The following is a 144,179-nucleotide window of genomic DNA, read 5'->3' as shown; positions in this document are numbered from 1 at the left end:
AGCCAGATGGCCACGCCTAACTGCGAAAGATACTGGGATGCAAAAGATGTAGTCTTTGTTGCAGACACCATAAGCTCGGCTAAAAATTAGGGGTTCTGTCTGGTACCAAGAAAGAAAGGAGAGTATGGGTGTTGGGTGTCGCTATTAGCAGTCTCTGCCACAGACACTGAACCCAGCCATGAACATCAGAAAGGGCCTCCTGAAGGAAGTGATGTCTGAGCTAAGAATGAAATATTAGGGACCTGTTCAGATGAAAGAGATGTAGGAGAGGGCAGCACACGTGATGCCATGAGGAAGAGGAAGCAAGACATGTTGGAGGAACTGACAGGTGCTCGTTCTGGCTGAATTATGGAGTGGGAGCAAGAGGAGTCCCTCCCTAGACAGGGCTCAGGCCAGTTCTCAATGTCCAGTGATGTTCTCAGGGGTCTGGCGCTCTTTCTCCCTTGTCTCTTGTTTTATCTGGGTCTCCAAGTTTAGAGTGAGTGGCCATTCCTCCAGGAATGGGAAGAACAGTTAGAACACCCATATTCTTGTTTTTTTCTCAGAATAGGAGAATGGAGTTGTTTTTCGTTTGGTTGGTTGGTTTGTTGGCTTTTTATTTGTTTGTTTGTTTATTTTTTCAACCAGAAGGAAAAACACAAGCACCTACAGTGGACTTTTCGGAGAGGCACCAGGGTGGGTGGGGGAAGGGGAGGGAGAACATCACCAAGAGGTACCCTCTGTCCATTACTATGGCGAACTTTATAGGTGGGAATCTGTGAACTGGGAGACCGGGGGTCACCTGGAAATGCAAAGGCACCTCTCAATCAACTTGGCCAAGACTGACTAATGCTCTTACCCACAATGCATTCCTCTTCCAGTGTCCCCTATCTCCTGAATGCACCTCCACCCACCCCAACGTTCAAATGAGAAGGCCAGGGGCTAGCTGAGCATCTCCCTCTCCCTCACCTCTCATTCTACCCCTCATACCTCTAGTGACTGTGCTTCTTCAATAGCTCTCATGTCTGCCTCCTCCTCACCATCTCCATGGCCCCTAAGCTATTACTCTCTTGTCTTAAGGCAGTGGTTAAGTTTGGCTGCCTTGTGCCCACTCAGACCCCCTCCACTGTCTGATCATGCCACAGCCAGCATCCTCATTTCCCAGCATCAGATGACTGTGATCCCCCTCCCTGAGCACTTACAACCCCATAGGAGCTTTCTCTGTGCCAGTACAGTGCTGAGTTGTTAGGTCTACACTTCTGTTTCATCAGGTGTCATTGTGCCTCCAATCCAGGCCTCCTGGTCAACTTTCACCTCTGCCAGCACTCTGCACTCCCTTGACTCGGGGCTCTCCTGTATGCTGCAATGCTCCTTCCTTCCCCTGGTGACTGCTGGTCATCTTTCCACTCGGCTCCCACCACTGGCCTGGGGAGATTGTTCTGAGACTCTCAGCCAGCTAGGAATCCTCCCCGCACACATTTCCTATGGTCCTTTCCTTTAATGCACATGCTGACTTGCAAATTCATGGTTGCTGATTAACGTCTCCCTGGCTGGATCACCCATGGGGTCCACACGTTCCCTGTGCTCTGTAGAGAACCAGAAGCACAAGCAAACGCTTAGGACAAGGAGAGCAGGACTCATTACTGCGCTCTGTACTAACGGTCAAATATAATGTGATAAAGTGTCTGGTTCCTTTTCTTATGAAACCCTAAAATCAGGGACTATTTCCCCTCATATCCTTTTTCCCTAAGTTTCCTATGTCGTGATTTGTACCCAGAATAAAAAATAGAAATACTTGGGAGGCAGTAAAGTGCTCGCTTTGACAGCACATATACTTGGGAGGCACTAGTGGGGATTGACTATTTGAAAGACAGAGATGGACCTCAAAAGCCTAAAGAGGTCTGCTTCTTTTAAGAAAGACACATCTCCACCCCTAACCTTAGCCAGATGATGAAGGCTTCTACACTGGGTCTCATGGGCCAGTCAAGCACTGTTCTCAGGGTGGGTCCAGGTATCAGGGCCCTTGATCCTCTGGCAGATCTCTGGCCTCCAGTTTTGTCTTTAAGGTCTGTGATGTCAAATGTAACGAAGGAATTTTAGTCAGTGCTCCAACTATACTGGTTTCTTTCTGCTCCTTAAACATACAGATTTCACGTGTAGCACAGGGCCTTTGCACACTCTCTTCCCTCTGCCAGGAATACCCTCTTCTAGACCTTTGCTTCTTTTGATCCCTCAAGACTTTGCTAAATTGTCGCTTGCTTGGAGAGGTCTTCCCTGACCACCCGATCTAAACCAGCTGCCCTAGCCTCCTGCATACCCTACCCTCATTAGCATTTAGAGATAGAGTCATTCCCTTCCTTGCTCATTGTCTGTGTCTCCCACTAGGATATCAAGAGAGAACAGCCCTGGCAAATAGCAGAAGCTCCATAGATGTATGTTGGATGAATGAATGAGTAGGTCAGTCCATCAAGGACAGGGTGGAAATGGAGTTTGTGAGGGCGTTAAGTATGTAATGGTATGCCTCTTTCCTACCAGGATGACTACTACTTCATTCTGTCCTTCCCTGGTTTCTAAAAACTTCACAATGAAGTGTCTTTCAGACACAAGGAGAGAATAAGCCCTCTCAAGGGGTCTTGGGACCAGCCCCTCCTCCCACTTGATCTCTTTCCAGAGGAAATTCCAGTTATCCCACTCTGCTCCCATGGTCAGACCTGACTTTTCCGGGCTCATCTGGACATCTCTCAGTAGACAGGAACCCATGTGCACGTCTAGTTGCCCAGATCATACCTACCTTAGATCATCTCCTACGAGACCCAGCCTGGGATAGTAACCAAGGGACCTGGAGCACCTGCAGCCGCCTGCCCTTTTCATGTGATTGATAACAAATTGCACTCCTTGTATTCTCACAAACTTGACCCATGGGGAGGTGAAAGTCAATGTCCAGAGACTCCTGGAAAGGGAAGGTAGAACTGTGGAACCATTGGACACAGGGACATTGGTGAGCCTGAGAGGTGGGAAACAATACTATAGCATGTTCGTCTTCACTGAAAAATCCAGAATGAACTTTCCCCCACAAGTCAAGAATGATCAACACTCACTCTCCCTGTAGGGTATCCCCACATTCCTCCCTCAAGGATGAAGTACAGCACCTAAAGAAGGGTGGCTTTGTACTAGTTATCTCACTGAACTGGCATTCAGCTTTAGAGATAATGCGTTATCATCTCCAACTTGATAAAGGGAGCGATTGGGGGTGAGGAATGCAAAGTGAATTTCTCCGATTCACATGGTTTACAAGTGCTCCGGGCTATAATTGCAGGTACTAACCACCATACTGTTTGGCACACCAGTGTAAACCGATCACCTACACTACCTGTGTTGGTCAAATCCAGCCTCATTGAGGCATAATTTATATACCATAAAATTCACCCACTCTAAACTGGTCATGCAGTGATTTTAGTACACTTGTAGAGTTGTGTAGCTATCACCACAATCCAGTTTTAGAACCTTTCCACTACCCCAAAATGTTTCCTCAAGCCCATTTGCAATTAATCCCCACTCCTACCTTCAGTCCTAGGCAACCGCTGATCTATTTTCTGCCTGTATAAATGAAATCATCCTGCATTATCTTTTATCTCATGAAAAGTTGCATTTGTTTTGTGAAGACGGTTTAGCTCAGTCCTCAACCCTCGGTTCCCAGGTGTGGTGTTAGACCTCCACTTCTGCAAGAGGCCTGGAGGGAAAGTAGTTTGTGAATTCACATTCCTGGCTTCTGAGGACACAGACAGGCACTGCCCGTCTGAAGGTGAAGAACCAAGGTTGGGGAATCCTACATGTTGATTTTTCTGTTCTTTTGCTTCTTAAAGCATGTGAAATAGTTCATCTTAATTCATGGGCGTCCAGTCCAAATAGTTGCGAAAGGGCTCCTTTTTTTTAGATTTATTTATTTGAGAGCAAGGGAGCTTGAGAACAAGCAGGTGTGGGGGCAGAGGGAGAGAGAGAATCCTCATGAAGACCCCGGCTGAGCACAGAGCCTGATACAGGGCTCTGTCCCAAGACCCTGAGGTCATGACCTGAGCCCGAATCAAGAGTCAGCTGCTTAATCAACTGAGCCAGTCAGCCTCCCTGGAAGGACTTTAATTAATTAGTTTAATTAAATAATGTAATTTATTGGAATGGTTCCATTTTAAATAAAATACAGAGAACAAAATAGTCCAAATTGAAAAAACGTAATCCAAAGGGCCAACCTAAAGCCCCATCAGCCTCCTCCTATCCAGTGCGGAAGCTCCTCCCTGAAACAGGAAGTGAGGAAGACAATAGCGAAAGGGTGAACTCCTCTTCATACCTGCCCTCAAACACCACCCATCATGGCCATGCAAGGCTAGAAATTCTTCTTTGCCCCATACCTGGGAACAGTGCAGTTGACGCCCCTGCCTCTGGCCTCTCCTTGACCACTGAGACACCTTTCTCTGTGACAAAGTCTAAAGTTATCTCCCTGAAGTAAAGAGGCAAAGGAGGGAGCTCAATCCCTTCCTTCCTCCTGACCATCCCTCTTGTTACTCAAGTGAAATTCCCATTCCACCCAGAGAGATAATAAAACCCGTACTTCCTGACCATGCGGTCCATTCTCTTCTTACCAGGAATACATTATGTACACAGGTGGACAGGTAGCAGTAGGCCAAGGAAGAGGCCCCAGGACAGGGCAAGGCTCTCCCATAGGTCAGATCACCCTTGGAGGCTGTCTTTACCACGGGAAATCTGAAAACGAGCCAGTTTTGAGGTACCTGGCTGGCTCCGTTCCTAATGCTTACCACTCTTGATCTTTGGATTGTGAGTTCGAGCCCCATGCTGGGGGGTAAGAGTTTAATTTAAAAAATAAATAAATAATTAATGTAAAAAAAGAAAGAAAGGGGCGCTTGGGTGGCTCAGTGGGTTAAGCCACTGCCTTCGGCTCCTGTCATGATCTCAGGGTCCTGGGATCGAGCCCCGCATCGGGCTCTCTGCTCGGCGGGGAGCCTGCTTCCTCCTCTCTCTGCCTGCCTCTCTGCCTGCTTGTGATCTCTGTCTGTCAAATAAATAAATAAAATCTAAAAAAAAAAAAAAAAGTTTAAAAAAAAGAAAGAAAGAAAGAAAGGGGGCGCCTAGGTGGCTCAGTGGGTTAAAGCCTCTGCCTTCGGATCAGGTCATGATCTCAGGGTCCTGGAATCGAGCCCTGCATCGGGCTCTCTGCTCAGCGGGGAGCCTGCTTCCTGCTCTCTCTTCTGCCTGCCTCTCTGCCTACTTGTTACCTCTGTCTGTCAAATAAATAAATAAAATCTTTAAAAAAAAAAAAAAAGAAAGAACGAACGAGTCAGTTTTAAGTTTTATTTACAAATTCCTCTGGTTCAAGGGCTGGGATGAGGGGGAGAGACTGACTAGGAGCCTAACAACAGCAGCAGCAGCAGCAATAACAATAATTATAACTTACTTTTTTTTTTTAAAGATTTTATTTATTTATTTGACAGAGATCACAAGTAGGCAGAGAGGCAGGCAGAGAGAGAGGAGGAAGCAGGCTCCCCGCGGAGCAGAGAGCCCAATGCGGGGCTCGATCCCAGGACCCTGGGATCATGACCTGAGCTGAAGGCAGAGGCTTTAACCCACTGAGCTACCCAGGCACCCCACAACTTACATTTATTGAGCATGAGTTAATGCCACACTTATGTATGCTTTATCTGTTTTTTTCTCATATAGTGCTCAAAATAACTCTATAGATTAACAGTATTATTAGCTTCATTTTGCAGAAAACTATTTTACTAGCTTATTTATTAGTTTATTATTAGTACACATATTATTAGCATAGAAATTATATAGAATTATTTTCATTATTAAATTATTAGTAGCGGAGACTTTTTATTGTAACTGTATTTATTAGCACAGATATTATCCATGTGTAGAAATTATTAGTAAAGGAAATGATATCGATACCACTATTATGTGCAGAAATTATTTCTGTAGTACAGAAATTTGTACAAAAGTGGTATCATACTATTATGGTATAGAAATTATTAGTACAGAAATTAGTATCAGGACAATTACTGTAGTATGGAAATTAATTATTATTATGGTTCAGAAATTATGAGTACAAACACAATAGCCATACTGTCATTACACTATAGAGATTATTAGTATGGAAAATAGCATCGGTACTATTACGTTGGTCCCTTGTTCAGAAATGAGGTCAGGCAGAGAGGGGGTAGGTAAACTTCTCTAAGTGGACAGAGTTAGCTTTGGGGCTAGTTGAATGCACCCAGCTCTTAATCTTGAAGCAATCCTCACACCCAGCTTCCCCCCAGGGCAGGGAGGAGGGTGAGGAGGGAGAAACAATCAAACTGAATTGGGAAGAAAGAGCTCCAGGCACATTCTTGTGCCTGGAACCTGCCGGAAAATGGGTAACTAATTCACCAGGAAAATGTTTTGGAAGAAAGAAATCATTTTAAAAGATAGGAGTGAGGGGCCCCTGGTTGGCTTAGTTGGTAGAGCAGAAAACTCTTGATCTCAGGGTTGGGAGTTCAAGCCCCACCTTGGGTACAGGAGCTTGCTTGGGGGGAAAAAAGTGAAAGAAAGAAAGTTAGAAATGAGTTGAAACAATATTGCATTTAAGTTCAAGCAGCAGGTATTTCTTGAGTGTGGATTTTACACTTCATTCATATTTTACATTTATAGTTTACAGTACATTCATACAAATAATCATATTCAATTCATACATATTCATTTTGCTTTTGACAGTTATGTGAATGATATTAGCTTTACAGTTACTTTATTCGTGGGTTTTGCTCAATGAATGAGCTCAGACCTCAGTCCCACAGGTCAGGGAGGAGCGTGGACAGAGCACGGGCTGAGATTTGCTTTGGCTATAGTCGCTGGGACTGCAGACATACTGGGGTGGGGGGGGTGGTTCTTAACACATGAGGCTGTGGCGAGCCCAGAGCTGGACTCCGAGAACTGGAAGGAGAAACAGGATGGACCTCGACCCGCAGCAGAAACAAAGTGGCACGTGTGGCTCTTCCAGCAGAGACCAGTGGGCTTCCTGAAAGGGTCCGTGGACAAAAGGATGAGACCGATACAAAGCGAAGGTCAAGCAAAGCTTTATTGCGCGCCAAGCATCGAGAATCAAACTGACCGGCCAGGGCCGTCTCTTGCAAAGAGGCGACCCCTCCCAGCCTCACAGACTAACTTTGATAGAGTAAAGGCCATGTGGTTGAGCCTGGCCACACACAGGTGGCCAACTGAATTACAATTCACCCTATAGTAGTTATTTGAACTAGCCTATCACTCTGATCAGAATTGGCGCCCAAGAGGCAGGGCCCCCATTTTTGGGTGGTTAGGGAGGTGCTTCCCTGATTGGACGTTTCCACCTGGCCGGACACGTCCTTGTATCTGGACTCCATTATCGGGGGCTATTTGGCCATATTTCACCAGTTCTGTTTCTAAGCGCTTTCCTCTTGGGGGGAAGGGGCAGGTTCAATCTACGTTTACTGCATAAACAACAAAATGGCTCGCTCTGGCTAAGTAGGCCCTTACACTTCCCACTAAGAAAGGTGTGCAAACGAGTCAGCTGGGGAGCACAGCTGGAGGAGGAGAGCGCTCCGAGTATTAATGAGAGTCTCTCCAGCAGTCCTCAAACTCGACAGACTCAATGCAACTGCGCCAGTTTGGAAGAGGACTTCAACTATGCCATTTTGACCTCAGTCGGTGCTTTCTAATAGAGTTCTTCTTTCCCGCTTATCTTTTTATATTTATTTATTTTTCTTTTTTTATAAACATATAATGTATTTTTATACCCAGGGGTACAAGTCTGTGAATTGCCAGGGTTACACACTTCACAGCACTCACCATAGCCCATACCCTCCCCAATGTCCATAATAACCCCACCACCCTCTCCCGACCCCTCAACCCCCCACAACCCTCAGTTTGTTTTGTGAGATTAAGAGTCTCTTATGGTTTGTCTCCCTCCCAATCCCATCTTATTTCATTTATTCTTTTCCTACCCCCCAAGCCCCCCATGTTGCATCTCCACTTCCTCATATCAGGGAGATCATATGATAGTTGTCTTTCTCCGATTGACTTATTTCGCTAAGCATAACACCCTCTAGTTCCATCCACATTGTCACAAATGGCAAGATTTCATTTCTTTTGATGGCTGCATAGTATTCCATTGTATATATATAGCACATCTTTATCTTTTTATTTTTTAAAAGTAAGCTCTAGGCCCAACATGGGGCTTGAACTCACGATCCCAAGATCAAGGGGCTCATGCTCTATGACTCAGCCATCCAGGTGGTGCCCTTGCCAGCTCATTTCTGAACTCAGGCAAAAGACCCCGCAGGCAAAGCATCCCCTGAGGGGAACCGAAACTACCCCCTCAAGCAATAACTACTGTCCTGAGCCAGCAAGACCCCACAAAACTGTCGCCAAGACGGGGATCTACCTGACCTGTACTGCCCATCTGCATGTACCCACCAGCCTCTGTCCCACATACTTCTTACATAAGCCTCGAAGTTTTCAGAACTTTGGAGATGGTCTTCGAGACCCACACCACTGTCTTCCTGGTGCCAGCCTTGGTGAAACAGATTACTTTCTGGTTTCACAATCGCTCATTGCTCTGCTTCTGGATTTTGTCTGGTCTGGTTGGGACGCCCGGAGCCAGGAGCTCTTGGGCCCCTGTGTCCCAGCTACAATTTCTCCTTCAGTGCAGGTGATAGACCCGGGTGGAGCTCAAGTTGCTCCCCTCTATCCCTCACAGAGGGGGATCACCTCCCCCCACCAGAGGAATACAGTGGTTTGTCTGTATTTTTCATGCCCTGGGTAGAATCTGCTGCAGCCCTCAGGGGAGTGAATAGGAAGCAAATGGAGGAAGAGGGACCATCCTCAGGATAGGAAAGGGGGAGATGGGGAAGAGTGAAATAGGAGAGGAAGGAGGGAATCGAGAGGGAGAGGACTTCCAAACCATGCGCTGGTTGTCTGAAAGTACACTTGGGTCCAGCTTCTCTGGTCCTCCCTGAGAGTGCAGACCAGGTGGGAGAGAGTCAGGGCTCGTGAGTGGAAAGGGGACTGCAGTTTGGAAGATGAAGCGGTGAGGCTGGAGGTTCAGAGCAGATGAGGTGGCGTTTATGATGGTGAAGGAGATTCAGAAGTTTCGTTGGAAACAAAAAGACAGGCGGCAGCGTCACGGACCTGAGAAGCAGGTTAGCGGTATTTGTGAAAGGGAAGCTGTTTCTTCCGGTCTGAATTCAGGTTCCCATCCCTGAGGCTGGTTTCCAGACCAAACAAGAGACAGTTCTAAAGACAGTGTCTCTTTGTTACGGTTACCCTTCCTCAAACTTTCTCTGCTGCCACCCCTCCCACAATGGCCCTGCAAGGAGGGGGGTCTCTGGGCATCCTAGGGGTGCCCTCAGCAGAATCACCTGGGGCCTTTCTGGACCTTCCTCTGTTGTCATTAAAATTAGCCTTGAACTTGTTGAGAAGATCCTTCCCTGAGCCCTTTGCAGAGAGAAAAATCAATCAAAAATTCAAAAGTAAGAAAAACCAACTAAACACGCTTACCCTGTGTTTGAACCATATTACCCTGGGTGAGTTGAGGTCAGACTCAGACCAAGAGAGAGCAACCAGAAAGAGTGTTACACCCACAGCTCCCGAGGGAGAAACAGCTCTCGTCCCAGGGCCACTCAGGGGAAGCACCAGGGTCAGTCACGAGGGAGAAGGGGGAACTGTAGGCAGTCACCTTGTCGTGGTTTCCACAGGAAGGGGCAGGTGATGTAGGGTAAGAAAGTTAGGATTGGTTAATTTGGATAATTTCAGGCAGCTGTGGGGCATAGGGGCTGTCCCTCCTTGTCTGGTAGTTGGAGTCGGGGCAACGAGGGAGATTAGACAGCGATCTGGAGTGTGAGAATGCAATAAGGGAGGTGCTTCGAGGGTGGACGTAATTGTCTGCTCAAGAAGGGGAACGTACTGGCCTCTAGCCAGGTGCTCAGAACGTAGTCGAGATGGTATTTTTAAAGACCTGTATTATATCTTGTGAACCTGGGAATGAATATGTCATTTCCTTATTTTAGGGGACATAAATGTGGGAACAGAGAAAAGTCTTGCCACTAAAGCCTAAATTGACAGAGTTCTAAGCCATTGCTAGCTGTCCTTTATCTGCATGCAAGAGTTCCTATTTAAGGGGTGCCTGGGTGGCTCAGTTGGTTAACCATCTGCCTTCAGCTCAGGTCATGATCTCAGGATCCTGGGATGGAGTCCCACATCAGGGCTCCCTGCTCAGTGGGGAGTCTGCTTCTCCCTCTCCCTCTGCTGTCCCCCTGCTTGTGCACTTGCTCCCTCTCTGTGTCAAATCAATAAATAAAATCTTTAAAAAAAAAAAGTTCTGTTCAAGTCATTGGTAGACGGTTATCTCCACTCATCAGGAAGTAGCCTGCAAACACCTTCTTTCCAGGTGTTTCTATTACGGAGAGAAGGGAGAGATGGGGGTCAGTCCTTGTAAGGCTCTGACAGGTAGAATAATGGCTTTCCCGAAGATGTCCTTATCCTGACCTGGACCTTGTGACCGTGTTACCTCACATGGCAAACGGGGGTTACAGGTGCAGATGCAATTAAGTTTTCCAAACAGGTGATCGTGAGAGGGGTCCTGTCTAATCATAGGAGTCCTTAGAGGTGGCAGAAGAAGGCAGAGAGGATCATAGAGATGCTTCTGAATGGGACCTGACCCGTGATTGCTGGCTTTGCGGATGGAGGAAGGGGCCACATGCCCCAGACTGCAGGCAGCCTCTCAAAGCTGGAGAAGAAAAGGAAAAGGAGACTTTTCTGGAGCCTCCAAAGAGAAACACAGACCTGCCAACACCTTCTTTTTAGCCCCGTGAGACCAATATTGGACTTTTGAACAACAGAACTTTAAGATAATACATTTGTGCCATTATAAGCCACCTAATTCATGGTAATTGTTTTATGGCAGCAATAATAGTAATAGTAGAGAGACTGAGAAGCCTCTAATAGTAATAGTAGAGAGACTATAATAGTAGTAGTATAATAATAGTAATAGTAATAGTAGACTGAGAAGTCTTCTTGAGTGGCACCTTGTCCCCATCAGAACCTCTCTCTTGTATCTCTTGTACTAAACACATTCAATACCAAAGATCTGGGTTTTTTTTTTTTTAATTACTTTATTTGAGAGAAAGAGAGAGAGGGAGTGTATAAGCATAAGTGGGGAGAGGAGCAGAGGGAGAGGGAGAGATCATCTCAAGCAGACTTCCCATTGAGCACAGAGCCCAACACGAGGCTCGATCCCACGACTCTAAGATATGACTGAGCTGAAATCAGAATCTGATGCTTAACCAACTGAGCCCTCCAGGCACCCTCCACAAAGATTTGTTTTTAAGCAGGATTGGATTTATTAAGTAAGGGACATTCAGTAGCTTATAGATCTGGGAGGATCATAGACCAGGCTCTGGAGCACACGGCCAGGAACAACGCCCAGCCATACCATGGGGCTACTTTTCTGAGACATTAAAAAAAAAAAATCTATTTATTTACTTTGAAAAGGAGAGGAAAAACAGCAATAATGTGTGCTTTAATAAGCAGGCCACAAGCACTCAGTTATACTGGGGATGGTCTGGGAAATAGTACAAGCTCCCCAGTTGTCTGACCAGAGAATGGGGGCCTGGGGCTCTTTTTCCTACTGCTTCCTGTCCCCTCAGGTTGAAGGTTATCCCTGAGGGACTCAATTGCCTCAGTTGCAGGTTGTGCCCTAAGCGACAAGGTCTAACAAATTCCTTTGTGCGGGAGAAAACCCCCAGGCTGGGAAGCAGAGAGACATATCATTTGAGGTGTAAAGTCTTCAGCTTGGCAGAGTCGGTGACCCAGAGCTGTGAGCAGACTCAAACCCAAGCCAAGGCGGTGTGGTGTGGGACATCTGTGTCATCTGCCACAATCCCTTCTAGGATTTACAGCCAGCATCTCACCACCCCTGGGCATCTCTCTCTCTCCACACACCCATATACACAACAAATACATAGTCCGTATCATCTATCTGGTACACTACAGCATCTATCTGGTAAATCCCTGGGTCTTCATGATGACCCTCCTGGGTACATTTCAAATAGCTGCAGTGCTTCAAAGATACTAGAATCATTCCAAAGTGTGTTGGATTTTCCAAGTTCAATTTCCCAATATTATTGTGCCAGAAATCATATCTTTTGCAACTATTCGCACATCTGGTGAAAAATTTTAGATAACAACTCTAAGATGTACCTGGGGGTATATAGTTTTCCAAATTTTTTTTTTTTTTTTTTTTTTTGCAGGTAAGCAGCTAAAGAGTCCGGAAACCACTGTTTTAGACTTCTGCAGATGTGTCTCCCCAAGGTGATGTGCTCAGAATCACTCAAGAGTTGGATGGAGGGTGGGCAAGTGTGTGACGAAGCTGGGAGCTTCCATCGTTACCCAGAAAGAATCCTGGGAAATAACTTAAAGGAAAATCAAAACGAGAGACTCTATAGATAGAAAATGAGTTCAGCTCGCTGAAGGTCCAGATGGAGGAGTGCTGAATAACCAGGCTGTGCTCTCCAGCATCCCAATTTGCTCCTTCCCAGAGTCTGGAGATGCTGAGTCAGTGGCTTGAAAACCATCCCAACCTGTCATTTCCCCTTTTATATTAACTTGATTTTCTTCATGTTGCCTTCTCAAGCTCTAAGTGTTAAACTTACTCTATGATTAATATAGCAATGTTTAAAAAAAAAAAAAAGACAAAATGCTCATTCTGTTTTACGGAATGCATCAAGCGAGGGGACACTTTTTTTCTCTTCTACAGAACCAAATGTCCTAGCCAACAGACTACCTGCAGAGGTGAGGCAATGAATAGTGGCAGCAGGAAATCTATCTAAGTAGAAAAGAGATGCCTTGGATGTAATTTATCTGAACCGAATTTTACAACCTATCAAATTCATTAGCTGTGACCCTACCTTTCCCCTTTCAGAAAACAATACTGTCAGACTTTCAGCGGTAAGCAGGTTGGTTTTATGGTCTTTCTTGAATCTCTTCTCTCTAATGGTGAGTTAAGAAAGCTTGGAAGGGTTTAGGGGATGTTGGAATTATTTCAACCGAACTTGCAAAAGAGCTTGTCAAGGCTGGTACAATGTTCACTTCTGTTCACCTACTCAGCTATTTCTTTTTTTTTTTTTAAGATTTTATTTATTTGACAGAGAGAGAGATCACAAGTAGAGAAAGAGAGAGAGAGAGAGAGGAGGAGGCAGGCTCCCTGCCTAGCAGAGAGCCCGATGTAGGACCTGATCCCAGAACCCTGAGATCAGGAACCGAGCTGAAGGCAGAGGTTTAACCCACTGAGCCACCCAGGCAGCCCCTCAGCTATTTCTTGTTCGTGTGTTGTTCATGTGAACACTAGGCATGTAGGAACACCCTCATTGGACATGTTTTCTTGCTCTGATGTCTTTTTCAAATCTGGTAACAAAGGAGTAGTAGGTTGGTCTTTGAAACCAGTCAGACATGAGTTTATTTTTATTTATTTTTAAAAAGATTTATTTATTTATTTGACGAGAGAGAGAGATACAGCGAGAGAGAGACCACAAGCAGGGGAAGCAGGGAGAGGGAGAAGCAGACTCCCCGCTGAGCAGGGAGCCCGATGTGGGACTCGATCCCAGAACCCTGGGATCATGACCTGAGCCAAAGGCAGTCACTTAACAATTAAGCCACCCAGGTGCTCAGGCATGAGTTTAAACACAGAGTCTCAGTCTGTCTTCAGCTCAGGTCATGATCCCAGGGTTCTGGGATCAAGTCCCGCCCTGGGCTCCCTGCTCCGCTTCTCCTTCTTCCACTCCCCCTGCTTGTGTTCTCTCTCACTGTCTCTCTCTCTCTCTCTGTCAAATAAATAAATAAAATCTTTAAAAAAAATAAACACAGGCTCCATCACTTATTAGCTGTGAAGCCGGGCTTGAGCATGGTGGGGGTGATGATTCCTTCTCACAGGATTGCTGGAGGAACCAACAAGGTCACGTGTGCAAAGAACAGACAAGGTCATGTGTACCCGAATAGGGCCATACAATGGACGGTGGCCAGTATTACTAGGATCATCATTATCCTTTTGATCTGAAATTTGGTTTTGGAATAGATTGCAGGGGAAAATCTTAGGCAAAAGACTGATACGAATCTTTTGGCTGTTGTTTTTTTTTTTTTTTAAGATTTATTTATTTGACAGAGAGAGTGTTTGTGAGTGGGGGGAGGGATAGAGTGAGAGAGAGAATCTCAAGCAGACTCCCAGCTGAGGTGCAGCCCAACGCAGGGCTCGATCCCAGGACCCTGAGCAGAAACCAGGAGCTGGCCACCCATGGTTTTACCTTCACTCCTAAAATCGGAAGCTGATACTCTGATTTAATTCAGTGCTGGTAGGTTTCATTCCTGAAACCCTTTCATCAATTTGATTAACTCTTCAGACAATCTGACATTTACAAACACCATCTTATTTCATTCTCTTAAAAACCTAACAGTCAACCAGAGCAAATACTATCATTTCCTCTTCCCTCTTAGGGAAGTAGACAGTAAGATTAAGAGATACTAAGTAACTCTCACCTTTGTGCCTTTGCTCTCACTTTTATCTTTCCAGGAATGGCCCCTAAATCCTTTTCCCTGTGTTGAAACACCACACATTTGCCAGGGCCCATTTTAAGCTTTCCTCTCCTTTTTTTCAGAGGCAAAGAACTCACTCTTTCCTGACCTTCTAGAGCGCTCAACGTTTCAACCATAGAATTTGCCGGTTTAGTACTACGTCTTTCATTTTTTCCCAATGAGTTCCTGTTTGTTTGTTTATTTGTTTGTTTTAAAGATTTATTTATTTATTTATTTGACAGACAGAGATCACAAGTAGGCAGAGAGGCAGGCAGAGAGAGAGGGGGAAGCAGGCTCCCCGCCAAGCAGAGAGCCCGATGCGGGGCTCGATCCCAGGACCCTGGGACCACGACTCGAGCCAAAGGCAGAGGGCTTAACCCACTGAGCCACCCAGGCGCCCCTGTTTGTTTGTTTTTTAAACTCTGCCCAGTAAGACAAGAAACCTCTCAAAGCCAGGGAGCATGCAACTTCAATATATTTTGGCTCCCAGTACCCAGACCCCTTTTCTCTTCATACTCCCCAGGGCAGAGCTGGACTTGGAGCAAGTGCCTGGTGTATGCTTGATTGACTCACAGAGAGTTTTCCTAAAATCATGGCCTAGAAAATGCACTGCAGGATAAAATTGGAGACTCACTCCTTAGAGACTGCCATCTAAGAAGCAGGACAGAATGTTCTTGCTGAGAAACTGAAATGCAAAAAGCAAATATAAGCCCGTTGCTTCTCTGTCGCTTCTACTGCTGATTGTGGCAATCCCCATCAGAGCCCTGTAAGTTTATAGGACCAGGACAGGCCTTTCGTCACAGAGGCACAGTATCTGCCTGTCATACCACTATGACCTTGTGTAGGTGGGGACATCCTTCTGTGGCTTTGTGGCACTCAGCTTTCCTTCCTGCAGTGATGAGAATTAACTTCATATTGTCTAAAAAAAATTAAACAACTCTTAACTGAAGGAAGCTAAATAGCAACTGATATTTTTGGAGGCTCTCTTGAATTAGGACAGCTGAGTTTAATGGAAAAATAAACATGTTTCGTACTGAATATCTGTTGCATATGTTGCTAACCAAGTACTAGCTTAGAGAGAGTTTTCCCTGTCGTTTCTTCCTTTGAATCGCATTTCTTCCTGGTTGTTTATGTAATTTATTATAAAGCCAAATAGATATTCCTTATAAATTCCAAATGGCAAGGCATTCCTGGGATTCTTTTAGAACATAAAATTCCAGAGTTTTCCCAATAATTCCAATAATGAGGGTTTCTATCTCCTGAGCCACTCTCTCTTAACCAGTGAAGAACACCAGGAAGGCTCTTTGCCAAGTTCCGGTGCACTCATGTTCTCCAGGAGAATGCTGCTTTTTCTTTAATATGCACACACATCAACTAAGATCTTGTTAAAATGCAGATTCTGTTTCATAGATCTTCTGCAGGACTTGTGAATCTGCGTTTTAACACAGAAGTGGCGCCGGGGTCCTGGTCCACAGACCACGCTTTGGGCAGCAATGTTCTAGGGAGAACTGGGGATTAGTGTATGGCAGGTCCCTGAGAGCCTGGCCAAAGATTCTGGTGTGGGAGCAGATGTGGTCCCCATCACTGGAGGTTGGAGAGATCCTCAAGTCCTGGACAGCCCACGCTTTAAAACAAGGGATACCTGGATTTCTGAAGGAAAACAGGCAATTGCTTCTTAGGCGCGTAGAAGGAAACCGCTCCTGGCTGGGAGCTCTACCTGGTGCTGCCTCCAACTTTTCCCGTTTGCTTGCCTCACGGAATCCTCTCCTGAATTGTTGCTCTTTTATCTAAAACATCCATCTAAAAATCCTTGCTTGGAAATGTGCCCTCCTTGGTCTTTGGCGCTTGGCTGTATCTTATACTGATTGTTGACCTATACCTGGAGCTTTTGGTCCTGCCCGGGAAAAAGGATGGACGTCTTTAAGCTCTTTCTCTGGGGAAAGATTGTCTGAACCAACAAGCCCTGTGTGTCTGTCTGTCCATCTATCTACCTACCTATCTCAGCTTTAACTTCGTGTTTGGGCCAGGAAAGGAAAAGAAGGTTATTGTGGCCATATCTTCCTAAACGAATTAAGGTAGAGGCACATAGTATGTGTTCAATGTATACTTTCTTTTTTAAAAGGTAAAATAAAAAAAAAAATTAGCCATTAGAAAGTGCACAACGTACTGGCATTTAGGATATTCACACTGTTGTGAAACACCACTTCTGTCTAGTTTCATAAAATATTTAACACATACCTTTTTTTATTAACATATGATGTATTATTTGTTGTGTAAGTCATACCTTTTGAAAGCCGTATGAAAGCAAAGATTATGTGGCTAATTCAAGACATTTCTGTCACTTCTTGAATTCAGTAAAGGCAATTTATTGACTCTTACAATTGGAAGTGTTTCAACTATATGAATATCTTTTCACTTAGTTTTTTGATTTGCCATTATTCAGTATTGATGATATCAGCTATTATTTATGGAATGCCTCCTATGTCTCAGATCCTTCACATATATTTTCTTCTTTAAGACTCACAGCCTAATGAAAAAGGTATTATTAGCTTTTAATAGAAAAGAATCACTAAGCTCAGAGACTTTAATTCACTTGCCCACGGCCACACAGGTATCATGTGGGAGAGCTGAGGCTTAATCCAAGCCAGCCTGACTCTAGGACTTGATCTTTTAGTCACTACAAAATAATAATTCCCTATGTGGACACAGACTTATTATTTGTGACAAGTGTGAATTATGGAGTAAGTTAAACTCTCAGCAAGCATGAAATTGGGTACATGCAGACTGAAGATTAAATACTTTGAAACAAGTGTTGAGAAGAAGCTAACCAAAGAGCAGAAATCTTCACGAAACTGTTCAAAATTAAAGAGGTTTTTTTTTTTAAGGTTTTATTTATTCATTAAGAGAGGAGAAAAAAGAGACAGAGCACAAGCAGGAGAGGCAGTGGGGAGGGAGAAGCAGGCTCACCGCTGAGCAGGGAGCCCAATACAGGACTTGATCCCAGGACCCTGGGACCAGAACCTGAGCTTAAAGCAGGCACTTAAATGACTGAGCCACCCAGGTGACCCCAAATTAGGTTTTTGCTGGAAATTATTTCATGTAATTTCAGGAACTTGTATTTATTCACCTATTAAGTTTTTAAAATCATGATTTATAACTATTACCTCATTTCTCTTGCATCACTGGTTGCCCTCCCTTTGCTGAATCACTACCATCATAAAGGAAACCTGCTTCAGTGTCTTGTTTAAAAAAGACCCAAAAAACTAAAAACCAAAAACCTTTGCTGACCCCATCTCATGACTTCTGGCTATTTTTTTTTTTTTTTTTGCTACCATTTTTCTGCTCCCTGTTGCTGCACAACTCCCAGAAAGCACTGTCTACTGTCACTTCTTGTATTCATATTCTGTCTTTTCCTCAGCCTGCTCCGATAGAGTCTGTCCCCACCACTCCTCCCAAACAGCCCTCATGAAGCCCTCACCTTTTGCGCCCTAATTCTGAAGCTTTTCGGCAGCCTTTAACCCAACTGTCCCGTGGGTCAACACCCTCTTTGAAACGCTTCTTTTGCCTTTGGTGTCACCAGACTTTCTTGGTCCTCTGCCAACTACACGGGCTCCTTCTTCTCAATCTTCTTTCCTGGTTCTTGGTTCTTGAGTCTGGGCATCTGGTTCCTCCTGCTCTGCTCCAAGGCTTGGTTCCAGGACCCACACAATTCCCCATCTGTATGTCTTCCCTAGATGATCTCATCCATTCCTGTGGCTTTATGTACCTTCTATATACTAGCGCTAATCCAGTGATATCAAACTCTCCCCCAAACTTAACAGACTCATACTTACAGCTACCACCTTGATATGTCTTCTTGGAAATTTAATAGGCACCCCATACTTAATATGTGTGAAACTGAGCTCCTGATTTCTGCCCCTAAACCTGCTCCTTCCACAGCGTTCTTCATTTCGTAAATGGCATCATAATTTACCCAGCGGCTTTGATTAAAAACTACAATGTCAACAACCTTGATCCCTCTTTCCTCCATGTCTAATTCATGACAGGTTGGCTGAACTCTGCCTTTACATCATATCCAACGTCAGTCCACTGCTGTTGGTCTCCATCTCCCCTACAACCATTGTAATCCGGGCCATCATCATACCTCACTGCTACAAAGGCCTTGAAACCAGTTTCTCTGCTTTCTCTTATGCCCTCGTAGAATTCATTCTCAAAATAACCAACAGGACAAATTAGATCAGGTTACTCCTCTGCTTACCACTGCCCTTTGGTTCTCATCTCAAATAAAACCAAAGCTCCTTACAGTGGCTTTCAAGTTCCTACACACACTGCCTTCTGAATTCATCTACTACTCTGCACCCTTCCTCTCTAAGCTCTGACCATGCCAGCCGTCTTCCAACTCCCCTTATATGTCAAGACCCTTCTTTAGTGGGTTTTCCTTCTGCCTGCAGTTCTTTCCCCCTGAATCTTCACATAACTGCCTTTCGATCATCTGGGTGTCAAATACCAACTTCTTAGAGCAGTCCATGCTAACCATTCTTTCGGCACTAGCCATGCTCCATGCTGCTCACTATCCTATGGCCTTTTTTCATTTCTCCATGATCCTCAACTCTATCTAAAATTGCTTTGCTCGAGGTGCGCCTGGGTGGCTCAGTCTGTTAAGTGACTGACTCTTGAATTTGTCTCAGGTCACGATCCAGCGGTGTGAGTTCAGCTCCTCATTGGGTTCTGTGCTCAGTGGAGAATCTGCTGGAGTTCTCTCCTTTTGCCCCTCCCCATGCTTAATTCCATTTGCCCTCTCTCTCTCAAATAATCTTTAAAAAAAATAAATAGGGCACCTGGGTGACTCAATGGGTTAAGCCTCTCCCTTTGGCTCAGGTCATGATCTTAGGGTCCTGGGATCGAGTTCCGCATCAGGGTCTCTGCTCAGCGGGGAGCCTGTTTTCCCCTCTCTGCCTACTTGTGATCTCTCTGTCAAATAAACAAATATAATCTTTAAAAAATAATAAATTAAATAATAAATAAAATTGCTTTGCTCGTGTGTTTATTATCTTCCCCCATTCAAAATATAAGCTCCACGAAGGCATAGACTAATGTAGTCACATAGACAGTGACTAATGTATCCCCTTGTCCTAAAATACTGCCTAACGCAGTTCAACAGATGAGGAAATTGAAGCTCAAAAATAAATGGATTTCCCCAAATCATTCAGTTAGTAAGAGAAGAGAAGAAGCCAAAATATAAACCCAAATCTTTTTATTCTGAATCCTAGAGTCTTTCTGTTACATGATAATTCATGTAATTTATGTTCAGCAGACAAATTATTTCTATTATCCGAGTTATGAAAAAAAAAAAAAAGATCCCCTGGCTTTTTGTTGTTTGTAATGTTTATAAAAAGCTAACTAAAATGAATTTTTTCTTTTCTTTTCCCTTGCTCTCAAACAGTATTGTCATTCACACTTGCACACACACACACACACACACACACACACACCATCACACCTTAAATGAGTATTCTATGTATCTGGAAAATATTTTTGTATTAATAAAATAGGCCTCTCCTTAACTATTTTATTTTATTTTAAGATTTTATTCACTTATTTGACAAAGAGTGAGAGAGAGAATGAATCCAGGGGAGAGGCAGAGGGAGAGGGAGAGGGAGAAGCAGACTTGCTGAGCAGGGAGCCTGATGCGGGGCTTGATTCAGGAACCCTGCAGTTATGACCTGAGCAGCAGGCAGACGCCCAACCAACTGAGCCACTCAAGCGACCCTTGACTATTTTATTTTTAATGAGTTAAGGCTGACAGGAAAACCCATATACTGATTTTTTTTGATCAGAGAGTTATTAAAATACATTTGGAACATTTTACTATGCAGTCAATGGGTTTATGTGGGTTTTTTTGAATAAAATTTCTTTTTAAATTAGTATCTTAAGTCCCCTTAAAAAGGTTTTTATAATACCTTCTCAAATGGAAGAATTATGGTTTGCTAACCACACATTTTGAATGTGCCCGAAATAGAAATACAGAAATTATGTCCTAGGAAGAAAGGCAGTAATAAGACTCCAAGTAAATAACCTGAGAACTTTTAAAATAAAAGGTACATGTATTTTTAAAATATTCTCCAGCTTTTTTCTCATAAATCTGGATTTTCTTTTATTTCTTATTTGATCAAATGAATACATGTACTTATTTTATTTCTTTAAAAGATTTTTTTTATTTATTTGACGCAGAGAGTACACAAGCAGGGTGAGCTGCAGGCTGAAGAAGAGGGAGAAGCAGGCTCCCCGCTGAGCAAGGAGCCCACATCAGGGCTCTATCCCAGGCCCCTGGGATCATGACCTGAGCTAAAGACAGGCTTTAACCCACTGAGCCACCCAGGCACCCCTATTTAATTTTTTTTAAATTTTATTTATTTATTTGAGAGAGAGAGAGAGAGCATAAGCAGGGGGAACAGTGGAGGGAGAACCAGGCTCTCTGCTAAGCAGGGAATCCCATGGGGGACTCGATCCCAGGACCCTGGGATCATGACCTGAGCCGAAGGCAGAGGGTTAATCAACTGAGCCACCTAGGCATCTGGGGATTTAGTTTTCCTAAATGCCTCAAACTATCATATACACTTCTTCTCCCCCAAACTTCTCAATATAGTGACACAACAATTTTGGATTAAACTAACAATCAAAGTTTACATTATATCTAGTGTTCACAGCTGAGCCAGGTATAATCATACAACGTTTTGGCTTTGGCCCTGGCATTAATAATTGCCTTTTTGGCCACTGGTTTCATCTTTTTGTACCACCTACTAGTTCATCTACAAACGTTCTGACAGAACTAGAATTCTTCTCACTGTGGTCAAACATATTAAGTAATCTGTTTCTCTCTTTCTCTCATTTTCTTGGCTATATCCTCCCTGTGGGCTCTGCTTTTTGCTTCAGTCCACACTGCTTACTCTTTATAAGAACTGCTGGACATGCGTTCTGTGATTTCTTTTGTCGTATTCCCAAGAATTCTTTTTGCTATTATTTTGAGGTGAATGTTTCTTTCCTTTTGGTTTACTTTCTAAAACAGTTAACATTTCTCAGTAGAGTCCCGAGAAAGGGTGTATATGGGAATTAGCATGTATGAAAATGTCTTTATTTTGCCCTCAGATATGATGGATAATTTAGCTGAGGGTAGAATTCTACAATGGAAATAATTTTCTCTCAGAATTTTAAAGGTACTGATGCTTATTTCACTGCTTCTGTTGAGAAGTGTGATGTCATTCTGACTCCTGATTCTTTGTAGGTGATATTCTTAGAGTCTTGAAGATTTTAGGATCCTCTCTTTATCTTTAGTGTTATGATTTTTTTTTTTTTTTGAGAGGAAGAGAAAGAGAGAGAGAAGGGGCAGCAGGAGAGGGAGAGAATCTTAAGTAGGCTGAATGCCCATCATGGAGCCCAATGCGGGGTTTGATCTCACAACCCTGAGATCATGACCTGAGCCAAAACCAAGAGTTGGGCACTTAACAGACTGAGCTAGCCAGATACCCCAGGTGTTACAAAATTTCAAAGTGAGTTGCTTTGGTATGGTCTTTTATTATTCACTCAGTCAGATAATTGGTAGTTCTAGTCAATCTAGATAATCATGTTTTTCAGTTATAAGAATTTTTTTTTTGTATAATTTTCTACAACTTTAGGGGGCTTGCTATGGCAGTTTTACTGGTTGTCCCATCCTTCAATATTGCTCATAAAAAATTTCTGTGTTGAGGTTTTTTTTTTTTTTTAAATTTTACATATTTATTTGCCAGAGAGAGATCACAAGTAGGCAGAGAGACAGGCAGAGAGAGGGGGGAAGCAGGCTCCCTACAGAGCAGAGAGCCTGATGCGGGACTCCATCCCAGGACCCTGAGAACATGACCTGAGCCAAAGGCAGAGGCTTAACCCACTGAGCCACTCAGGCACCCTGTGTTGAGGATTTTTGAAGACTTGATAATTTTCTCTTTTTAAACTGGATAAAAGAAAAGCTGATTATCTCTGGTGGAGGTTTTCCTGCAGATATTATTAATTTCTTCCACAGGAAAAAGGTAGATTCTTCCTTGGAAAAAGCAAGGTCAAACTGATTATGGTAAGGTCAGATACTGGGTATTCTTAGGTTTCAAACTCACTGAATTAGCAATAATTGTGTTTTTGTCATTGAAACCTTTCCAAAAAGATCTGCTGACTGAGAAGTAGTGGAATTACTAAATTCTGTCTCCATGTGTAACATAAAATAATTGAACCAATAATAATTAGTTATTCTAGTGACTGGATTTGGCAGAAAATAAGGCTGGAAAAGCTAAGGTCTAAATTCTGATGTAAGAGATATGGGCAAAGATACTGGTCAGGAACAGGACTGCATCTACTCCTGATGCCAAGAACAGGGTAGCAGGTGGAGGAGGAGAATCGTAGAAGGCAAAACCCAGGTCAGATGGTGGGACTAGGGAGGTGAAAGTCTTTCTTGCTCTGACGATGCTTCTTGAAATCTTACTTTATATAGTTCATAGGAATAAATGGAACAACTGAAGGGAGGGACCAGATAATTGTGTGGTGTTGGTGGCAGTGGTGATAGCCATTGATTCCACAGTCATTGCTAGGTGGGTTCATCCTCAGAGATGTCCATTGTGAGGATGACTTCAACTGGCAGGTGAAGGAAGGAGGATGGAGCAGTGATGCCATTTTCACTTTTCCCATGGCACCAAATACATAGGGCTCTTTCCCTTTTTAAGGCCCTGGGTGGATACTTAATTTGGTTGAATAATTTAGGTAGGGCAGTAAAAAGTCAGATAAATAAGGCAGAAGACATACTGTGACAATCTCGCTCATTGTTCTTAGAGAAGAGAGACTTTGGAATTCACGTTAGGCGCAGCCAAAAATGACCTAGGATATTAGGACCAATACATACACTTGACTAGGACCTTGATAACTACATGCAAAGGAAAGGGATGGTTTTGGGGAGTGGCTGACACCAGAGGGATAATTAGAATTGTTGCAAGACAAGCAACATGAGTAACGGTGTGAAGAACGAGTCAACCAAATTAATTACCAAATTCGATAAAATAGTTGAGCCAATATTAGACCACCACTATTCCAATTGGGTCGTAGGAGAAAATACTAAGAATAAAATTTAAATGACATTAGATATAACAAATAATATTAAAATAGTAACTAAAATATTATTTGAAGTTTTTTACATGAATTGATCTCCATTAGAACCCAGTTAGGTAGGCACTACATTACCCCCATTTTACAGATGATGAAACTTGTATCAAGGAGAGGTTAAGTAACTTGCTTAAGCACATACTAATAGTTTCTGGCAACCTCACAGCATGGAGCCTTCTAAGGAAAGAAAATAAGAATGTGTCAGATTTATGATTTATGATTCTAAGGGGGAAGAGAAGGCTATGTCTTCAGTCCATAGTGATGATAGCTTAATTTCATGACTCTGTGGTCCTCCAGCTCCTGATGGAAAATCCTACAACCCACTTATTCTTGCCTTGGGAAATCTGTTATATGTGCATGAAAATAATTGAAGTGTATCCAAATATTGAAGGGGAAACAAGGAGGATTATACTTGATATTTCTCTTTTAAGAGCAATTGCAAAGAAAAAAAAAGAGCTGCTGCATAAAAAAATTAATTTTATTTTAAGTAAAGAATATGTATTTCTACTAATTAAGACTTTTGGAACGTATATAGTTCTGTATACCTTTTGCTGACAAGCATGCGCTCATAAAGAAATTGCTTCAGTTTCATTATTTAAGAAGATGTTCAAATCCCAACTCATCTCTGGCTCTGTATGTTTTAAACTAAAGATTCTTTTATCAGATTCATTCGGAAAATTACACTCAGTCTTGACTCTTTGGCTAGTACAGTCCTGGGATGAAGCTGTAAGAAATCAGACAGAATATTAAAATTAATTTACTCTTTCAAAAGAGTTTTTTATTATGTTACTATTCATATTCTTTGATATGTTTTCTCCTTGGGGGAAGATAAAGGGAGAAGGAAAAATTCTTATTTAGGTCCCACTGTGCCACACATATTACATACTAAAGTTTGTGTTGCATTTTTCCTCTCTAGTCTCATGTCATCATGGAGAGGCCATCTAGCACCTGGTTAAGGCACAGGGTGGCATATAAGGGACCCATATTCAGATTACCATTTCAGTACCTAATAGCTCTGAAATCTTGGATAAGCCATATAATACCTCGAAGCCTCAGTTTTACTCATGAGCTATTGCAAGGAAGACATGAAATTCTATAGGTAAAGCATTTAGCATGGGGTCTGACATAGAAACACTGGCTTTTTGTACCACCAGCCCAGGGCTAGTAAGGACAGGATTCTGTAAGGACAGGATTGATAATCTTAATTTTTCCTTCGATTAGCTTCACTGTGGTTTGGTGTGATAGTGCCTACCATAACATGTATGCTGTGCGTATTTTCATGTAGTGGGTATTGTTTCTTTCTTGTCGTTGAATGGAAGTGAAGGTTATCTTTTAATTCTGCCTGTGAGGATCACTGTCCCCCACATAATGTACTACTGAGCAGGGAAGCTGAAGCAAGAGTGTCAGCTTATGTGGGGCTTCATTGTTTGAGCTGTGGTACCATGACTAGCTACTACAAGGTAGATAAACATGTTTGTTGAACTATACTGAGCCGTTGTGGCATGAAACTTCGGGGGCACCTGGGTGGCTCAGTCGGTTAAGCGTCTGCCTTTGGTTCAGGTCATGATCCCCGGGGTGCTGGGATGGAGCCCTATGTTGCGCTCCCTGCTCTGTGGAGAGTCTGCTTCTCCCTCATCCTCTGCCCTCCCCCCCACCACTCTGCTTGCTAGCTCTCTCTCTCACTCTCTGTGTGTTTCAAATAAATACAATCTTAGAAAAAAAAGATAACACTTTTAAGTTAACACTTCTCTAAGAAGAATCTTTCAAAATTTTATGCCTTCTCTCCTGGTTGTACCTTAATTAGAGTTACTTTTAAAAATCCTGTGAGACTGATTCACCAATAAATTCATAAGCAAAACATCATTTCTGCGAGAATTAGCCAACACTTGAAGGGAAACTATTAGCAAAAACATGTCAATTACAGTTTACTTAAAACATATGAAAAAATCTGTTATTTTTACATATGAAAGAGTAAAAATGGGATTTCCTTAATCCTAAGATGTTACTATTATCAAAAAAGAAAAGCCATAAAGAATTATATGTATCCTTTTAACTGGTTATTAACCTAAATTTTTAGTTGGTAATTAAGAAAATAGTGTCCCAAGGTCTGAACCCCACCTCTGCTCTATGTAAGATTCCTCTTATTTGATGAAATAGTTTAAAAAAAAGCCAGGGGCACCTGGCTGGCTCAGTCGGTAGAGTGTGTGGCTCTCAATCTCGGGGTTATGAGTTTGAGCTCCACATTGAGTGTAGAGATTACTTAAAAATAAAATCTTAGGGGCGACTGGGTGGCTCAGTGGGTTGAGCCTCTGCCTTCAGCTCAGGTCATGATCCCAGGGTCCTGGGATCGAGCCCCGTGTCGGGCTCTCTGCTTGGCGGGGAGCCTGCTTCCTCCTCTCTCTTTCTGCCTGCCTCTCTGCCTACTTGTGATCTCTGTCAAATAAATAAATAAAATCTTAAAAAAATTAATAAATAAAAAATAAAATCTTATATCAAAATGATATATTGTGTTCTTCATTGCTTCATGACTGCAACAATGTATATAAAAGCAGAGACTTTTTTCTCCTATCCTGAAAATGTTCACTTGGCACTAGAAACCTATTGATCATATTTCTCATCTTCCCTGTACCGCCAACTCCTCTAAAAAGTGACCCATGCCTGCTTTTGCATTTGTCCAGCAGTCTGTCTTTTCTTAACCCGCAGCAATCTCATAATGAAAAATAATTATGGAGATCACCAGTGACCTTCTGTTCACTAAATTTCCTTGGCTTTCTATAGGACTTGTTGCCTTAAACTTTTCTCTGACATTGTCCCCATCCTTCCTCTGGTTTTTCCTCATTGTTTGCTTTGTAGGAACCATCTCCCTCTTCCTGGTCCCTATATGGGACTATTCCTTGCAGGTCAATCCTTGGACACATTTTTCTTAGTGAAGAACTGTGTGACACCATGTGACATACCTCACAATGGATCTTGACTCCTCACTGAATTTCAAGCCTCGGTTGAAAATTGCTGATTCTGAGATAAATATTAATTCTTTATCCTGCGGGGCTCACTACATTATTGGCCTAACTGTATTCTAGCCTTTTCAAATACCACTTTTGACCCATACAAGCCTTTGGCCTTTACCTAGATGTACATGTCTGCTGGCCTCAGTGATGCCCTGTACATCATATCTTCATGATTTTTGGTGGTGTTGAGACACAGGTAGGACCAGAATTCGGCTGTGCAATAAATCACTTAAAAAAAAAATCTTCATAGTGTATCACTATGTACATCATACTATGTATTGTGATATACTTCACAAGATTTTTCTATTTAATGACTGGTTGGTGAATAGTAGAACAGTCATCAAATTTATAAAATTGTTCTCTGTGATGAAACTATTATTGATAATCTTTGCCAGTATAAAGTGATTTGTGATAAATCATAGTCTTAAGTTTTTAAAATTTTTTATTTTTTAAAGATTTTATCTATTTGCCAGAGAGTGAGAAAGAGCACAAGCAGGCAGAGGGAGAAGCAGGCTCCCTGCTGAGCAAGAAGCCCAATGTGGGGCTCAATCCCAGGACACTGGGATCATGACCCAAGCCCAAGGCAGACGCTTAACGACTGAACAATCCGGGCATCCCAAATCATAGTTTTTTTTTTAATTAAAGTAAAGCAAAAAAATCCATTTCCTGTAATGAGCTGTGATCAATGATTCTGGATAGATAGTTTTTTGAAATGTAGCCTACTCAGGCACCTGGGTGGCTCAGTCAGTTAAGTGTCTGCCTTCTGGTCAGGTCACCATCCCAGAGTCCTGGTATCGAGCCCCACATTAAACCCCACATCGGGCTCCTTGCTCAGTGGGAAGCCTGCTTCTCCCTCTCCGTCTCCTTCTGCCCCTTCCCTATGGCTCGTGTGTTCTTTCTCTCTGTTCTAAAAAAGAAAAACAAGGCGGACACCTAACCAACTGCACTACCTAGGTGCCCCTGGTATGATTTTTAAGAAGGAAATTAAAGTCAGGCTAAATAGAAGGGTTTATATATGTTACCAGAGCTCTTCCCCTTCCAGCCCTCCCTTTCTTTGCCCTTGAGAGTGAGGGAGTCTTGCAGCAAAAGAGCATCAAAATTATGCTTTGTAGGCTAGCAGAAGCAGCTGCAGGGAGTTTTTCCTGGTTTATAGGTGCTGTACTCTGAGCAATACAAGGGTCCACTGTCCACCTCCTAGGAAGCCAGGGGTGGGTGTCCTGAGGCTCTGATTCAAGGAGTGGCAGGATGGAGCTGGAACCAAGGAAGAGAGTGGAAAAGTAAGCTGAGAGGGGAAGTAAGACAGGGAGAACTTTCATATGTCCATTTGAGATGCGTGCCTTACACTCTGGAAGGCAACCCAATAGGACAGGCAAGAAACATTTTGAACCTTCCTCAGGACTCTTGATGGTGGGTCTTGGGTTTGAATGGGCACTCTCCAGTAATACCTGTGACAAGTTATGTATGAAAGTCAATGGGAAACTAAGTGATACCGTTATCACTGTGACATAGGATTCAATTCAATATATATTTACTGAATGTACACCGTGTGCCAGGCAGTGGGAACCTAAGGAAGGAAAAGAAACAATAATCATGAGCCTTTGCAGACATAAAGGGATGCTGTTAGTCAGATCTTCTTATCATAGATTTCAAAGCTTTATACTCTTCTTATCATGATGGCAGTTTCACATATGTCTGTGATTTTTTTTTCTTACTGCGTCTCAGGCTGTAAGCTCTATGAGAGCAGAGAGCTGTGTCTTTTTCTTCTTCACCATTGTGTCTTAAAGCTAAGCATAGATGCTAGTATTGGAAAGGCATCCAATATTGTTGATTGAATGAGTGTTACTATGTATTACCCCTTTGTGTGTGTGTGTGTGTGTGTGTGTGTGTGTGTGTGTGTGTGTGTTGGGGGGGGAGTATTATCTCATTTTACAAGTGTGGAAACAGCCACAAAATACCCAAGTCCACACCGAAGGCAGGATTCCAAAATGACGAAGGGAGGATTCCAAAACAGCTCAGGCTGACTCCACAACCCAAGGTCTTAGTATCACGTCATGTACCCTTCCCGGGGTTGGAGGGGCCCAGACTGGTGGGAGAGACGGACAAGAATGCATGTACTGGGTAAATACTAGCGACATGAAAGAGACGCGAACCGGAGGCGGTGAGGCGGGGAAAGGTGGGGGTCCCCAACTCTGTTTAAATCCCGCGCACCCAGAGGAAGCAAAATTGAGTGGATCGGCTTGTGCATCCTGCTCAGAATCCAAATTGAGAGGAAGGTGGAAAGAGTTAGGACGCCCTGGGAAAGGAATGAGGGAGAAGGGAGGAGGAAGGGAAGTCAAGAAGAGGGGTGGCAGTCCCTTCTTGCGTCGTGTCTGTTGCGGCGCAACACAATCCTTGGACCCGGGGGCGGGGGGGGGGGGCTGTCAAGGTGATTCATTAAATGGCACTTGGCAGCCGCGAGGCTAAGTTCACCTGCCCAGGTGGGGCGTCAGCGCGCGAGCAGCTTACCAGACGGTGGCCTCATAAAATAGCTTCTCCCCGATCTGGAAGGGAGTGGAGGGGAGATAAATAACGCTTTCTTGTGGGAAAGAGGTTTAGTAAATAAGGAATGTGAGGGCTCTGAAGAGAATTACAGTGCAAGCACCATGGCTATTATCCTAATCAGACACCATTTCAACACCTCTCCCTTCAAGTCATCCAGCCCTACAACAGGATTTATTTTCCAATAAGCGAAATCCCCGCCCGCCAACTCCGAGCCGCTTGGATAAGAGCTCTGTGGGAAACAGCAGCGACGAGGAGAGGCTATTTTGGGTGTGGGAACGCGGAGGGAGGAGGGGCGGCGCCGCCAGGCTGGGCGCGGGTGCGCGGGGAAAGCCTCCAGCTCGGGCTGCCACGGCAACCGCGTCCAGGCAACGCGCCCGGAAGCGGCTCGGGCTGCGCGCGGCGGCTCGCGCCCCCCGGGAGCCGCGAACCCGGCCGGGCCGCGCGCCGGGCCAGGCGGCAGGCGCGCGCTGATTGGACGGCGCTCCCCGCGGCGCGGGCCCGCAGCCGGGCGCCCCGCACAGCCCGCGCCAGCGGCCGCCGCACCCAGCCGCGCCGGCGAGGACATGGGCAGCCGCGGCGCGCCCGCCCCCCGCGCCGGTGAGTGCCGCGCCCCGGGCCCCCGGTCGGACGTGCTCCGCTCCCCGGCGGCGGGAGCTCCCCGGGACGGCCGGTGACCTTGGGGCAGCCGCCGGGGAGATAGGCTTGGGGGGCAGAGAGAGAGCTGCGCGTGGCCCATGTGACGTGCTGCCGGCGAGAGGGTTAACTGCATGCTGACGCGAGGGGATGAAGTTGGGCACGGCACGCAACTGGCATTGCATTTTTGCGGGGGCCGGGGGGAGTTGCGTGCTAGCAAACCGACAGAAGCCGGCAGGGACTGTCTGGGGGAGCTGGGGTGCTGCACATATTGCCAGGGGGTGGTGGTAAGTCAGCCGTCCCACTACTCAGAGCTGAGTGACCTTGGACAGGTTAACCTCTCTGCCTCCCCCTCCCCTTTCTCATTGAAGGGAGAGGCTTGGGCTCTTTGCGGTTCCACAGTGCTGTTGTTTCCTTGCGCTGTAAACTGAGAAAGGGCCCCAAAGTAGGGTTCTGAAGGAACAGGATATACAGGACTCAATCATGTTTGTTAGACAAGGGGTTTCCATTAATTGGCTCTCAAAGTGGCAAGAAATGTTACCATTTTGTGGAAGATAATGGACAGAAAACCGTGGGTGGCCCAGAGCGTGCCTTCTCAAGATGCCCAGGCTGAAACCTCTTGGGTGCTGTAAAAGTCAGGAACAAAATCAGGGTTAATCCTCCCGAGTTGTTCTTTCCTGTAGTTAATCTCATAGGAAACTTTGTATTTGAATAGGTAAAATCAAAACCCAACAGTGGCAGGCAGCAGCAAATTAAGTGAGTCATTTCTTCAGTATGCACGAGGTTGTGTGTGTGTGTGTGTGTGTGTGTGTGTGCGCGCGCGTGCGCACGTGTGCGCGTGCCCGGCTGCGCTCACGCTCTCATCTTAAAGTCTGTGTATGTCAGTGATGGGAATTATTTCATAGGAGTAACCAGAAATAATGCTAGAATGATTTGAGTCCACAGGAGTGCAGCTCTCTGGGAAGCAGGGGCAAACATTTGCAGCTTGCTCTTTAAATAGTTGGGTTTGTGAAAGTAAATAGATTCTTTACTGAGAACCATCCCTAGGGTTTGCCCACTGTGTTCCAGTGGGGGCCTTGTCATAGAGTGTGTGTATTGTGAGGAAGGTAACTCTGAGATCCAGTAGGCTGTGACACCTTTTCTATTTTTAGCACTGGCTGGTGCTAAAAAGACACTCAGGCCCCTTTGTATATTCTTAGTACATAAACTTGCCTCTTCCAAGAAAGAAGAGGGGAGGGAGAAAGTGCCCTGTCCCTCTCATAGGTCCTTGGGGTTGCCTCTTCTGGCTTTCTGCTCTAAATCCTTAATGTTCATTCCAATCTGATTTCATCTGTATAAAAATGTGGGCTGGGAAGACATTTTCAGTGTTAATGAATAAGCTTCTGTAAGCTTGTTTACCTGATGGTTTAATAATCTCTAATGGTTTACGTGTTAAAAATCTGATAGCATTCAGACAGAAAAATCCTTACTGCAGGAATTCAGCCACTAAGCCCTACAAATCTTTAGTGAATCATACTTCATTACACTTGGAAACCTCGTGGACAAACTCGTCCACTTTCTCTCTCTGGAGGCCACTGGCCTTTGTGTCTCCAAACCTGCCTTTCAGTCTCTTGTTTCTCACATCCTACAGCGATACTCCTGAATTTTCATTTTTCTGCAGCTGAGCCTATCTTCCGTCCCTCCCCAGCACCAGAGCCTGAGTGAACAATTTCTCTCAGAATAGCCCTCTCCCGTCTCGGTCTCACCGGAGCAGGGATTGGATTTCCTGCTTCTCAGTGCTACCTCCAAACCATTAACCCGTTCACTAACAAAGTCTTCCATTCACAAGGTCATGCTGTCTGCTCGTGCCCTATACCCTCCTTCTTATGTTCTGGATCAGTGCTTGCCAAACCTGGTGGTTCCTTAGAATGACCCAGAGTATTATGAAAAAAATGTGGCACTTTAGACTCTCTCAAACACACCAAATGAGAATCATCAAGATGGGCAAGACCTACAAATCCTTATTTTAAAAACAAACCCAAAAGGAAGAAGGAGGAGGAAGGAAGATGGGGAGAGAAAACCGAGTTCTGTGGGTGATTCTGATGTATACCCCGGTTTGGCAAGAACTTCCCTTGATGCTACAAAAAAGTAACAGACAGATAAAACACGAGCAACTAGCTTGGTTCTCTTCTCTACCTTGTCTCTTGCCCATGACATTGGGGTTTATGTTGAAGCTCTATTAACTCATTGACCTTGAAGTTCCTCAGGGTCTTCAACTCCTATGGCCTTAATGTCCACTTTACTTCAACCACTCACATTTTGGATTTGTTTAGTTTGGGGAATTTTTTCTACCTTCAAGATCTGGACTTTAGTCTGCTCGGCTGATTCTTTCTACTTACGACACAGGATTTTAACCATTATTGAGGACTCTAGTCCCTTAATTGCTTGCTGTTCCAAACCCCTTATGGCTCCATTTCTCTGCTTGGAGTCTAGATGTTGCCAGCCATTTCTGTTCTGTCTGGAATCCTGGAATCTTTATTCTTAACATATTGAGCTTCTCATATTCCAGTCCTCAATCCAAAATCACCCTCATTATCTACTTTTTCTTCTCCCAGCCCGCCAAGTTATCCAGGAGAAAGTCACAAAGACCTGTGGACTGGTTCCACTGCAAATTTATGCTGGCTCTAATTTCACCTAGGTCTTGCTTTTCTATGAAAAAAAAAAAAAAATCCATCTTTTATTAACTCACGACTGCATTCCTTTAGAGGTTGTGCCAGATTTTCCCATTCCTTACACTTCCAGTCAGTTTCCTTTCAGCAGACAGCCTTTTTTCACTGAAGAGAGGAAGGATGTCCACATCCTGGTTTACTGCCCTCTGCCTCAGTATAAGCTGTCATTGTACCTACCTTACCACCCCATACATTTTTCTTTCTTTCTTTCTTTTTTTTTTAAAGATTTTATTTATTTATTGGAGAGAGAGCACGAGCAAGGTGGGGGACAGGGAGAAGCAGACTCCCTGCTGAGCAGGGAGCCCACTGAGGGGCTCCATCCCAGGACTCCAGGATCATGACCTGAGTCTAAGGCAGACATCTAACTGACTGAGCCACCCAGGCTCCCCCCAAACATTTTTCTTTACCTATCTTTGTCCTTCTTTATTTCCTCTTCCTGTGAGGGAAAAAAATGTCCACAAGTCCCCTCCCCACAATTAACCCATATACACTGCACACTCTCCATTCTCTGGACTTCCCCCCTTCCTTCTTGCCTCATGAGAGAGCTTGCTTTGTCTGTTATTCCCTCTCTTCAGTTTCTTTGGTCCCTCCTTACTCTGCCCAACTCTCACCCCACCGTTTATGCAAGTCATCTTTTTCATAATAAAAGAAACTGCTAGAGTCCCAACTCTGTCCACTAGAACTTTCTGTGATGTTGGAAATATCTTGTACCTGCGCTGTCCAGTGTGATTGTCACTGGCCACAGTGTGACTACTGAGCATGTGAAATGTGGCTAATGTGACCGAGGATCACAATTTCCAGTTTTGTTAATTTTTATTAAGATTTTTATTTATTTACGAGAGAGAGAGAGCGCGCGCACACACATGAGTAGGGGCAGAGGCAGAGGGAGAGGGATAAGCAGACTCCCCACTGAGCAGGTAGCCGGATGTGGGGCTGAATCCCAGGACCCCGGGTTGTGACCTGAGCCAAAGGCAGACACCATAACCTTAACCAACTGAGCCACCCAGGTGGCCCAGGTTTTTGTTAATTTTAAATTCATTTCAAGAGCACATGGGGCGATGGCTCCTGTGTCTGGCTGTGCACCCTGCTGCCGTGTTCTACTGTCTTCTGGGTTTCCCTCCTCTGACCGCCCACTCACTTGTCTGGCCCCACCCTCACCTTTGTGCTGAAACTGCTTTCTTGTGGAGCTCCCACAGTGGTGTCCTGGTGGCAGAGCTGAGGCCTTTTCTCTGTCTTTCCCTCCTTGATCTGCCCTGCCGCCTGCTGCCTGGATCTCTCTCTTCCCTTGTCTCTGTGTCACTGGTTATCCACGAGCAGCTCAATCCTCTTTATCTCCTGTTTCCCCCAGACTTCCGAACGTGGGATTCTGTGGGGTCCTGTCCTTGGCGTTCTTCTCTTCCTATGCTGACTTCCTGCCTTCTCCCTGTCCCAGCTGTCAACTCACCTTGGGGCTGACGTTAGTTGTCATTGGGTGGTTGTCCTGGGCATTACTGGGTGTCGCGACTGAACTGTACCCTGTCCTTTCATTCCCTTCCACCTCTGTGAGGCACATACTCCCATCATTCCTGTTATGCAGGTGAAGAATTTGGAGGAGAGAGAAATGAAAATAACCTAAGTCAGTGACTGGTTGTGAAGGGGCAGACCTGAGAAAGGAATCCCGGCACTCTGACCTGAGAGTCTACTTTCACCAGGCTTTCCCTGCGCCTCCAGAGGCCTTCAGATCTGCATTTCGAGCCTACCCTCTCCCAAATCCCATTCAGAATCTGATACCCAGAAGCCGGACTGTTGGGTCTTTAAACAGCTCCTTGTCATGGTTTCCTTAAATCACTTTCCCCTTTTTAACTTTTTATTATGAAATAATTCAGATTTACAGAAGAGTTGCAAGAATAACTTAAATAATTTGCATCCTTAACCCAAATTCTATGAATATTAACTATTTGCCCCACTTGCTCTATCCTTCTCTTTCGTGCTCTCTCTCCACACACATAGACACACACACACACACACACACACACACTCATGCATGCACACATACATATGCTGTTGTAGTTTTTCAGAGCCTTTTCAGAGTTAAGCTGTAGACACAATGCCCCTTTACCTACCTCCCCCAGTACTTCAGTGTTATTTCCTAAAAAACAGGACATTTCAGGGCACCTGGGTGGCTCAGTGGGTTAAGCCTTTGCCTTCAGCTCAGGTCATGATCTTAGGGTCCTGGGATCAAGCCCCTCACTGTGCTCTCTGCTCAGCAGGAAGCCTGCTTCCCCCTCTCTCTGCCTGCCTCCCTGCCTACTTGTGATCTCTCTCTGTCAAATAAATAAATAAAATCTTTAAAATAAAATAAAATTTAAAAAAAACATAAAACAAGGACATTCCTTGCATAACGAGTGTCCAAAATTGAGACGTTGTCATTGATTCCATACTGTTGTCTAATCTACAGACCTTACTCGCATGTCACCAATAGCCCTAATAATGTCCTTCATAGTAAAAGAGGAGGAACAAATCTTTAAATCTTTAGCTGTGTTTGTTGTCATGCCTCTTTAATCTCCTTTCATCTGGATGGTTCCTCAGTTGTCCTTGAACTTGTTGTCCTCGGACTTGAAGCTTTGGAAGGGGACAGGCTGATATTTTGTACAGTATCCTTTAACTGAGGTTTGCCTGGTGCTTCTCATGGTGGATTTCGGGAGGCATCCCACAGGGCAACAGTGTGCCCCTCTCACTGCCTTCGCTAATGATTTCCATGCCTGTCGCCGTCCTCTGTGACCCGCTCTTGATCACCCGGCTCATTCTCACTTTTCTTCACCACCCTCCCACATGCAGGTGACCACTGAGCGTTGAGGTGCTCCCTGCAAGGTCTCCCTCAGTTGCTCGATTCCTTTCTGTTCCTACCGCTTCCCTCCTGTTTCAGGAGTCAACACCTCTGCCCACGATCCCAGCAGCCCTCCACCAGGAGCCCCTGTGCTAGGAATTTCCACAAGGCAGTGCTTCCTCTACTTTGCCCTCCCTCCACACTTTCTCCTGCTGCCCTGTGTTTTCTTAACTCATCTCTTTGAATGCCCAACTCAAATGCTTTTCGCCATGGCCCAGTTTGCACTGGTCCTGCCTTCGGCCCAAAGGTGAGGCCTGGTTTGTGCCACTCACGCAGCAGGTACCAGCCTCTCTACTCTTGCCTGCTGGCCTGTTTTATTTCCCTGTTGGCTTGAAGCTCTGGAGTGGGAGCCTTGTCTCGTTCAGCACTGTCGAGGCTCAATGAGTATTTGCTGACTGGACTCATTTCCTTGATGAAATCATTTCGCGAACTGCGCAGAGTGCTCTTAGAGTGGTCTGCTAGCATCTGGTACGTGATGGTGGGTGGGAGCCCCATGCCTTACTCTGGGAGTCAGGTAGACTGGGGGTTCAAAATAGGCCTTTTAGCAAACCTAAAGGTAATTTGAAAAGGTACTAACGTGTTGTAAGTGGAGGGATTTTCCCCTAACACACCTGAACCTGGTGTGATTGTGTCAAGACAAAGAAATGGCACGTTTGATTAAAAAAAGAGAGTAGAGAAACCTAACATAGCATATTAAAAATGGCCCATCTATTCCTTCACACCCCAAATGAGCAGCTGCATGTGTGAGAAGCAGTTTCTCAGGCTCCCATCCTCCCTGGGAGCCCTCGGACCACCTGTTTCTCTCCTCTTCATTGTCTGGCTGCCTCTCCCTCCATGGCTGGCCCACAGCACTGCCTTTCCGCCTTCACTCCTTGCCCCCTTCTCCCTTGTTTCTCCTTCTGCGCGTTCCTTTCTCTTAATAACTCTTCTGCTTTCATCCCTTTCTCTGTCTGCATTATTTTACTTTTTGATTTGTTGGGTGTGGTTTTAGGTTCCATGCATTTTAAATATAAAAGCAGGTGAAAAAAGATAAAAGAGTGTTTTTGTTTTTGTTTTTACTCTTCAGTGGTCTTCTGTTGATCCCCTCCCCACCCCCTACCATGACTCAGTGGCTCTTGGTATTTTAAAAACATAGCAGAAATTATAAAATGGTTTATTTGGTTACCTTTCTGGCCCACCAGGAAAGTTCCTGGGAATGTGCTGGTTGACAGACACCAAAAGGCCTGAATTTTTCAGTCTCTGCTAAAGCAAAATTGGCATTTGAAGTCAGTCATCAGATCGTCGGGCGGTGAGCTGTTGAGATTGTTGGAATGACAGTATTTCGGCTCAAGGCGTGCCTGTGCTTGCTGGCCGGTGGTCAGCTTTCTTCTCATTCTTAAGAGAATGCTTTTGTGCAGATGACATCTTCTTTGGCAAAAGTAGCTACAGAAGCGAAGGCAAGAGATTCTGCTGCTTAGCCGAGTGGGGCTTACATACAAAGCGTGTTTATGTGGGAGAGAATGTGTGGGGGTTGCTTTCACATTATGGAATTCTTAAAATTGTTTAACCGGGAAGATGTTATTCAGAAACCCCTGGTGACTTCAGCTTGTTTTTTTTTTTTTTGTTGATTTCAGATTTCTTTTTTCCACATTTTTAATTATCTCTGGAAGAGCACAGGAGTCCTCCCCTGCTCTCTCCAAAATAGTTATAAAATTAATGCACTGAAGTCAAGTTGTTACTCCAAATAAAAGAGTCTCTCATAGACTCTTGTGTTCAGCAGAGAAGTCCAGCCCCCTCCTGCTGTGTGTGAGAGAAAGGGCAGGAGCTGGAGGCTGGATCTTTCTCCCATGGCCACATCCTTAGCTTTTCAGAGACGCATGTAAGATAGAACCCAAAGTCACAACTAGAATTCTGTCTGCAGACACAGTCATGCCTGCCTTCCAGCGGTCCTTGGTGCATCTGGGGGTGAGGTAATTTAGTAGGTAGAACGTTTACACCAGCCTTTAGTAATATATATATATTTTCTGTTCTAGCTGTTGCCTTTGTCAGATTCCCTTTTTAACATTCAGTAATGTGTCTTCTCTAATGCTAGAAAGAAAGTTGCCAAATATAGCTGTTGAGCATAATAAAACACCCTGAAAGTAATATTAAGACACTTCTTTTTGGTGTGGGTGCCCGTGCGCACTGCAGGGCAGCCTAAAGGAGTCTGCCAGGCTCACAGCTGGAGGGGATCTTGAGTCAGCCGTCGCTCTGTCATCCGGGCAGAGCAGCTCAGTAATTAAAACAATGGGCCTTACCAAATTAGAACAACAAGCCAATGAACAAATATTTCTGAGTGTCTGTGAAGAGGTGCTGTGCTGGGTTTCACCGGGGTTACAGGTGCTGATGGTAGCGCGTCCCTACGGCCCCAAAGTAGCTCAGCTGGAGAGACATAATCCATGAAAAGTTCAAATAACAATAGAAGATTTAAATAGCATTTCAAAAATGGCTGTTATTAATAGATGGGAACAAAAACCAATCTGTTTTTGCAAGGTTCACCTAAAAACGTTAACATCGTTCTAAGGTGGGAGAATGGGTTAAAGCCATACCGGTGGCCATTCCTCAGGTTCTAGGGGTTTGGATGATTCCAATCCATTCCCATCTGGACCAGAGGCCACATATATGTTACAGATTTCCTGGATTGCCTCAGTTATGTAGTGAGCCCTGTACTTGCTGGCAGCCACAATCAATGTTTTGAGCATTTGGAAAGTTTTTTTGTTTGTTTGTTTTTTTAAAGATTTATTTATTTATTTGACAGACAGAGATCACAAGTAGGCAGAGAGGCAGGCAGAGAGAGGAAGGGAAGCAGGCTCCCTGCTGAGCAGAGAGCCCAATACGGGACTCAATCCCAGGACCCAGGGATCATTACCTGAGCTGAAGGCAGAGGCTTTAACCCACTGAGCCACCCAGGCGCCCCTGTTTGTTTGTTTTTAATGGGTCAGAAACACAGCCACTTTCCCCCTCAGCAGAGGGGAAAGAGAACAAGTTTTGCAAAGTGGAATTAAGGTCGTTTTCACAAAAGGCATTAGAGATAGTTGCCTTGGGACCCTGTGGAGGGACTCGCGCTGTCGATGGAACCTGAGACTTTTGGGATGCCACGCTGGGGGCTCCCACCAACGGCAGCCATTGGACCTGTGTGCAACACCTGAATCCCAACGTAAGGGCAATCCAGGGCTCTGATGAAAGCTTCAGCGAGCGTCCTGGGCTCAAGCCTCGTGATGGGCCCACAGGGAAATTGGGCTTGGGGAATCATTCACAGGAAACCAGGAGCTGTTGTTTGATGAGTATAGAGTTTTAGTTTGGGAAGATGAAAAAGTTCTAGAGATCTTTATATCTCTAGATATAGATCTTTATATCTTCTAGAACTCTAGATATAAAGATTTCTAGAACTAGATTTCTAGAGATAGAAAGTTAACACTACTGTAGTGCACACTTACATTTTTTAAAGATGATAAATCTTATGTTACCTGTTTCTAACCACAGGAGAAAAAAAAAGCCCAGAAAACTTATTTTACCTGAACCATAGCATAACCTTTAAACCCAGAATCAGGCTTGTCTCTTGATTTTGATAACTGTACATGGGCAGTTTCTGTTTTTTTTGTTTTGTTTTATTTTGTTTTTGCTCATTGGCGCTTTCTTTTCCTCAAGAAGTTTATATTTAGATTTTTGTCATTGTGAAAACAACATACTTATTAAAGTATTTTCAAAATAAGGAAAAGTGGAATAAAAATGTACCCAATGCCACTATTTATATTTTGATTTATGTCTTTACGTTGTTTTAAGAAAATATTATTATAGTAGTACTTTTAGTACTGGAACCCCTGCCCTACTCCCCTCAGGACAGTTAAGGGACTTATGGGTTGCCAGGGTAATGTAGAATTGGAAAGAAATGTCCGGGTGTGTCAGGTAAGATTAATTCGCCATTGACCTAAGGTGTCCAGAGAAGGATATTTTGATATGAGGACGCCCAGTGTCTTAGACGCTGTGTAAGGCCTTATAACATTCCCTCTTTTGGTGACTTACCCAGATTTCTCCCAGATCCACCCCATAACCATAATGCCATTTCCATGCTCAAATGTGCTAGCCCAGTACATTTCTTGCAAGGATGGCTCGTCTATTTACCCAAATGCTGTCCAGGTTTAGGGAGAGGGAGTTGTCTATTAAGAAGAAGACAGAGTGTTTTATAAGACTTGTTTGTGCTGTTTCATTTTCTTTGCACATAATTTGGTGGCATTCCCTCAATCTGAGCCCTGTGATTGATTTATGGAAGGCTCCTGCTGTTATCAGTGGTATCTTTTCAGTCATTTTTATCAATCTAATACTTTGACTTTGGAATTAGTCATCCCTGGCCACAGTTGCATGGCCTTCTTCCTGCTCCTTGTACTGAGAACAAATGATTTACCTAGATACCAGATACTCACATCACAGAGCAGTGCCAACATTTTGGCACAGGGTGGGTTGGGGGAATGGCATTAAAGGTAGCTGCAAGTCAAGGAAGTATCCATTCATGGAGGCAGAGCCCTGTGGTGGGTCAGTTCAGAGATGGGAGGAAGGCAGATAAGGGTGGCTTGTGCTGGGGTGCTTGGGTGGCTCAGTCGTTAGGGTCTGCCTTCGGTTGGGGTCATGATCTTGGGGTCCTGGGATCAAGCCCCACATTGGGCTTTCTGCTCAGTGGGAATCCTGCTTCTCCCTCACCTTCTTCCACTCCCCTCCTTGTGTTGCCTCTCTCTCTGACATATAAATAAATAAAATCTAAAAAAAAAGCATGGCCGGTGCTCACAGAGGGGTAGTGGTTTCCTTGTCCTTGACGGTTCCATCCACCTCCATAGGCCCAGGGTCAAGTGAGCTCCTCACCTTGGGGAGGAAGAGTAGAAAGAGAGGGGAGTATGGCAGAGGTAGACCTTAAAAAATTGGCCTGTCTTTTAAACTCAAGTTAAAATGTTTGTACCATCTATATTGTGGTGCCAAGGAACAAAGCTCTGGTTTCCAGGCTCTGATTATGGTTTTATATGGTGCTATAAATTCTTTTTCAAATCTTATTCTTTAAAAAAAACTTAGCATTATAGCTGGCATATAAATATTTTTTATGTTACTTCATAGTCTTTGTAACCATTATTTTAAATGGTTTTTGATATTCTCTTGAGTGGGTGTGTCATGCTTTAATTAACTGCTCTTTTATTGTTGGACATTTAACCAATAGCCATTTATAGAAATATTAACATTTAGATAAGATCACATGTTAAGTATGGATGAAATGCCTTAGGGCCAGGGATCTGATGAAGATGAGTTACTGTTCTAATTTCACAGTCCTCAGAAAGTCTAGGGCAAGATTGAGTTCTGAGTGTGTGTGCTGGAGAGACTAACACTTTGACTTCCACTTCATAGTCTTTACATGATTATTTGTTTGTTTTAAAGATTTTATTTGTCCAAGAGTGAGCGAGAGAGAGCGAGAGCGAGAGCGAGAGAGCACAAGCGGGGGGAGCAGCAGGCAGAGGAAGAAGCAGGCTCCCCACTGAGCAAGGAGCCTAATGTGGGACTTGATCCCAGGACCCTGGGATCCTGACCTGAGCTGAAGGCAGATGCTTAACCGACTGAGCCACCCAGGCACCCCTGTTTGTTTATTTTTAAGTAGGGGTGGGAAGAAGTAATTTTTTTTTTAATGATACAATGAAAACTTAAGTGTTTTTTTTTTTTAAGATTTTATTTATTCATTTGACAGACAGAGATCACAAGTAGACAGAGAGGCAGGCAGAGAGAGGGAGGAAGCAGGCTCCTTGCTGAGCAGAGAGCCCGATGCGGGGCTCTATCCCAGGACTTCGGGATCATGACCCGAGCTGACGGCAGAGGCTTTAACCCACTGAGCCACCCAGGCGCCCCTGAAAAATTAAGTTTAAGAAGTAAAACATCATACATTTAGTTGGAAGTCTCTGTATCCATATGTCTGATCCTTCCGTCTCTCACTCAGAGACAAATGTGACCCTGATCTGGTGTCTTCCATGCTCGTCTTTCAATATTATAGATTTGGCATGTTACTTGACATATTTTAAACCTTTATGAAAAGGTCATCAGGTGTCCCTATCCTTCTTTTTGCTTTTTGACTTAATGTATTTGTGAGATTCATTCACACTGAGACTTGTAATGCTAATCCATTTATTTCCACAATGGGTGGTTCTTCATTGCATGAATGTGTCATGCTTTATTCATCCTTTTGCCTGATGATGGGTGTTCAATCCACACCCCCCCCAGCCACCACCTACTTTTTTGCTCTTAGAAATAATGCTGCCTTGAGTATTCTTGTAAATGTCTCCTTGTGAACATGTTTGAGAGGGGTTTTTTTTTGGTGTTTTTTTTTGTTTTTGTTTTTTGTGGATTTTTTGGGTTTTTTCTGTTTGTTTTATTTCTTAGCAGTGGAATCATTGGGTCACAGAGTTTGCACATCTTCAGCTTTACTAGATACTGAAGATTGCCTTCCAGAGGAGTGGTACTGATTCACATTCCCATCTGGTGTTCCTAGTGTTCCATATATATTCCTGTCAATACCCGATCTTGCCACGCATGATTTTTGCCATTCTGATGGGGTGAAACAGCATCCCTTGCAATTTGATCTCTTGTGGCAGATTAGATTTATTTTATGATTTGTTTCCATTGGCCAGCACGGAGCCAATGTTAGGAAAAAACTTGTTAAATTTCTTATTCTTTCTTTAATGTATTTATTGAGATTTTTTAAAAGTAAAACAACCATTTAGAAATTTAGTAAAAGACTTAAACATTAGATTATAAAATAAATAATCTCTTCACAGTGAGCAGAACTACACCCTGTGTGATTTGGTACCAGAATCCCGGTTGACTACAGCTGCTGACTGAGGACAGGTGACTGCCACTTGACTGGTCTCTGCTGTATTCTGTGGGTTAGGAGCAAGACATACGTACCACCACATTCAAGGGGAGGGGATCACACAGATACGTACTCCAGGAGGCAGAGATCATGGGGGCTACCTTACATACTAACTAGTCTGTCCCCCACAGCAGGTACCGCGTATTGGGATCCTCATGTTTCAGTGTCAAGTTTCACGTTTCAGGTTTTGATGTTTAGCACTGCTACGGCAGTCAGAGACAGATTTCGGGAGACAGACTCACACAAGTCTGGTTCCCATCACAGTGAGAAAAGTAGCTGGCAGACTGGGGCTTGTGCTGCTTCTCGCATGTTCTACTTTTACACACATCCACACGGGAGGCTAAATGATGCGCTTGGTGAATTTGGGCTCAGGGCAAGAGGAGTGAGCAAGTATACCTTGGTGGCTAATGGCCTTGGACCATGAGAACTTAATACATCCCTCTCCATCACAGAACTCTTCCTGCAGCCCCAGATTCTCAGGTTTCTGGAAACACTGATAAATTTTTCCTCTTTGAACTCTGCTTTTACTGGATATGCTGTATATACTATCCCTCTTTCTGGTTGCGCATTCATTCTTAGTCAGAATATAATTCAGTTGATTAAAGTCAACGTTAGGAAATGTCTTCATTTCTGTCATCTGTCCTTGAGATTCATTGATCCAGTAAATATTCATTGATTATCAGTGTGCCAGGTGCTTGGAATAAAGCTGTGGACAATTCAGCTCTTTATGGAGCCCACAGTATAGAGCCAAAGACTGACCTTGAACCAGTCATCACAAATGTGATGACCGCTCGCTCTGTTTTACTTGTGAGTGTTAGCAGTATCTCGGATTGTTCTTATAGATCGGATGATTTCATCCCTTCTTGATTCTTTAGATTTCATTGTCAGAGTCACACTTTATTTATTTATTTATTTGACAGAGAGAGAGAGAGAGAGAGAGATAGCACAAGCAGGGAGAGCAGCAGGCAGAGGGAGAGGGAGAAGCAGGCTCCCAGCTAAGCAGGGAGACTGACATGGGGCTCAGTCCCAGGACTCTGGGATCATGACCTGAGCTGAAAGTAAATGCTTAACCGAATGAGCCACCCACATGTCCCTAGAGTCTCACTTTAACCTCAATTTTGGAAGTAGCTTGCACTCTGCCCCTCAAACTTTTATACTACCTGCATTATCTCATAAAAGAAAGGAAAGGAAAGGAAAGGAAAATTAGAGACCAAAAATTTGAACTAAATCATGATTTAAAATAACATTTCAGTGTAAATGTTCATCAGTAAGGAGCTGCCTAACAATTTGGTATATCCGTTTACTGTAATATTACGCCGGCATTAAAAATCATAATGTGTCTTTATATATGGAAAGATGTTCATGATACAGTGCCAATTAGGGAATGCAGGGCACACATCTATAGAGTATGACCTTATTTTTTTCAAAAAGGAAAATGTATCCTGGGGAGAGATCTTTAAAAAAAAAAAATGTAAATCAATACATTAACATCAATTTCTGAGGGGTAATTTTCACTTTGTTCTTTATGCCTGTATGTAGAGCTTAAATTTTAATCACAGAAAGCATTTTTCAGTTTAAGAAAAGGTGTTTCTTAAAATGTTTCAAATTTCCTCATATAACGATGTGTGTTGCAAATTGTTCTTTGCACATGTGTGCCTGATTGAAAAACACGAGTGACAGCAAGGCTTCCCTGTAGCTGTACCCTCACCAGAGGAATAGCCTTGGCCAAATGAAGGGTTAAAGCAGATGCACCCAGGAAATCATATGATACCTCCTTAAACAAATGGGTCCTATTTGCTGGACCATTTATATAAGATGTTATTTTAATTTAATTTAATTTTTTTAAAAGATTTTATTTATTTATTTGAAAGGCAGAGATCACAAGTAGGCAGAGAGGCAGGCAGAGAGAGAGGGGGAAGCAGGCTTCCTGCTGAGCAGAGAGCCCGATAAGGGCCTCGATCCCAGAACCCTGGGATTATGACCTGAGCCGAAGGCAGGGGCTTCAATCCACTGAGCCACCCAGGCGCCCCTAAGGTGTTATTTTTAAAAAGAGATGTGTTTTCTATCAGATGTGCATTTGCCAGGGAAAGGAAAGGAACCAGCCCTTCCTGGGAGCTTGTGGAGTGCCCTAAGGCCAGACAGTGTTGTGGATTCCCTGTAGTCCTCCTGTGGGTAATGCCTGGTGAGGAAGAGGCAGAGGCCCAAGTCCAAATCCCTGCGTGTGGTTGGGCCAGTTCTGAACCTTTCTAAGTCTGTTTCCGCTGTGTAAATGGTGATGATAAGAGCACTCCTTCACCAATTGTGAGGATGAATTCTACAAATGCCCGAGAGGATGCTCCGATGCTCCGGAGGGTCGGACAGGAGTTAACACTTGTTGAGAGTGAGCAGCTATTATGTATGAGGTCCCCAGGCCAACAGGCTAAGGCCAGCCTGCTAAGATCACAGCGGGGAAGCCAGCCTTCAAATAAGGGTCTTTCTGACCTCACTGACCTCACAGTGCTTTCTGCGCTGGACAAGTGTACCTGCGGTTGCACAAAATGGAAGGAGGAGAGGCGGGGAGAGCACAGTCAGGAGGGGGAAGGAGAATGGACAGTGGGAATGCCAGGCTAAGAAAATGGAAGGGGCAAAGGAAAATGCAGGGGGAGCCCTGAGGTGTAGGAAAAGGAAGTGGAGAGGCCAGAGCAGTGGGAAAAGCAAGAGGGAGGAGAGAGGAAGGCAGAAGCTCCTCCCCAGGCCCCACCCTCCCCAGCTTAGTTCCTGGTCCTGGGACCTCTCCTCTTTTCTGACCCTCCCTCAGCTTGCCTTTCCCATTCCAGCCCTGGTCCAGTCACCCGTCTGCCCCAGCACTGCCCAGGATGAAGTCCAAGCCCTGAGCGTGGGTCAGAGCTAAGTTAGAGCACGATTCCCTCCCACCTGTCTTTCTAGGCACACCTTCAGCTGTTCTCTGCTCTCTCTCCTTTCCCTCTATTTTTAACTATAAGAAAATAGACTTTTCCCCCTACCACCAGATTACAACCACTTTATTCATAAGTGCTTTGCCTATTTTTTTTTAAATTCTGACACCTAGCAGAACCCATCAGTACTGTATTTTGATAGTAAAATGAAAAACTAACTTAATTTTTACATGATTGACATTGAATTTTTCTGAAAGTTAAAACTACCATTAGGAAAAATCATGTGTCATTTCACATTTGATGATACTGGAGGTATTTCTACCCAGTGTCATCTTACTTTATTTTTCAAAAGATGTATTTATTTTAGAGAGCAGGGAGGGGACAGAGGAAGAGAGAGAATCCAAGCAGACTTCCCATTGAGTGCAGAGCCCAAAGCCGGGCTCTGGATACCACCTGGATATAATGACCCGAGCCAAAATCAAGAGCAGATGCTTAACCACCTGAGCCACCCAGGTGCCCTTAGTGTCATCTTACTTATAAAAATCTAATGAGAATCCTCATAATCACAATTAATTATTTTGGTTTAGATAAGAGTATTTTCCTTTACTCTTTTGTGAACTCCCAAACTCTATTGATATTGGGTATTGTGGTTTTTACTTTTTTACATTTCTTTCAACTCTTCTTCTCTCCTTGCTTTGCCTACCTGTCCCTTCCCCGAATTTTCCGAAGTTTTTTAAACTCATGAGCTGGGGATTAATATTATAACAGCAAAACACAGCAGAGTCAGACCAGTAGACAGCCTAGATCTGCCTAATAGTGTTGTAGTACCTACCACTTATAGTTCTAGAGCTCAGATTTATAAAAGTGCAGGAACTGATGACCACAGGCAGGTCAGCCAGAATTGACAATGGGAAGATCTGGAAATGATCTTTGAGAAGTTATTTAACCCAGTGACTTATTTATTTTAATCCTTATTTCTTTGTAATATAGGTCCCATTGTCTGGTAAAGAATCACGACACTAACCAACCAAGGAAGCTCACAAACAAATTCCCACCACATTTCTTGAAGAGGGCACCAGTTCTGAACAGACCACAGTGTGTGTTGTGACCTCATGCCATGTGACATTTCCTGTCCTAGAGAGTGCGTAGTGCTTTGTAATAGGTTTGTTACTGAAAAGCAATCTCAGCCAGAGTGGTGGATAAACTCCTTTTCCAGCAAGTTGATGTGGCTGGACTTCTTTAGCTCAGGCAGGAAAATTCCAGAAGGATGAAATGACCTTCAGAGAAGGGGGTTCCAAAAGTGTCCATTCTTTTACAAATATTATATTGAGTGGCTGTTTGGGTGCAGTCTCAGTAAAGAACTATACTTTTTAACTAAACACTCTCTAATGCCTTCATTGCTCCCGTTTCTGATACTGGGATGTAAGTCATGCTCCCATTAACGGACACGTATGGAGAGTTCTAGGTCAGCTCTGTGTCCATTAAGATTTGAAATATACCCTGAAGGAGCATGTAGTTCAGTAGGGGAGACAGACTATTAAGTAGCTAAAAATAATAGAGTGTAATAGATAGTATAAAAACATACCGAGTAAAGTGCTGAAGAAATACAAACAAGGGAGCTATTTTATTGAACTGAAGGGCAGAGGGGCCTTAAGGGATGAGTAGGAGTTTTCTCTGGAGGCAGAGAGAAGAGTGTTTCCCATAGAGCACACAGACAAAGGTGTGAAGGCAGAAGAGTTCCTGACATATTCAAGGACAGTGGTGGGTAGAGTGGCAATGGGGAGGGTTAGCATTGGCTAGAATGGCACCGCATGCGGTTGGAAGAATGGGCCAGGCCAGAGTGTGCTGAGAGCATAGAAGGTAGATGTGATGGTGGAGTCTTAAGGAAAGAAGGTGTAGAACAATCTCTCTATTCTGTACTTTGGGAAATCCTACTCATTTTCATTAGTTCCTCTCCTCCGAGCTCTCTTTCCTACCCAGGGGAAAGTAAGGCCTCTCCTTTTTTCCTCCCTGTGTGTTTTTGTTCATAGCTATTTATCCCATTGCTTCATGGTTGGCTTAGATATCTTTCTCTGTAGGCTGTGAAGTCCCTGAGGGGTCCGGATTTTGTTATATATATTTAGGTTACTCAGCTGCATCATAGATGCCAGATAAATGTTTCTTAGATTGGACTATTCCATAGCTTAATATCTCAACTAAGGTATATTACAACTTTAAAATGGTAAAGATTCTGTGATTCTCAATCTTAACATTTCCACATTGGCCTGATTTCATGTAGTCTTAATGACAGAGATGATTATCTTAAGAGCTGAAGATCTCCTTTGGCATCATAACTTGTTTGGCATGAATCGCTTTTTTTCTTAAATGTAATTTGTTTGAATTCAAAGTTCTTTGTCTAGGAAAATGAAATGTTCACATTTTGAAACTCTAAAAATAAGACACTGGAAGAGTTGATGCCAAAACAATGGTTTCAATCAGAAATGCTCTCTGAATCCAGCATCTAAATGAGAACTAATTACTGAATCAGATCACAGTTACTAGGCATTCATTGTTTTAAGGCAATTAACAGCAGTATTGAGAAACCTAAGTAACAAAATATTTTAAAAACTCCAGTTTTGCTCAAATTTCTAATGTGTTAGGATGGCCAAATGTCCCTTACAGGCAAGATATAATATGAATGATGATATCTTATTAAAAAAAATTTTAAAGAATATCAATCACATTCTCTTCATGGATAGATAGGCTCCTCCAAATTAGATCCAATTGATGATGTATTTTTTGATTTACGATTAATTTAGAAGTAAGTGCTCTCTTAATTTGCTATGGAATTTGCTAAAGTTGCTGCGATCAGATTTACTAAGGTAGTTTCCTATCTGACATGATTGAATAAAGCCTTTAAAGAAACTGTCTTGTGGGCACCTGGGTGACTCAGTTGGGTAAGCAACTAACTGCCTTCAGCTCCGGTCGTGATCCCAGAGTCCCGGGATCCAGTCCCTCATCGGGCTCCCAGCTCCGTGGGGAATCTGCTTCTCCCTCTGACCTTATCCCCTCTCATGCTCTCTCCCACTCTCTCTCTCTCTCAAATAAATAAATAAAATCTTAAAAAAAAAAAAAAAAGGGAAAGAAACTATCTCGTTTCTGTAAAAGTGGTTTCTCAAGCTTAAAATGCAGTTACGGGGCGGGGGGGCGGTGAGGAAATTTCAAGAAAATCTGCTTAACAGTCCCCAGTGATCTATCTAGCAAGGCTTAGCAGTATTAATTTTGATTTTACTTGATTCTTTTCTCCTTATTTGGAAGCATTTACTGTTTATTTCATGTATAGGACATAAGACATTTAATAATATAACTGGTGTGTCAGCATAATTTACAATCCACTTAGTAACTTAATAATAAGGTTTAGATGTCATTTCAATTCCAGATATAAACTGTTAAATAATTTAATGATTATTTTTTTCAACAGATGTAAATTATTAAAAAGAAAATGGCCCAACGGAGCACTGCATTTCCTTCTCTCGTCACTGAGGAAAGGTATAATATATGGAAAATATGCATCTAAGGTATACTTTTCCTTTCCACCAATCCCATGAGGGCTGCTAGTGGGTGTGATGGTTATTATAAATGAAATTTTGTGGCTGTTACATTACCCAGGGATGATTTTGTTCAAGGGCAAGAGAAGTACAGTTGCGTCCCTCTCCAGCATCCAATTTGTAGGATCTGCTCAGTGATAGTGAGAAGTGGAGACTTCATAATAACCTTACAGTACAGCTGTACTTCTGGTCCCTAGGAAAATGCAGCTCTGGAGCCTTGAGGGCTAATGTCCCACTAACCATTTTAAATCAGAAGTTGCAGATTGAGGGTCCATAGACCAGAATTGGCTCATGGAAGCACACTGTTTGGCCTGCATTATCTTAAATACTTTTTAAATGACTTGTTAACATTTAAAAATCAGGTGATTTCACATACAAGTCTGAATTTCCAGCTTTTTTTGAAATAGGACATAATCTGAAAAAATAGACCTGCATTCCCAGATGGTCACTCATGGATGGAGGAAAATTGTAGCTGCCTTTAGTGGAGGAGTGCCCTTTCCAGGTCTCCTAAGTCCCCTCCCTGTTGTATTACATGTGATGGGCATCATTCATTTAGGTCACCTGCCTGACCCTTGTAGGCATTTAGAGTTTGTTATTATGTTAAAGAACTGCTGTAGGGGAATGGGGAAGGAGGGCATGTCAGGAGACTTTGTGAATATGCTTGATCTTTATAGATTTTTTTTTTAAAGATTTATTTATTTTAGAGAGAGAGAGAGAGAGAGCGCGCGCGAGCACGTGCATGTGTGAGCAGGGAGTGGGGAGGGAAGGGGCGGGACCGGGGTGGGGAGAAAAAGAAAGAAGCAGACTCCCCACTGAGTGGGGAGCCCAACTCGGGGCTTGATCTCAGGGACCTGAGCTGAAATCAAGAGTTGAGATGCTTAACCAACTGAGCCACCCAGGCGTCCCGATAAGCTTGGTCTCCATAAGCTTAGATTGGAATTGGGCACATGTCAGTATGCCCAATTCCAGCAGCCTCTTGCTTTTGGAGGTCATCAAGCCTGCTACCCGCACGGTTAAGACTCTGAGTATGATTGTTTCAAGATGCCCGGCTCACCAAGAAAACTCCTTGTGGCAGAAACCCTGCCTCAAGCCCCATTTACCTTGTAGGGCGAGAGAATTTGCATTTACTTCTCTGGGCAGTCTTGAATCTGGCTTTTTGAAAATGACTTTTTCCCAGTGAACAACCTTGCAATGTGGCTCCCTTCCACAGGCGAGTTAGAACCATGCCCCGACACAGCCAGTCCCTGACCATGGCACCCTACTCATCTGTAAGCCTTGTGGAACAACTGGAAGATAGGATCCTCTGTCACGAGAAGACAACCGCGGCCCTTGTGGAGCACGCCTTCCGGATTAAGGACGACATTGTTAGCAGTTTGCAGAAAATGCAGAACAAAGGGGGCGGCGACCGCTTGGCCAGGCTTTTCTTGGAGGAGCACATCAGAAACATAACTGCCATTGTGAAGCAGCTCAATCGGGATATTGAGGTGAGTGAAGTGTGGGAAAGTCAGGGTGGCTGCCTGCCTTCTGCGCGGACCTGCTCCTCCCCGCGTGGGGGCCTGGGGTCAGCAAGTCGACTTTCTGCCTCCCAGGCAAGTAATACGTTCAGACCAGAGCTTTCTGTCTGTGTGTTCTAGTGATCACCAAGGAAACAGCTTGAGCAAATATCCTACTTAAATTTATTTCAGTATTTGATAGCAGTTACTGTCAGTGTTATTTATGTTTAATCTAAATTTACCTTGCTGACTATTAAATCACTTTGTTTTGTTTGGCTCTCAATGGAGAGAGAGAAGAACTAGTCATATAGTTTCTCCGTGAAACCCTTCGTATCATTGGAGATAGCTATTAAGTCAATTACTAGGTCAGCCTTTGCTGCTTCAGATTAAATGTTTCTAGGCCATAATGATTATATATAATATGGTTTATTACTCAAACAATTTTGGGATTTGATTTGCTTCTCGGACTTTCCTTTTATTGCTTTTTTTTTTTTCTCTGAAATGAGCCCAGTAAAAGGCCAATATGGTCAAAATTTTTAAGATATCTAAATCTGCTGCTGTTTTTTGAACAGTCACGGGGACCACACAGTTTCGTTCAGGAGCTTAAGATCATTTAGGCTCTGAACACTGGTAATGTCCTTCACCTGTAATTTTTAAATATATAAGGAAGAGGAATGTGGGTAGATTAAGGAGAACCTTTGATTCAAGTCATAGAGATTGTATCTGAGTTATGCTTCCTGAAATTTTCAGCATCAGATTGTGTTCATTTACTTTTAATGGTTCTATTGAGGTATGAGTTATAAGGCACAAAAGTCCACCCAGTGTAAGTATACAATTCAGTATTTTTAGAATATTTATAGAATTGTGCAACCATCAACATGATTCAGTCGTAGAACATTTCCATCACCCCCAATATTTGTATAAATCTGTGTTCAGTCAATCCCCACTTCTCCCCAGGGCCCAGGCAACCACTCATCTGCTTTCTGTCTCTAAATGTGTCTTTTCTGGACATTCCGTATAAATGGAGTCTTATAATATGGAGTCTTTTGCAACTGACTTTTTTCACCTAGTATAACATTTCTGAAGTTCATCCATGTTCTAGCCTGTATCAGTGCAGATAAACCTCCGAGATATGACAGGTTTGGCTCCAGATCAACATGATAAAGCAAATATTGCAATACAACAAGTCAAATGAATATTTTGGTTTTTCCCAGTGCATATAAAAGTTATGTTTAGACTATACTGTGCTATACTGTACTGTAATCCATAAAGTGTACAGAAGCATTATGTCAAGAAAATGCATATACCTAAATTTAAAAACACTTTATTGGGGAGCCTGGGTGGCGCAGTTGGTTAATCATCTGCCTCAGGCTCAGGTCATGATCTCAGGGTCCTAGGATCGAGCCCCACGTTGGGCTCCCTGCTCAGCTTATCCCTCTCTCTCTCTCCCTCCTCGTGCTCTCTCTCTCTCTCTCTCGCAAATAAACAATCTTAAAAAACAAAAACCACTTTATTGCTGTTGGAAAAAAAAAAAAGTAAAATACTTTATTGCTAAAAACTGGTAACCATCATCTGATCTTCCAGTGAGTCATAATCATTTTGCTGCTGGAGGGTCTTGCCTCGAGGTGGATGGCCACTGACTGATCGGGGTGGGGGTTGCTGAAGTTGGGGTGGCTGTGGCAAGTTCTTAAAAATAAGACAGTGATAGAGTTTTCCGTATTGATTGGTTCTCGTCTCATGAACAGTTTCTCCATACACATGATGGTATTGATACTATTTTACCCACAGTGAAATTTCTTTCTAAAGTTTTATCCATTAGGTTTATGTAATATTCTAAATGTTTTGTTGTCGTTTCAAGAGTCTTCACAGCATCTTTTTTTTTTTTTTTAAAGATTTTTATTTTATTTATTTGACAGAGAGAGATCACAAGTAGACGGAGAGGCAGGCAGAGAGAGAGAGAGAGAGAGAGAGGGAAGCAGGCTCCCTGCGGAGCAGAGAGCCCGATGCGGGACTCGATCCCAGGACCCCGAGATCATGACCTGAGCCGAAGGCAGCGGCTTAACCCACTGAGCCACCCAGGCGCCCTCTTCACAGCATCTTTACTAAGAGTAGATGCCATCTCAAGAAACCACTTTCTTTGCACTTCCGTAAGAAGCAGCTCTTCATGCTTCGTCATGAGACTGCAGCAACTCAGTCCCTCTGCAGGCTCCACTTCTAATTCCAGTTCTCTTGCTGTTTCTACCACATCTGCAGTTACTTCCTCCCCTGAAGTCTTGAACCCCTCAAAGTCATCCAGGAGGGTTGCAATCAACTTCTTCCAAACTCCTGCTAATGTTGATATTCTGACCTCTTCCCATAAATACAAATGTCCTTAACAGCATGTAGAACGGTGAACCCTTCCCAAAGGGACTTCCAGAAGGCATCACTCTTCATGGTAGCTCTAGTCCTGTGAAATGTGTTTCTTAAATAATGTGACTTGAAAGTTAAATGTGCTCCTTGATCCATGGCTACAGAATGGGTAGCGTGTGAGCAGGCGTGAAAACAACACTAATTTCATGGTCTGTCCCCTTCAGAACTCTTGAGTGACCAGGTGCACTGTCCGTGAGCAGCAAGCTTTGGAAAGGGATCTTTTTTTCTGAGCAGCAGATCTCAACAATGGGTTCAAAATACTCGGTAAACCATGTTGTAAAAGGATGTGCTGTCATCCAGGCTTTGTTCCACTGACAGAGAGCACAGGCAGAGTAGATTATCATAATTCTTAAGGGCCCTAGGATTTTCAGAACGGTCAGTGAGCACGGGCTTCAACTGCGGGTCACCAGCTCTCTTAGCTCCTAACAAGACAGTCAGCCTGTCCATTGAAGCCTTGAAGCCAGGCATTGACTTTTCCTGTCCTAGATGGCATCTTCTTCCAATGGAAGGCCGTTTCATCTATACTGAAAATCTGTTGCTTAGTGTAACCACCTCCATTCATCATCTTAAGTAGATCCTTCTGCATAACTGGCTGTAGCCTCTGTATCAGCAGTGTTGCTTCTTTGCATTTTGTATTACAGAAACACCTTCCTTCCTTAAACCTCATGAATCAGGGGCGCCTGGGTGGCTCAGTGGGTTAAATCCTCTGCCTTTGGCTCAGGTTGTGATCCCAGGGTCCTGGGATCGAGCCCTGCATCGGGCTCTCTGCTCGGCAGGGAGCTGCTTCCCCACCCTTTCTCTCTGCCTGCCTCTCTGCCTAGTTGTGATCTCTGTCAAATAAATAAATAAAATCTTTAAAAAAAAAACCAACAAAAACCTCATGAACTAGTCTCTGCTAGCTTCAGATTTTTCTTCGGCAGTGTCCTCACCTCTCAGCCTTCACAGATTTAAAGAGAGTTAGGGCCTTGCTCTGGATTAGGCTTTGGTTTACAGGAGTGCTGTGGCTGATTTGATCTTCTGTCCAGACCACTAAAACTTTCTCTGTATCAGCGACAAATCTGTTTGTCTTTCTTATCATTTGTGCATTCACTGGAGTAGCCCTTGTAATTTCCTTCAAAAACTTTTCCTTTGTGTTCACGACTTGGTTAACTGTTTGACCCAGGAGACCTAGCTTTTAGCCCGTTTTGGCTTTGAATATGCCTTCCTTACCGAGCTTCATCATTTCTAGCTTTTGATTTAAAAGGAGAGACGTGTGGGACACCTGGGTGGCACGGCTGGTTAAGTGCCTGACTTGTGGTTTTGGCTCAAGTCGTGGTCTCATGGTTATGAGATCCAGCCCCGCACTGGGCTTCGCACTCATTGTGGAGTCTGCTTAGGATTCTCTCTCCATCTCCTTCTGCGCGCCCCGCCGACCCCCACTCATGCTCACTCACTTTTTCTCTCTCTCTCAAATAAATAAATTTTAAAAAAGAAAATAAAAAATGGAGTGAGACATGTGCGACTCTTCCTTTCACCTGAACACTTCGTGGCCATTGCAGGGTTATTCAGTGGCCTAATTTCAGTACTGTTGTGTCTCAGGGAACAGGGGAGCCCAAGGAGATCCCTCTGATCTCTGCCTGTCAAATAAATAAATAAAATCTTCTAAAAAAAAAAAAAAAAAAGAAAAATGGCAGAGATACACCTGCTTTTTTTTTTAATTTTTTTTAAAGATTTTTTTATTTATTTGACAGACAGAGATTACAAGTAGACAGAGAGGCAGGCAGAGAGAGAGGAGGAAGCAGGCTCCCTGATGAGCAGAGAGCCTGATGTGGGGCTCCATCCCAGGACTCTGAGATCATGACCTGAGCCGAAGGCAGAGGCTTTAACCCACTGAGCCACCCAGGTGCCCCAGAGATACACCTGCTTAATGCAGGGTGCCACAGATCTGCCGTTTGTAAAAAAAACAAACAAACAAAAAAAAAAACACGGTATCTGGGAAGCACAGTAAATTAAGGTGTGCCTGTAGCTTATCTCTTGTTTCTTTCTGAGTAATATCCTGTTGTGTGGCTATACCACATCTTGCGTATCTATTCATTAATTGATAGACACCTGGATTGTCTCCAGATCTTAACTATTACAAGTAAAGCTGCTATGAATGAACACTTGTGAACAAGCCTGGGTGGACATGTTTTCATTTCTCTTGGGCAAATTGCTAGGAGTGGAATTCCTGAGTCTTAAGGTAAGCTATGTTTGGGGCTCCTGGGTGGCTCCGTCTTTGGGCATCTGCCCTCGGCTCAGGTCATGATCCCAGGGTCCTGGGATCGAGCCCCACATCAGGCTCCCTGCTCAGTGGGAAACCTGCTTCTCTCTCTCTCCCCCTGCTTGTGTTCCCTCTCTTGCTGTGTCTCTCTCTGTCAAATAAATAAATAAAATCTTAAATAAATAAATAAATAAAATTTTAAAAAGTAAGCTTATGTTTAAATTTTAAAATGTAAGCTTATGTTTAACTTTTTTTTTTTTTTAAGACTTTATTTATTTATTTGACAGAGAGAGAGAGAGAACACAAGCAGGGCGAGTGGCAGGGGGAGAGGGAGAAGCAGGCTTCTCCCTGAGCAGGGAGCCTGATGTGTGGTTTGATCCCAGGACCCTGAGATCATGACCTGAGCCAAAGGCAGATGCTCAACACACTGAGCCACCCAGGCACCCTGTTTATGTTTAACTTTTTAAAACATAGCCAAATAATTTTCTAAAGTGGCTATACACATTTTATAATCCTATGAGCAATATATGAGATTTCTTGTTTGTCCACATCCTTATCAACACTAGGTATTCTGTCTCTCGGATTACAGTCATTCCAGCCACTGTGCAGTGGTATTTCACTGTAGTTTAATTTGTGTCTCCCCCATGACTAAAGACGCTGAGCACCTTTTTATGTACGTAGTGGTCATTTGCATGTCTGCTTTGGTGAAGTGTCTACCCAGTCTTCTGCCCATTTTTTAAAATTATTTTTTAAATCATGGTGAGATATTTACCATTTTAGCCATTAAGTGTACAGTTGTGTACAACCATCGCCACAAGCCACTTCCTGAACTTTTTAATCATCCCAAACAGAAACAGCGTTCCCATTAAACAATAACTCCCCATTCCACACCATAACTCGCCATTCCACACCCGTCTCAGCCCCTGAGAACCTCAGTTCTACTTTCTGTCTCTGTGAATTTGCCTATCTTAGGTACGTCAAACACGTGGAATCATACAGTATTTGTTCTTTTGTGTTTGGGTTATTTCAGTTAGCTTAATGTTGTAGCATGTATCAGAACCTATTTTTAAATTGGGTTGTCGTATTACTGAGTTGTAAAAGTTCTTAAGATAGGCTAGATATAAATCCCTTATCATATATGTGATTTGCAAGTACTTTCTCCTATTCTGTGGCTTGTATTTTCATTTTCCTAATGGTGTCTTTTGAAGTACATTTTTTTTTATTTTAATAAAGTCTAGCTTACCAGTTTTTTTCTTTTATAGTTTTTACTTTTCGTGTTGTGTCTTAAGAACTGTTTGCTTAACCCATGGTCAAAGATTTTTTCCTATGTGTTCTTCTGAAGTTTTAGTTTTAATTCTTTCATTTAGGTCTGTGATCTCTTTTGAGTTCATCTTCATGTAAAAAGTGAAGTAAAGGTCTAAGTTAACTTTTCCCCCATATAGATGTCCAAGAAGAAGTTTCCTGTTTTTCCCTTTGTCGAAAATCAATTGACCATAAAATATAAGGGTTTCTTTCTAGATCCCGTTGATCTGTATCGTTTTCCTATCCCAATACCACACTGCCTTAATTCATTTCTAGCTTTATAGTACATTTTGAAATCAGGTACTGTAGGCTCTCAACTTTGTTTTCCTTTTCAGAATTGTTTTGGCTTTTCTAGGGCATTTGCATTTTCATATAAATTTTAGGATTAGCTTATTTTCTATAGAAAAGCTTACTGGAAATTTTTTATGATTATACAATTACTTTAATTATTATATAATTATGAAAAAATTTAAGTGTGGAAGAGTTCTTTGAGACAAACTGATGAAAGTAAATCTCTTTCTTAGTTGCAAGCGTACTGAGATTTTGATAGAAATTGCTTTGAATGTATAAACCAATTTGGGGAGAATTGCTGTCTTCACCAGATTAAGTCATTAATCATTGCAGAAAACCAACTCTGTTTTATTCATTTTTTCTCTTGCTTTTTTGTTTTCTGCTTCATTGATTTCAACTCCATATGATGTCCTTTTTTCCTGCTTGCTTTTATTTAGTTTGCTTTTCTTTTTCTTGTTTCTTAAGGTGGAAGCTTAGGTAATTGGTTTGATCTTTAGTCTCTTCTGATAATGGTGTTTAAGGCTATACCGTGTCCTCTAAGCACTGCTTTAGCTGCTTCCCATGAATTTTGGTGTATTGTATTTTTGTTTTTATTCAGTTGAAAATATTTTTGTGACTTTATTTTTGGCTTGTGTGTTATTTATAAGTCTGTTGTTTAATTTCCAGAGGTTGGGATTTCCCAAAACTTATTTCTATTGTGGGGCTCTAATTTTAATTCCATGTGGGTGGAGAACATACTTTTTATATACTTTTTGGTTTCTTAAATTTATTGACTCTTGTTCTATCAATTATTTAAGTCTCCAGCTCTAACTGTTGAATTCTCTTTTTCTACTTTCAATTCTGTTAGTTTTTGCTTCAAGTGTTTTAGGGTTCTGTTGTTCAGTACATATACATTCAAAATGATATATTGGCCTTTTCATCATTATGAAATGTCTCTCTTTCAGGGCACCTGGGTAGCTCAGTTGGTTAAGCATCTGCTTTTGGCTCAGGTCATGATCCCAGAATCCTGGGATGGAGCCCCGCATCTCTCTCAGCCCTTCCCTTGTGCGCTCTCTCTCTCTCTCTCTCTCAAATAAATAAAATCTTTAAATAAAATAAAATGTCTTTCTTTATAGTATATATATAGTATATTTCTTTATATATAGTAATATTTTTTATCTTAAATTCAATTTTGTCTGATATTGATATAGCTATCCCAACTCTTTGATGGCTACTGTGTGGATAGTTAATTTTTTATTTATTATTTATTTATTTATTTATTTATTTATTGGTGGTAATTCTCACTTAGCTTATACCTAAGTGAGGTTCTGGTGTACCACATGGTTACCAACTTTCACTGTTCATTGAGATTCTCATATACCTTTACAAAGACAGGGTTTCACTTGAAATTGTACCCTAATTAAAATACATGTCTTCAGGGTTCTAAAATGTCTGTGTATCCTATGATGTTTAAAGAAAAGGTTTATGTGTTTGTTATTCAGGGGATGTAGTAAATCTTTATTGTTTTGATGACCAACAGTATTGATTCCAATTTCTTTTCTTTTCTGTCTTTCTTTTTTTTCTTGTTTTTTCTTTCTTTCTTTCTTTCTTTCTTTCTTTCTTCTTTCTTTCTTTCTTTCTCTTTTTCTTTTTTTTAAGAGAAGGGGAGAGGGAAGGGGAGGGGCAAAGGGAGAGGAAGAGAGAGAATCTTAAGCAGGCTCCATGCCCAGCTCAGAGCCTGACATGGTGCTCCATCTCATGACAATGAGATCATGACCTGAGCCGAAGTCAAGAGTCATTTACTCAACCGAGCCATCCAGGTGCTCCTCCAGTTTCTTTCGGTTACAAAAACTTGTGTTCCTTTTGGTGTTTACCTTTCTTCCATTGGTTACAGATTGGATAGCTGTTCATCAGGTGCCATATCACCTTTTTAGCTGGAGAGGATTGGAACCCATAAATGATTCCAGAGCACTGAGACTCTCACTCTCTGGAACCTGAAACCTGAGCTGAGCAATCCAAGGAGTGGGAATGCTTGGAGAATCTTCCTTGCAGCCCCTGTGCCTGCAGGACACTGGCCAGTGTTCCTGCCGCCCGAACTCTAGGGAACACCTTTTACGTCCCTTTCAGTCTGCATCCCCAGCTGCCCTGTTGGTCATGTGCCTCCCTCCCTGAATCCTTCCAATAAGTTCCATCTTTTCCCCTTAGCCCAGAGTCAGGTTTCCATTACCTGCAACCAAAGAACTCAAGTGACATCAGAAGGGTGTAGGAATTTTAAAAGATCGCTATAGATAATATACATGTTTTTGGAAGGTGGAGTTGGTGTTTAGAGTGATCTTTCCAGTATTCTTTTTGTGTGCTAAAGCAGTTTTATCCCAGAGGCTGAATGACTTGCCATCCCCAAGTTGGCACCTTTACTAGATTGAAGAACCCCAACTTAAGGATTTCAATTTTGGAAGGGGGTAGAGATATATTAGGGGGCTAATATTCTTGCTGTACCCAAGTCTAGAGAGGGAGACAGATCAAAGCAGTTGGGGATAAATCATGATTCTCACATTCCCATCCCCTTAACCAATGGCAAAGAAGTGTTTCATAAACAAATACAAACACCCCTATGTCTCATGTCAGAAAATACTGTGACCCCTCCATCCTTTCCATGCCCCTCTTTTCCCTGGAGATACTCAGCTAACTTCCCTTTGCTCATGTGGGTGGCGGGCAGACTGGAGACTGCAGCCATACTATTCTGGCAGTACTGTTCTTAGGTAAAAGCATAGTAACTGCGCCCTTAGAAAATCCAGGACTTGGGACGCCTGGGGGGCTCAGTGGGTTAAGCCTCTGCCTTCAGCTCAGGTCATGATCTAAGGGTCCTGGGATTGAGCCCCACATCAGGCTCTCTGCTCAGCAGGAAGCCTGCTTCCTCCTCTCTCTCTCTGCCTGACTCTCCGCCTAGTTGTGATCTCTGTCACATAAATAAATAAAATCTTTAAAAAAAAAAAAAGTAAAGAAAATCTGGGACTTGGGGCATCTGGCTAACTCATTCAGTGGAGCATGTGACTCTTGATCTTGGGGTTGTGAGTTCAAGCCCCATGTTGGGCGTAGAACTTACTTTAAAAAATAAATTTAAAAACTTAAAAAAAAAAAAAGGAGGAAAAAAAATCCTAAGAAAACCCTGGCCTTAATTTTTGCTGTCATCGTAAAAGGTGATAGTGCTTTGGCTGCAGCTGTGGGGCTGGGGAATAATTTCCTCTTTGGTAGATGCTATGTTCTAATCCAGCGATCAGAACCATATAATCTCCAAGCTCAGTGGAGCCCTAAATGCTATTTAATAGGTTTTTTTTCATTACGGAAAGACCTCCCTGCCAGCTCCTCCTTTGCCTTGAATTCCCTTTCCCTTAAGGTATCCTGACTGAGCACCCAGCACTTGCTACTGTTACCACAGCATTTACTGAATAGGACTGGCATTGTTTCTTTACTAGTGTATTTGCCCAATAGCTTGTTAACTCCTCAGAAAGAAAGAAACCTTGTCTGATTCATCTATGCATTGTCCAGCACAGTGTTTGGAGCAAAATGCCATGAATGCTTATTAAGTGAATAAATACCCAATTCATAGTGAAGCTAGTTGCAGATATGCTGGTAGCAGAAAGAGAAGGAGAGACCCTGAGGTCATCTTTACAGACTGCAGCCTTCTCGTATAAAACATCCAAGGCCTAGGAAAGTGAAGGGACTTGTCTGAGATAACAAGGCCAGGAAGTAGCAGTGCTGAGACTAAACCCAGATTGTTAAAATCCAAAAATGTGCTGCTTTTCTTTTCTACTTTGCCTCTTGGAAGCTCTTCTAGAACTCTGATCTTAGGTAGCCAACTCTCAAATGTTACAGGGAGATTTTCAGCCATTCTTTACTTTCTAAGTATCTTTGTCCCTTCAGGAAGAATTTCTTCATGAAAACAGATCATTCTAGCTTTAGTTCTCACAGAATTCTCTCCTGCCCCATCACTCCTTTGATGCAAGTTCATTAAACTGCTCCATTTTAGTTATTAGCAAACATCTCTACGAATCCAGTTGTCAGTCCTGTAGGCTTTTGCTAATTATTTTTCTTAAGGTGTGTTTTTAAAATGTGATTTTTGAGCACTTTCCAATGTAGTGAGTTTTAAAGTTATTTCAATTCTGCTGTTTTCCCATCTGAAACACGTTGTATGTAATGATTATTCTTGCCTGAGCCAGACAGCACTCTTTTCCATTTACATATATTTTTGGATTTGTGGTTTGCAAATGAAAAGATGATTTCCGTTTTAGAGAGGAAAAACTGAGTAAAATCTGATTCTGATAAAAATGTACTTTGCATGTATGAGCATTTACTTTTTATAACTGGTAATAACTATATATCATTATAAAGTAACAGAAGGAAGTTTGGAAATTTAATAGACTCCAGTATGAAACACTAATTATATGGTTTTACATATATTATGAGCCTAAGCATATTTACCCAAACATAACTAAAATTAGGAGGCTTGATGAGATATCAGAATTGCCACATTGTAGCCAAAATTTGTTAAAGTAAAACCATGGTGTAGATTGAAATTTTAAAAGTACTAAAAAGAAGTCTTTATTTATAAGTAGTATAAAATTCGGATGGTGGGTATTATGCAAAGGCAAAATTTGCATATTAAAAGAAAAGAGGTGTGAAAATATTCAAACAGTATTTAAATGATGTGAGAGATGTATTTTTGTCTGTAGATTTTTTTTTAAGATTTTATTTATTTATTTGACAGACAGAGATCACAAGTAGGCAGAGAGGCAGGCAGAGAGAGAGAGGAGGAAGCAGGCTCCCCACGGAGTGGAGAGTCCAATGTGGGGCTCTATCCCAGGACCCTGGGATCATGACCTGAGCTGAAGGCAGACTTTAACCCACTGAGCCACCCAGGTGCCCCTCTTTTTTTTTTTTTTTTTTTTTTTAAGTAGACTCTGTGCCCAATGTGGGACTTGAACTCACAACCCCAAGATCAAGAGTCACATGCCTTACTGACTGAGTCAGCTGGGTGCCCCTTGTCTTTAAACTCCTTTTTTTTTTCAAGATTTTAAAATTTATTTTAGAGTAAGCGAGAGAGAGAGATAAAGAGAAGGAACATGGGAGGAAGGGCAAAGGGAGAGGGACAAAGAGACTCTCAGGCAGAGTCCCCACTGAGCGTAATGTCCAGTGTGGGGCTTGATCCCTGATGTGGGGCTGGATCCCAGGACCCTGAGATCATGACCGGACCCCAAATCAAGAGTCAGACACTTACTGGACTGAGCCACCTAAGTGCCCCCTTGTCTTTAGATTCTTAATGAATTTCTTCAGTGAATTGCCTGATTTAAAAATTATTCTTATTACTGGTTTACATTTGTTTTTCAGTTCAATAAATAAAGTTTTACTGGGTATTTGTTTTGTTAAAATCTGTCCCTGTAGATGATTTTGTATCACAAAACTAAAACTGTAGCCATCTCCAGACTCCTAATAGAGCTCTTCAAATTGAGATATCTTAATACTGTATCTTGGTGAACTTACCTTGATAAGTCTTCCTGATTTTCTGTCATGTAGCTCTAATCACAGCACACAGGAAGAAAAGTAAAGTGTCTTGTCCAACCACAGACTGTGTGATCCCCAAGAGCTGGAACTGAATCTTCATTTTTCTGTTGTCTAGTGCATAGTAGGAGCTCAAAAGATGTTTCATAATCAAAGGTTCTGGGGATCCTGGCCCTTCCAAAACCCTATAGTTATTGCCCATATTTGGTCAGCAGACTCCAGTGTCAAAACAGATGACTCTTGTGTGCTACTACACAGTAGGTGCTTGATAAATGTCAAATGAAAGAATCTATTGTTTTAATGCATCCCCACCCATTGTCTCCCACTGGCAGTTTGCCTTCTGATGTGGAGTATGTTATCAATTATTTATTCCTTGGAAACATTCCACAGATAATTGTCATCATTATAAATTTAGAAGAGGTAATGTGGTCAACTATGAATTATACATGTCTAGATTATCCACACTGTCTTTAATCTAAGCTTTTCTCAATCTCCGGAGGCTGATTCCTGATAAGCAGTCCATGGCCCTTTTGTTGGTGGTAAGCTTCCCCTTCCATGCCACTTGGATGGCTTGGGAAGTGGTTGAGACCCCCATGTCTGCTGAAGGTTTTCACTGTCTTTAGACTTTGGGAAACCAGGCTGTGCTCCCTTGCTGGTTGAAATCAGCAGACATACTCCTGGTTTCCATGTGCTTAGGCTTCAGAGTGTGTCTGGCTTGGGGTGGCTTTGACCTAGTGAGGATATGGGAAACTGTGTCAAGCCCTCACCTATTGATTCGACTGCACATACTTTGCTAGTTTAATAATTTGCAAATGGACCTTTTAGCATGTCACAGCAGCGGTATGGACAGTCATGTTAATGTGTAGTTGGATGCACAGATGGGAGCTTGGTTCAGTGTGCACCTGACACTGTCAGCAGAGAGTCTAGGCTGCCAGACTTCATATGTTTTGGCTAAACAGGGAATTTCAGCCTGCAGCTGTGTTTTTGTCCCATTGGAACAGGTTTATCAGCAGAGGGACTTTCATGTTATCATCTGTATTAGTCGGGGTTCCCCAGAGAAACAGAACCAATGGGTTATTTACTTATTTACTATTAGGTATTGGCTCACATGGTTATGGAGGCTGAAAAGGCCTACCATCTGCCATCCGCAAGCTGGAGACCCAAGATAACCGGTGGTATAGTCCTGAGGCCTGCGAGCCAGAGAGCTGATAGTGCAGACTTGAGTCCAAGTCTGAAGTCCCGAGCACGAAAGTGCTAAGGGCAGAGGATAGATGTCCCTGCTTAGGCAGAAGGGGCATGCCACCTTCCTCCTCCTTTCTCTTCTATTATGGCTCTCAAAGGACTGGATCTGAGCATCCCTTGGCTTGGTCAACTTGACATATGATTAATCATCCCACTATCAAAATTCATTTTGTTTTTAGTCTACCCACTAGATATGGCTTGTCATGTGACTTGACACCAGGGGGAGAAGACAGTGAATTGAATGCAGTTTGAGTATTCGTTCAGTTCTGCTGATAGAGGTTTTTTAGTGTTAATAAAAAAAAATTGGTGTTCCGCTGTGTGCCTTTGCCACTAATACATTTTAGCTTGTCCGAGTCCATCTTTGAGGACCTAACCACCTCCGGGCCCTGGCTAAATATAATCTCTAAGACTTGAATGTGGAAGACCAAGTCCTAGAACACGGAGCTAAGTTAATTGATCTCTGTTGGGAGCCAGGCATTGTTAGGAGTACTGGGGCTCTAGTAGTGACTAGACAGGCAAGGCCCTGCTCTCAGGCCTGCTGCACATTCTAGTAGTAGGGTTTATAGCCAGTAAACACTAAGTAACCAAGGTAATTTCTGCCTCAGTCCAGTGCTCTGGTAAGATAATTTAGAGGAGAGTGTTTGTGGGGCTCTTTCAGGAGGAGGGTGGGCTGGGCAACGTGTGAACTGAGATTTAAGTCATGGAAGGGGCCAGCCAAACCAAGGTGGCGGGGTGGCGGGGTGGCGGGGTGGCGGGGAGGAGACACACAGGGCAGAGAACATTCCAAAGAGAGGAAGCTGCATATACCAAGGCCATAAGCAGAAAGAAACTTGGCGTATTTGCTGAGCAGAAAAAGGACCAATGGGATTGGAGTGCCATGGAATTAGTGAGGCAGGCGGGTGGGGTTTGTGGGAATAGGACCAGATCTTTAGCCTTAGAAGTTATGTTGGGGAGTTTGGAGTTTGGAAATGGGGAGCCATTATTTAATTTTAAGCAAATGAACTTAATTCAAACACTTGGTGCTGGGGAAACATTAGTGAATGAAACAGATAAAACCCCTTGCCCTCCTGTTGCTTACAGACTGATTTGTGTTTCAAAAAGATCACTTTCTGGGACACCTGGGTGGCTCAGTCGGTTGAGCCGCCGCCTTCAGCTTGGGTCATGATCCCAGGATCCTGGGATCGAGTCCCACATCGGGCTCCTTGCTCGGTGGGGAGGCTGCTACTCCCTCTGCCTCTGCCTGCCGCTCTGCCTGCTTGTGCACTCTCTCTCTCTCACTCTGACAAATAAATAAATAAATAAAAACCTTTAAAAAAAAAAATCACTCTGGCTACTGCATGGAGAAGGGGTTATGGGGGTGGAGGCACCTGGGTGGCTCAGTGGGCTAAAGCCTCTGCCTTCAGCTCAGGTCATGATCCCAGGGTCCTCGGATCAAGTCCCACATTGGGCTCTCTGCTCAGCGGGGGGCCTGCTTCCTCCTCTCTTGCTGCCTGCCTCTCTGCCTACTTGTGATCTCTGTCAAATAAATAAATAAAATCTTAAAAAAAAAAAGATAGGGGTTATAGGGGAGCAAGAATGGAGGCAGGGAGATGGGTTGGGGGCTGCCATGGCAGGAGAGGGCCAAGGTGTTTAGGATGAGGGGAGTCACAGTAGAGATGGGGAGAAGTGGGTGGGTTCTGGATCTGTTTTGGAGGTAGACCTGACAGGACTTCTGGTACATAGGATGCAGAGAGACTTTGTTTAGGATGTGGCAAATTTTAGGGACCCCTCCCTTGTATGTCCACATGGAAATGCCCAGAAGACAGTTTGATGTGAAGCTGGAGCTCTGTGAAGTTTTAAGTCCTGTTGTGAAGATGAAAAGGCATGTAGAGGATACTGTCTTATGAGGCCGGCCCTGTTGTAGCTGGGCCTTTCTCTAGGTGATACTGGACTTACACTTTCTTTTCCAAGTCCTCACAAATCTGGGAAGAGTTGGAGGAGAAACAAGCAGAGCTGTTTCTTTCCAGGCCATTCCTAGGCAATATTAGCTTCTCTGGGTGGGCGAGGGCTGGGGGTGGGCCTGGATCCATATCACTTTTGGGTAGACAGTGAGGTGTAGTGCTGCAGCACTCATAGGGGAATGCCATTTCCTATTGTCTTTGGGAAGGGAGATTTTGTAAAGATAGGTCATATCTTAGAATAAATAAATGAAGATTTGGGAATCACTTTTTCCAAGTGTCTCTTTACTCTGTGAAACATTATTGTGTGGTTTTATTCTATGGGCTTATCACTCTACAGTCTGCTGTTGCCCCGCTGAGCTCCCTCCCTGAAGGCAGGCCTGGGGCACAGCACATGATGGACACGCAAAAAAATAGTCTCTTGGGACACATGGGTGGTTTAAGTTGGTTAAACATCTGCCTTTGGCTCAGGTCATGATCCCCCAGTCCTGGAATTGAGCCACACATCCCTCTCCTTACTCAATAGCGGGCTTGCTTCTCCCTTTCCCTCTGCCTGCTGCTCCCCCTGCTTGTGCCCTCTCTCACTATCTCTCTCTCTCTCTCTGTGTCAAATAAATAAATAAATAAATAAATAAATAAGTCTCTTGAGTTGGACTGACAATAATGGAATGTCCATGATAGGGTAGGAATGTAACCTTTTTGAAGTAAATACATCACTTTGATACATTGTTCCAAAATGGCATATTAGGGAACATTACTGGCTGTAGAGAGGGTTTGTTTTTCCAAGGCTTTATCAGAGAATTCTCTGATACCTTCTATTTTTATGTAACTTTTCAGTAACATGAATATTGCATTAAGTTTTGATGTAATTCTTTTCCATATTATTCAAAGAAAGCACTTCTAATACAGTATCTTATTCATCTGCTTAGGGATTGTGAAAGTTAAATGGGCTTTTCTTATTTTTAAGCATTAAAACACACACACTCACACATACTTTTTTGCAGGTTATAGAAACAATGTAAGGCCTTCGTGGAAAATATAAAAAAAGAGGAAGCAAACATAGTCCCCCTCTAGAGAATGGCAACACGTTAATATTCTGTTATTTTATATATCTTATATTCTGCTGAAATTGTGCTGTTTATTTATTTTGTACCCTTTCTTTTTGTTTGGTATTAAATTGTACACATTTTCTCTTATTTTTAAACATTTTCCATGAATTTATTGCGATAGATACCTTAGAAAATACTGGGTATATATTACTAGGAAGATAGCTTTGTGTATCCATTTTTGTCAGCTTTGTTATTATTTCCTTTAAGATTAATTTCAGGAGCTAGAGTCCCTGGATCAAACATTATGAACATTGTGCATCTGTTTGGATGGATGATGTCCCAGAAAGATGTATCAGGAAGGGCCAGCTGTCCATTTTTAATCTTGACATACATTTTAGTATTATAAATTAAAAATATTTACTTTTTTAACAAAAGAGAAACAATATGATTTTTTAAGTCTTAATTTTCAGTTGATTTTATTAGAAGTTTAAGTTCATAGCAAAATTGAGCAGAAAGCATAGATTTCCCATAGACCCCCTGTCCCCACACTTGCAGAGTGTCCCCCATTATCAGCACACTACAGTGGTGAATTATCACAGTATGACTTTTATTTTCTGTTTCTTTGTTTACTGGAAAGATCGAAACTTTTAAAATCTATGTTAATTATTTTTAACACCGCTTTTGTGGGTTGCTGTTCATTTTATTTGCTTAGTGATTTCTTGATTGAGAGACAACTCAGACGAAGTAAGATTGGTTATAGCCTTTGTCATTTTTCCTTTCAAGATTTTGTTTATTTATTTGTCAGAGATACAGAGAACACAAGTAGGTAGAGCAGCAGGCAGAGGGAGAGGGAGAAGCAGTCTCTCCACTGAGCAGGGAGCCCGATGTGGGGCTCGATCCCAGGACGCTGGGATCATGACCCGAGCTGAAGGCAGAGACTTTAACCCACTGAGCCACCCAGGTGCCCCGCCACCTGGGGATTCTTATGCACCCTAAAAATGCTTAAGAACCCCTGGTCTTGAGTGTTACAATAAAGGTTTGAAGCATTACATATAAAAAATACTTTCTATAAACTGTAACGAATAAGTGTTACTTCCTATGAAAAGGGAACACCAGCGCCTTTTCATCAGTGGGAGAGTGTCAGAACCAGATTAGTCAGATCTGAAGTTTTCTTACAAGAATGTGTTCAGATGACTAACGTTTTGTCATTCACAGGTATTGTAGCTGGTTTGCATTCTTCTTAATAGAGCTTTCTTCATTCAGAAAAAGCTGGAAACTATAGCAAATAACAGGTCTAGCAGTTCCAAATTCCTTTCAGTGAAATATTCCATATTACTGTTACTCTCATCTATACAGGCTCCAACTGGTTTCCAATAAGGAAGACACAAAGGCCTCCCATTGCTAATTTCTGCTTTTTACCAGGGAGTTTGAAAATCCTAAAAAATGTATGTGAGTGCAGTTGTCTGCATACTTAAAAAAGAATAGTTGAGAAAAGGCAGCACAGAAACAACTTAGATACATCTGTGCCCAAGTCTCTATGTTGTGCTGTGTGCACCACAAGTGTGGCTACCCACTGTCACCACGCAGTGCTATTACAGTGTCATTGACTGTATTCTCAAGGCTGTGCCTTTTATTTTCCTGACATCCTCATTCCGTACCTGGAAGCCTGTGCCTCCCACTCCCCTTCATCCCCTTTTGCCCATCCCCCACCCCTCCCCGGTGGCAACCATCAGTTTGGTCTTTACTTACGGGTCTATTTCTGCTTTTTATTTGTTTGCTTGCTCATGTGCTTTGTTTTTCCACTGTGAGGACACAGTGAGAAGGAAGGCACACAGCCATCTGCAAGCCAAGGAAAGGCCTCCCCACCCATCCCCCGGGAACAGACCAGATTTCCCAGTCTTAGAACTTCGAATAGATCTTTGTGGTTCATAGGCCACTCAGTCTGTGGCATTTTGTTCTTGTAGCCCCAGCTGACTAACACAGGACGCTTAGAAGATCTGGGTACAGCATAAAATTTCTCCCTCGAACTTAAACTTTTAAAAGTCAGTGAATGATTACTTTCATGAATTGAATTAGTTGCCCACAAGGCACAATAGAAGAGATGTTCGGACATCAGAGTCAAATACAAAGAGAAACCATGAGGGGAAAGATAGAAGACTGGGGGACAGATCTAGGGCATGTGAATAATGGAGTTCCAGAAGGAGACAAAGAAACAGATGGAGAAGAAACAATAGCTACATAGGAGAATAATCTGAGACTACAGGTTGAAGATTTCACTGACTTCCAGGTAGAATTGAAATAAAAAAAAAAAAAATCCACAATTAGCTACATCCTGGTAAAACTGAACTCCAAAATAGAAGAACAAAATCTTACAAACTTCTAAGTATAAGGAGCTGAGAAATGTACAGAGGAAAAAGCACCAGACTGGTCAGCCTCTAAGTTCACTGGGAGGAAAGTCCTTGAAGTCAAGAATTCCATACCCTTTCAATTGATCCCCACCCTCCAGGGTGAGAGAAGGAAGGTTGTCAACTTGGCAGGAATTCCGTCTTCATCCAAACGCCTGATCTGAGGAAAGTGTTAGGGATTTACACAGAGACCCTAAGGTAGGAGAAAATGAAAAGGAGAAGCACAAAGGTAGTCAGTGATCCACAAGACCTGTAGTATTTCATGTAAATGGATATTGAAGGATGCCTGGGACTGGGTAACAGAACCACTGAAAGAAAGAGAAAAAATTGTTGAAATAGAAGTGACATTTTACAAGGAAAATTCTAATTATAACCCAACTAGAAGTCCTGAGTTATTTTAGCAAAGCTGATTTGGGGAAGAAAAGTAAAATCCTTCCCAATAAGCCATCTGGGTTGGAGGTTGAAGAAGGGTGGGCATGAGGTGTGTTGAGTGTCTCACGCGGAGGAGAGGGGAGCCACGCAGGAGCAGAGCCTGGGGTGGACGTGTGTGGTTATGGACGTGGAGAAGGGAAGGGAACCATTCATGGAATAGCAATGGCCATGAACATTCCCCAGTTCACAAGGGGAGGGAGGACGATGAATGGTAACCTGATTAAGCTGGTCAAAATAAGGAAAAGGAGTGAGGAAGCAACAAGAAGCAACATAAATTATCTATATAAAGTGAGATGAAACGTTGAAGGAAAACACAAGCCAAGGGCAGTGTCATGATTGACAGCAGTCTGTGGAGCCAGAGTCCCCAGTTCAAATCCCAGTTCAGATGCTTACTGACGGTGGCTTTGGGCAAGCTACTTAATATCTTAGAGATTTCACCTCCTGTGAAACGGAGGTAATAATGGCACCTGTTTCAGAGGGTACTATGTGAGGATTAAATGGGTGAACATGCCTACAGAGTGCAGAATAGTGCCCGGTGTACAGTTAGACCAAGCAGGTGTTTGCCCTATTATTTACACAGCATAGTTGCAATGTTAATATTAGGTGAAAAGAAACAGCATTATGAGCACTACATCAGAAGAGAAGGTGATCGTGTAATGGTCAGGCCACTTTGATCACAAATCTGTATGTGCCAAATAAGATGGCAGCTAAAGACATAAGATGAAAAGTGTTAAAAATGTAAGGAGACCTTGATGAAAATATTTTACAAGGGGAGAATTCATAAACCGTCTTTCACAGATGGAGAGATCTACCAAAAATAAATAAAATCTAGAGAGAGTGAGTAGTGGAATCAGCAAACTCAATCTAATAGACAATATTGAACCGTTTGTTCCTTCAGTAGTTTTTTGCGTGCAACATTTAGTAACATGTGTCACAAAGCAAATTCTAATATATTAAAAAAACTAAATATATCACAGACCATATTTTTGATCCTCAGCCAGTAATGTAGAAATAAGTGAGAAAAATGACCAAAAAACTTAACTGCTTGACAATGAAAAAACACAACTCCAATCCCTAGATACCTCAATATCTTTAGATCAAAGAGGAATTCAGAGCTGAAAACCGTAAGAAGGAAAGCACTTCACACCCAACCTGAGGACACAGCAAATACTGTTCTAAGTCAAGTCTTCATTCTGAAGGAAGACATCATCTAAATAAAGGAACTCAATGCTCATCTTGGGAAATTTCTAGAAGAGCGAGTAGACCCAAAAGGAAGCAAGAAGAATGTAAAAGTATGAAGCTGACATTAATCAAGTAGATGAACATGATTAAATGGTTGAAAGGGAAAAGATACAAGAAATCAAGAGCTTCTTCTTTGCAAAGGGGAGGGAAAGTGGTGGCGGTGAGGGTGGCCTGAGGGGCGGAATAAAAGTGGAGAAGGGCAGGACAGGAAGGAAGGCATGCACGAAAGAACAAGGAAATAGAAGAAATGTCGGATATAACTTGTGCTTTTGTGAGGTCTCCTGCGACCTAGGACTCGGGTTCTCCAGTCTATCCGTCCGTCTGTCTGTCGTGCTTCAGACCAATCTCTTTCCTATTCTGGGCGGGCAGCAAGGCAGCATGTGTTACAGTGTAGGTTCTGGAGCCTGGTTGCTGGGTCAGTGCTGGCTGATCACTTCCGTCCGTGGGACTTTGTAGCGGAGCAGCTGCTTATGCCTCGGTCCTGTCCTGTCACACGGGGCTCCTGAGAGTATGGATTTGCTTTGGCGCATGGCACTGTGCAGGGCAGCACCAGGCTCCTCTTTCTGGTCCATGCTCAGTAAACAACAGGGTGACCTCCCCATCTGCATTGCCACCACTCCTTAGAGGCATTCCCAGTATGGATGTCCCACGAGGCCGTGCTTCCGCTGGGCCACCTGGTGTTCAAGCAGCTCTCCTTTCATTTAATGCTTATCTAAGAGACATCATTCTGCCTTTGCAGCACCAGTACTGTTCTCAGATAAGTACTAGAAGGAGATAAGCATTTGCTGTCTTTGGGGCACGCTGGGCATTGCAAGTGCTTCCTATGCATTAGCTCATGTAACGTTCACCGTGCCCTGAAGAGTACAATCACCATTACTATGAACCGATGAGGAAAAGGAAGCTAGAACTTTGCACACTTGCCCAGGATCGCCACACAGCGAGAGGAGCTGAATTTGGACCTGTTTGTCTGACAACCCCTGCCCATCCCTGTCTCTGCTTGCTCTTCATTTATTGCTTCTTGGTAGATTTAGGGAGTGTTCACTTAAAGCAGTGACTATTGAAAAATAGCCTGGTTGGTATAAAGAGCTCTGAACTGTAGAGCAAATGTCCAGGGTCTGAGTTCTAGTCTGACCTTTGCCCCGTCCTGCAGCAGCACGGGGGAGTTGGGGGGTGGTGGGCTCCACCAAGTCACCTGACATCCAAGTCTCAGGTTTTTTGTTTTTGTTTTTTTTTAAGATGTTATTTATTTCTTTGAGAGAGCAAGAGAGCACAAGCAAGAGGAGTGGCTAAAGGCGGGGGAGGTGCAGCAGGGAACCTGATGCAGGGCTCAGTTCCAGGACTCTGGGATCATGACTCAAGCTAAAGGTAGACGCTTAACCGACTGAGCCACCCAGGTGCCCGAAGTCTCAGGGTTTTTAGTAGCAGATGAAGGGACTGGGTCTGTGTGAGAGCTCTGAGGTCTCTCTGAGCCCCTGGTTCTCTGTACACATATATATCCTGTGGCTGTTAAAAAGAAGCCTCCTATGAATGGAGTTAAATGGTCTTATTTTTGCCAAAAATAGAAAATGCTTTTTTGGCAGCACGTACATCTCAGACAACCTTCTTGGTGGTTTTTTGTGTTGCTCAGGTACTGCAGGAGCAGATCCGGGCCCGGGACAACATCAGCTATGGAACGAATTCCGCCTTAAAGACCTTGGAGATGCGTCAGCTCTCAGGTTTGGGAGACCTGCGGGGAAGAGTGGCAAGGTAGGTGGTCGGATGTGTGGGACTCTGTCTGTCAAAAGCTGTCTTACATCAGCTCCATTTCACAAAGTATATATTCACAAAGCCCCAGAACAAATTCTTCGCATTCTTCTAGTACAGCCCCTCCTTTGCCAGTAAAATCGCAGGTAGAGCTTACACCTGATTATGAGCATGCCATGATTTCTTATGTTGCTGCAATTGGAGTTGTGTTCGGGGAAGGAAATGATGGGAGAGCGCGGCCAACCTGTGTAATTTGGCCTTTGAAATATTGTATTTATTGACTCCAATAAGACAAAGTTGAGACTTCTATTTTGTGTGTCTCTTAAATTTTTCATTTTCCTTGTAATTTATTTTTATTTTATTTTCTGAAAATATTGGTCTGCCACAGATTAGAAATTTAGAAAAAGAGATCTTTGACCTCAGATAGTACGCAAGAGGCTGTTCCACAACTGAAAGCGTGCTCTGTGGGCCAGCGGCACTGGAGTCACCCGAGAACTTGTTGGAAATGCAGGAACTCAAAAATATTCATGGGCCTCTTCTGCCCTCTGCTGCTGTTAAACATCAAGTACAAGTCTACACGGGAGCTGTGGAGCCAATCAGCATTTCAAATCAGGCTGAGATGAAAATGCAGGTGGTCTGTAAAGGGTTGGATGGAAGAAAGATCAGGACCCACAAGATCCAAAGCCTGTATGGGGTAGAGGAGGCGGTGTCGGGGGTATTTGTGCGGACAGCATGTGAAGAACCTTGAATGTGGGGCATGTGTGTCCGGGCCTGGTGGGTGAACATCAGTCTCGTAGCAGAGAACTGTGAATTGGATGTAGGCCTAGTTGTGTGGTTTTCTATTCTCATTTGAGTCAGCTCCAGTCTTCTTAGCATGACCCTTGGTGATGAATCCCACTGACCTCCTTATCTCTCTTACCCCTGGCACTGAACCTTTCAGCAGTGATCTGCTATTTGTTATTTCCTGACTGGGCCATGCTCTCCTATCTGTGTATCTTTGCACATGCTGTTCTTGCACTCAGCATACCTTTCCCCCCTTTTTTCTAATGTCTAGTCAGCCTTTCAAGTTCAGCTTAAATATCACCTCCTTCAGGACGTCTTCCATGATTGCCCACTCTCCTGAGCTCCCCTAGCATTTTGTTCTATTGAATCTCTCTGTTTTCTTCACCGTCTTGGGGCGAGTACCATATCTTTTATTTTTGTAATGTGCATGCATGGAACAGTCTCTGGAAAACAGTAGATAATTAATATTGGTTTGGATGAATCAGTAATCTAGAAAACCTCTGTAATAGGACTGAAAAACTTGAATCCTTTGTGTGGAGATTGGCTTAAAAGCAACCGCGTTCTGCAACACCTCCCAGAAGAGTGAGGGGTTAGAAGGGCTTCAGAGCTACAGGGCAGAGCAGGGACTTCTGGAAAACTCTTGAGGACCTGTGTGTGCACTCTAGCTGCAGATGAAGATTAAGTGGGGCAACATATGGACGAGGCCTAGCACAGGGCATGGCGCGGAGTGAACACATAACCCGCGGGAGTGCTTATTATCACAAGGGCAGCAGCCATGAAAACAGACTCATGAAGCTGGTTCCAATTACAAAATTGAGAGATGACCTTGAAATATTTTCAGGAATTTTACATTTTTCCTATGCAGTTTCTTACTAACTTCTCTACCCAGCAGTTTCCTTCTCTGTAATAAATACTTTATTTACTCTGAAACTATCATGAACATTTGTTATGAAAACCTCCTATTTTTCCTTTTTCTGTGGTTCTACTAGTCTTTCCCCTGGAATGCTAATGAGACTGATTGTTGAAATCAGCTTCTGAGAAAGGAATTTGTTGGCGAAGTTTTGGCTTTCTTGCATTGAATTGGAAGAGTATAACTTTTTTTTTTTTTTTAAGTTTTTTTTTGTTTATTTACTTGAGACAGAGAGTGAGAGAGCACAAGCAGTTGGTGGGGGGGGGGGCGGGTAGCAGAGGGAAAGGGAGAGGCAGGTTCCCTGCAAGCAGGGAGCCCGATGCAGGACTTGATCCTAGGACCCTGGGAAATGACCTGAGCCAAAGGTGAAGTCTTAACTGACTGAACCACCCGGGCATCCCTAAACTTTTTTTTTTTTTAAGATTTATTTATTCATTTGAGAGAGAGAAAGTGAGAGAAAGCACAGGTGAGCAAGGGGAGGGGAAGAGGGAGAGGGAGAGAGAATCTTAAGCAGACTCCGTGCTAAGTGCAGAGCCCCATGCAGGGCTCGGCACAGGGCTTTATCTCACGACCCTGAGAGCAGGACCAGAGCTCTCACAACCAGAGCCAAAGCCAAGAGTCGGATGCTCAACTGACTCTCCCACCCAGATGCCTCAGGAATATGAACTTTTTAAGTAGTAGTCTTCAATTTCTAGTCTGCTATCTTGTTTTAGGTTTTATTTTCCAGTGTTTGTGGATCCATGGGTGATGCCACATCATGATAGGAAGCAGGACCTGCAGCTTCCCCCATGCTTCTATGTGGAGGGGAGAGACACCCTTACCCCACTAGGAGCGGCACCTTCTGAACAGGACTTTCTCAGAGGGTTTCCCGTTCCCTCCTGAAGTGGAGCTAAGGGAGTTCAGCATTCCCGTTCCCACTGGAGCAGCTGGTCTGTTACTTGGCCTGCTGAATCATTTTTTCTAGTACTCAGTGGCCACTTCCGCTTTCCCCTACAAGGTCTGTTTTCCTGGCATCAGAGCCCTAGAGGAGAAGTGGCTGCACACAGAGGCAGATACCCAAGTTCCCTCAAGGTAAACAAGTCCAGGTGCACAGGAAAAAATAAATTGGACATCATCAGATTAAAAATCTTAGGCTCTTATAAATAATGCTGCCACCAACATTCATATACAAGTTTCTGTGTGGCCATATGTTTTCATTTCTCTTGGATATATATACCTAAGAGTGTAATTGTTGTGTAATGTGGTGACTCTATATTTAACCTTTTTTAAAAAGATTTTATTTATTTGAGAAAGAGATGAGAGAGGGCACAAGTTGGGGGGTGGGGAGGATGGAGAAGAAGACTCCCCACCGAGTAGAGAGCCTGACATGGTGCTCGATCCCAGGACCCAGGTATCATGACCTGAGCCGAAGGCAGACCCTTCATCTACTGAGCCACGCAGGCACACCTGTATTTAACTTTTTGAGGAACAAAACAGACTGTTTTCCAAAATTGGCTACACCATTTTATGGTGTCAGCAGCCCTATGTGAGGGCTCTGATCTCTCCCCTTCCTCACCAACACTTGTCTGTCTCTGATTAGAGCCAACCTCATGGGTGGGAAGTAGCGTCTTGTGGTTTTGATTTGCATTTCCCTAGTGACTAATGGTGCTGAACATTATTCAGCGTGCTTATTGGTCATTTGTAAGTCTTCCTTGGAGAACTGTTTTTGCAGATCCTTTGCCCATTTTTAACCCACTGAGCCACCCAGGCGCCCCCCTTTGCCCATTTTTAAGTGGATTAATTGTCTTCTTCTTATTGAGCAGTAGTTCTTTATATATTCTAGATTCAGTTCTCTTACCAGTTATCTGAGCTGAAGAAGTTTTACCCCTTTTCGAGGGCTTTCTTTTCACTTTCTTGATAGGGTCCATTTGGTCCTTTAAAAAAATTATTTCTGTCTCTTTGTTGATACTCTCTATTTGATGAGACATTATTATTATACCTCCCTTTACTTCTTAAAGCATGTTTTCTCTATTTCTTTGATCATCCTGCATATATTATGGCTGCCTTGAAGTCTGTGTCTATTAAATCTGACACCTGTTTCCTCTCACTGGCAGTTTCTTTTCCTGCTTTTATTCTATGTTTAGTTCACATTTTCTGGTGTTTTTGTGTGTCTCATAATTTTTTATTGAAGACTGGACGTTTTAGGTATTATAGCATAGCAATCCTGAATACAGACAGCCCTTACCCCCATTTGCTTTTGTTGTTGTTGATTTGTTTAGTGACTTGGCTGGGTTATTCTAGTGATGTCTGTTTCCCCTGGAATGTGAAGGGTCTGGTGCTCAGTCACCTTGTGAGGACAGTAGTTTTAGCAGGACTCTCTTTGACTCTTTCCCTGATCGATCGATTATTTATTTATTTATTTTCTTTTTTTTCCTCCTGATCTTTTATTAAGCTGGTGGCCTCTGCAGGTATCACACACCTAGATCTTGGGCTCCATTAATTGCTGGTAAATTGTTCTACTGTTTGTGTTTAAAGATTTCTTTATTTATCTTCTTACCGGCGTGGGGGAGAGAGAACGAGCAGAAGGGGCACAGGTAGAGGGAGAGAGACTCTTAAGCAGACTCTACGCTGAGTGTGGAGCCTGATTCAGAACTCGGTCTCACAATCCTGATCATGACCTGAGCTGAAACCAAGAGTCGGACACTTAACCGACTGTGCCACCCAGGTGCCTCTCTACTGTTTTTGACGATGCCCTGTGATAGAAATTGCTCTATGCTCTGATTCAATTAAATCATTGCCTGCCTTTAAGAGCTTAGCTGTGTATATATATATAGGAATTATTATATATATAGGTAATTATAATATGGAATATGAACAACTTAATGTTTTAAATGTCACTGCCTTTGGTGCAGTATGCCACCATGTCACAAACTATAAGAAACATTCTGCTTAAGCACGTTGCCTGGTCAGTCTGTTGCTAGACCTCTGGGACTCTTGGGCTTCTGACCATGTCCCCATCATTGATCTGATTACCAGGTGAAAAGTTACTCTGCCACACAATGGCCACAATTGAGAACTGCACCTGAGAGACAGCTACATCTAAAGACCTGAAAAGGGAAATTTTGGAATGACTACATTATTGGCTCATCTATAATATAAACTTGGGATAAAATAGGGCAAGGGCAACTCGTCAGTTTCATTGTGAATTATTGTTTAACAAAAGCTGCTGAGCCATGCACACGGTTATATTTAGAACCCTGAGGCTGTCTTTTATGAGTGTTTTTTGGGAAAAGACAGAAATGATGCTTTTAATTCAATATTAGCCAAGATAACTATATAGTTTCCCCCTTTTGTCTTATTTATCTATTTATTTATTTTGAAATAATTTGAAACCTACAGAAAATTTGCAAGATTCACAAGTGTTAACATTTTGTTTCATTTACTCTATTATTCTTTCATATGTAAGTTTTTTTTCCTGAAATATTTGAGAGCAAGGATAACTTTGTTTTTAACCTAAGAAAACCGGAGTTGATTCCATTGTGCGTGTTTTCTGTTGGCAGGCTTTGGTATCATACCCTGCATACTCCCCCACGAACGGTTTTGTCCCCTTACTTATAAAAGTATAGAAGTGACAGGGCGCCTGGGTGGCTCAGTGGGTTAAGCCTCTGCCTTCGGCTCAGGTCATGATCTCAGGGTCCTAGGATCGAGCCCAGCATTGGGCTCTCTGCTCAGTGGGGAGCCTGCTTCCCCCTCTCTCTCTGCCTGCCTCTCTGCCTACTTGTGATCTCTGTCTGTCAAGTAAATAAATAAAATCTTTTTAAAAAAAGTGAAATGTGCTGGTAATAAACAGTCAGAAACACTATGAAGTATATAACATAAAAATGAAAGCTCACTAGCCCTTTGCTCTGTTGTACTCCTTACAGGTAACTAATGTTAGCAGCTTGCTGTCTGTCCTTTCAGACTTTTCTCATACATAGTTACAAGATAATAACATCATCATAGTAGTATGATTTGCGCATAACAATTACCTAACAGTGTGATTTTAATTTTACAAAGTGATATATTATGATGATGATGATAATGATGATGATGATACAACTTCCGTGCTCCTATATAACAATATATTGTGGGCTTTCTTCCAGTATACACATAGATCTAACACACTACTTCCTTGGATATGGAGTGTCATGCTACATGGGGGTACCATAATTTAATCTATGTAACTACTGCTTGGTGTTAGTAGAAATTTATGTTGTAGTATTTGTGTTTCCAAGTGAGAAATCGTATTGAAGCCAAGCTATAGCTAGTGAAAATTAGTGAGCCGTGAGCATCAGGATAATTTTGAGGCCTTTCTAAATAACTTTTCAAACTTAGTCTGTCCCTCGAACAGCTTTGCAGAGATAATAAAACTGGTCTGATGTAGTGATACCTGACAGTTTCTAACCAGAAAGCTGTGTCTGGATTGGAAAATAAAGCCTTTCTATATCTTTTTTTTTATTTCATGGTATATTCAAACCTCGGATAACCCCAAATAAGATTTAAATAATATATGATAAAAAATTAAGAACTCAAAAAAAAAAAAGAACTGTATTAGGTGTTGTTTTTAATCATCATTTGTGAAATGGGGATGATTTGTGAAGATGAAATGAAGTAGTATGTATCAATGATCTTGCACAGTGTGTGGTTTTTAGTAAATATCTTTATGTTCATTCATTCAGTAATATTTATTGAGCCTCTCCTACATGCAAAGCAATGTACTGGGCACAAGGGTTTTTGTGATGAAAAGGGCAGATATTGTCCCTCTTGCTTGCGGTTTATATTCTGTCTAGTAGGGGAGACAGACATCAAACTTACTGCAAAACAATTATTTAATTTTACTTACGATTTGAATATTTTTAGTTATTCAGAGTTTTCTATAGAAATGTCATCTGTAAATAATGACAATTTTATTTTTTGTTTTCTTATCCTTGTCCTTCGTGTCTTTTTCCTGTCATTTTGCAATGGCTAAACCCTCCAACACAGTGTTAAGTTGTGATTGGGGGCATCTTTCTCTTGGTTTTTACTTTAATGGAATTCTTCTATGTTTCTCCATTTGGAATGATAATTGCTCTAGTTTTTTGTTCTTTTAAGTTTTAAAGTTTACTTATTTATCTTAAAGAGAGAGAGAATGCACAAGCAGTGGGGAGGGGCAGAGGGAGAGGGAGAGAGGGAATCCCACACAGGCTCCATACTTAGGCTTCATGCTCCACACTGAGTGTGGAGCCTGACCAGGGGCTGGGGCTGGATCCCAGGACCCTGATATCAGGACTCAAGCTGAAATTAAGAGTTGCTCACTCAACTGACTGAGCCAGCCAGGTGCCCTTGCTCTAGTTTTTTTTTTTTTTTTTCTTTTTCCTTAAACATAGATGTATCAGATTAAGTCTTTTTACATGCCTAATTCATTAAGAATCTATGAAGTTGTATTGGGTTTTCTCAAGTGTTTTTTGCATCTGTTCAAGTCAGATATTCTTCTCTTTCAATCTGTTAATGTGTACCTAACAAGGTGGGAAGATATATTAATATACGATTTACATATATATGTACTTAAATAAGTGTGTGTATATAATTAATTGTCTTTTTAAAAAATTCCATTTAATTTTAATTCCAATTAAATTTCAGTAGTTAACATACTGTGTTGCGTTAGTTTCAGGTGTACAATACAGTGATTCAGCAACTCCATACATCATCTGGTGCTCATCAGAGCGCCCTCTGTCGTCCCCATCACCTATTTCACACACACACCCCCACCTCCCTTCTGGTAACCATTAGATTGTTCTCTATGGTTCAAAATCTGTTTCATGGCTTGTAGTTAATTTTCTTAATAGGAAAACAAGGGAATGATGACACAAGATTCAAAATGCTTACTTTCATGGGTGCAGTTATTAAAAATAATTAACTGAAGAAAGTGAGCCAGGCATGGACCAATAATGAGACTATATTATGAAACAAAAGTTGGAGTCCCAAAATAACTATCATAAAAAGTTTTAATTACAAGAAGTTCAGAAAAAGACATAGATGGGGCATTCCCAAAGTGTGTAATTGGTGTGTGCCTGATCTCTGGGGGCTCTGGGAAGGCTTCCTTAAGGAAGTGACTTGTGCGTTTAGCTCTGAGGGATGAATAGTAACTAACCAAGTGAAGAGGTAGGGATGAACGTTCTAGACTGAGAACAGCATGGATCAAGACCTTGAAGTAGGAAGGGGTGAGATAAGTTCAAAGCCCTGGAATATAATCAGTGTATGTGGATGAAGGGGGGAAAAAGGACAGAGATGTGTGAGATGATGCTGGAAGTTAGAGGATAGGAAGCAACACTTTTGGGGCATTTTTTTTTCTTTTGGGGCATTTTAAAGGACTTTTGGTTTATATTCTAAAATAGTAGCAAGTTAAACCATAGGAATTATACAGATACAGAATTATATTTAGTTGCCTTTTTTCCCCCTCAGTTTTGTTTCTTCGGGGTTAATATCTAAAATCCTTTTACTTATCCCACTTTGTATTCACTGAACACCAAATCGAAAGGCACAGGGAAATATATTTCTGTTTCAAGAAAACAGAAATGTTTTGGGGTATATCCTGCCAAGTTGTCCTGTGAAAAGCTTATAAAATTGATTTTTCTGCCAGTAGTGTGTGATATACCTTGATTCTACAAACTTTCTCTAATATTGGGCATTCACATTCAAAAAGATTTCCAAAACAGAAGAACAAGGCATAATATTGCTTAATTGTCTATATTGTACTATGAATACTGAAAAGATATAAATGCATATATGCAGTTTTTTTCAGATTGTTTAACATATTTAAAAATATTTTAAGTATTTAAGTCAATATTTACCAAAAAATTTGTCCCATTAATTTTTTTCTGTTACTTCGAAAAAGGATTATAGCATTTTAACAAAATGAGTTAAACAAGTTGTTCAACTTCAGGTAAATGTGAGTCAGTACCAAGAAAAGACTTTTAAGGTTGGAATAATTGATCTGGTAGCTTACTTTCTTCGGCATATGCGATATATTAAATTTACCAATAATCTCAGTTTGTTCGCCATTGTTTCGTGCATCCCACTCCATTCTCTGGATGCTTTTTTTTTTTTTTTTTAAGATTTTATTTTTAAGTAATCTCTATACCCAATGTGGGGCTTAGATTTACAATCCAAAGATCAAAAGTCACATACTTTACCAAGTGAGCCAGCCAGGCCTTCCTGGATACTCTTTTCTTTCTAATGAAAGAAATGATTTAGTGACTCAGGTTAGGGTGTGGGCAATACATTTCTTAATCTTTGCAAGTCTAAAAGTGTCTCTGTCTTTATTTTGCATTTGTCTTCTGCCATTATGGTATCTACTGTCGTCTTTTTTTTTTTTTTTAAGATTTTATTTATTTATTTGACACACAGAGAGAGATCACAAGTAGGCAGAGAGGCAGGCAGAGAGAGAGGGGGAAGCAGGCTCCCCACTGAGCAGAGAGCCCCATGTGGGGCTTGATCCCAGGACCTTGAGACCATGACCTGAGCTGAAGGCAGAGGCTTAACTCACTGAACCACCCAGGCGCCCCATGTCTGCTGTCTTATGATACCTACTGTGTGCTATTAGTCTTACAGTAGGTCCTTGGTAGGTTACCTGTCTTCAGAATCTGGTGGCTTTGAAGATTTTCTCTGTAATGGGTTATTAGAATTTCATATGCCCTATTTACTTTATTTATGCCACTTTGTATTCACTGAACACTTGAAAACTCATTTTTTTCTTCAGTTTTAGAAAACTGTCAGCACTCACCCCTTAGGCCATTCTCTCTATTTCCGTCTTTAGGGACTTCTTAACTCCTCTGTCACTTATGTTAATAGCTTTTTATTTGTCCTCCTTGTCTCTTAGCTATTTTCCCATGTTTTGACTCTCTGTGTTTGCTGCCTTCTGAGTGAACTCCTTGCTACTGTGTCCTGACTCACTGACTCTCCCTTCAGTCATGTCCAGTCAGAATTCGTCAGGTCTGTGAAGACACTGTGGTTTACTTCTAGGCTCTCTCATTTTTCTCTTATCCACTTGTTTTTCTTCCCTTTCTGCCTACTTTTGTTTAATAATTTAGAGTTCTCTTGATAGATATTATTATTTGATTTTTTTTTCAGTATCTTAAACATATTTCTTTTAAACTCATTTGATCCAGGTTTTTTGTTTATTTTGTTTGTTTCTTTGTCTCTTTGGGTTTTTTGAGCTTTCCGTGGCTGGTGGAGCTCCACTCAAGTCTCTGGTTTTGGTTACCCTGGTTCCTGTGTTCTGTCATGAGGGGAGACTGTTCTTACCCTGCATGCCCTCTAGAAACTAAAACTTCTTCTTACCTCTATTCGTTTTCAGGTCTGGAGCCCTTTAAGCTTCTAGCACCAGCTGTAGCAAAACATACGCTTTGCTCCATCTTCTGCACCATCTGTCTGTTTTCTGCTTTCTCCCAGACTTTTTTTCCCCTCCCATTCTTTTTTGTCCTTTTGGGTTTATACCTTTTTTATTCATCTGGAGTCATCTTGATGGGTTTTCAGGAGGGAGGCAAAATGAGGGCATGTGTTCAGTCCACCATGTTTCACTGACAGAGCAGGTAGTAGTTTTAATGTGCAACATTTCAGTACAAAATGATTAGTAAATTGGTTAAATCTTACAGTTTATTAGAAAGCCCAACCAAGTACTAGCATGTCCTCTAATCTTTATTGAGGCTTATAAGCTATAGATTGACATTTTATTTTTCAAACTTCTAGAGGGATATATACTTTAACCTTTATCAATTAATATGCTAGTTTTGATAGTTGATTGCAAATACTTTATATGATTTAGTGAGTGAGATCCTTTCCGGTATCTAAGTCATTTAGGGAACAGTTTATAAACCTCATTGAGGCCCCAGTGCAGATATACATCTTAAAGAATACATTCCCAGGGCTTTTAGGAAGATCGCAGACCGCTGATTTACTGACTGTGAGTGGCCATGGGCTTGTTCTTCAATCTGTGTATTTATAGTAACTTGTTCAGCAAGTTCCTGGTCTTCTGAGCTTCTTTGTCTGAGTTGCAGGATAATGAACAGAATGTCAGATAAGATCTCCATCAATAATAGAAAAATATACACATAAGTTGAATAACATTATCGTGGTAGTGGCATGAGAATCTTTTTTTTTTAATTTCTGGGTTGTGTGGGGTGCCTGGGTGGCTCAGTGGGTTAAAGCCTCTGCCTTCAGCTCAGGCCGTGATCCCAGGGTCTTGGGACCGAGCCCTGCTTCAGGCTTTCTGCTCAGCGGGGAGCCTGCTTCCTCCTCTCTCTCTCTCTGCCTGTCTCTCTCCCTACTTGAGATCTCTGTCTGTCAAATAAATAAATAAAATCTTAAAAAAAAATTGTTTCTAGGTTGTGTGGTACGTGTACTGAAGAAAAAAAATTTGCACCATGTCCTCATTTTGTATAATTAGCATGTGACAAATAGTAGTCATTCTACAAATACTTATTGACTGAAGGAATAAATTATGGATTGGGGTTCCAACTCCAGCCTCTCGACTTCTACTGTGTATTGCCCTGAACCTGACCTCACTTTCATGACAGTGACTCTATCCACATTTCTCTAGCTCTGGGTTCCTCATGCCCCAGCCTCATTTTTGCTTCATGGGGAGCCCAGGGAAAGATGGTAGGATAGTGCATGTTCCGTGTAATTGTAATGCATTCTTTGTACATGGTGGTTGATTGGAATATTTTCTTTGTATAATTGTTTTTCTGATCATAAAATTATATATACTTATTGCAGAAAAGTTGTACAATTTAGAAAAGAATGATTTTTTTTTTTAAATCACACATCCAGAGATGGTTGGTTAATATTTTGTTTTCTTCCTTTTGAAATTTTAATGACTACATATATGCATCAAGGTTTGGTCAAGAAAACAGAAACCATTCTAAGTATTTTATTTTATTTTTATTTATTTATTTATTTAACATATAATGTATTATTTGCTTCTGGGGTACAGGTCTGTGAATCATCAGGCTTACACAATTCACAGTGCTCACCATAGCACATACCCTCCCCAATGTCCATAACCCAGACACCCTATCCCTCCTCCCCACCCCCCAGCAACCCTCAGTTTGTTTCCTGAGAATAAGAGTCTCTTATGGTTTGTCTCCCTTCCCGGTCCCATCTTGTTCATTCTAAGTATTTTAGCAGGAAGGGATTTAATCCAGGAAATTAGAGTTTATAAAACCATTGGCAAATTTGGGGAAGCAACAGGAAGGGGAAACAGCTATTGGCTCCCAGTAAAGTAGCATGTATAAGAATCACAGCAAGGAGCCACTGATAATATTAGCTGTGTGTAACATGGAAGTAAGTGATTTGTAGGTGTGTGCCTGGAGGTGACCGTAAACCTCACATGGGCAGTTTAGCACGTGTCCCCCCAGCACCTGCTTGGGGGGGGAGGGGCACAAGTGCCTCTCACTGGCGGGATCTGAATCAGAACCCGGCTGGCAAGGTTGTTTGGGAAGTACGGTTTGTGGGCATCTGCCCCTTTGATACAGAGACCATTCACAAGAAGTAGAAATGCTCTGTCAGTTCTGAGCAATCCATTTATAGAACCCTTTCCCTTTGTCACCAGTGTCTGTCCTCTACGGCTCTCACCATTAGCTAATGCCCGTGAATATCTGGCCATGTTTTATTCTAGGCAAAATAAATCCTCAGGTACATTGTTTGAACTTCTGCCAACTGTGAGGGTTTCCCTTCCTTGATACCCTTGAGGGCCACTCCTGAGTGGGCTTTGAGGTGTCATCAATCTTCTTCTGGAAGGTGTCAGCATATTGGCACCTTCCATCAACTAGGCCTGCGTTTTCCTTCTTCGGTCTACCCAGTGCTCAGAAACTCCTCAAGAGGCCATATGTGTGAGTTGACGGAAGGCTGGCAGTAGCAAGAGTATATGCCACAGGAGTCTGGGCTCATGCAATTTACTTATGCCTTTGGGACCTGTTGAAGCCTGATGTCTCGGTATACCTCCTTTAGAAGATGGCATGCTGTTCATATGCCTCCCTTTATAGCTGGGTGCTCGTGATGGATTGACCAGATTGCATGGTTACTTAATGTCCTGTACCTTGGCATGTAGTTTCTATCAGAGCCCAGCAGCAAGCCACCAGCTACTTCTCGAGCAGGCTGGGTGGGTTGGAACGGGGCATGACTTTGCTGCATATTCCCAGGGGGCTATCCTGTTGACTCTCCTAAGTAGGGTTTGACAGAGGTCCCCAACAGAGCTTCCCTGCTGCAGATACCCTGAGCACTGTCGAAACTACCAGGTTGTCAGGCCCAAGGAGCAGAGCAACTTCACTGCAGCTGGGACCTGTTGCACAGGCTTCTCCTGGCATGGTGCCACTCAAAGCAGACAGCCACATGGGCAAGGTGGTCGAGGTTAGCAGCAATACTTTCAAATGTGGTAGAAGTTGCCTCTGAGATCCGAAGAAGACCCAAAGCACTTGAAAGGACAGGGATGGCACCAAAGAGGGACGGGCCATATCTGGCACGTTATATTAACCTTTCGTCATTGGGCTCTCATTGCACGTACACTTTCGTACTCGTGAGCTTTGTAAAAGCCTTTGCTGCTTGGATGGCTTCATCCCTACTCTTATTAAGCAACATCCCTGTGGTTTAACTTAAAAACCATAATGAGGGCAGCTCTCTATAATCCTGTGAATGTCTGTGGAAAAGGATGAGTCATAGTACAGTTTCTTGGAGGGGGTCGTGCATTTTCCAGTGTGTCAAGAAGCTTCAGTGCTTGTTTGTAAACTTTTAATAAGAGTTAGCTTTGTTGTTTGCCTGGACAGATGTGACGCCAGCATAGCCAGACTCTCTGCAGAGCACAAAACAACTTATGAGGGGCTCCAGCACTTGAACAAAGAACAGCAAGCTGCCAAACTTATCTTGGAAACAAAAATCAAAGATGCAGAGGGACAGGTAAGGCCGATTCCAGGTAGCCTTTTAAAAATAGGTAATTTGTTCTTAGCTGAGAATAACATGGTGTTGAGAAACCAGCCAGGGTGCCCGGAACGTGCGTGTCTTTTCCTTACTTCTTCCTCCCTCTCTCTCGCTGCAGTGGCCCTTCATGGGTATGGCAAGCAAAGCACCGAGAGTTTTTGGTAAGGTCCTACTTGTAAAGATTCTTTTCCCCCATTCCTAGAACAATGAACATATTCCAGAAATTCCAAATTGTAGCTCCAAAACCAGTTCTTACATAGGTAAGTGATTGGGCTTTCTTTTATATGCCACATGTCCCAAGTTTGGGTTCAGGAAGTAGTTACTCATGCTGTGTGCTACCTCACCACAGTCCTTCGTGGGAAAGGATTCAGACAAAGCTAGAAGGTAGGCTGGCTGATGAAGCTTAGACTATTCCACCTTGAAATCCACAGATCAAGTTCATGAAGCAAAACTGTTGGCTTTTCCGTTTGTTTTTTGGCCACTTAAAAGTTCCCCTTTGGGGGACGCCTGGGTGGCTCAGTGGGTTAAAGCCTCTGCCTTCGGCTCAGGTCATGATCCCAGGGACTTGGGATCGGGCCCCGCATCGGGCTCTCTGCTCAGCGGGGAACCTGCTTCCTCCTCTCTCTCTCTGCCTGCCTCTCTGCCTACTTGTGATCTGTCAAATAAATAAATAAAATCTTAAAAAAAAAAAAAAAGTTCCCCTTTGCCATGAAGGGGCCTATCTTCTAGGACTTGCCTCATGGTTAAAGAGAACATTCCAGTGAAATGAGGCATCTGGTCAACTTATTGGATTCAAAGGGGTTGTGTCTAGAATGTATCCAAGGAAGATCTAAATCTACTTATGTGAAAAACACAGATTTTATAAAGCCATGAAAAAAAAAAACAACCCTACAACAAAACAACAAGTCCAACAATTTTTTTCACAGAATGAGTGAGGACAGAATTATCACATCAAGAAATAAATGCTTAGGAAATACTAAGCTTCCCAGTAGTCATGCCAAGTAAAATCCATATAGAAATCTATAAAAAGAGGCATACTTTTCCTTTGTTCTAGGTCCAATAAATACTTGTTCCATGAATTTCTAAGTAAGGAACATAGAACATCATAACTTTTGCAGCAACTAAATGCATGTCATATAGGACTAGTGTTATATTAAATTTTAGTAGAGGGGCGCCTGGGTGGCTCAGTGGGTTAAGCCTCTGCCTTCGGCTCAGGTCATGGTCTCAGGGTCCTGGGATCGAGCCCCGCATCGGGCTCTCTGCTCAGCAGGAAACCTGCTTCCCTTCCTCTCTCTCTCTGCCTGCCTCTCTGCCTACTTGTGATCTCTGTCTGTCAAATAAATAAATAAAATCTTTAAAAAAAAATAAATTTTAGTAGAAAGACAAGGGAAAGAGGTAGGTCATGAAAAACAGGAGTTGGAGGGATATAATTTACAAAATCTTCTAGAGACTTGAATTGATATGGAGGTAAATCTGGACTTTTTTTTTTTTAAGATTTTATTTATTTATTTGACAGAGATAGAGAGCACAAGTAGGCAGAGCAGCAGGCAGAGGGAGAGGGAGAAGCACACTCCCTGCTAAGCAGGGAGCCCAATGCAGGGCCCCCTCCCAGGACCCTGGGATCATGACCTGAGCTGAAGGTAGATGCTTAACCGACTGAGATACCCAGGCACCCTGTAAATCTGGGACCTTAATGGTGTTTGTAAGTGACAAGAGTTCCATTCTCTATGACTAACAGCCACGTTTGTGGTAGAAATTCCAGGGTAAAAAACAAAACAAAACACTGTATTTTTTTGTCAGCAGATGGACATAGTGGTCCCGGGGAGGAAGTAGGCTTGCTTATCAGAGAACTATAAAGTTAAGTACTGAGAGCCTAATGAATATTTTGGCAGTGCTCCTGGTCCTGATTTTTGATGAGTGTGCATAATAGAAAATGGAAGTGGAAAGACAAGGTGAGCTCTTAAATTAATTGAGTAAATTATATTGAACCTTAATGTCATGGACTAGAATGTAGCTTATTAAATGTTATCTGAGGTTACCTCTGAAAAAATTAGGTGTGATATTACAAGCAAAGCTTCTTTCCCAGATTTCTCAGCTTTTGAACAGAGTGGACTTGTCGATATCAGAGCAAAGCACCAAACTGAAGATGTCCCACAGAGACAGTAACCACCAGCTTCAACTTCTGGATACAAAGTAAGTAGTCAACTAACAGACTTCTTTGGGGGTTGAAGTTCCTGGGAAGCCTATTCCGTAGCACAGTTTTTTTCATCTTCACTTTTATTTATTGCACAAAACAAAGTAAAAACAGTCATGAAAGTTAAGAGGAAAACTTTCCCTGTAGCATGTTGCCACTTTACATGCATTATTGTTTTTAGCAGTTGGCTTATAATCTGTCTTGTCATGCAGTAAATATATCTTGAGTGCTGGCCTAGGTGCTGAGCATCCAGAAATTAAGAATAGACTCTGTTCTTATCTTTGTAGAGGATATCCTATCCTGTGGAGCTTGTAGTCTAGGGAGTGGATAAGCGTTCATCAAATAATGACTTGAGGGAGTGTGAGCTGTATTATTACTAATGGTGATCATTGCTTTGAAGGAAAGGCACATGGTTGTGGTAGGCTGCATAATAGTCCCCAAATATCACCATGTCCTAGTCCCTGTGAATATGTTACCTTATCTGGCAAAAAGGGACTTTGCAGATGTGATTAAGAATGTTAGGATGGGTACTTACCGTGGGTTACCAGGGAGACCCGATGTAACCTCTGAGTGTCTGTAAGAGGGAGGCAGGAGGGGCAGAGTCATGAGAGAAGAGCACGGCGTGATGGAGGAAGCGGGGGTGGGGGGGAGGCGCTTTGAAGATAAGGAAGGGACCACAAGCCACAAAACACAGGCAGCCACCAGCAGCTGAAAAAATGGCAAGGCAGTGATTCTCCTGAGAGCTTCCGAAGGAACCAGCCCTGCTTGCACCTCGACTTTAGTCCAGTGAAACTGATTTTAGATCTCTGACCTCCAGAACTATGAAAGGTTAAGCCACCAAGTTTGTGGTAGTTAGTCACCACAGCCACAGGAAGCTGAAACAGTGGCGCCCTGAGAGTGAAGAACAGAGGCCTGCTGGTGGGGCCTCCTTCCTCAGAAGGCAGTGCTTGAAGTAAGAGCTGAAGAATGAATGGAATTCACTAGCTTGAGGGAGGTGAGAATTTATGGGAGGGAGGGGTGTGGCATCCAAGCAGCTGCAGCCTGGCCCGTGGTGGCTGGAACAGAGAGGGAGGGAAAGTGGAGCCTGGGGAGGAGGCAGGCCTGTGGCCGGGCCTTGTAGCCACATCCAAGGCCTTGGTGTCTAACTTAAGTGCAATAAGGAGCTGGAGGGTTTGAGGCAGATGGGGTGAGAGAATAAGATTTATATCCTATCTTTAAATGGTCTTGGTGGCAATTGGAGAATGGATCGGGCCAAAGCAGAGATGGGGACATCAGCTGGGGGCATGGTTGCGGTAGTAAATTGGGAGAGGTGTGCACTAGGGTGATTGTGACCTAGCCCATTGACACCCTATAATGGGTTATACTTTCCTATTTTGTTACAGTGATGCTTTAAACTGTACTTGCCCATGGGGAAATTCATCATCTGCCCTTCTGCTCAGTCACAAAACCATCTTTTCCTATCATGAATTTTCCCAAGCTTGGCATTTTCCTGCCAAAGCAGAGCCAGTAGTCACTCTAAGTGTTTGTATATGTGTGTGTGTGTATTTGACTTAATATTTATTTTTTAAAGATGATTTCAGTGTAGAACTGTGTTAGAGACGTGGAAATTTTAAATCAATCATCTTCCTGGTTCTTACATCTCATTGTACCATACTTAATGCTGTTTCAGGGTTGTTGCTGAGTTAACAGGAATTCTCTTACGGAAAGCACGTTTCTTTTCCTCTAATTATCTGTAATTATATAATTGTTGAGTTATGTCACCACTTCTCATAGATCCTACAAGCTTGCCAAGTACAGAAAAAAATCTCTTCAATCCTCTTCCTTCCATCACAGAGGAAAAAAATAAACATCTTGGTATTTTTTCCTCTCCAAATTACTTCCTTAGGAGATATTACTAGTCAGCAGACATGAACATCTTTATTTTTCTTCCTACAATTTAAAGTCTGGAAGTCTAGACACAAAAGGCTGTTCACAGGGGAGAGGGGACAAAGCCTGGGGCAGAAGGTCAGACTGGGGACCCAAAAGGTAAACCCCTGGTTGGGTGAACTAGGGAAAAAGCCCATTCCAGGAAGAGAGCCTAAGGAAACTCACCTGTCTAAATCTTGGCTCTGGGTAGAGGTATAAAAGATATTCCTTGAAAATTCAGGACCACAATTCAGCCTTTATTTATTTATAATATTTGTTTATTTTTAAAATAAGCTCTACACCCAACAGGGCTTGAATTCACAACCCCGAGATCAAGAGTCATATGTTCTACTGACAGAGCCAGCCAGCTGCCCCCACAATACCGCCTTTATGTTGATTTAGAGCTAGAATTCCCATTACCCAAGCAGCTTGAAGAAAACCACAGTGGATAATGTAATCTCAGCATAATCCTGTTTGGCGGTGGCCTGAGATGCATGGTGTAAGCAAATGCAAATACTCAGCGTTGGAGGCTTCCCACAAACAGGTGAAGTTCTAAGGAATACAAGTGTGTAATCGGAAATTGTAAAACAAAGGAAGGAAAAAAGCCACATAAGAGATAGAGTCAGAAGAAACAGGAAAAAGCAGATGCAGACAGACATCTAAATATGACATATATGGGAATTATTGGATAAAATAAGTGTATGTGTATGTAGAGACATTTGTATGTTGTGTATATGTATTGTGAGTACACACACACACACACCCCTTTTGAAAAGTGTGACTAAGGAATGAGAGATTATCAAAAGTGGTCTGCCAGAATTGAAAACAAACAAAAAGAACTTCTAGAAAATATGATCACTGAAAATAAAAGTTGTAACCTCTGGCCCCGCCTGATTAGGGAGCCTGCACTGTGACCCCAGGCGGCCTTGGAGCCCACCCTACAGTACTTTCCAGCTTCAGAACCCAGCCCACAGCTCCACCCAGCATGTGGAGCCGACTACTCCCACTTATTTTGTTGAGCATTGCCTGCAGCCTTGCTCAAGCAGGGAACCCAGCCAATAATTCCTCCCCAAAACAGAACGTAGACTGGGGCCTTACCTAAGCATGAAGCCCAGACAGTGAGTGCCTGATCGCAAAACATAGCCACCAGCCCCACCTACCGTAAGGCACAGCTGCTGCTGGCTCCACCTGACCAGGGAGCCCGGCCAGTAACCTCCCTCCATAGTGCAGCACAGCCAGCAGCCTGCCTAGTTGTGGAGCATGGCCTGAGGCCCTGTCTGATCATGAAGCCAACTGAACTTGGAGGCTAGCCAGTAGCAACATTTGTCTGGGAGGTATAGCTTGGGATCCCACTGGATCAGGTGCAGTTGCAGAGCTCAGCCTGCAGCCCGTAATCATGGAGTCCAAATAGAAGCACTGCCCAGCCAGGGAACACAGTCTGAGACCTCAGCCGACCAGAAGTCATTGCCCAGTACAGTTAGTGGCTCTGTTTGATCATGTAGCGTAGCCCAGCAGCCCTGCTTAAATGCAGAGCCCAGCTAGTAGGCCCATCTGACTGCAGAGCCCAGCCAGTGTTTCCCCCCACCCCCTGACCTTAGAGCAGAAGCAGAAGCCCTGTCCAACTAGAAACCTAACAGACACGTAGAACTTTCTATCCAACAGTAGCAGAATACAAATTCCTCTTAAGTGCCCATAGAATACTCTCTAGGACAGATCATATTTTAGGTCACAAAACCAGTCTTTTTTTTTTTTTTTTTTTAAAGATTTTATTTATTTATTTGACAGAAAGAAAGCACAAGCAGGTGGAGCAGCAGGCAGAGGGAAAGGGAGAAGCAGGATTCTTACTGAGCAGGGAGCCCGATGATGCCGACCTTGATCCCAGGACCCTGGAATCATGACCTGAGCTGAAGGCAGATGCTTAACTGACTGAGTCACCCAGGCGCTCCTGACAAAATAAGTCTTAAATAAATTAAAGAAGATCAAAATCATATCAAGTATCTTTTATGACTACAATGGCATGAAACTAGAAATCAATAATAGGAGGAAAATTGGAAATTTCACAAATATGTGGAAATCAAACAACACACTCCTGAACAACAGATGGCTCAAAGAAAATCACAAGGGAAATTCAGAAAATCTTGAAATAATTGAAATAATTATGAGATGCAGCCAAAGCACTTTTATGAGGAAAGGTTGCAGTAATAAATGCCTACATTAAGAAAAAGGAAAGATCTTGAAAGATCTTGAAAGATCTTGAACCTAAATTTATACCTCAAGGAATTAGAAAACAAAGAACAAACTAAGAACAAAAATAGCAGGAGGAAGGAAATAATAAAGATTAGGCCAAAATTAAATGAAATAGAGCATAGAAAACAATAGAAAAACAATGGGATGGGGCAACTGGGTGGCTCAGTAAGTTAAGTCTCTGCCTTTGGCTCAGGTCATGATCTCAGGGTCCGGAGATCGAGCCCCATATCGGGCTCTCTGCTCAGTGGGGAGCCTGCTTTCCCCTCTTTCTCTGTCTGCTGCTCTGCCTACTTGTGATCTCTCTCTCTAATAAATAAATAAGATAATAAGATAAATAAATAAGATAATAAATAAGAAAAAAGAAAAACAATGGGAAAAAAATTAATTAAACTAATTGTTGAATTTTTTTTTTTTTAAAGATATACCACATTGGGAGCACCTGGGTGGCTTAGTGGGTTAAGCCTCTGCCTTTGGCTCAGGTCATGATCTCAGGGTCCTGGGATCGAGCCCTGTATCGGGCTTTCTGCTCAGCAGGGAACCTGCTCCCCACCCCTGCTCCTGCCTCTCTGTCTACTTGTGATCTCTCTCTCTCTCTGTCAAATAAATAAAAGTAAAATCTTTAAAAAAAAAAAAAAAGATACACCACATTGAAAAACCTTTAGGCAGACTAACCAAGGGGGAAAAAAAAGAAGACTCAAATAAAATTACAAATGAAAGAGGAGACATTATAACTGTTAGCACAGAAGTACTAATGATCATAAGAGACTACCATTAACAATCATGTGCCAACAAATTAGATAACTAGAAGAAATGGATAAATTCCTGGAGACATAAAACCTATCAAGACAGAATCAGAAGAAAAAGAAAATCTGAACAGACTAATAACAAGTAAGGAGATTGAATCACAGTCCAAAACTTCCCAACAAAGAAAAGCCCAGGATCAGAAGGCTTCAAGGATGAATACCACCAAAATTTAAAGCAGAATTAATACCAATCATTCTCAAACACTTCCAAAAAATTAAAAAGGAAGAAACACTTCTAAACTCATTTTATAAATCCAGCATTACCATGGTACCAAGGACAGGCCAATATCCCTGATGAACACAGATGTAAAAATTCTGAACAAAATGCTAATGAACCAAATTAAAAGGATCTTACACCATGATCAAGTGGCATTTATCCCTGGGATGCAAGGATGGTTTGATATAGGCAAATCAATAAATGTGATACACTACATTAACAGAATGAAGGATTAAAAAAATCATGATTATCTCAATAATGTGGAAAAGGCATTTGACAAAATTTGATATCCTTTTTGTGATAAAGACTTCCAACGAACTGGTTATAGGAAGAATGTATTTTGACATAATAAAGGGCATATATGACAAGCCCATAGATAATAATCTACTCAGCAGTGAAAAGCTAAAAGCTTCTCTAAAATCAGGAACAAGGTGGGGGTGTTCACTCTCCCCACTCATGTTGAACACAGTACTGGAGGTCCTAGCCAGGGCACTTAGGCAAGAAAAAGGAATAAAAGGCATCCAAATCAGAAAAAGAGAAGTAAAATTATCCCCGTTTACAGATGGTGTGATCTTATATAGAGACACTCTAAAGACAACATCAGAACACTGTTAGAATAATGAATGCATTAAAGTCGTGGTGCTCTCTGGCCAGTCTTCATGGTCAGGCAGGGCTGCAGGCTGAGCTCCACAATGCATGGGACTGGGGGTTGGCTTTCTGCCCAGATAAGGTCCAGAAGCTTTTTTTATAGTGGCATGGCCCTGGAAGTTGTACCTGCCACTCTTACATGTGTCCCATTGCTGAAGCTGGTCACATGGCCGCACATAGCTGCAAGAGAGGCTGGGGACATAGTCTTTGGTCAGCCACACATCTGAGGATTTCTTAATAGGAAAGAAGAGGAAAAGAGGTAGAGCAGATAATTAGGGTCTTCTACCACGGTGTCCATTTTATTATTACTGTTATTATTTAAGTCATGTGTTCTTTCCTACTTTTATTCCATTTCATAAAAAATGAATACAAAAGTAATGAAGGGAAATTAGCCAGCATGGAGTATTATTTGGAAAGGATCAGGACCAGAGGAATGGAGGGTGTTTTTTTTTTTTTTTTTTTTTTTTTTTTCCTTTCAGTTTGCTTTTTTGGTTTAAATTAGGAAATATCTCTATGGGGCAAGAGCAATTTGGAGAACATTCTAGAGAAAGGCAGTCAGGCTCTAGTCCTGGGAGAGAACAGGGAGAAGGAGGAAGAGCCCAGGGAAGGAGGAGGCTGGAAGTGTGTCTTCTGAGCCAAGAGCACTGGGCACCCTGGGAAGGCAGAAATGAGCACCTGGCGTGGCTGTGTATCACTCTGACACCTCCACACCCTCTCCATCAGGTCTTCAGCAGTAGGAAGTATTATCAGGTGCTTGTCTGTTGTATCCTCCTTCCCTGTCCCCCACCCCTATCCCCAATTTAGTGCTAAGGGCAATTCTAAAGGGAAGGTAAGCTTGTAATTCTGAGGGAGCCAAGGTTCATGCTGACATATTTATGAGAAATTTGATAGAGACTGAAGTTGTATGTTGTAATTTTATGGTTGTTTTACGTCTAACTTGCTGATTTTCTTATTTTAGATTTAAAGGTACGATTGAGGAACTCAGTAATGAGATTTTATCTGCACGGAATTGGTTGCAACAGGAACAAGAACGGATAGAGAAAGAACTTTTACAGAAAATTGATCAGCTTTCCTTGGTCGTTAAGGAAAACAGTGTAGGTATTGATGTATGGCATAATATAGTAAAGTTATTCAGCGGAGATCTGCAATGTTCGTGAATAATCCCTACCAACTTAGCATTGATTGATTTAGCACCACATTAAGCTGCTCAGTTGTTCTTGCCTTAGAATCCTTTCGTTTTTCTATGTTTGTTATAAAGAGAGCACTTAGGCTTGTTTTGGTTAATAAAGGCAAAGTAGAAAATTTCAGCACTTTCAGCTAAGGTGAATTTAAGTCAAGACCTTCATGAACCAAATTGACCACCTGCATTTCTAAGTAAAACTAACTACAAACTTCATTCTACTTTGGTTGAATTTCATCATCTGGAAAACACAGTGTCGACTAGGTTTCTCCCGCTCAGCCCCTCTGTCCCACTATAACCACAGGATGCAGAGTCATGGACAGTATGTCAACAAAATCTACCCTTTTTCCCCTCCATTTTCCTTCTACTTTTGCCCCACTCTCCCAGAGAATGAAGGCTTGCAGAACTGCTCAAAAACCGTCAGGAAAGCCTTGCTTGTAGAGTATTCAAAAGCTCTGAAACTGGTATTTGTCAGCAAATATTTTTTTGGTTTGGTGATTTAGCCTGACCATCTTCCTCTCCCTCCTCTTTTCTTGCACTGCTTCCTCCTATTGGACTTGGATGAAGCAAAAGCATCTGGAGCAATTTCCATGTCTGACTCTGCTGTTTCTCAGGGCTGAGCTGCTCTCCAAGCAGACTGCATTGTACAACATCAAGAGAGCTAGGTCGTGCAGTAGTCCACTTACAGCTCTGTTTATAGTCTTGACCTCCAAAGCTTACCCACGGATGCAGATTCCCGTAAAAACCAGGCATGTTGGAAAGAAAAGAAAATATTTAATATTTCAAATATTTCTTTAAGTGCTCTCCCATTTTTATCAGATCTACTGGTTGATTTACTTAGATTCATACTACTACGTTTTTAGGTTTCTGTGGTCTTTGGATAACTTTATTTTTACATGTGGATTGGTTAATAACTAACAGTAAACCCCAGGATAATAGTAGCTTTAATAAGACAGCATCGTATTTCTCTTTCACATAAAAGCTATCTGGGGATAGGGAATGCAGGACTGATGTGGTAGCTTATCATTCCTCAACAACCCATGATTCTTCTGGCTCAACTCTGCCAATTCTAGAGAGTGACCCTTGTTCTCATAGTTCAAGGTGGCCACTAGTGCTCCAGCCATTACGTCTGAATTCCAGGAACAGAAGGAAGCCAAAAGGGGCAAGGATAGGCCTCAGCTGCCTTTTAGCTTTTCCTAGAAGCTGCCACACACCCTCTACTTATATCTCGTTGGCCAGAACTTCATCTTTATGGCCAAACTAAACTCAGGAGACAGCAGAAAATGTAGTCTTAATTCTGGATGAGCTTACAACCAGCTGAAAATCAGGGGTCTGTTAAGGAAACAGGAGAGTGGATGGTTGAGCAAGCAACAAGCCACCTTTGTGATCCTCTTCCCTGCAGATTGTTGTTAAATGATACTATGACTGATGCAGGTACAGGATAGACTTTCCTTTTGGAATAACCAGGTGCAATTCTTCTCATGGATCTCAGGGAGCCAGCGAAAGAGACATGGAGAAGAAGCTCAGCCAGATGTCAGCCAGACTTGACAAAATAGAAGAAAGTCAGAAGAAGAATATGGAAGTGCAGAGAACAAAACAGGAAGAGGAGAAAGTGCATGGGCGCATCAGCAAGCTGGAGTTACAGATGAATGAGGACATGAAGGAAATGAAAGCAGAAGTTGATGCTGGTAGGCCAAAAAGCAGATGGCTCTCATGGGCTATTTTCTTTTCTTTTCTCTCCTTTTTTTAAATTGTTAGCCTTTATTCTTTTTTTAAAATGTTTTTTTTTTTTAGATTCAATTAGTTAACATATGCTATATTATTAGTTTCAGAGGTAGAGGTCAGTGATTCATCATTTTTCTATAATATCCTGTGCTCATTACATCACATGTCCTTCTTAGTGTCCATCATCCAGTTACCCCATCCTCCAACCCCCACCCCCCTCCAGCAACCCTGTTTGTTTCCAATGATTAAGAGTCTCTTATGGTTGGTCTCCCTCTCTGATTTCCTCTTATTTTATTTGTTCTTTTCTTCCCCGTGTTCATCTGTTTTGAGATGAGTAAGATCATATCAGTGAGATCCACGTAACAGTGAGATCATATGATAATTGTCTTTCTCTGATTGACTTATTTTGCTTGGAATAATACCCTCTAGTTCCATCCATATCATTGCAGATGGCAAGATTTCATTTTTTTGATGGCTGAGTAGTATTCTATTGTATGTGTGTGTGTATATATATATATATCTTCTTTATCCATTCATCTGTCAGTGGACATTTGGGCTCTTTCCATAGTTTGGCTATTGTGGACATTGCTGCTATAAACATTGGGGTGCACGTGCCCCTTCGGATCACTACATTTGTATCTTTGGAGTAAATACTCAGTAGTGCAATTGCTGAGTCATAGGTAGCTCTATTTTCAACTTTTTTTCAACTTATAATTGTATTTCTTCAGTGTTGGTTGTGATCTCTCCTCTTTCATTCATGATTTTATTTACTTGGGTCTTGTCTCTTTTCTTTTTAGTAAGTCTAGCAGGGAGTTATCAATCTTATTCTTTCAAAGAACCAGCTCCTCGTTTCATTGATCTGTTCTACTCTTTTTTTGGTTTCTATTTCATTAATTTCTGCTCTAATCTTTATTAATTCTTTTCTCCTCCTGGGTTCAGGTTATTTTTACTGTTCTTTCTCCAGCTCTTTTAGGTGTAAGATTAACTTGTGTATTTGAGATCTTTCTTGTTTCTTGAGAAAGGCTTATATTGCCATATACTTCCCTCTTACAACCACCTTTCCTGCATCCCAAAGGTTTTGAACAATTCTGTTTTCATTTTCGTTTGTTTCCATGAATTTTTTCAATTCTTCTTTAATTTCCTGGTTGACCCATTTATTCTTTAGTAGGATGCTCTTTAGCCTCCATGTATTTGAGTTCTTTCCAACTTTCCTCTTGTTGTTGAGTTCCAGTTTGAAAGCATTGTGGTCCAAAAATATGCAGGGAATGATCCTAGTCTTTTGGTACCAGTTGAGACCTGATTTGTGACCCAGGATCTGATCTATTCTGGAGAATGTTTCCTGTGCACTCGAGAAGAATGTATATTCTGTTGCTCTTGGGTAGAATGCTCTGAATATATCTGTGATGTCCATCTGGTCCAGTGTGTTATTCAAAGCTGTTGTTTCCTTGTTGATCATCTGCTTAGATGATTTGTTTATTGCAATGAATGGGCTATTAAAGCCCCCTACTATTACTATATTATTATCTATGTGTTTCTTTAATTTTGTTATTAATTGGTTTATGTAATTGACTGCCCCCATGTTAGGGGCATAAATATTTACAATTGTTAGATCTTCTTGTTGGATAGACGCTTAAATTATGACATAGTGTCTCTCCTCATCTCTTATTACAGTCTTCAGTTCAAAATCTAATTTGTCTGGGGACACCTGGGTGGCTCAGTTGGTTACGTGTCTGGCTTCAGCTCAGGTCATGATCCCAGGGTCCTGGCATCGAGTCCTGCATTGGGCTCATTGCTCAGTGGAGAGCCTGCTTCTTCTGCCTGCCCCTCCCCCTGCTTCTGCTCTCTCTGTCTTTCTCTCTCTCTCTGACAAATAAATAAATAAAATCTTTAGGGAAAAAATTCTAATTTGTCTGGTATAAGGATTGCCTTTTTGATTTCTATTTTTTAGATTTTAGTTCTTTTATTTCTTCAGAAAGGGATTCTCTAGTGTCTTCTTTGCTTTTTCTAAACTAGTATCTTTATAACCATTATTCTAAACTCCATTTTCGACATCTTACTTGTATCCATACTGATTAGGTCCCTGGCAGTCAGTACTGCCTCTTGTTCTCTTTTTGGAGATGAGTGTTTCCATCTTGTTGTTCTGTGCAGAGATGAACAGATGAACATGAGAAAAAAAATACTAAAATGGCAACAACAACCCAAGAGAAATATACGCTAAACAAATGAGAAGAAACCCAAAACTGAAAAGAAGAAAATTCTTAAAAAGGATATAATCAGATGGGTGAACAGAACAGAGCACTATACTATATCCTGAGTGTATTTTGGTTGGTTTATTAGAAGAAACTACATCCCAAACTTGTAAAGAAAGAAGAACTTATATACTTACAAAAATAAGATTAAATACATTTAAAGGATAGAATTATACAATTACATTCTTGTAATTGTAAAGATGAAAATGCAAAAAGACTTTAACAAAAAAAAAAAAAAAAGAGAGAGAGAATATGATCAGTCAGTGAAGAGAATAGAGCCATACACTAGATTCTGGGTGTATTTTGGTCTGTTTGTTAGAAGAAACTGCATCCCAAAATTCTAAAGAAAGAAATACACACACACACACACACACACATAAAAATAAAAATGAAATACAATGAAAGGATAAAATGTAACTGTAAAAATGAAAATAAAAAAGATTTTTAAAAAATTAGTTGATAAAATAAGAAATTGGTAGGGGATGTCTAGGTGGCTCAGTTGGTTAAGTGTCTGCCTTCAATTCAGGTCATGATCCCAGAGTCCTGGGATTGAGTTCCACATTGGCCTCCTTGCTCAGCATGGAGCCTGCTTCTACCTCTGCCTGCCACCACCCCTTCCCCATTTGTGCTTGCTCTCTCTGACAAATAAATAAAATCCTTTAAAAAATAAGAAATAAATTGAAAAAGAGAAAAAAATTAATATTGAGAGACTAAAGAATCGTGGGGAAAAAATAATGAATTCTATATGCTATATTCTCCTAGCGCTGGAGTTTTGCAGTTCTCTATGGTATGTAAACTTGGTTTTAGCCAGATGTTCCTGCTGATCTTCTGGAGGAGGGGCCTGTTGTGCTGATTCTCAGGTGTCTTTGTACCACCGTTGCCAAGGGGCCAGGCTAAGTAATCTGCTCCTGTTTACTCTCTATGGCTTTTGTTTCCTGAAGGCTTTCAACCTTTAGAGGCTGAGAATGAAAATGGCGGCCTCCCAGTCTCCAACCCTGTAACCAGAAGCTCAGGGCCCCACTCCTCAGTGAGCCCTCAGGGAAAAGCAGTCAGTCACTCCCCTCTCCCTGGTCTCCATCTGCTCTCTGTGCTTACCCAGCCTGTGACTGAGCGTTTCTGTCTCAGGCACATGACTCCATTTCCTGTCTCCAAGTCCTGCAAACTCTTGTGGCACGCACCTGCACTGCTTCTCCCAGTGAAGGAAGAGGGGTCTCACCTCTATTTGCTGCTTCCTGAACCTATGCTTGGAGAGTGGTCACCCAACTATGCCACAGTTCATGGTTTATGGCAACCCTGAGCTGAGAGCCCATTCCTGGGCTTCCTGATTCCAGCCAGCTTCCCTGCTCTGATGCCTGGGAGCTCTGCCACTCTCGGCTTCTCCTGGTCTTCCTGTGACCCCGGGGATCCTGAGACCACACTGCCCTACCTAGGATCCCATCCCACTTCCCCTCCTGAGTGATTCTCAGGCAGGGATGTCCCTCACCGGAGCAAACTTCTAAAAGTTCCTATTTTGTGCTCCGCTGCTATATCACTTGCCAGTAGTTGGCTGACAGAGGCTCCCAACCCCCGCAGTTATCTTCCCACATATTGCCTTGGATTCATTTCTCTGCACCTCCTACCTTGCAGAAAGTGGTCCCTTTTCTATTTGTAGAGTTGCAGGTATTCTTTTCTTAGCTCTGTGGTTGAGTTCACAGGGGTTCAGAATGTTTTGATAGCCGTCTAGCTGAATTCCTGGGACCAGATGAAACTATGGTCTCCTACTCCTCTGCCATCTTGGACTCCTACCCATGGGTTATTTTCAGTGGGATCTGAAAACCAGGTAATGAGCGTCCCCCTCAACTACCTGTGATCCCAGCTAACAGTAATCACAGTGAGATGTCCTTAGGTGATTTTCTAAGTAGCTGTGCTGTATTGAATTAAAGCGTTGTTTCAGCTCTAAATACATAGAAAGTCACCACGAGGGACGGGCACACAAATGAACATTGCTCAGTTTGTAGCTGAAGTGCACTTTCTTTCATGCCATCTGCAGGTTCGTTTCTGTTCATAGCCATGATCATTATGTCTCAGAAATGAACCTCTATTTTGACATGGCTTTTGAAGGCTTAATGTGGGCAGTATGCTACCATGGCAGCGAATGATTTTCCTCCTCTCCAAAGTCAACAGGGCCCATTAATTCACATTTGTTTAGAAGAAAGTTGTAAAGCTGATTTCCAGGTTTCTTGTACTGTCACGTATAAAGGACTGGTTAGACTGGCTGACACTGTGAGCTTAGGAATACAGTCCTGGAACCAGTACGTGGAAGTTACTTGAAGACACGTTCTAACTCAGCATGAGGCAGGAGTATCCTCGGGTAATGGGTCCTAAAAAGACACTGGTGACTTGTGATCCTGAGAGCTCTTTGTGACTGAACATGTTCAAGTGGAAGCTGGTTGGTTATGGTCAGGAAAGACAAGACAGTCTTACAGTGACAGTCTTACAGTGTGACGAGGGGCGCTGCATTATCTCCTAGCTCCTTCCAATTCTAAGATTCCATAATTTTCTTCTGCAGAATCTACTTTGGCCCACATGGAAATAAACGTAGTTCGTTATCCCAAGAATAGTTTTGTTGTCACTACCAAAAGTTTATTATTTTATTTTAATTAGAAGTCACAGAGGTACCTGGGTGGCTCAGTTGGTTAAACGTCTACCTTCCACTCAGGTCATAATCTCAGGGTCCTGGGATCAAGCCCTGCATCAGGATCCCTGCACGGTGGGGAGCCTGCCACTCCCCTTGCTTGCATACCCTCTCTCTCTGACAAATGAATAAATAAAATCTTAAAAAAAAAAAAGAAGTAGAAGACACAGCTCAATTTATTCATTGAAGAACTTGTGAAGATAAAAATGAATTTTTTTCTTTGTCTTTGGGGCTATTAGAATATGGTACATGAATATTTCATCAGTGTTTAACTTCGCATCATTCCTTGAGGGGTTCGTTCCCTTCTATTCAACATGCCATTGAGGTGGTTAACATTCATCTAATAAGAAGGGCAGATAAACTTTTTAAAAATAAAAAGATTTACTTTTTCCTACTCCAAAAACAATATTTCTTGTTTTCTTAATAGGATATAAGAAAGCACAAAATATTTTTTGAAACCCTCATAACTTCTCTCACCCGGGGTCATCTTTATATATGTCATTTTATACATATATGTGCTTTTTCAAGTAAAAGCTCATACCATACATTTTTCACCTACTCTTTTACATGTTGTATCTTTCTATTCAATAAGAATGTTATTTTTAATAAGTAATATTTATTCCTTATATGACATGAATTGTCAATAGAGAATATTTTCTGAGAGAAAATTCTTCCTTTCCTCCTAAAGATTTATTTATTTTTAGAGAGAGAGAGAGAGAGAGCATGAGAGCATGAGTGGGAGGGGCTGAGGGAGAGACTCAGTGCTGAGCATGGAGCCCGACACAGGGCTTGAGCCCAAGACCCTGAGATCATGACCTGAGCTGAAATCCAGAGTTGGACCCTCAACCAACCAACTGAGCTACCCAGGTGCCCCTGAGAGAAAATTCTGAATTTACTAATGAAGATGAGAACTTTTAAACATGTATTTTAAAAACCCATAGAAATACAGAGTAATATGAAATGCTTTTGGGGTGGGGAATTTTTTTCTTTTGTTTTGCTTTTTATTTTGAAATTATTTCAAATTTAGAAAAACTGTAAGAATAGTCCAAAAACTATTCATCTTTCATAGAGACTAACCAATTGTTAACATTTTGGAAATTTTCTTTATCTCATTGGGTGATGGGAGCACGTGGGCACGCGCGCCTCTGTGTATGTGTGTGTGTAAATATAATTTTTTCCCCTAGGTCATTTGGGAATAAGTTGCAGAAGTTACGATGCCTTTTTACTCCTTTATTATTTCAATCTATATGCCCTTAGGACAGGGCCATTCTCTTAAATAACTATAGTCCAGTGAAATATTGATGAAAATTTTTTCAATATTCAGCTTTCACTGTTGTTTCCATTATAGCAGACCTTCCCTGGTCTAGGTTCTATTCCAGAATCATACAGCATAGACAATTGTCATATTTCTTTATTTAGTGAATTTTAATATGGATCAGTTCCTCAGTGATATTACATCATTAAAGAATCCAGGCCAAAAAAGAATCCCGGCCAGTGTTTTGTGGAATGTCAGTTTGGGCCTGTTTGCTTCCTCTTAATTAGTTTCAGGTAGTGCATTTTGACAGAAATGCCACAGAAGCAGGGTGTCCCTCACTTATCAGGGAACCTTATCAGGGGTATGTGATGTTGGTTTCTCCTGGTATTGGTGAAGTTAGCTTTGATAGCCTTGGTTAAAGCGGTACCTGCCAGACTTCTCCGTTGTAATAGTTCCCTCCCCGCTTTGTAATTAGAAAGCAATCTGTAGGGAGATACTATAAAACTGTGTAACTATCCTGTCCCCTCTCATACTTTTACTCCAGTAGTCTTAGCATCTATTGATAATTTTTGCCCAAATCAGCTATTACTATATGCTGTAAAATTTGACGCAACATTGTATTTTAATATTAACTCTTGCAAAATTTACCTCTTCTTAAAGGGTTTACGGCCATCTATGAAAGCATAGGATCCCTCAGGCAAGTTCTGGAAGCCAAGATGAAGTTGGACAAGGACCAGCTGCAGAAGCAAATCCAGCAGATGCAGAAGCCAGAGCCCCCCATGTGAGGGGAGCTGGGACAAGGACCTCACAAGTGGTTTTGCTGGTGGGGCGAGAGCCAGGTGCCGCCATGGCCAGGCGGTCACTGCCTTCAGGAGTGTTCTATTCATGGCGTGCATGTGCCAAGCAATGTGTTTTCATGGGTCTAAATGTTTACCTTAAGTCTCGAAAACACTTCCTTTAAAAGTATTAAGTACAATTTTTGCCACACTCTTTCATTTCTCTAAATTCAATGGAATATCCTCCCGGCCCCTAGATTTGGAAAGGCTTTTGTCCCTCTTCATTTTATGAATGAAAAGACTTAACGACTTTCCTTCAATGCTTGACGCTCTAGCCAAGACTTTACTATTTTGAAAAATGTCATGGTGATTTTTTTTTTTTAATTAAGAAACTAATGAATTGTCACAGGAATGTGTTAGCTCCTCACCCTAAATTAAGAGAATGTCCTGGTAGATTAGAATTCAATCCTTTAGTCCATATTTGGATTTTATTAATGTTATCTGTGCATTTCTTACATGGTTTCCTTCTTGTAAATCTTCTGTCTTTTGTAGGGAGAAGGGATTTAACTTTTGGAGAACCACCCCCCCACCCCCACCACCATTTGTGTAATGAAGATAGCTTAAAGATTGATAACTGCCATATACATTGCAAATTAAAATGGAAACTTAAGACAATTATCTAGCTATACAAGGCACAATATCTGCATCTACCACCTACTTATACCAGGTTTTAATATTGAAAACTTTTTTCAATTATCTACAGCCTGTATAGTGATAGCCATATATTTAGTAATGGAATGGTGGTTAATAGTCTGTTTATTGCACAATCAATTGTAAATCATAATAGGATGTGAGAATTTTTCAGGCTTTATGATCTCCTCTAAATGTTTCCAAAATTGGCACAAAGTGCTAAATAAGGTTTATATATACTTGTAACTGTATCCTGTGCCTTGGTTTTACCACGTCAATGCACTGTATCCTCAAAAAGTTTTACAGACAAAATAGAAGGCATGATAATACATCAGAATTATGATGTAAAAATGGGATCCTATGTAATTTTTAAATGTTCTAAAAATTTTATCACTGTTAAGACATTAGTTGTTCAGTATTATTAATGAAATAGAAATTCATACTTTTGTATGGACAGAGAATCAAATTGATATTGCATTTATAACACTGTCAAGAAACTTTCATTTTGAGCAGCCTTGTAGATAGTGGGTGTTTTCTTTTCAATCGCCATATTTGATGAGTCATTGAAAATTGGCGCCAGTGAAATTGTTCACCTGTGTTCGTACAAACCAATGGTGAGACACACACTGTTCTAAACTGTGAGGGTGCCCAGGAAAAAGAAAACAATTCTTTAAAGAATTTTTTAAAAAATTGTTTTTGTTTGCCAAGGACTCAGGAAAATTAAAGTATTTTCTATTTTTAGGATAAATCATAAATGAAACATGTAACTGGCTATTACTGTTTACCCATATAAAATATGCTGCTAAAGTAATAGTATTTTACAACTTCAGTGGCTGGACAAAAATTCTTTTAAAATTTGGACCTGAGAAATCCTATAAGGAATATGTCATCCAACATGTAGTTCCTTAACTTTGTCACAATTCTTTGCATCTCTATATAGGAAGACGATTTCCACTTAACAGTGAAAAAACAAAGGGGAATGCTCTTTTGCAATCAGAAAGTGAATTTCTTTTTGTGACAGAGTAAGCACATCTGGTACCGTTTTCCCTGTTGAAGCACAAGCCACAGCGCCGAGCGTTACACCCCCTCCCTCTTCCGTGGTCCCTGGAGGAGGAAGGGTCCGCACGTGGGCCGCCTGGGGAGAAAGGGCCAGGGGGCCAGCTGGCCGGCTGATGTATGCAGGTGACGGTTGGCTGTCCACTGAGATTGCTCAGGTGCTCCCGATGCTGCTCACCTTCTGTCAGGAGCTCCGGCAGGGGTTCTCCAGCCTGGCAATCTGCTGGAATGCCCCGGGGAGCTCGCAGAGCTACTGATGCCCGGGCTGCCCCCTCGGCCAGCGGAGCCGCAACCTCTGGGAGGCGAGACCCAGGCATCCATAGGCATCCAAGGCCCTCGGGGGATTTGGAGGCCACTGAGGCCAGAAGGCACTGAGGCCCAGTGGACTCTTAGGACCAAAGCCTAAACGACGATCAGCTTCCGTGTTCTTTCCTTCACCAGAAATTTGCAATAAAAAAAGTAAAATTTCCAAATCCACACGGTGTACGATTTTTAAATTTGAAAGTATTGGAGTGTGAGGCAACCTACTGGGAACTGGAAAGTCACGGGGAGCTGCTCCGTCCGGGGGTCTCCGAGGCCGCGGTGCCTTCTCACCTCTGGGCTTCTGCCTGCTGGCAGTTGCTAGGGTGTGCTGTGCACCTGTGCTGCGGTGTGTGTTCACTCGTTTCATTGTAGCAGGAAGTACTGTTCGCTCCCCTGTTTTGCAGATGAGAAAAGTGGGTCACCTAAAGGTTGGGCAACTTGCCCCAAATCCTGCAGCTAATACATGGGATCCAGGATTCACACCAGGCGGCCTACTTCCACGGTCCGGGCATCTAACTGGTACGCCACTATCCTACCTCTAAAGATACATCCTTCTGGCATAATTCACTCACCAGGCCACCACCTACAGCCCCATCTCTACGGGACTTTCCAGCTCCACCATCGGAGTCCCTTTGCTCTTTAATGTCCCAGTTCCAAACACCTACGAGAGACATCTCAGTAGCTTCCCTTGGGTCAGAAGACCTCTGGTTTATTGTTGGGGCCAGTTGGTGCCACAGGACTGAGTGGTCCCAGGCATTTCAAGCCCTGTGCTTGGGCTGTCCTACGCAATAGACTGCGGTTCTGTGTCCTGGGAGATGAGTTATGCTGGGTGACTACAGAGCAGAACAGAAGAACAATTCCCTTTAAACTATGCTTATCCCACCTGGCTCTCAGCCTGAAAAAAAACACAAACCACTCACAACATCCTGGAAACTCAGTGGGAACTAGATGGAGTTCTGTCACTGTCCTCCTCTGGTTGTGTGACCTCAGGCTGTTCTCTTAACCTTTCTGAATCTCAGTTTTCTCATCTGCAGAATGGAAATTAGAATTGTTTAAAAGAGGCAGCTAGGTTATAATTTTTGAAACATTGAAGTAGTTAATACGATATTGGGTATTAAGTGGTCAAATATGGAATATGGGAGAGGAGATATTGGTGGTGTAACATAGCAAGTATGTGGGGGGGTTGTGGTCCATGTTTTGGCTCAAAGCATCCTATTACCTGCTGGGATCATTTATGGTATCCCATAAATGAAAGTGGTAATCCCAGCCTGAGACAGAAGAGCAGTAGAGCCTGGATGGAGAGATAAGTGCACAGGACCAGAATGGGGACAGTCCCTGAATGTGGGGAAGCTCTGGGCAGATCCTCAGGCTACTCAGGCCCATCCCTGGAGCAAGCATGGCTTCCACAGGACTAAGCCTGGGATGAGGAGCATCCACTGAGGGGCCAGTGTTGAGAGGGCTGTGATGGGTGGGATCAGACCCAGAAGGAGGAAGCAATGAATAAGCAAACTTGTATGTACAATGGAATACTATGCAGCCATAACAAGGGAAGAAATTCCAACACACGTTAAAGCATGGATGAATCTTGAGGACATTTTGTTCAGTGAAATAAGTCACAAAAAGACAAATGTTGTATGATTCCACTTGTATGAGGTATACAGAAGAGTCAAATTCATAGAAACAGAGTAGCATGATAGTTGCCAAGAGCTTGAGGGTCCGGTGGGGGTGGGGAGCTAGTACTGAATGGGTACAGAGTTTCAGCTAGAGAAAAGGGAAAAGTTTTGATGGTGGTGATGGTTGAAAACAATGTGAGTGTACTTAATGCACTTAATGTACTTAATGACACAGAACTATACGTTTAAAAATGGTTAGGGATGCCTGGGTGGTGCAGTTGGTTAAGTATCCAACTCTTGGTTTCGGCTCAGGTTGTGATCTCAGGGTTGTGGGATCGAGCCCTGTGTTGGGCTCTGTGCTCAGGGGGAGTCTGCTTAAGACTTTCTCTCCCTTTGCCCCTCTCCTCCGTGTGCTCTCTCTCTCTCTAAAATACATAAATCTTAAATGGTTAAACTAGGGGCACCTGGTGACTCAGTCGGTTAAACATATGACTCTTGGTTTTGGCTTAGGTCATGATCTCAGGGTCGTGGGATTGAGCCCCATGATGGGCTCTGCACTCAGTGGGGAGTCTGCTTAGGACTCTCTCTCCTTCTGCCCCTCCCCCAGTCTCTCTCTCTCTCAAATAAATAAGTCTTTTAAAAAAGATATATGGACTTTTTACTAATTTAACCATTTTTATTTATTTTTCATTTTTTTTAAAGATTATTTGAGAGAGAGAGAGAGAGAGCGCGCGCAAGTGAGTTGGGGGGGCAGAGGGAGAGAGAGAGAGAGAGAGAGAGAGAGAGAGAAGCAGACTCCCCACAGAGCATGGAGCCTGGCACAGGGCTCCATCCCATGACCCTGAGATCATGACCTGAGCCGAAATCAAGAGTCGGATGCTCAACCAACTGAGCTACCTGGCTGCCCCAAAATATACATGTCTTACAGACAACAGAACAAACAAGAGAAATGGATTCCTTGGCCGTCCAGTTGAGCCTTCAGATGAGACTGCAGCCCTGGGAGCTTTACTGCACCCTCCTGAGAGATGTTAAGTCAGAGGTACCCAACTAAGCCATGCCCACACGTCTGACCTACAGAAACTGTGAGATAATAAGTATTTGTTGTTTTAAATTGCTACATTTTGGGGCAATTTATTATATGCAGCAGTAGGACACTGATGCACTAGCACTGGTAATCTTTTTTTTTTCTTTTTAAATAGTCTATATATTTATTTGACAGAGAGAGAGAGAGAGAGCACAAGCAGGGGGAGGGGCAGGCAGAGGTAGAGGGAGAAGCAGTCTCCCTGCTGAGCAGGGAGCCAGATGCAGGGCTCGATCCCAAGACCCTGGGATCATGACCTGAGCTGAAGGCAGCAGCTTAACCAACTGAGTCATCCAGACACCCCTGGCACTGAGTAATCTTGACAGAATGAAATGTGTATTTCTTGTGCTACAAATTACATGTTCACATATATAATCTCATTTAATACATCTTCTGAGCGGGACATGATCTGAACTTATACTGAATGGCATATATACCTTATCCCATTTAATCTTTGTAATTATCCTGTTTGGTGTGTACTATTATTTCCATTTTGTGGATGGAACAGAGAGGGAGAAGTTGAATGTTAACTAATATTACAGTTGACTCTTGACTAACAGATTTGAACTGCACAGGCCCACTTACATGTGGATTTTTTTTTTATAAATACAGTACTGTAAATGTATTTTCTCTCATGGTTTTCTTAATAAAATTTTCTTTTTTCTAGCTTACTTTGTTGTAAGAATACAGTATATGATACATATAATTTACAAAATAGGTGTTAATTGACTATGTTATCAGTAAGGCATCTGGTCAACAGCAGGCTATTAATAGTTAAGTTTTGGGGAAGTCAAATGTTAAATGCAGACTTTTGACTATGTAGGGGAAGTGGGGGACGGTTGTTGGGGTCCTTAATCCCCTGCATTGTTCAAGGGTCAACTGTATATAGAAGCTGGAAATGAAACAAAGCTCATGTAGCTCATTAACAGAGGAGCAGGGATTTGAATCCATAGCCATATCAAAGTCTAGGCTGCCATTTTGCTTCAAGAAAGTCAACACCTACACTTAAGATGATTTGTTCAATATCTAACAATAGTTTGGAAGCAGAATACTGTTTAGCCCAGTGGTTCCCAGAGTGTCCCCAGACTGGAAGGATCAGCATTACCTGGCGGCTTATTAGAAATGTAAGCTGACAGCTCCATGCCAAGCTTCCTAACTCAGGAACTCAGATGAGCTCAGCAATCAGCTTTAACAAGTTCTGCTGATGATTCTACTGCAGGTTAAATTTGAGAATCGCTGATCTAGAACCGCACTGTAATACAGTAGCCCGTAGCCCACTTAAATTTAAATAGAATCAGAATTAAATAAATTTAAGAAATCAGTTCCTCGGTTGCTCTAGCCACATTTCAAGTGCTCAAGACCCACATGTAGTTAGTGGTTACGGTCTTGTCCCTCACAAATGCAGAACGTGCCTATTACCGCAGAAAGTTCTATCTGGCAGCTCTGGTCTCGAGTTCCTGCCTCTTTCAACGGATGGCTCTGTCCAAACTCTGTACCTTTGTCTGTCAGCCTAGAATGGGATTTGGACCAGGAACTTTCCTGTGTCTCATCCCTAACAATCTTGTGTCAGTTGTCCCTGTTCAAGATGATTTTTCAGGTCTTTATAAGGTTTCATCCTACCTGCCGGTTCTGATCCGCAGATGTGGCTTCTGGGAGCACTGTGTTGAGAAGGATGGGGGGGCTGGTGCCATACTCTGGGGAAGAGCTACAGGGGGGCAGCCAAGGGGCGGGGCTGCGTGTTGCAAGTCTGTCAGGTTCACACCAGGACGTTCAAGGCACGTGCCTGGCAAAGTGTTGTTATCCAGGGGAACCTCTTGAGTGATTCTGAGGCTCCCTAGTGAGAGGGACCCATCAGGCCTGGGACTAGGGTGAGGCAAAGTGACGCACTTGTCTTGGAAAATTAAAAGGGATGCCAAAAACTCTGTAATTAAGATAATGTGTTAACACAGTATTTTTAAGATCAAAATTAATGCCAAGAAAATGCACGATGAACAAAATTTCAATCATATCATGCAGAGCCATCATGGAACCGAGGCCAAACGGGAAACTGCTCCTAAGTACAAGCCACATGTAATTTTAAATTTTTGACGTTTTGTTCATTGCGGATTTTTTGTGTGTGTGAACATAGATTTTTAGAAATACTGCACTGACATATTTGTCTTGAGGACAGGATTTTGACTGCTCCCCCTCCTTACATTTAGCATTTGAAGAGGGTGCCCCATTTCCCTCACCCTGATTGCTGCCCTGCCCAGATGTGTAGAAAGTTGGAATGAAATTCAGGGCTCAGTTACTGTAATAAGCTTATCTCCAGAGTGTCTGATTGCTTTAAATAGATAGTCTCTGGTCTGTTTTTATCCCTAATTGCCACGCTTCATTTAATTTTCAACTTGTGACTTAATTCTGGAACTAGTTTGGGACACAGATAAAAAGATCCGACTCCCCTTTGAGATGAGGAAGGGGAGTGCCAATGTCGGGCACCACTGGGCCTGCTCCTGGGGATCCGCTGGCCTTTGCTGCCCCCACGTGGAATGGATTAGAAACCCCCAGGGAATTTGTTTCCGTAGGAAGAACCCACAACCAAGGAGCCCCTCGGTGGAAAGGCCCTTGGAGGCACCTGACCTCAATCCTCTCATTTTCTGGAACAGAAAACAGAGTGCTGGAGAAATTAGAAGTGGGATTGGCAGGGCAATAAGTACGGTAGTAATGATGGACAGACTGTAACCATAATAGTGATTTAGTACCATCTCTGCACGGGCTGGGCCGTGGCAGTGCATGAAACAGACCAAAATTTACACCTTTATGGGATTTTAATTCCAGGGTGAGGTGGGGGTGGGGAGAGGAGATAAGCCAGCAAGAAAATATCAAGTATGTCAGACGATGGTAAGAACTTTGGAGGAAGATACAGCAAGGGCACAGGGTGGGGAGTCCGGGTGGGGGTGGGTGCGTGGAAACAGGATGGCCAGAAAATGCCTTGCTGAGAACCAAAGACCTGACAGAGAGAAGGGAGAACCAGGTAGCTACTGGCAGAAGAATTTACCTACATCTCACCATTTCTAGAAAATAAAGCTACATATAATTCAGGCATTCGGGGTCCATCTGGTTGCTAACACTTTGCCCCCCAGCTACACGGTGAGTAAAGGCTTCCTCTGCTATACCCGCTGAACCGTCTCACCGTCCCTTGGCCGCGCCCCATTGCCACGCAGCCTGGGTGGCCCATTCCCTGTAGTAAATTCCCTGTTTGAAGTACCCAGTGAGGTTTCTGCTTTCCGAAAAGGACACTAATGTAATGCTTAGGGAGAATACGTTGCCCTGTGATGATGGTGCTTTGTCCACACCTCCTGCTGCTCGTCCTCTGGTGCCCTGTGGCTCTCTGGAACATCATCGTCATCGTGGCCTGGGCTCTCCCACAAACCAGCAGCACCGGGAAACCAGCTAATGTTTTGGAGGATGTCCCCTGTCAAGCTCGGCACCAATCCCCACATCCACCAAGAAGTCCCAGACTGAGCAGCACCTTTGTGCTTGCCCCAGGCCCCTGCTGGTACATCAGCACCTCCCAGACCCTCACTTGGGCCCTCTAGAATCTGACCAGGACCTCGCATCTCAATGAAGTCATCATTAAAAAAGCACTCCAAGAAATAAAAACTCCCACGTAAAAATGCAATAAGAATGAATGTGTGGTCCTGCCTTTGCGTTCAAAACACAGGTGGGCTGAAGTGGACGGCTGGCCGGGCTCCTCCTCCTCCTTTTAGGGGACAGCCTCTGGTTTCTCTGGAGTACTAGCCCCTTCCCAGAGGTCCTGTTGGGGGTGTTATTCACAGAGCCCCTCCTCCCACCAAGGGGCAAACAACCCCGCTGAGCAGCTCAGACTCTGGCCTGGAAATGTGAAGCCTGAGTTGAGAGGTGCACAGCGGCGCTCTAAGGACTGTCCCATTCACCCGAGTTTCCTGTCGATGTCCCTGGAACTGGCCCCATCCCCATGCTGAATTTTGGGCACAGCCTTCTAATAACTTCTTTTTCTGCCTGGATTAAGCCAGAATCGATTAAACTGGAATCTCTTACAAAAGGAAACCTCAATGGATACAGCGCGTCAGCGCGGCGGCTCAGCAGCCGCTCATGAAAAACTTCCAGGAGTTTCAGCATCAAGGTTAATAAGGGCAACTAACCATTGCCGAGGACGTCCCGCGTGCTGGGAATGGTATATGCATTTTCCCATTTAATTCAACCCTCACCAGGACTTTAGGAGGTAGGTACTAATCTCGGCTCCGCTCTATACGTGAGAGTATCTGCGGTCACACAGCTAATAAGCATTAGAATCGGAATTCAAATCCTGGTTTAGCTGACTCAAAATAGAGCTCCTAACCACTGCTCTGTGTTGCCCCAAAAGGAGCCAGTGCTATGGATGGTGGCCAAGACCGACAAGGACCTCTGGCCACGACCAGAGGAGCTAAACGTAACAGCACATCCTTGCCTTTCTCTGGCGGGGGTCTCAAGGGTAAGCCTACATGTTAAATCCTCTGGGGCAGGGCTCTGGACCCGGGCTGCATATTGCAAACACCTGGGGAGCTTTAAAACTCTGATGCTTGGGGGGCCCCAGGGGGAGGTCCCTGGAAGCTCAGTCCGTGGAGTCTCTGTTGCTTTCCATTCAGGTCGTGATATCAGGTTGAGAGATGGAGCCCCACGTGGGGAGCCCCACGTGCTAGGTGGGGAGTCTGCTAGGGAGTCATTCCCCCTGCTCCTCCCTGTACTCATGCTCTCCTTCTCTGTCTCAAATAAATCAGTCTTTGAGGAAAACCAAAACCAGAACACTGCTGATGCCTGGATCCCATCCTCTGACATCATTGGTCTGGGGTGCTGCTGGGTCATGGGATTGTTTTCCAGTTTCCCAGGTGATTCTAATATGCCGGCTTATTTTTTTAACTTTAAAGGGGGATACTATAAACTTGCGGGTCCTGTTAAAATGCAGACTCTGATTCAGGGTGTCTGGATGGGGCCCAAGGGTCACATTTCTCACAAGCTGGAGCTGATTCCAAGTACAAGAGCAGAGAGTCCATCCCAAGTGGAAGTCTTACTCGTCAAAGGGATGGCCAGCTGCAGTGGCAGCATCTGGAGCTTGTTAGGCGTGTGGCCTCCTGGGCCCCACCCCGCCCCTCAGGGAGGGATGAGAGCCCAGGTGATTTTTATGCACAGGAAGGTGTGGAAAGCACTGTGAGCCCCTTGCGTATTTAAGGGAGTGCAGGGAGACTGGTCAGGGGATTCAAGGCAGAAGCCTGTTAGCCCCATGGAGGGTTTGGAGATGTTTAGCTGGGACAAGAACGGGAAGGAGGCAGGTAAGCATCCTGACCTTGGAGGGCCACCCCCAGGAAGGGGTGGGGGAGGTGACTGCTGTTCTCTGAGTGCCAAAGGATGGGCTGGTCGTACAGGAGGACTCGTTTCCGTTCATCTAGGTAGACACGGGCTATGCTTCTTGTCTTGTCGATGAGGACACGCTCCCCTGATCAGAGGGATTCAAGCTCTGTAAAGTCAATGACTTGTAAGCTCACTTGTTACCCTGAAATTCGGAGTCTGTCCAGTTGAGGGGGCAAGATTGTCGGGTCACTTGGGGGCGTAGTCAGCTCCTATGGAGCTGAAATGCGACATGTTTTGAACAACAAGTTCACAGTCTTGGATTGAAACTGATAAAAACTAACCTCATGTGGGGAGATGCCCACAAAGGGGAGACCTGTATCTTATGCAAGGTTGTAGGGGAGGATATTTTGGAAGCCCTGAAATCCAGTGGAGGCAACCCCAAACTTCTCAGGCTCCCAAGTTCCCTCCTAGGTCCTGCTGTGATTTGATACGAGGCAATGAGGTGTGGGTCAGGAGACAGGTGGGCTCGGAGGAGCGAGAAAACCAGTGCTGAGGCCGAGAACTGGGGGAGGGTGTTTATCCTGCACCAGCCAGAGGAGAGAGGCTGGGATTCGGGTTTCCTGGTATGGGTCCTTTAGACAGAAATAGTTCTCTGGAAAGGGCAGAGGGGAGCAGTAGCCCCTTTACTCCCTTGTGTGGAAGGACTAGGGTCCAGTTATTTTAACCAGTGTGAGGTCATTGTGAGAACACATGCCTGTGAATTTACAAGAAACCGAAGGACCCCTCACCCCCGCACCAGGGGCGGGGGCTGCTGGGATGAGGAGGTCTGGGCCCTGGGTGGCTCCACAGGTCAGAGTGTGACTTTTTAGATTTTCCTTCTTGGGCTTCCTTCTGTATGACTTTGTTCCCACGTGTGTGTGTCCATCTGTCTGTCTTTTGTGCCTGCTGGCTCCCCAGACTCTTGGTAGTTACCACCATGCTGCAGGTTGTCTGGACAACCGGGTCCAGCGTCCATGGCCTCTTTCCTAGGTCCCCCATAGACCAGATGGAGACCTTGGGCTGGTCACGTCCTTTCATCCTGAGCAGACTTCCCTTCCTATATCAAACACCTGGGAGAACTCTTTCCTGGATCTTTCTAGAAGTGCACAGTTCCCTTAGGCAACGTTGCAATTTCTTTATTGGGTAGAGTGAGACCTTCAGAGAAACCATTGTGCAGGGTTTCCAGGAGCCTGTATGTGTGAGTGCTTAGCCTGGCCGGGCCTCAGGAGCTTTTCTTGCCCCTCTCAGGGAGGCTTGCCCAGGGCTTTCTTCCTGGGCTGTGTTTTGGGGTAACGGCAGTGCACAGAGGCTGTGAGGGGCAGGGGCAGGTGCGGAGCTTCAGACAACCTGAGCCAGCACGTGGAAAGGCGAGCCAGAAGGAAAAGCAGTCAGATGTGCAGCAGCAATGCGCGCTGGTGCGGGGGTGGGGGGGGGGGGGGGGGGGGGGGGAACTGGCCTGGGAGCTTGCCTTGGTTTCCCTGACTGGGGGATCTAAGGGGGAAGGCAAAGGGAAGCCACACCAACTGAGTGACTCCCTACTGTGAAATAAGTAGGTTCCTCCCCTTTATCTCCTCGTTTAATCCTCATAAAATGCTAAATTTAGGAGTGAGAAGCTGACTCACAGAGGAGACCTGGCTGGCCCTAGGTTACTCCCCCGCAGCGAGAGGCAGAGGTGGGAGGTGCTGGGAGCTTCTTCCTCCTCAGGTTGGAGCCCTCCCCTGGGCGGGGAGGGGCACTTCCTGCTCAGGAGCCTTAGGGAACTGCTGGGACACTGGGAACCCGTCCCTTTCAGAACTGACAACAGGCTATTGTTCTCCAGGCCCCTGACCCATTCAGGACTCTCTGGCTTTTATTTTTTTTATTTTTATTTTTTTAGCTGGTTCTTCTATTTCTAGGAAGCCGGTCTTTGCTTTCAGTTACCTTCCAGTTGGTTTTGCTGCTCCTTTGTCTTGGAGGGCTCACCAGGAAGTAACTTTGCTCAAAGTAAAGTGTTCCTAATACCTTTTTGTTTTTTTGACTGAGATGAAAGTTCCCTTGTACCTGTCACTTGCATGTTTTCCAGCCCACAGTTAGTTGGGGTAGCCCTCCTCCTGGGGATGTCCGCCCCCTTCAGCTGAATCAGACCGACCTCGGAGGGCTTCCTTCCTTCACCTCCTCAGGGACCATTCTTGGCCTGGTTCTTCTGTTCGTGCTCTCAGCTCCGCTGACCATTAAATCCCACCAGGGCACATCCCTGCTATTTGCCAGGGATCCCACCACAAACTCTCTAAGAAACCCTATTTATAGGAAACTTCTTGAAGAAGCTACAACTATTTTTCTAAATGGGGGGGAGGGGGAATGATTGTAATGGCCTCTTAGCTGATCTCCAGCAAGTTCGAGCAGGCCTAGTACTTAGGTGATGTCCTTTCTCCCCTCCAAACCCTCCCCTTGGAGGATTTTTCCTCTGAAATATCTACAATGATGTTACAGGTCCTGTGTTTTCTGCCCTGCCCTTTGACCATTTTTTCTCTCCCTTTAGAGCTACTTAGCTCACCTGAGCTTTTTGCTCTCTTCCCCTTAGCTTGTGTGCTGGTCCTCCGAGGCAAGCCTCTCCCTACCTCAGGGCCATTGTACTTACTATTCCCCCAGATAGCCACAGCTTCCTTCTTTCTGGTCCTTACTCAAAAGTGATTTTTCCTCAGAACTTTCCTGGCAATCCCATACATTTTTTCCTCCCTCTGGCACTTCCGACCCCCTTTACTTTCCATTCCCCTTACCCTTCTGATAGACCCCTTATTACCTTTGGCCTCTTCATTTCCACAAGGATCTTAAGTTTCCTGAGGCAGGATAGATTATTTGCTTACTTGCGGAGAATGGTGCCAAATTTAAAAGGTGCTGGAAAATATCTGTCGATATGAGTAAATGAATTACCGGGTCTCCAAGGCCATGCCTTTGGGCCGGTTATGCAACATAAATGTATGAAGCCACTGGAGGAAAAATCAATGGAGGGTGGGGAATTGAGTCCCGGACCTCCAGACCTCCAAAAGGCTTGAACTTGAAAAGAACTGCAATAACATCACAAAAACTATCTTTCTCCCCCCCCCCCCCCCCACTGTCCCCAACCCAAACTCCTCTCTGGGACCAAGATTGGGTGTGCCAGCCTAACAGAGGTCTGGAGTCTGGACTTGTTAGAATTGCTGTCCACAGGTGTCGAGCTTCTGTGGAGAGATGCCATGGTTTTCCTTGAGGGCTCTTCTAAATATTTCTGTGAAACTGTCATTCTGTCTGTTCTAAAGACTTTGTTGAGAGGCACCTGGGTGGCTCGGTTGGTTGAATGTCTGATTCTTGGTTTCAGCTCAGGTCATGATCTCAGAGTCGTGAGATCGAGCCCTGCATTGGGCTCTGTCCTCAATGCGGAGTCTGCTGGTCCTTCTTCCTTCCCCCTTGCCCTTCCCCACCCCCAAATAAGTGAACAATTTTTTAAAAAACCAAACTTGTTGAGACCTCATGCATGTACTGCATACCTGTAGAAATCTTGCTCCTGTCAGGTCTGTGTTTCTCAAGTTTATTTTTTTAAGATTTTATTTGAGAGCGAGCTGGAGAGCACAGAAAGAGAGTAAGAGGGAGAAGCAGACCTCCGCTGAGCAGAGAGCCTGAGGCAGGGCTTTATCCCAGGACCCTGAGATCATGACCTGAGCCAGCCAGGTGCCCCCTGTTTTATTTTTTGAATCAGACCCTAAGATTCATGTTACTCATATTCTGTGCCCCCCCCACCCCCAGTTGAAAGATTTAAAGTTGATTTGTAACCTTATTAAAGGCCTGAGATAAGCATTCCTGATTCCATCTTATGTCCTGTCCTTCCTTTGAGGACGCTTTCTTACTCATTCCTATTTTTTGTTGGATTTTATATACCAGTTCTTCTTAGGATAAGCATGGGTATAAGCAAAGAAATGAACACTAACTTAGGCTTCCCAAAATTAAACACATCTAGAAGAAACAATTGTTTCCATCCCCCCACCCCAGCCCCAACCACCAACCTCCAACTGGAGACTGGGAGAGAAATACATTTGGATCTACCAGGAAGGGAGGGGAAATTAGAGGCTACAGAGGAGGTTTGGAAAGAGGTGCTAAGAGCAGGACAGTGCTCTTCCTAAAGCAAAATGAAATAGCTCTTCAAGAGTTAGATTCCAGGGGCGCCTGGGTGGCTCCTTGGGTTAAAGCCTCTGCCTTCAGCTCAGGTCATGATTTCAGGGTCCTGGGATCGAGCCCCACATCGGGCTCTCTGCTCAGCGGGGAGCCTGCTTCCTCCTCTCTCTGACTGCCTCTTTGCCTATTTGTAATCTGTCAAATAAAATCTTAAAAAAGTTAGATTCCAGGGGCACCTGGGTGGCTCCATGGGTTAAGTGTCTGCCTTTGGCTCAGGTCATGATCTCCGGGTCCTTGGATCGAGCCCCATATTGGGCTCTTTGCTCAGTGGGGAGCCTGCTTTTCCTTCTCCCTGCCTCTCTGCCTACTTGTGATCTCTCTCTGTCAGATAAAATCTTTAAAAAAAAAAAAAAAAAACAAAAACCAAACTTCTATAAAAAAAGAATTAGATTCCATCTCTTATTCTAGAAGATCAGACCTCCAGCAATATACAGAGCCTCCCGCACTGAGCCGGCCTAACAGGCACTATTCCTGGTGTGTTAGAGAAAGTTCAGCTTGTCCTACATGGGTGTCCGAGGTGTCAAAGGGGCCTTTTTCCTGCTCCTGGTGTGCACGTGATGTGGGGGTCCTGCCCCGCAGTGACCAGCTGTACTACCCCCAACAAGACAGTCACTCACTGACTTGTGGCCCTGCCTCTGGGGGGACTTCCTGTTCGTGGTCTGGACAAATACAACCATGTGCTTGAGCCACCAGCTGGGAAGCTCCCAGAAACCGACAGTAGGGATGAGCCCTGGTGGCCTTAGGAGAGGTGATAACTGCTTCTACTCTGACTCCATCTACCCAGGGGATGCCTCCTGTCTTGCAACTTTGAAGATTTACCACACACATGGAGTCCATGTTTAACTTTGCTTGCTTTATTCTAATATCTATTTGACCACTTGTATTGACTTTGTGTGCACTTGTCCCTGAACTTGGCATGACAGCTGGAAGGCCTTTATGACAATTAATGACCACATGACTCATGCCTGCCCATAAATTCTTGTCCGCGTAAGTAAATGATAATCTCTTCTGGCTTGTTCTCTTCCTGCTCTCCTTACACGCACACCCCTCCGATATTAAAAAGCCCCTTCGAGGAGTGGGTAGCCCACCTGATGCGGGGCTGTGCGTGAATGGTCCAGAAAAAACACTCGAGACCCTTTCAGTGCTAGAAAGTTGCTTTCATGAGAGCATGGGGACAGGACCTGTGAGCAGAAAGAGTGAAGAGTCACTGATTATATGCTTTTTAGTTGGGGGTTGGGGATCATGTAATTCTCTAAGGAATTTGGAAGCCAGGCTCTGAGGACCTTGAGGGGCTAGCTGCCGGTAAGGTGATTGACTACTGTCTAAGGAGCCATTAGTCTTGAGACCTTTCAGCTTTGCATCCATGGGCCGTATGTTTGAAAGATCCTGCTGACCTGTGTTGGGGTAGGGGGTGCATTTATGGTTATCAGAAGGAAGTAGCTGTAACCAGAGCAAAGCTATAGTGGTAAAACATTGAAGTCCTTGTGGGAACGGTAGAGTGTTAGAATCTGTATCCCTTCAGATTCCTTGCTGGAGACTAGGAGCCTTAGCAAAGTCTGGCCTTTGTCTCCCCCTCCCCCCCCCACTGTTCCCCTTTCCCCCAACAACTTTGACCCTGAAATCTTGAAGGTTGCTAAGTTTGGGCAGTCTTCTCTTTGTAACTTCTTCCTGCTGAGTAGGGGCATAGAGAGGTCCTTACAGGTCAATGTTGGTCAGTTTAGAACTGCTGGATCTAGAGTTCTAGCTGGATCTAGTCTCCTGGAGTAGGAAGGAGCCTCTGTTGGCTTGAAGGTATGGCAGTGAAGGCATTTGGGCACTGTAGAGACATTGGCGGGTCGGGGGGGTGGGGAACCCAGCAAAACATTGGGTGAATTCTCGAGGTCCCCCAAATATCCTGAGGTTCCTGCACCTGCCAGGAAGTGACCTTCTTTACTCACCTGGTTAGGCTGCTGGAAACTCTGTAAGGAAGGTATCAGGCCAACAGTTCCAAGGGGCTCTATAGGCTCCAGAGTCCGCCTTAATTCCTTAAAGCTGTCTGGTCCTGTCTGAGTCTAAGCACATCTCTCAAAGACCTTCCATTTTTGGCAAAGAAACCAAGGTCTCCAGTAGTATCCTGTTACGAGGAGAACAGACTCTTATTGAACTTAAGCAATAACTGTCCTTGCCATGGAAGGATGAATACTTAGTTTCTGAGTTCAGAGGGTTCAAGTAGGGAGAAAAGTTAAATGTTTCAATTTGTCCACAAAGGAATATTTTACCATATTTGCTGCATATTCTACATATCTTTAGATGAAAGCTTACTTAATCTGGAAGAGCAAATATTAGAAAACCAACCATATTTCGAATCAGAATTAAAAAAAACTCTTTTTCAATTTATTGCGTCCCATGTTGTTCTTACTTTGTCTGAGTGCAGTTTTTCCCACTAGTTCTGGAAAATTTTTATTCAGCTTAGTCTTATGATCTTAAAGCTATCAAATACCTGCATTGTCTGAAGTTCTTCTGAAGAATCTCCTTGAAGACCACACATTTTGCAAGAGCATCAGAACAATAACGAAATGACCGAAGGCTCAAAAAATGGCCACAGTTAAAGATCTGATATAAAAGCTCATTATAATCTAACTGGCAAGGAAATCTGGTTATTTCTGTAGCACGTAAGAGTTCAATAATCAGAATATCAAGTGATGACCTCCTACCAGGGCATATCAAAACTTAAGGAATTTAATGTATTTTCTAGAACAGTTATAGCCTTTACCTATACAATACAAGATAAGTCTTACTTGTTTGACAGTACTTTTCAAGTAGCTTAATTATAAAATAAGCCTAATTAGTCAAGACTTTATTTACAAACCAAGTATCTGAAGTTTGTTAAAACCCTCCAAGTTTAAAAGCACATGCCTGAATAGGATTATAGATCATTGTAAAATCTTAGTTATTTAACCAAGGTGACAATAAGATTCCAAAGGCAAATGGGTTATATAGTTGTTAGCAAAGCCTAGCTCCTTTTTTTTTTTTTTTAACTTAGCTCCTTTAATATTGAAGTTTTTAACTTTTACTTTTTTTGGGGGGGGAGAAAATGAGGGGGAGAAAATGAGGGAGAAAATGAAAATGAGGGGAAGAGGGAGGGGCAGAAGGAGAGGGAGAGAGAATCTTAAGCAGGCCTAGCATAGAGCCTGATATGGGGCTTGATCTTACAACCTGAGCAGAAATCAAGAGTCACTTAACAGACTGAGCCACCCAGGTCGCCTGAAGTTTTAAGTAATTGAAGACCTGATAAAGACAAAACATAGAGATTTAATTAAAAACAATTTTTTTAAAAGACTTTATTTATTTGACAGAGATCACAAGTAGGCAGAGAGGCAGGCAGAGAGAAGGGGGAGAAGCAGGCTCCCTGCTGAACCGAGAGCCTGATGCGGGGCTCCATCCTAGGACCCTGGGATCATGACCTGAGCAGAAGGCAGAGGCTTTAACCCACTGAGCCACCCGGGTGCCCCAAAACATAGAAACTTAAGTTCTCTGGGTGACAAAAGAAAAATACCTTTTACAATTTCTTACCAAGTGCCAATCAACAATCCAAGAAAACTTGGTCTTTTTACCAGAGAGTAAAGCAGAATTTGAATCTCATTACAGTGTACCTTTAAAATCCACTTATTTCACCCTTAGTCCTGACTGTGATGTGTCCCGGTTGGTTGGAGGGGGGGGGGGCAAGCGAATGTGGGGAGCTCTGATCAGGTCAGGCTAACAGCCTGGGTGGTAAAAGCATTCACCCAAGGCAGAACAAACAGGAGAAGCTGACTACACCTCAGAGAAGCAACGGGCAGGACAGCAAAGGAGAACATGCCTGTGGGGAGGCAGTGGTGAGGGGCCACAGTTGAAGGGCAGGGGGAGGTGGTATGGGGATGTATGGAATTCCCCCTCCCCCGCTTTTTCAGTGGGGGGGGGCAATCTTTGGCACTGTGCCTGGTTGTGATTGGTCTATTAGGTCCTACAGCTATTTCCAGGTGGGTCGCTTAATGAGCCTGTTTGCATTCAGCTCAGTCTTTGTGGGCCCTTTTGCCTCGCTCTACACAGACCACATATAGTTCTTTAGAATTCTGCATTCAGATTTTGTCCTAAGCCTTTATTTATTTATTTATTTTCCCGCTTAACAACCAGTCTCATCTTAGGACAGAATTTACTTTTTCCAAAAAAAAAAAAAAAAAAAGTACTTTTTCCCTGCTCAACAAAGTATATTCCCATTCCTTAGGTCTTATTAAAAACACATCTTGTATACAGAGTTGTTTTTATTTCCATCAGTCTTAATTACATTTATTAGAAATTTAAATCTTAGTTTTTCCAGGAGACTAAGATTTTTAGTAGTGATTGTGAACGGTTATATCAGAATTCTTTAGATTGCAAATTCCTAAACTTTATAATTTCTAAAAACAGGTTTTTCCTTAGTATAGTCTTTTGACAAACCATAAAGCATGTTTACCAACAGACCCCAGTATCTGCTTCTCTGCAGTGGCAAGCCCAAAGCAGATAAATCTTACATTAAGATTTTACATTAAGATCTTACATTAAGTAATTCATATCTTTTCTCATTAGGCAAAGACTTAGATACCCAATGAATTCCATCCAACCCATCATCCAAGTAAAACTTCAAACTTTCAGGCCACCAAAGATTTTGACAGCTACTTTTACAGTTACCTGTGAAAATTTGAGACCAAATTAACCATCACTTTAAGCCATCTTGTGTTAACAAATTGCAAGAACTAACATGAGCTCCTTTGACTTTTAGTAAACCTTGGTAGAATAAAAGTTTTATAGTTAAGATAGGCCTTTGGAGTTGTTAACATTAAGTCAACAAACTCCTTCATTTTCATATAGAATATATTGCACCTGTGCCACTCAAAGTCCATTTTGACCTGGGGCACCAATGGGGAGATCTGAAGTGGGCAGTTCAGGTCCAGGAAGGGGGTGTTTTTTGCTCCTTGATAGTGAGGAGCAGGAGCTGATGGGGCTGGAGACACCAAGGATGGCCTAGGAGATCATCATGCAAGCTGCACACAAGGTGGCACAGAATCTGGAGGAGCGAGGTGAAGGCAGGGGAGGGGAGGTGCCGCCAGCAAGGATGGAGGCCGATGGAGGCCAGACCAAGGGCTCCTGGTCCTAAGGCTTCTCAGCTTGGACGGATGAGCGGACACACATTCTTTTTCCAGCAGCAACAACAACAAATCGGCAATCCATGTCAGGCTGAGGAAACTGGGAACTTCCCCAAAGCAAAAGTTTTGGCAGCCCCTTGGGAAAAATCCTTAAAGTCCCTATCCTGAGGTAGACTAACCATAGACAACTGGCTCTAATCGTCATAACCATTAAGCTGGGAAATACACAAGGGGAAGATCCCACCAAGAACAAAAGTAACCTGGGTCAGGACATCTGGGTGGCTCAGTCGGTTAAGTTTCTGCCTTCAGTTCAGGTGATGATCCCAGGGTCCTGGGATCGAGTCCCACATCGGGCTCCTTGCTCAGTAGGAAGCCTGCTTCTCCCCCAGCGTGTACTCACTTGCTCTCTGACAAATAAATAAAATCTTTAATTTAAAAAAAAAAAGCAACCTGGGTCTGTGAGGAGGCCCATTTAGGTAATCCTCAACCAGTATGTTGGGAGGAGTTCATTAACCTGGTTAATGGCCAAACATACTCAGCAAGAGGCCTGTACTTCAAATCCTGCTTTAGGGCCGTGAAGCCTGGGCATAGGGTGCCTCGGTCCATTTGCCCTGTTTCCTGCAGAAGAACTCGAACTGCTATATTGAAGCTTAATGCTCCATTAGGGGGCCATTTTTCCTCCTCTCCTAAGGAATACTGAGGCCATGCAGTGTTACAGAAGAAAATGAGTCCTCTTTTTTTCCCTTAAATCTGGCCATCTGAATTGTTCCCAGTGGGTCAAAAGGCATCCCAAAGGACAATCGTTGGGAGCTGAAGAAAATGCCCCCTGCCCCAGCCTTAGCCCTGCCTCCTAGGTGGTACCCACACAGTTTAGGTCAGGGATGCCTAGTTTCGAAGCAACTGAAGGCTGAGAAGGACCGGCTGATTTTAACCCATGGAAAATATTAGGGAAGTTTTACAAGGGGAAATTACTGTTGTAACTCAAGTAATCAAGAGGGTACACTGATGAGAAGGTAAAGCTAGAAATCCACCATGGTCTAAACATTCCAACACATGTAGTCTTTACAGCCAGCTTCCCTAGGAGTTGGTCCCTTGTTGGATGTTAATTCAATCAGGCATTGGTGTTTTGTTTTTGTTTTTAAGATTTTATTTGTTTATTTGACAGAGATCACAAGTAGACAGAGAGGCAGGCAGAGAGAGGGAGAAGCAGGCTCACCGCTGAGCAGAGAGCTGGATGCGGGGCTGGATCCCAGGACCCTGAGACCATGACCTGAGCCGAAGGCAGAGGCTTAACCCACTGACCCACCCAGAAACCCCAATCAGGCATTGGTTTGAGCTTGCTCTGAGCAGAGACCTCACAGCCAGAAGCGGCCAGACCAGGGATGAGGAGGGGATCTCACACAGGAGTCTTGGTGACTGGCAGCTGTCTTATTACATGGTTGTCCGGTGCCCAAGAAAGGCCAATTTTTATAAGAATAGGAATAGAGAATGCATCAAGTTTGTAGGTCTCCTTACCATCACAGCCAGTGTACTAGCTTCTAGACCTAAGGCAGGCTTTTATTCCTCCCCATAGACTAGCCACCAGCTAGAGGATTGCCACCCAAGCTATTGACACGAAGGTGTTCTAATAAGACTGCACTTGAAAAGCCCCTGGAACGAAAGTAAATGGAGAGAAGGAGGGGGGTGTAATTTACAAAGTTTGTACCGAGGTTCAAAGATGGGAACACCGGCTCCATGTTGGACACCAAAATGGTGTGGGGCCATGAGAGAATTATCAAGAAAGAATTCTTGAGATCTTTTAGGTGCAAAAAGGTGCTTTATTTTAGCTTGGGAATGGGACCTGTGGGCAGAAAGTGCTGCCCTGGGATTGTGAGGAGTGATGGATTTTAAGAGATTTGGAAGCAAGACTTCCAGGACCTTGAGGGGCTAGGTGCTGTTAAGCTACTGGTGGCCCACATGTTTGAAAGAGGATTGCTAACGTATATCTTGGGTGGGGGTATTTACGGTTGTCACAGGCAAGTAACATTAACCAGAAAAGAGCTATTAAATGGTAAAACATTAAAAGAAGTCCTTGTGGGAGTGTTAGAATCTGTATGCCTCAGGAATCCTTGGAGACCACAAGCCACGTCAAAGTGGGGCCTTGGTTCCTCTTTATGCCATCATACCTATCTACCTTTTCTTTGGGCAGGTACCTAAATAAACTCCTTCAACTCTATATTCTAGCTCCCTGGGACCAGAATCCAGTACATATTTATCCAGCACCTTCTATGTGCCACATACTATTGTAGGTTCTGGGGATACAGTAGTGAGCCAAAATGAACTCTCCTTGCTCCCACGGAGCAAATGGTGCAGTCGGGAGAGACAATAAATGCAGTCTGTGTTGAAAAGGACGATGGAGGTAAATCAGGAGAGGGGAGGAGGTGGTGTGTGTGTGGGTGGGTGGGTGTGGTTGTAACCTGAAAGTGGGTGACCAGCAAAGGTTCCCCGAGAAGAGGAAAAAAATGAAACAAGATGAAACTAGAGAGGGAGACAAACCATAAGAGACTGTTAATCTTAGGAAACAAACTGAGGGTTGCTGGAGGGGAGGGGAGTGGGGGGATGGGGTAACTGGGTGATGGACATTGGGGAGGGTATGCGTTACAATGAGCACTAGGTATTCTATAAGAATGATGAATCACACGGGTGCCTGGGTGGCTCAGTGGGTTAAGCCGCTGCCTTCGGCTCAGGTCATGATCTCAGGGTCCTGGGATCGAGTCCCGCATCGGGCTCTCTGCTCAGCAGGGAGCCTGCTTCCCTCTCTCTCTCTCTGCCTGCCTCTCTGTCTACTTGTGATCTCTCTCTGTCAAATCAATAAATAAAAAAATCTTTAAAAAAAAAATCCTATAAAAAGAATGATGAATCACAGACCCATACCCCTGAAACAATAATATATGTTAATTAATTGAATTTAAATTAAAAAAAAGGTGATGTTTGAGTAATAAAGCAGAGAGCCATGCCGAGAGGCAAGGATGAGGCTCAGGGCATGATACGGACCAGTACAAAGGCCGTGGGGGAGGGAGATGTGGGTGTCCCAGGAACGGCTAAGAGACCCATGGCTCCCAAGAGGGGCAAAGAAATGTGCTGAGAGCTATTGGGGGAGGCAGGTTATGTGAGGCCTTATTGGGCCTTGTAAGGGATTTGGCATTGGCTGAGTTGGCACCTGTTAGGTCATGAGCAGAGGAGTGACCTACCTGTTTTATGTTCCCTGTAACTGCTGTATGGAGAATAGCCAGGATCAAAGCCAGAAGCAGGGAGCCCCATTAGAAGGCGCCGTGGCCTGAAGGTGGTCATGTAGAGAGGTCAGGCAAGCTGTCTGTGACCTTCAGGGCACTCTTGGATGGAGGCTGGTCTTCTGTTTCAAACCATCTAATGGTGAAAGTTCTAAATTGCGTGGCTCTCATTTAATTTTAAAGATTTTTTTTTTTTTTAAATTTGAGAGCGAGAGAGCAAGAGAGAGCATGAGAGTGGAGGTCAGAAGGAGAAGCAGACTCCCCATGGAGCTGGGAGCCTGATGAGAGACTTGATCCCGAGATTCGAGGATCATGACCTGAGCCATAAAATCTATAAAAAAATAAAAAAAAAAAAAAAAAAAAAAAAGGAATAGATTTCAATAAATGGATGTTTGGTTCTATTTGTAATGATGAAAGTACTGTTGGTGAATTGTGTTATATTCTGTAGCAGTGTCTTACTTATACAGACTGGCTTTTGTGGTTTTTTTTTAAGATTTTATTTATTTGACAGACAGAGATCACAAGTAGGCAGAGAGAGGAGAAGCAGGTTCCCTGCTGAGCAAAGAGCCCGATGTGGGGCTCCATCCCAGGACCCTGAGATTATGACCTGAGCCGAAGGCAGAGGCTTAACCCAGTGAGCCACCCAAGTGCCCCTGGGTTTGTTTTTTTTTTTTGTTTTGTTTTTTTTGATGGCTTTATTTTCAACTCACTCATGACATAGATATAGATACCATTATCCATTTTACTTTAAGCAAAGTAATGCACAAGATAACCTAGAAATCAGACAGAACCAAATGGTATGAAAGTGAGAGACAAGACTCCTTGCTCCTCTCTGCCTTGTCTCTGAGTCCATGGATAAGGTCTCTAGCACATAAGACCATGGAACTTCTCTCCTCCACCCAAGCAGGGTCAGCACAACATGTTTTGCTCTGTATTTCTTTGCTTCCTGATTGATTCTTGGTGCCTTTGCCATACTCCTACATGGGATATATCCCCCTTCTTTTTATTGTCTCCACAGAATTCCAAGCTATGGATGTATCTTATTTAATAAATTATTTAAAATTTATTAAAATTATTAAAAATTATTTTAAAACATTTTAAAATAATCTCTACACCCAGCATGGCGCTTGGACTCACAAACCCCAGGAGTCTCACCCTCCACTGACTGAGCCAGCCAGGCACTCCTAGATGTACCCTATTTTAAATAAATTCAAATTTATATTTAATATTAATATATTAATATAGCATACATTATAATATATAATATAACAAATATATTAATATTTAATATGTTTAATAAGTAAATTTAAATTCATATTGTTTATATTTACATTTAATTTAAATTTAAAATTTGAATAAATTTAAAATTTAAATCCATTTTAAATAAGATCTGAATCTTGGGAGATAGAGTTAGTGTCATTTTCTCATTTCATGAGAAAACTCCAGTTCCCAGAGACTAGCCCTGTGTTATGCAAGCAAGGATAAGTACTGGGTCTAGGTTTTTTGACCCCTTTCTTCCTTCTACTTTAACCAAGAGCATTAGGAGTGAGAGGAACAAAAACAAGTTCACTTGTTCCCAATATAGTGCAGGATGGGCTCTCAGACTATCAAGGAGCCACATGGGGAAATCTGTGGCCTCTCCTGAGGGCCATCCTCCCATTCCTGTCAGTAATTAATCTGCTTTTTATCTTATCTACTTGCTAAGTTTCTTACAGGAAAAACTCTTACATCAGGGGAGCAGTTAAGCTGTAAGGTTGGAGATCCCTTAGAGTGACTGCAGTAGTCACAGTCCTGAGCCACTTCCCATTTGAATTTCTTTTCTTTTTTTTTTTTTAGGATTTTTATTTATTTATTTGACAGAGAGATCACAAGTAGGCAGAGACGCAGACACAGAGAGAGAGAGAGAAGCAGGCTTCCTGCTGAGCAGAGAGCCCAATGTGGGGCTCGATCCCAGGATCCTGAGATGACCTGAGCCGAAAGGCTTATCTTCCTGAGCCACCCAGGGACAACCCCCCCTTCCCCCGGCCCCATTTGAATGTCTATTTGTCCTTTCCTCGGTAGGGTAAGAGGTGCTGGCCAGGACGGCCTACCTTAGCAAAAGTGAAGGGCACACCTGGCAAAGAGGTTCTTCCCTCTTCATATACGTTTTGTATTTTCAAAATTGGGTCCTAACTTTCTGATTGTAAAAATTGTGTTCATTATAACACATATTTATGTACACTACATGTGTATATAAAATAAATTTTTCCATGTAATTCTTTTAATGCAGTGACATACCACTAACCACATACGTCTGTCTTTCCAGGCGTTTCAGTGTGTCTATGTGTGAAAATATGTGAGTGTTTCTTATAAAGATGAATTATTAGGGCACCTGGGTGGCTTGTTAGTTAAGTGACTGCCTTTGGCTCAGGTCATGATCCCAGAGTCCTGGGATCGAGTCCCGCATTGGGCTCCCAGCTCCATGGGGAGTCTGCTTCTCCCTCTGACCTCCGCTCTCATGCTTTCTCTCTCTCTCTCTCTTTCTCTCTCTCAAATAAATAAATGAAATCTTTAAAAAAAAAAAAAAAGATGAATTGTTAGTCCTATTCTCCTACACCTGTCTTCACTGACCACATGTCATGGCTGTTTTTCCAGGCTGTCTTCCTCTATGCTCTGCTTCATTTTTTAAACTCCAGATTACTGTTAAAATGTTCTCATGACTTCCTAGTCTGTTATAGTCTGGAAGTACCATAATGTATTCATGGCTATTTTAATTTTTTACTCTTTTAAAATAGAATCCTGGGGCACCTGGGTGGCTCAGTGGTTAAGCCTCTGCCTTCAGCTCAGGTCATGATCCCAGCATCCTGGGATCGAGTCCCACATCGGGCTCTCTGCTCAGCAGGGAGCCTGCTTCCTCCTCTCTCTCTGCCTGCCTCTGCCTACTTGTGATCTCTGTCTGTCAAATAAATAAAATCTTTAAAAAAATAAAATAGAATCCTAATGAAGATACATGCATGCATTTTAGGTGCTCGATTTTTAAATTCCTCACAGCAGGAGAAACAGACCAATCTTTCAGGCTAGAAGTCAAGGGAGCCGATCTTCCTTTCCTGCTCTGCTATCTTAGCTGTGGCCTTGCTCTGTCATGGGATAGTAGGCCATTCCCTTTACTGCTCTGGAATTTTTACCCAATTGCACAAAAAAACTTTAAAGGTGTCCATAATAGAGCCCTTGTTACATGGATGGGATCTGATCCCAGACCACCATGATGACTGAACAAGACATGTGCCTAGTCTCCAAAAGCATTCTTTTTTTAAAAAATTTTTATAAACATATGATGTATTATTAGCCCCAGGGGTACAGGTCTGTGAATCGCCAGGTGTACGCACTTCACAGCACTCACCATAGCACATACCCTCCCCAATGTCCATGACCCCACCATGCTCTCCCTACCCTCCCCACCCCCCTCAGTTTCTTTTGTGACATTAAGAGTTTCTTAAGGTTTGTCTCCCTCCCGATCCCATCTTGTTTCATTTATTCTTTTCCTACCCCTTGAGCCCCACACTTTGCATCTCCACTTCCTCATATCAGGGAGATCATATGATAGTTGTCTTTCTCCGATTGGCTTATTTCGCTAAGCATGATACCCTTTAGTTCCATCCACGTCGTCGCAAATGGCAAGATTTCATTTCTTTTGATGGCTGCATAGTATTCCATTGTGTATATATACCACATCTTCTTTATCCATTCGTCTGTTGATGGACATCTAGGTTCTTTCCATAGTTTGGCTATTGTAGACATTGCTGCTATAAACATTCGGGTGCACGTGCCCCTACGGATCACTATGTTTGTATCTTTAGGGTAGATACCCAGTAGTGCAATTGCTGGGTCATAGGGTAGTTCTATTTTCAACATTTTGAGGAACCTCCATGCTGTTTTCCAGAGTGGTTGCACCAGCTTGCATTCCCACCAACAGTGTAGGAGGGTTCCCCTTTCTCCGCATCCTCGCCAGCATCTGTCATTTCCTGACTTGTTAATTTTAGCCATTCTGACTGGTGGGAGGTGGTATCTCATTGTGGTTTTGATTTGTATTTCCCTGATGCCGAGAGATGTGGAGCATTTTTTCATGTGTCTGTTGGCCATTTGGATGTCTTCTTTGCAGAAATGTCTGTTCATGTCCTCTGCCCATTTTTGATTGGATTATTTGTTCTTTGGGTGTTGAGTTTGCTAAGCTCTTTATAGATTTTGGATACTAGCCCTTTATCTGATATGTTGTTTGAAAATATCTTTTCCCATTCTGTCAGTTGTCTTTTGGTTTTGTTAACTGTTTCCTTTGCTGGGCAAAAGCTTTTGATCTTGATGAAGTCCCAATAGTTCATTTTTGCCCTTGCTTCCCTTGCCTTTGGCGATGTTCCTAGGAAGATGTTGCTGCGACTGAGGTCAAAGAGGTTACTGCCTCAAGGATTTTGATGGATTCCTTTCTCCCGTTGACATCCTTCATCGATTTTGAGTCTATTTTCCTGTGTGGTATAAGGAAATGGTCCAATTTCATTTTTCTGCATGTGGCTGTCCAATTTTCCCAACACCATTTGTTGAAGAGGCTATCTTTTTTCCATTGGACATTCTTTCCTGCTTTGTCGAAGATTAGTTGACCATAGAGTTGAGGGTCTATTTCTGGGCTCTCTATTCTGTTCCATTGATTTGTGTCTGTTTTTGTGCCAGTACCAAACTATCTTGATGATGACAGCTTTGTAATAGAGCTTGAAGTCCGGAATTGTGATGCCATCAACTTTGGCTTTCATTTTCAATATTCCTTTGGCTATTCACAGTCTTTTCTGGTTCCATATAAATATTAGGATTATTTGTTCCATTTCTTTGGAAAAGAAAAAGGGTGGGATTTTGATAGGGCTTGCATTAAATGTGTAGATTGCTTTAGGTAGCATAGACATTTTCACAATATTTGTTCTTCCAATTCACGAGCATGGAACATTTTTCCATTTCTTTTTTTTTTTTAATTTTTTTTTAAGGATTTTATTTATTTATTTGACAGACAGAGATCACGAGTAGGCAGAGAGGCAGGCAGAGAGCGAGGAAGGGAAGCAGGCCCCCTGCTGAGCAGAGAGCCCATGTGGGGCTTGATCCCAGGACCCTGAGATCATGGCCTGAGCTGAAGGCAGAGGCTTTAACCCACTGAGCCACCCAGGCGCCCCCATTTTTCCATTTTTTTTGTGTCTTCCCCAATTTCTTTCATGAGTACTTTATAGTTTTCTGAGTATAGATTCTTTGCCTCTTTGGTTAGGTTTATTCCTAGGTATCTTATGGTTTTGGGTGCAATTGTGAAGGGGATGGACTTTCTTTAATTTCTCTTTCTTCTGTCTTGTTGTTGGTGTAAAGAAATGCAACTGATTTCTGTGCATTGATTTTATATCCTGACACTTTATTGAATTCCTGTACAAGTTCTAGCAGATTTGGAGTGGAGTCTTTTGGGTTTTCCACATATAGTATCCTATTATCTGCAAAGAGTGATAGTTTGACTACTACTTTGCTGATTTGGATGCCTTTAATTTCTTTTTGTTGTCTGATTGCTGAGGCTAGGACTTCTAGTACTATGTTGACTAACAGTGGTGATAATGGACATTCCTGCCGTGTTCCTGACCTTAGCGGAAAAGCTCTCAATTTTTCTCCATTGAGAATGATATTTGCGGTGGGTTTTTCATAGATGGCTTTGATAATATTGAGGTATGTGCCCTCTATCCCTACACTTTAAAGAGTTTTTATCAGGAAGGGATGCTGTACTTTGCTTTTTCAGCTGTCCAATGCTTTTTCAGCATCTATTGAGAGTATCATATGGTTCTTGTTCTTTCTTTTATTAATGTGTTGTATCACATTGATTTGCGGATGTTGAACCAACCTTGCAGTCCTGGAATAAATCCCACTTGGTCGTGGTGAATAATCCTTTTAACGTACTGTTGGATCCTATTGGCTAGTATTTTGGTGAGAATTTTTGCATCTGTGTTCCTCAAGAATATTGGTCTGTAATTCTCTTTTTGGATGGGATTTTTGTCTAGTTTTGGGATCAAGGTGATGACGGCCTCATAAAATGAGTTTGGAAGTTTTCCTTCCATTTCTATTTTTTGGAACAGTTTCAGGAGAATAGGAATTAATTATTCTTTAAATGTTTGGTAGAATTTCCCCGGGAAGCTGACTGGCCCTGGGCTTTTGTTTGTTTGGAGATTTTTGGTGACTGTTTCAATCTCCTTACTGGTTATGGGTCTGTTCAGGTTTTCTATTTCTTCCTGGTTCAGTTGTGGTAGTTGATGTGTCTCTAGGAATGCATCCATTTCTTCCAGATTGTCAAATTTGTTGGCGTAGAGTTGCTCATAATATGTTCTTATAATTGTTTGTATTTCTTTGGTGTTGATTGTGATCTCTCCTCTTTCATTCATGATTTTATTTATTTGGGTCCTTTCTCTTTTCTTTTTGATAAGTCTGGCCAGGGTTTATCAATCTTATTAATTCTTTCAAAGAACCATCTCCTGGGCGCCTGGGTGGCTCAGTTGGTTGAGCAACTGCCTTCAGCTCAGGTCATGATCCCGGACTTCCAGGATCGAGTCCCGCATTGGGCTCCCAGCTCCTTGGGGAGTCTGCTTCTCCCTCTGACCTCCTCTCTCATGTTCTCTCTCACTCATTCTCCCTCAAATAAGTAAATAAAATCTTAAAAAAAAAAAAAAAAAAAGAACCATCTCCTAGTTTTGTTGATTCGTTCTGTTGTTTTTCTGGTTTCTATTTCATTGATTTCTGCTCTGATCTTTATTTCTCTTCTCCTGCTGGGTTTAGGCTTTTTTTGTTTTTGTTTCTCCAGCTCCTTTAGGTGTAGGGTTAGGTTGTGTATTTTAGACCTTTCTTATTTCTTGAGAAAGGTTTGTATTGTTACATATTTTCCTCTCAGGACTGCCTTTGCTGTGTCCCACAGATTATGAGCCCTTGTGTTTTCATTATCATTTGTTTCCATGAATTTTTTCAATTCTTCTTTAATTTCCTGGTTGACCCATTCATTCTTTAGAAGGATGCTGTTTGGTCTCCATGTATTTGGGTTCTTTCCAAATTTCTTCTTGTGATTGAGTTCTAGCTTCAGAGCATTGTGGTTTGAAAATATACAGGGAATGATCCCAATCTTTTGGTACTGGTTGAGACCTGATTTATAACCCAGGATGTGATCTATTCTGGAGAATGTTCCATGTGCACTAGAGAAGAATGTGTATTCTGTTGTTTTGGGATAGAATGCTCTGAATATATCTGTGATGTCCATCTGGTTCAGTGTGTCATTTAAGGCCTTTATTTCCTTGTTGATCTTTTGCTTGGATGATCTGTCCATTCAGTGAGGGGAGTGTTAAAGTCCCCTACTATTATTGTATTATTGTTGATGTGTTTCTTTGATTTTGTTATTAATTGGTTTATATAGTTGGCTGCTTTCACGTTAGGGGCATAGATACTTAAAATTGTTAGATCTTCCTGTTGGACAGACCCTTTGAGTATGATATAATGTCCTTCCTCATCTCTTATTATAGTGTTTGGCTTAAAATCTAATAGATCTGATATAATGATTGCCACCCCAGCTTTCTTCTGATGTCCATTAGCATGGTAAATTGTTTTCCATCCCCTCACTTTAAATCTGGAAGTGTCTTCAGGTCTAGAATGAGTTTCTTGTAGGCAGTATATTGATGGGTTTTGTTTTTTTATCCATTGTGATACCCTGTGTCTTTTGATTGGGGCACTTAGCCCATTTACATTCAGGGTAACTATTGAGAGATATGAATTTAGTGCCATTGTATTGCCTGTAAGGTGACTGTTACTGTATATTGTCTCTGTTCCTTTCTGATCTACTACTTTTAGGGTCTCTCTTTGCTTAGAGGACCCCTTTCAATATTTCCTGTAGAGCTGGTTTGGTGTTTGCAAATCTTTCAGTTTTTGTTTGTCCTGGAAGCTTTTTATCTCTCCTTCTATTTTCAGTGATAGCCTAGCTGGATTCAGTGTTCTTGGCTGCATGTTTTTCTCGTTTAGTGCTCTGAATATATCATGCCAGGTCTTTCTGGCCTACCAGGTCTCTGTGGATAAGTCCGCTGCCAATCTAATATTTTTACCATTGTATGTTCCAGACTTCTTGTCCTGGGCTGCTTTCAGGATTTTCTTTGTCGCTAAGATTTGTAAATTTTACTATCAGATGATGGGGTGTGGACCTATGGGGGTTCTCTGCACCTCCTGGATTTTGATGCTTGTTCCCATTGCCATATTAGGGAAATTCTCTACAATAATTCTCTCTAATATACCTTCTGGTCCCCTCTCTCTTTCTTCTTCTTCTGGAATCCCAATTATTCTAATGTTGTTTTGTCTTATGGTATCACTTATCTCTTGAATTCTCTCCTTGTGGTCCAGTAGATGTTTGTCTCTCTTTTGCTCAGCTCCTTTATTCTCTGTCATTTAGTCTTCTATGTCACTAATTCTTTCTTCTGCCTCATTGATCCTAGCAGTAAGAGCCTACATTTTTTATTGCACCTCATTAATAGCTTTTTTGATTTCAACTTGGTTAGATTTTATTTCTTTTATTTCTCCAGAAAGGGCTTTTATTTCTCCAGACAAGATTTCTCTAATATCTTTCATACCATTTTTGAGCCTGGCTAGAACCTTGAGAATAGTCATCCTGAACTCTAGATCTGACATAATACCAATGTCCATATTGATTACATCCCTAGCCTTTGGTACTGCCTCTTGTGTGTGGTTCTTTTTTTTTTTTTTTTTTTGTGGTGAGTTTTTCGGCCTTGTCATTTTGTCCAGATAAGAATATATGAAGGAGCAAATAAAATACTAAAAGAGTGGCAAAGACCCCAGTAAAGTGTGCTTTAACCAAATCAGAAGAGACCCTATCGTGGGGGGGGGCGGGGGCGGCAGAGAAAGTGGGTAAAAAGTTCAGGAAAAAAAAAATTAAAAAAAGAAAACAAAGAAAAAATAGGAAAAAGAAAAAAATATATATAATTAGACTGGTGACTAGAACAGGGTCACCCACTTAATTTTGGGAGTATTTTGGGCTCTTAGAAGAAACTACCTCCCAAAATTTTGCAGAATGAAAAACATATATAAGGGTAAACACAATGAGGGGATGGAATAGGACTATAAAGATGAAAAAAAAATTATTATTATTTTTTTATTTCTAAAAAGGAGTTGATAAGGTAAGTTCATTGGGAGAATAAAGAAAAAGAAAGTGGAGAGAATTAGCTCGGGCTGGAGACCAGAACAAGCCCGGTTGCTAGATTTAGGGTGTATTTTGATCTATTAGAAGAAGTTGTACCCCAAATTTTTTAGAAGAAAAAACCCTATGTGTATACAGAAAATAAAGTTAGATACAATGAAGGATAAAATATGACTATAATAATGAAGGTTCAAAAAAGATTTTTTGTTTTATGAAAGGTATTGTTAAGATAAACTAGTTAAAAAACGTTAAAAGAGGAAAGGGTAAAAGTTAAAAAAATTTAGTAGAAGAGGAAAAATAAAATAAAAAAAGATTAATTAACTTTGCAAGACTAAAGATTCATGGGCAGAAAGCCATGAATTCCATGCTTTGCTTTCTCCTCCTCTGGAATTCCACTGTTCTTCTTAGTAAGTGAACTTGGTCTTGCCTGGAGTTCTTGTTGATCTTCTGGGGGAGGCGCCTGTTGTAGTGATTCTCAAGTGTCTTTGCCCCAGGCAGACTTTTACTGCCTTTACCAGGGGCCAGGCTAAGTAATCCGCTCGGGTTAGGCTCGCTTTTGGGAGCTTTTGTTCCCTAAATGCTTTCTGTAGAGTTCCAGAGGACGGGAATGAAAATGGCGGCCTCCCAATCTCTGACCCGGGAGAGCCAAGAGCTCGGGACCCCACTCCTCTGTGCACCCTCAGAGAAAAGCGCTCAGTCACTCCCATCTCCCTGGCCTCTGGCTGTACTCCAAGCTCACCCAGCCTGTGACCAAGAGTCTCTATCTCTGGCACACAGCTCTGCCTGGAGTCTCCGAACCCTGTAAATCCCTGAGCTCTTCCGGGGGGGTCTCCCCAGATCTTGTGGGGACCCACTCACTGAGCAGTGGCCTGTGTCATGGATTATGGTTCAAGGTAACCCCTAGTTGAGAGCTCACTCCTCAGTTTTCTCTATAGCCAGCTTCCCTGGTCTAATACCTGTGAGCTCTGCGACACTCAAACATCCCTGATCCTTCTGTGGCCCCATGGGACCTGGGGCCATGTTTTCCCTGCATGGGCTTCACCCCGGTATAGCCTCTGGAGCGATGTCCCTTTTAAAAGTCCTGATTTTGTGCTCCGTTGCTCTGCCACTTGCCAGGAACTGCCCCCTCCCCACGCTGTACATCTTCCCATAGCTTTGGAGTCACTTCTCTGCCGGACCTACCTTTCAGAAAGTGGTCAATTTTCTGTTTCTAGAATTGTTGCTCTTCTCTTCAATCTCCTGTTGGATTTGTAGGTGTTCGGAATGGTTTGATAAGCTATCTAGCTGATCTGCTACCTGATGTCTCAGCCTGCTACTTCTCTGCCATCTTGACTCCTCCCCCTCCAAAAGCATTCTAATCCTGGAGACATGGCCCACGCAAGTGGGGTCCCCCCCCCACCATCTTCCCACCTCAAAGACCAGGTCTTTTTTTTTTTTTTTTTAAATATTTATTTATTGAAAGAAATTTTATTTATTGATGGAAAGAGAATGTTAGAGCACACACAAGAGGGAGAGGGAGAAGCAGGTTTCCTACTGATCAGGGAGCCCAATGTGGGTCTCAATCCCAGGATCCTGAGATCATGACCTGAGCCAAAGGCAGACGCTTAATTGACTGAGCCACCCAGGTGCCCCCAAAGACCAGGTCTTAATGGGAAAGGATGGCAATTCAGGAATGGCATTAATGCATGGAGGTGGGAAAATGGCAAGGGTATTTGGGGATGGTGAGGAGCACAGTGGGCTAAGAAGTTCAGGTGAGTTAGTGATGAAATCAGAAAGGCAGTTTGGTAGGATCTTGAATGTGTCAAGAAAAGGAACGTGGACTTGATCCAAAGCCAGTGAGAAGCCCCGGAAGAAGAGGGTGGGGTTGGGAATTCCTGTAACCAGTGTGCCCGTTCTGTGACCTGTGGTTTGTGCAGTAAATAAAAGGGGTGGGGAGGCAGGGGGAGGCCCAGAAGGAGGATATTTGCATTGACAGAAAATGCTGGAATATAATTACAGGAAAGGCATGTTGAGTCCATTCGGCCAACACCTTTGGTTTGATAAACTAATCTGCAGGAAAGAACGACCGTGCTCCAAGATGGCAGTTGATGACACTCACTGCTGTGGACACAAGCCTGGGCTGCGCGATAGTGAGACTCTAGCCTCACTGTCCTGTCAGCTTTGTCTCTGCCTCTCTGGGTCTCTGCCTCGCTCTCTCTCAAATTTAAAAAAAAAAAAAAGAGGTGGGGGGGCAACCCAAGGGAAAGAGCCACAGTACCTATCACCGAGTAAGGGTAAAGGGCTAATGTCCCAATATGGAAAGAACTAGAAACTGAAAAGAAAACAAACTCGAGAGATGGGCGAACAAACAGTTCACAGAAAGGAAACAAAAATGGCCCTTAACCATAGGGGAAGTTGGGGCTCAACTTTACACATAACACTATGCTGAGGTGACCAATTGGCCCAAAATGCCAGGTTGAACACCTGTTGGCAAGGCTGTCTGGAAATAGGCATTTTCATACATGGCTGGTGGAAGTGTGCATTGGTTCCGTATTGAGGATCCCAAGGTTACAAATGCACATACTTTGTTACAGCTGTTCAATTCTGGGGCTTCATCCTACAGCATCTGTGTGCTTGTAGGAGATTATGTACATACAAAGTTATTCACTGTAACATTTTTTTAATAGTGAAAGATTAGAAACAACCTGAATGTCCCTCAGTAGAGGATTAGCCATGGTGCATAGATACAGTGGAAAACTATGCAGTTGTAGAGTTTTATGGAAAGACGAACTTGGAACTAAAAGAGAAAATTTGACAAATATGCAGGTGGAGAACAGCCATAGACTTTTACCTTGTGTAAAAGGGAGATAAGGATGTATACTGTGTTCTTTTATATGCATTTAAAAATTTAAGGAAGGATTTAGTATAGGAAACTAATAAAAGTGGTTTCCCATCTGAGGGTATGGGAAGTGGGTGGCAGAGGGAAAGCGTGGGTGGCAGTAGGATTTCTCACTGTACACCCTAAATATTTCTACACTCAAACATGGCACATGTAGAAAAGAACAGACCACCTAACGCTTTGCTTAAATCCTAAAGTGAACACTGAACCGATCCTCCAGGTCAAGACCTAGAACACTGCCTTCTGTTCATCACCACTTCTCCTGGAAAGGTGAACACTGTCCTGATTATTAGAATGATCACTGCCTTGCTGTATAGTTTGACCACCTAGATATGCATCTGTAAATGTCGGTGGTTGTCACGTCCTTGGATTGGTCGTCTACAGACTTCTCATAATGCATTTCTTTGCTTAGACTCATACATATGCATAGCTGTGATTCATTTTCATTGCCAGGTAGGGGATTTCCTTTTGTAAAGATGCTACAATTTACATATTCATTCTACTGTTGGTGAATATTTGGGTGGTTTCCAGTTTGGGGCTGTGATAATAGGATTTATAACTAGTATTTGGTTGTTTAGATGACAAAAGTGTTTCTCCTAAATATTTGGTCTTTGTCTCAGGTTCTGGCACAAAGCTCCTAAAACACTGGGAATTTCCTAAGTGATATGCACATCCTTTGTTATAATATTTGTTGTTGTTGTTTTGTCCTTAGTTTTTTTTTTTTTTTAAGATTTTATTTATTTATTTGATAGAGATGACAAGCAGGCAGAGAGCCCGATGTGGGGCTCGATCCCAGGACCCTGGGATCATGACCTGAGCCAAAGGCAGAGGCTTTAACCCACTGAGCCACCCAGGCGCCCCTGTCCTTAGTTCATGAAGTCACTTTAGATCCATAAAGGTGAAATAAGTGTCTTATTGTTCATAATAAGCCCCTTTTTACCACAGTGGGGTTTATTAATGAGGTGGTATTTGCAAAGCACTGAAAGATGGGAGCTAGGTGACAGGAAAACCAATCATGAATGGAGGGTTGGAACTTTCAGCCCCACTCCCTTGATTGCCAAGGAGGGAAGTAGAAGTTGAATTAATCCTCAGTGGCCAATGACTTGACCAATCATGCTTACGTAATGAAGCCTCCATTAAAAAAACAAAACAAAAAAACTGGGTTCAGCAAACTTCTGGGTTGGGGAAACACAACACTTCATATGCCACTGTGTTGAGCCCCAAACTCCATAAGGACAGAAACTCTTCTGTTTGGGACCCACCCTATGTGTCTGTTGACATGACCATTGATTTGTATCCTTCTAATTCCTTTAGTAGCAAACCAGTAATCTAGTGAGTAAATTAGTTTCCTGAGTTATGTGAGCCCATCCAGCAAATTAATCAACCCCCCCACCCCAAAAAGAAACTAAAAAAAAAAAAAAAAAAAAATTAAACCCAAAGACGAGGTTGTGAGAACCTCCCATCTAATCTTGTGGGACTGGGCACTTGACCTCTGTAATCTGACCCTGGGAACATAGTGTCAGTGTTACCAAATGATCCACTAACTCCGGAAATGAACAGGTGAGTTCTGGTGCACTGCCAAGGCCAACTGCTCCCATGGAGGACTAGACAAACTGAGGGCGTGGCTCCTGGCTGGGTTTGCCAACAATGTTGCCCCAACAAGCTCAGGTAAACTCACAAAAGAAGACAATAACTCAAGAGACAAGGGCTTGGAGAAGCGAAAGGGAGAAATTTCGGGTGCCAGCCACCAGAGGAGGTGGCAGGCTTCAAGTCTTAACACCAACCTCTCTGCCCACAGGATGGACATCTAGAGTTTTGTAAAGAGGCTGGGGGGTACCTACAAGAGAGCAGGCATGGAGCAGTGATCACGGGGAGGGGTCAGGGTATGTTCAGCCCATGATCCTTGGGCAGGGAAGGGGGTTTGTGGGGTGTGGCCTTCTAGGCGTTCTGTTGCCATCAGGGCTTTTCTGATCTGGTGGTTGGAATATTCCAGTCCTTGCAAAATGCCTTCATCAGTACCTCAAAGTGTGATAAGAAATAAGCACAATGGGTTTTAGTTACAGCATGAGTTTAACAGTCTTATCTATTTTCAGTTTTAGCTATTGAGGTCTATAGTTGAGCAAGAGGGCTCCCTGACCTCAAAAGGAGTTGAATTGTAGGACACCCAGCTAGTGCTGGAAAATTGTTTGGTGGGGTGGGATGCTCCTTCCATACACATGATGAATGGGGTGTAAAACTTACAGGGTTGGTGAAGACAAGGCTCCTAGAAATATTTTTGTACGTGTGTCTTGGTTAACATATATACACATTTCTGTTGCTTATATGCCTGGCAGTGCAACTGCTGAGTCAGAGCATGACTGTCTTGAGTTTCAGTAGATGCTGCCAGACTACTAGGGGCCATACCAATGTATAGTCCAACCAGTAGGTGACTTGTTAACTTCCCAACGCATCAACAGTTGGTATTACCAGTCTTTCAAATTTAGCCATTCAGCAGCTCTGTCATGGTATCTCATGCTAACCTTAAGTTGCACTTCCCTGATTACTAATAAGGATGAACACATTTTCATCTTTATTGGCCATTTGGATATCCTCTCTTATAAAAATGTCTTTTACCACTTTTCCCTTTTAGCTTTTGTCTCTCCACAGAAAGAAATGTTTTGTTATTTACAAATACCATCTTCTCCTCTGTGACTAGTCTTCCTTCTCATTCTTTCTCACTATTGCTCGCTTTACCTGGTAGTATATTATGTGTCCTGTTCTACACTGGCCTTTTTTCTTTTTTAAGATTTCATTTATTTTTGAGAGTGCGAGCAGGGAGAGGGAGAGGGGCAGAGGGAGACGAGAAGTGGGGAAAGATCCAAAACAGATTCTGCACTGAGCATGGAGCTCAATGCAGAGGCTGGATCCCATGACCTTGATCATGACCTGAGCCCAAACCAAGAGTCAGATGCTTAATTGACTGAGCCACCCATGCACCCTTACACCTGTCTTTTATTTTATTTATTTTTAGAATTTAAATTCAATTTTACATATACTGTATTAGTTTCAGAAGTAGATCTTAGTGATTCATTACTTGCATACAATACCCAGTGTTCATTACTTCAAGTGACCCCTTTTTTTTTTTTTTTTTAAGATTTTATCTGAGAGGAAGAGCACAAGCAGACTCTTGCTGAGCACGGAACCCAGTGTGGGGCTTAACCCCAGGACCCTGAGAGCATGACCTGAACCTAAGTCAGACACTACTAACTGAGTAACCCAGGCACTGCTCAAGTGCCCTCCTTAATGTCCATCACCCAGTTACCCCATACCCTCACCCACCTCCCCTCTAGCAAACCTCAGTTTGTTTCCTGTGATTAAGACTCTCTATTGATTTGTCTCCCCCTGTTTTTCTTATTTTCCTTCCCTTCACCTATGTTCATCTGTTTTCTTAAATTCCATGTATCAGTGAAATCATATGGTATGTCTTTCTTTGACTTATTTTGCTTAGCATAATACCTCTCATTCCATCCACATCATAGCAAATGGCAAGATTTCATTTTTTTGATGGCTGAGTCATATTCCAGTGTATGTGTGTGTGTGTTTCATATCTTTATCAATTCATTTGTCGATGAACATCTAGGCTCTTTTCATAGTTGGGCTATTGTGGACATTGCTGCTATGAACATTGGGGTGCATGTGCCTCTTCAAAATCACTGTATTTGTATCCTTTGGATAAATACCTAGAAGTGCAATTGCTGGGTCATAGCTCTATTTTTAACATTTTGAAGTACCTCCATATCATTTTCCAGAGTGGTTGCACCAGTTTGCACTCCCATCAATGGTGCAAGAGGGTTCCCCTTTCTCTGAGTCCTCACCAACATGTGCTGTTTCCTGAGAGGTTAATTTTAGCCATTCTGACAGGTGTGATGTATCTCATTGTGGTTTTGATTTGTATTTCCCTGATGCTGAGTGATGTAGAGCATTTTTTTCATGGGTCTGTTGGCCATTTGTATGTCTTTGGAGAAATATCTGTTTATGTCTTCTACCCATTTCTTGATTGGATTATTTGTCCTTTGGGTGTTGAGTTTGATAACGTCTTGATAGATTTTGGATACCAGCCCTTTATCTGATATGTCATTTGCAAATATCTTCTCCCATTCCATAGGTTGCCTTTTATTTTTGTTGGTTGTTTCCTTTGCTGTGCAAAAGCTTTTTATCTTAGGGCATCTGGGTGGCTCAGTTGGTTGAGTGGCTACCTTTGGCACAGGTCATGATCCCAGGGTCCTGGGACTGAGACCTGCATTGGGCTCCCTGCTCTGGAGAGCCTGCTTCTCCCACTCCCTCTGCCTGCTGCTCTGCCTACTTGTGGTCCCTCTATCTCTCTGTCAAATAAATAAATAAATAAATAAATTCATTAATAAAAGCAACGAAGCAATAGTCATTACTAAAATATATATTTTTAAAAAGCTTTTTATTGGGGCACCTGGGTGGCTCAGTTGGTTGAGCAACTGCCTTCGGCTCAGGTCATGATCCTGGACTTCTGGGATCGAGTCCCGCATCGGGCTCCTGGCTCCTTGGGGAGTCTGCTTCTCCCTCTGACCTTCTCCTTTCTCATGCTCCCTCTCACTCGTTCTCCCTCAAATAAATAAATAAAATCTTAAAACAAAAATAAAAAGCTTTTTATCTTGATAAAATCCCAATAGTTCATTTTTGCTTTTGTCTCCCTTGTCTTTGGAGACATGTCTAGAGAGAAGTTGCTGTGTTTTTCTCTAGGATTTTGATGGATTCCTGTCTCCCACTTAAGTCTTTCATCCATATTGAGTTTATTTTTGTGTATGGTGTAAAAAAGTGCTCTAGTTTTGTTCTTCATGTTGCTGTCCAATTTTTCCCACACCATTTGTTGAAGAGAATGTCTTTTTTTCCATTGGGTATCCTTTCCTGCTTTGTCAAAGATTAGTTGACCTTTGTCAAGGATTAGATTTGAGGGCCCATTTCTGGGTTCTCTAGTCTGTTCCATTGATCTATGTGTCTTTTTTGTGCCATTACCATATCATCTTGATGATTACAGCTTTGTAATAGAGCTTGAAGTCTGGATGGGTGATGCATCCAGCTTTGGTTTTCTTTTTAACATTCTTCGTGGGGTCTTACTCGAGTCTTCTCTGATTCCATACAAATTTGGGATTGTTTGTTCTAGCTCTATGAAAAATGCTGATGGTATTTTGATAGGGATTGCATTGAATGTATAGATTGCTTTGGGTAGCATAGACATTTTAACAATATTTGTTCTTCCAATCCATCAGCATGGAACGTTTCCATATCTTTGTGTCTTCCTCAATTTCTCTTGTAAGTGTTCTGCAGTTTACAGAGTACAGATACTTTACCTCTTTGGTTAGGTTTATTCCTAGGTATTTTATGGTTTTTGGTGCAGTTGCAGGAATAACTTAATTGCTTGATTTCTTTCTTCTACCTCATTGTTAGTGTATAGAAATGCAACTGATTTCTGTGCATTGATTTTTATATCCTGCCATTTGCTGAATTTATGTATCACTTCTAGCAATTTAAGTAGTCTTTTATACCTTTC

At 42.9% G+C, this 144,179-nt stretch overlaps 1 protein-coding gene across 2 annotated transcripts; it reads left to right on the top strand.

Moving 5' to 3' along the window:
- Positions 1–29,836: 29,836 nt before the first annotated feature.
- FAM81A (family with sequence similarity 81 member A) lies at positions 29,837–105,008 on the top strand. 2 transcript variants are annotated; one of them, XM_032864824.1, is made up of 9 exons: positions 29,837–29,942; positions 48,820–48,887; positions 50,157–50,430; positions 72,150–72,268; positions 85,775–85,904; positions 88,012–88,118; positions 94,898–95,033; positions 96,612–96,807; positions 103,683–105,008. In XM_032864824.1, the coding sequence occupies exons 2-9, from the start codon at positions 48,841–48,843 to the stop codon at positions 103,805–103,807; spliced, it is 1,134 nt and encodes a 377-aa protein (XP_032720715.1). In that variant the 5' UTR covers positions 29,837–29,942; positions 48,820–48,840; the 3' UTR covers positions 103,808–105,008. The 2 variants fall into 2 exon arrangements, with proteins under 2 accessions (XP_032720715.1, XP_032720716.1); XM_032864825.1 differs by having other exon boundaries at positions 29,875–29,942; positions 48,820–48,916.
- Positions 105,009–144,179: the final 39,171 nt, after the last annotated feature.

The sequence above is a fragment of the Lontra canadensis genome, unplaced genomic scaffold, assembly GCF_010015895.1.
Source record: "Lontra canadensis isolate GAN:19392208 unplaced genomic scaffold, GSC_riverotter_1.0 scaffold28, whole genome shotgun sequence".
In the NCBI taxonomy this organism is placed as follows: domain Eukaryota; kingdom Metazoa; phylum Chordata; class Mammalia; order Carnivora; family Mustelidae; genus Lontra; species Lontra canadensis.
This window is presented reverse-complemented; position numbering and strand designations above follow the sequence as displayed.

Bases quoted from the DNA above. Each gene is read 5' to 3' on its own strand.
- FAM81A (XM_032864824.1), top strand. From the start codon at position 48,841: ATGGCCCAACGGAGCACTGCATTTCCTTCTCTCGTCACTGAGGAAAG. The intron at 85,905-88,011 runs GTAAGGCCGATT...CTTCTTTCCCAG, and splicing joins TCAAAGATGCAGAGGGACAG to ATTTCTCAGCTTTTGAACAG. The intron at 95,034-96,611 runs GTAGGTATTGAT...CATGGATCTCAG, and splicing joins TGGTCGTTAAGGAAAACAGT to GGAGCCAGCGAAAGAGACAT.